The sequence below is a fragment of the Aythya ferina genome (genome assembly GCF_964211825.1).
Source record: "Aythya ferina genome assembly, chromosome: 25".
Lineage (NCBI taxonomy): Eukaryota > Metazoa > Chordata > Aves > Anseriformes > Anatidae > Aythya > Aythya ferina.
The window spans coordinates 2,180,780-2,321,470 of NC_140323.1; the positions used below are offsets into that span (position 1 = coordinate 2,180,780).

At 44.1% G+C, this 140,691-nt stretch overlaps 5 protein-coding genes and 2 long non-coding RNA genes across 11 annotated transcripts in view; 4 read left to right on the forward strand and 3 right to left on the reverse strand.

Annotated features, from left to right (window-relative positions):
* The first annotated feature begins 8,300 nt into the window (after positions 1-8,300).
* LOC311423514 lies at positions 8,301-15,776 on the forward strand. The gene is made up of 3 exons (XR_014685733.1): positions 8,301-8,523; positions 9,706-9,770; positions 13,836-15,776. It is a non-coding gene; the product is annotated as an uncharacterized lncRNA (long non-coding RNA).
* A 4,427-nt stretch (positions 15,777-20,203) lies between these two features.
* MAGI3 (membrane associated guanylate kinase, WW and PDZ domain containing 3) lies at positions 20,204-81,527 on the forward strand. 3 transcript variants are annotated; one of them, XM_084497570.1, is made up of 22 exons: positions 20,204-20,562; positions 49,791-49,907; positions 50,611-50,730; positions 52,849-53,058; positions 54,325-54,499; positions 55,350-55,429; positions 57,591-57,648; positions 58,590-58,684; positions 59,456-59,644; positions 61,069-61,677; positions 62,229-62,260; positions 64,101-64,254; positions 64,508-64,599; positions 66,620-66,812; positions 67,617-67,802; positions 69,264-69,449; positions 73,046-73,148; positions 73,259-73,391; positions 73,881-74,024; positions 76,805-76,943; positions 77,857-77,946; positions 78,393-78,530. In XM_084497570.1, exons 1-21 carry the CDS (start codon positions 20,241-20,243, stop codon positions 77,904-77,906), a joined length of 3,387 nt encoding a protein of 1,128 aa, XP_084353696.1. In that variant the 5' UTR covers positions 20,204-20,240; the 3' UTR covers positions 77,907-77,946; positions 78,393-78,530. The 3 variants fall into 3 exon arrangements, with proteins under 3 accessions (XP_084353696.1, XP_084353694.1, XP_084353695.1); XM_084497568.1 differs by lacking the exon at positions 77,857-77,946 and having other exon boundaries at positions 78,393-81,527; XM_084497569.1 differs by lacking the exon at positions 77,857-77,946 and having other exon boundaries at positions 64,104-64,254; positions 78,393-81,527.
* A 116-nt stretch (positions 81,528-81,643) lies between these two features.
* On the reverse strand, positions 81,644-93,692 carry PHTF1 (putative homeodomain transcription factor 1). Of its 2 annotated transcripts, XM_084497571.1 has the most exons (18): positions 93,545-93,691; positions 93,424-93,480; positions 93,262-93,331; positions 92,734-92,892; positions 91,692-91,851; positions 90,807-90,932; positions 89,861-90,020; positions 88,897-89,067; positions 88,739-88,816; positions 87,936-88,145; positions 87,413-87,541; positions 86,762-87,034; positions 86,082-86,213; positions 85,863-85,949; positions 84,705-84,860; positions 84,202-84,297; positions 83,441-83,566; positions 81,644-83,069 (listed from the first exon to the last, which is right to left on the reverse strand). In XM_084497571.1, the coding sequence occupies exons 1-18, from the start codon at positions 93,587-93,589 to the stop codon at positions 83,049-83,051; spliced, it is 2,256 nt and encodes a 751-aa protein (XP_084353697.1). In that variant the 5' UTR covers positions 93,590-93,691; the 3' UTR covers positions 81,644-83,048. The 2 variants fall into 2 exon arrangements, 1 of the variants encoding a protein (XP_084353697.1); XR_014685732.1 differs by lacking the exons at positions 81,644-83,069; positions 83,441-83,566; positions 84,202-84,297 and adding an exon at positions 85,472-85,583 and having other exon boundaries at positions 84,722-84,860; positions 93,545-93,692.
* Positions 93,693-97,099: 3,407 nt separating this feature from the next.
* RSBN1 (round spermatid basic protein 1) lies at positions 97,100-112,263 on the reverse strand. The gene is made up of 7 exons (XM_084497572.1): positions 111,789-112,263; positions 107,343-108,013; positions 102,629-102,766; positions 102,059-102,201; positions 101,024-101,191; positions 99,964-100,072; positions 97,100-98,516 (listed from the first exon to the last, which is right to left on the reverse strand). The coding sequence occupies exons 1-7, from the start codon at positions 112,225-112,227 to the stop codon at positions 98,055-98,057; spliced, it is 2,130 nt and encodes a 709-aa protein (XP_084353698.1). The 5' UTR covers positions 112,228-112,263; the 3' UTR covers positions 97,100-98,054.
* A 1,419-nt stretch (positions 112,264-113,682) lies between these two features.
* Positions 113,683-121,641, forward strand: RAB29 (RAB29, member RAS oncogene family). The gene is made up of 5 exons (XM_084497719.1): positions 113,683-113,840; positions 114,795-114,866; positions 116,099-116,280; positions 117,357-117,478; positions 118,155-121,641. The coding sequence occupies exons 1-5, from the start codon at positions 113,717-113,719 to the stop codon at positions 118,270-118,272; spliced, it is 618 nt and encodes a 205-aa protein (XP_084353845.1). The 5' UTR covers positions 113,683-113,716; the 3' UTR covers positions 118,273-121,641.
* Positions 121,642-122,316: 675 nt separating this feature from the next.
* Positions 122,317-123,541, reverse strand: LOC311423567. The gene is made up of 2 exons (XR_014685741.1): positions 123,221-123,541; positions 122,317-122,569 (listed from the first exon to the last, which is right to left on the reverse strand). It is a non-coding gene; the product is annotated as an uncharacterized lncRNA (long non-coding RNA).
* Positions 123,542-123,718: 177 nt separating this feature from the next.
* The window catches only part of NUCKS1 (nuclear casein kinase and cyclin dependent kinase substrate 1), a 19,422-nt gene continuing 2,449 nt past the window's right edge, over positions 123,719-140,691 (forward strand). The window contains exons 1-8 of one of the 2 annotated variants that reach the window (XM_084497718.1): positions 123,719-123,947; positions 130,799-130,848; positions 131,897-132,002; positions 134,337-134,392; positions 134,719-134,868; positions 135,561-135,713; positions 136,490-136,636; positions 137,335-140,691. The exon at positions 137,335-140,691 is cut by the window's right edge and continues 2,449 nt beyond it. In XM_084497718.1, the coding sequence (XP_084353844.1) occupies positions 123,931-123,947; positions 130,799-130,848; positions 131,897-132,002; positions 134,337-134,392; positions 134,719-134,868; positions 135,561-135,713; positions 136,490-136,636; positions 137,335-137,534 (879 nt within the window). In that variant the 5' untranslated portion in view covers positions 123,719-123,930 and the 3' untranslated portion in view covers positions 137,535-140,691. Of the gene's footprint in view, positions 123,948-130,798; positions 130,849-131,896; positions 132,003-134,336; positions 134,393-134,718; positions 134,869-135,560; positions 135,714-136,486; positions 136,637-137,334 lie in introns of both variants that reach the window. The other variant, XM_084497717.1, reaches the window with a different exon arrangement.

Here is a 140,691-nt window from a genome sequence, read left to right on the forward strand (position 1 = left end):
CTTGAGGGTCCCTTCCAACTCAGGGTGTCGTAGGATTCTGAGCCCAGCCTTTTGTGTCCTTAGGGCACGTGCTGGGTAAGAGAAGAAGCGAGTAATGGAGCGGAAGGACAGGGCTCACCCCGTGCCTCTCCTGCCTGGTTTCCCTTCCTCTGGCACCCAGCTATTTCTGCATCTGCTCGGCGGCACGGAGCGGGTCAGGACAGGAGCTGGGATGAAACACAGCGCTGCGCAGAGCGGGCAGCCTCCGAGCAGGGCTTTTAATTAAGGGCCTGTTCTTCCTGCAGCTGGGAGGCAGACCCAGATCGGGATTCCTATTTGCAGGGAAATGGAGCGCTATTAAGGCCGCCGTTTATCTCATTTTCTCCCAATGAGAGGCTATCGATCCGCACCGTGAAGGGACTTACGCTGATTAAACCAAGCATTAAACCAAGCACAGGGGGCTGAGGCGCTCCGTGCGCCCTCGGAGCCGTCGCTGCTGCGAGGTCCAGGCCCCTGGCTCTGCTCCTAACCCCTCACACCAGCGGGCCACGGGGGCAGGAGGCAGAGGAGGGCTGAGGGAAGGGTTGAACTCCCTCCCCAGAGCTGTGACGCACGCCCCTGACGGCACGGAGCGCGGCTCTCGCTTCCAGCTCGGCTCTTGGCAAAGGCAGCTCATCTCCAAATGAGCTCCTTGTGCGTAACACAGGGTAACTGCTCCGCTCCTCGCTTTGAAGGTTCAATTTCATATTAGGTTTAATGTCTCTTCTGAAGGCTTAGACGTGTAATTCCTCCCAGCATTAAGAAAAATCTCCCCCGTCCTCGCTCTGATGTATCGCGGGGACCGCTCTGCCGGTTGGTGCAGGCGCATCCATCGAGCGGTGGGCTGTGATTTGTGACTCGCCAAAGGGGATTTCAGGATGCAGGAATAAATGTGCTCTGCTTGATTAATAGCTAATGGGCTGCTGAGAGCATCCCTGGCAGCACGCTTGGCTTAGGGAGGGACTGGCTGGACAGAGGCAGGAGCCGTTCTGCAGAGCAGGATGGATCCCTCTCTGAGAAATTTTAATTAACTTAAAACAAAAAACAAATGCCCAGGAAAGGGCCAGCCATTAGCTGCTTTTGCTTCCTGAAACTCATCCCCGCTAATTAAGCAGCGTGTCACTTCAAATGACCTTACAGATAACACAGCGCCGAATTTGCATTTAAATTAAAAAACATATTTTTAAAATAAAGGCTTCACGAAGCCCTGCTTGTTTGTGTTGCCAGGCACTCACGTGAGCAAATCCCAAACCTGGTTTGTACCCAGTGGCTTTGGGCTTGGCAGCGGCTCCCTGGGCTCGGGCAGGATCTGCCCTGGGAGCAGGCACCACGTGAGGGCACGGGGCAGCCCCTGCTCCTTGGGGCTGTAACGGGGAAGCTTTTGATGGAGCCTCTACTGATGGGAGCCTGGCATCCTCCTCGGGGCTGCTCCTCCTCAGGAAGGTGCTTCCCATGCAGGCAGTGCTCTCGAGGCTCCTGCCGTCCCTCGGGGTGGAACCCCAGGTTTTCCTACCTGTGCTGTGGTCGTCCTCCCCGTGCTCTCATCGCTACGGGGAGCCGTGGCGCTGGGCTGTGACTGTGCTGCTGCTTTGGCCAAGGGGTTTCTTGGCGTGGCTGCGTGCAGCTGGAGGCTGACAGCACCACTGGAGCATCTCTGTGTGCTGCTTTGCATGGGCAGGGCACTTTTCCAAGGCCTCCGAGTTGTATTTCTGCACTTTTTGTATTAATGCGGTTCATAAAATGCAGCCCATATTAAAAGGGGAGGGGGGTGTCTGGTTTTACTGGGGCCTCTCCGTTTCTCACCCTCATTTCTTAATTACAAGAATCGAGGCACAACAGAATCTTAATGAGATCTCGTCTGGCCTGAACCTCTCCGTGCTGTGTGGGTGCCACCCGTTGATCTGTGCTCCCTGGCAGCGGCAGTGCCCCGTGGATCTTCTCTGAGCCCTGCCGTGGCCAAGGGGCTGCTGCCAGCTGAGCAGGGTCCCCTCCCCACCACGGGCTTTGGTGCGTCCCTGCCCTGTTGGTGGTCCTCCCTCTGCTGCAGGTTTTGGGGGCTGGGGTGCTGTGGGGTGCTGTGGATCCTCGCAGGGTGCTGCAGGGTGCTGGCACGGCCTCGCAGAGCCCGACTCCTGGATGCGTTTCATTTCCCTCTCTTTCAATCCATCAGCTGTCCTTTGGCTCGTGCTCACCAAGGCTTCATGGTGGGCACGGAGCACTGCTTGCCTGCCCCACTCCTCCTGCTCTCCCTGCTGCAGCTCCCCAGTGGGTCCCCTCGGCCTCCCCAGCCCCAACACCTCCTCCTGGGGCGGCCAGCTCTACCTGGCCACCCACTCCTGTCCTGGCTGCCCTTTGCTCCTCCGCCGAGGCCTGACAGCTCTGATTTCTTTCTCCTGGTTAGGGAACATGAGGTTTTTGACAGCTGCCTTTGCCATTACTCTTCCCTTAATGCTGTTGTTGTTTTGTGTTACTGTCAAATCACATCTTATTAAAGTCCTTCCCATCCTGTCAGCAGCAGATGAGGAGCGCGAATGCCCACGTAATCTCCCGGCTCTGTCCGGGGAAATTGCTTTTTATTATTGATGGGGCAGCGCTGCCTTTGCAGGATGCGACTCGGCCACGTGCAGGAGCAGCAGCCCTGGGCCCTGCCGGTGCTGCGGCCACCCTGGCACAAGGTTCGTGTGCTCCTCGGGGTCAGCCTGGCCTTGGTTTTAGCAGTCGGGGAGCTGGGTGCTCCTGGCAGGCCTCTGGCCAACCTGGGAGCTGCCCCCTGTGGGAAGCGGCCTGATCCTGCCCGGAGCATCCCAGCTGCTCCCCCCAAACCCACAGAGAAGCTGGGCACTCACCTCCCTCTGCGCTCACCCCTTGCAGGTAGGGGAAGCAGCACCCGCAGGCGTGCACCAGCTCTGGCTCAGGCTGGAGCTGCGAGAGGGCCGGGCACCAGGGAGGGAGGATCTGGTGCCCGGCTTGTGTGGGCTGGGGGCTGCTACGAGCACTGGGGGTTGTGCCGCGCTCCTGCCCCACGCGATCCCCTCAGGCCCCAGCGTGGTGTCTGGGGGAAGGAAATGTAGGTCAACGCAAAAACTCGCTCTGAGCATTAAACATTCATCTGTGCTTACAGCGTGCTCCAGCTCCGGGCTGCTGAGGAGGGGCGGCAGGGCCAGCATCGAGCACGTGCCAGTGGCCGTGACGGCGCCGGGTGTCGGAGGGCAGCGGGTCCCTGGGGAGCTCCTCCTGCAGGTACGGCCCCGGGGTGTTCAGACCAGGGCAGGGGGCACAGCGAGCAGGGTGGCAACATCCCTTGGCTTAACAACGCAAGGACAGGGGGATGAGGGGGTCGAAGGAGGGAAGTTTGTGGCCCCTAGGAGCTGGGCGCACAGCAGCAGTGGGTGCTGGCCAGGAAGGGGGCACGCGGGGCGAGGACGTTGGTTCTCTGAGCCCCGATGTCCTGCTGCAGATCCTGATCTCTCGGCGAGCTCTGGTTACGCTTTGCTCGTTGAGAACAGTCGCACCTTTGCAAAGCGACTGACACTTCCCACGGCTTGCTAAAAATTCCTTGGCACCGGAGCAGCTCCTCTGGCTTTGTTGGGCTGGAGGGAGCCGCTTCTACCAGCAGAGCAGGGCACAAAAGGCAAGCACGGCCCCATCGCTGCAGGGCAGGCAGCAGTGGAGCAGGACAGGTCCCAGTGGGAACACGGCAGCTCGGGGAACAGTGTGGGGGTACCCCAGCTCTGCGGGAAGCACCCCTTTGGGGAGCTGCTGCTCCCCAAAAAGGGCCAGGCTGCAGGATCTGGGATCTCCACCAGCATGGGAGTTACCATGGTGCTGGGAAGGTCTCTCCTTGGTGCAGGTATCCCTGACCCGTTTGTTTAACTCCCAAGTTCAGGGGGCTGCAGGCCGGTGGCACCACGTGGGGAGCCCCAGGCATGGGGGGGATGAGCCCCGGGGCCGCTTTGCACCAGGCCAGGGCGCTTTGGTGCTGGATGGGGCAGGAATCTGCACGGTCAGCACCGGGCCAGCAAAGAGCCCCGCTGCGCTTGTTGGAAGCTGCCATAGCAAGCACTACTTTTTTTTTTTTTGCTGATAAATCTTGTATTTTAAATGAGCTGCACGTCAGACTGGTAAATAATGCATCTTATAAATGAAACCAGCGCTCACAGCACGGCTGGAACAAGCAGCCTGTGCTGCAGGTACAGCCAGTCTGGTGGAGCAGGGAGAGCAGACGGCAGCGGTACCTGGGAGCAGATTGCTTTCTGGACTGCTTTTCAATTTGCCTTTTAAAATGTTTAGTTCCCACAGCATAACTCCGTGAGCTTCTCCCATGGGCATAAATCAGGGAGAGGCTTTGATGGGAACATGAAGGTTGTGTACGTATGAGCTCGGAGCAGTAGGGAAAGCAGGAGGCTGCCGAGGTGTTATCCCTCGGAGGGAGCCGGGTCTCTGCCTCTTCTCAGGAGCATTTTCAGCCGTGTCAGAGCTGTCCTGCTACGTGCCGTGCTTCGGACCCCAGCAAGCTGCCTCCCCTTACCACCAGGACTGGAGCAGAGCAGCCTGTTAATTACTATTAAAGGTCCTGGGAGCTGCGGAGTACCGAGGCAGCCTGCCTGCAGTGGAGCAGGTGGGGGTGAAGCTCCCCAAGGTCTTGGGTGCGGGTGGTTTTGCACTAGGTAAGGTCCAAGCTTTCTCTTGGGGACACCCAGTCCAGAGCAGGAGGTGCTGGGGAGCCCTGTCCTGCACGCCGGGGACTTCCCCGCTCTGCAGACCCAGCAGAGCTGGCTGCAGCCACGAGGCTCGCTGCTGTGATCTGGAGGGTGAAAGCATCACCACCCCTCTGCTGCTCAGCCTGAAAGCTGCACAAAGCACATTGTGAAGGGCTGCGGCAGGAGCTGCTTGTGGCACGGCTCCGCTGCACCTCGTGTTGGTCCTGCGAGCCCTGAAGCTGTCCCACGTGGTGTCCAGCTCCTGGGCAGGTGCTCTGGGCTGCCTTGGGCACGTGGCCACCCTGCAGACCTCCTTAAAAAAGGATTTCAGGTCAGAAAAGTGCCTTGGACTGCAGCGTGGCTGGATTCCTGCCCTGAGGAATGCCGGCCTGTTACTGGAAGAAGGCGCTGGCCAGCAAAGTGCTGCGAGGCAGCGCCGAGGAACCTGCCGGATGGTAGGGGAAAGAAACGCACTGGGTTCTTTGAATGCTGCTAAATGGGTAGGGAATAGCTGATGTCTAATTAAAAACCTGGGTGGTTTCCAGGAACAAACAAGACGGGACAGTCGGGGCACTCGTGAACTGTTGTTATGAGACCTTTTCCGCGCAGGGGTTAGAGCTGACGTGCCGCTGCGCTGCATCCTCCTGGCCGGGAGTGCAGCACCCCCAAGCAGGTGCCCCCTCCCTGGGCAGCCCCAGCCACTCCCAGTCCTTCCCGTTCATCCTCCTGTGCCTGAGCATCTCCCGCAGAGCAGAGCCACGACCTCCGTGCGGGGGCTGACAGCAGCTGCTGCGCCGTGGGAGACGGTGACAGCCCCACAGGCAGCCCTGCTGGAACCAGGAAAGTAGAAATCAGCCCTGCAGCTGCCCCGCAGCCCTCTGCGTGCTCCCAGCTGGGACGGAGACACCTCAGGGTGCTGCCAATGTTTGCCTTTCTGCAGTACCGGTACAACCAGTGCCACGGCCGGTGTGCTGGCACCACGCCACGCGCTGCGCCGCTGCTTAGGGACATCGGTGGCACAGCCCCTCCTGTGCGTGTTTGCTGGGCAAGCCACAGTTCCTGCAGCTGCTGCAGGCAAAGTTGCAGGGCTGTGGCCTCCCTGAGCTGCTGTCGGATGTGTTTTTTCTGCCCTATGCTTTAGAGAGCAGTGCCTCGTGGAACAGGGGCAACGTGGCTGAGCCCCTTCTGCCCAGCAGCAGCGGGTGCTCCCAGTGCCTCGTCCCAGTGCTGTTGTGCCCGGGGGGTCTGGGCTCGGTGTGGGGCTAACAGGCAGCACGGGTGGGATGCTCCCCGCATCCTCGGCTGCTCAGGGCTCGGCTGGATGTGGAGGAGAGGCAGCTCTGTGCCGGGCCGTGCCTGTCCTGCTGCTGCCGCCGCTGTTCAGTACAGACTCTGAGACTGATTTCCCACAAAGGTAATTTTCTGCTTCTCTGGCTCAATACTATTCATCTTTTAGAGGGTAATTAGCATCACTTCAGTGTTCTTTTATGCCCAACTAATTGCACCTTGCTTCAGGAGTGAAAGTTAATGTTACTCCATTTAGGTTAGCGCAGCAATATATGATTAGGGATGAGGCCAGGCAGAAAAGTGCACCAGGAGTCCCACTGCCTGCCTTGCTGCCTGGAGACTTTCCACTTGCACCAGCGGAAAGATTTCCCATTTTACATCCGAGCTGCCTCTGGGTGTCACAGCTGCGTGCTGACCAGCCCGCGGTGCCAGAGCCCCCGTACCCGAGCGCAGGGGCAGCGCGGTGCCACCCTCACCCCTGGGCTGGAGGCGCTGGGGGCAGCAGGAGAGAAGCGCAAGGAGAGCAGTGGCTCTGGGCTGTTTTACGATGTCCTAGGAGCAGCAGAGGGAAAGCGCTGTCTTGCTCCTGCCACCAGTGAGTACGGGGAGACCCTCACTGCCCCCTCGCCCGCTTTGGGCACCTCTTCAGTCCTTTTCCATGCCCGACCCCCACTTGCTTGGCCGGCACCTCGCTGCGGGCTTTTCCGAGCCTCCCTTCTGGAGGTTCGCTGCCGTGACCTCGTTTCACTGCCATGGCAGAGGCATTCTCTGTGATTTCTGCGCTGCTCTCGAAGGCTAAAATTGCAGTGCAGCCACAAACCATGCTGCAGCCTTTGGGGGAGCAGAGCCCCCAGGGCGCCTCGGCAGACACTGCCCGCTGTGGGACGCACACCCGGCGGCCCCTGGGCTTGGAGGCCTCACTGAGGGGCTGCTGAGCAGACAGCAGGGCCTTTGATAGCGTCAAGGACTAGAAAGTAAATACTTCTGCTATAAATCTTGTCTGCTTTAAAGTAGGTTATGTTTTCAAAGTGCTTTAGTTCTCAGGAATTTAATATTGCGATGTCAATTGTAAGACAAGTAATTGGGTGGGGGGAAGGCTGGTGCTGGAACCTGAGATTAAAGGCAGGATTTGGGACGGTGTGCTGCATGCGGGTGGCTGGTTTTGTTCGCTGCATTACGACTCCGGAGGTTTCACAGGCAGCGTTTCCGTTTGAAGTTGGCTCTGCTGCTCCGTGGGCTTTGGCGCATCTGTGCGGTGTCCTGCAGCAGCTGGAATGGGAGAGCACTGGCAGAGGCAGAGGTAGCAAGAAGGATGCTTCTTCCCCAAAGCTGCCCTGCAGCAAAGTGCTCGCACAAGCCTCTCCAAGCACCACGGGGCTGGGCGTACTGCCCAGGCTTGCAGGGATCACGGCCAGCATCGTGCACGCGGCGTGGGTCGGTGCTGGTGGCCAGACACTGAGCCACCTGTGGGCTCCAGACCAAACTGCTTAGGGAAGGAGCAAAGGAGGGGCCACACCTCCCTTCTGCAGAGCCAGCGTGACAAAATGACCATCTTTATATACATAGGCTGATGGTGTGAACACTGAAATCACAATTTGTTGGAATAAAACTGCCTCTTTAGTACAAGTGTAACCTCCCCGAGGTTACAGGAGGGACTGGATCGTGGTGTGAGCACATGGGGACGAGCACCCTATCGTCTCCTAAGGCCCCGTGCCTGGTCTGCCTGACAGTTAAGAGCAAAATTTGCTTGGTTTAATGACAAGAGCTTGGTATTTGTAGCCCTAACCTTGCTGTAACAATGGCAGCCAGCAGGCAGGTGAGTTGGTCAGCCGTGCCTAATGTGGATCGAGAGCCGATCAGCTTTGCTGTTTCATTTGCTTATGACCTAGAGAATTAGCGGCGAGGATCTGTTATCCTGCCAGTGCACTAATGACTCCTGCAAGGGAAGAGCTCCCAGGGGAAGGAGTGGTATTTACTAACCTTTCCCTGGCTCGCTTTACATAATAGCACACTCCTCCAAATGTCCTCAACGTGACTGGCTATTCCTCTTTTTTTTTTTTTTTTTTTTCCTTCTGTACAGTATTTTAAATTTCGTGAACGTTAGGCAGTAAGGAAAGGTGCTGAATTCCTCCTGTCACTCCCTTCGGAGGCTATTCTTAGCCATGCCGCTGCTTCAGGAATTCAAAGTGAGGCAGTTTGCTTTTTCAAGGTCTCCAAAGATTTCCTCTATCCGTATGTCCAGATAGAAAACAAGAACAACCTGGATGGGGAATCCAGTTTGAAATTGTACCATCGCGATAGTTTGGCCTGGACTTCGTGTTTCCAGGGTTAATGCACGGCTGGGGAGCCAAAATGGCCCTGCCTGCATAAATCTGAAGGGAAATAAAACCTGATTCTGATCTACTTCTGCTCCGTGCTTTTCAGAAGCCGTGTCCCCACCGTTACGAGTTGCAGCAGGAGATGGCACAGCCCCCCTGTCGGTCCTGCAGAACTCTCTGCCATCAGGAGCCGACGAGAGGTGGGTGCCCCCGTGCTGCCCCGCTGCTTCTGCTCCCAGCGCTTGGCATTTCTCCCTGGGGCTCCGAGCAGTGGGTACAGGAGCGCAGCCCCTGCCCGTGCGTGATTTGCTGGCTCTGCACCGAGCCTCTGAGCGCAGCGCTGCAGCCAGCCAGGCCTGCAGGCACAGCCCTCAGCTTGGGCTTGCATCGCAAGGGCTCTTTTCCCTGCTAACCAGCCAGGTGGTGTTCCCCAGCTGAGGCCAGTCCTGTGTCTCTGGGACTGCTGTGGAGCACCCAGCAAGAGGCCAGAGAGGGCGATCGCTGCCTGTGCGCTCGGAGAGGAGAAAGAGCCTGAGCAAGGCACGCAGCCTCCACCCGGAGAGGCTGCAGCCACTCACAGGCTGAAGGTAAGGGAGCGTGAAGAAAGATAAGGAGCTAAAATGAGAATAAAACGAAGGTGGTAGACGCAGCGCAGACGTCTAATCAAAGGAAATTCATTAGTTTGTCAGGCATAGGCAATGGGAGCCGAGTCAGCAGCCCGGGAGGTTGAATGCAGTCACTAGCAGTGGAGCAGAGCAAATGGAAATTAATTCTTCTCCGTGCAGACTCAGACGGGGCCCGGCCGAGGCCCTGGGGCTGAAGGACCAGGACGGGTGCCTGGGCACACCGCAGCTGCCCGTGCCGGGGGGAGCGGGGATGGCCAGGAGCACATCGAGGCACCGTGGTGCCAGGGGTCGAAGCAGCCCGTGCCCCCTGCCCTGCCCTCCCTGCCCTCCGTCCCTCCACAGCAGCTCCTCCATGCAGTGAATCCCCCCGTGGGCACGTGCTGAGCCCAGGCTGCCGCCCTGCCTGCACGTCACCGGCACAGCCCTCGGCCTCGGTGGGAATCGGTGCATGAATTACCCTGACAACACAGCAGAAGCACTGGCAGGTGCGGCCATCATCATTGTAAGCTGCCATTTATGTGTGTTTTTATTTCTGCAGCTTCTTGCCATTAAAAGCCCGTAATTAAGATAATTAGAACAAAGATATTTGCCTTGTAATCAGCATACATTTCAATAAAATAGTTTAATTTATAGGCAAAAGTTGTTAACCTATTATTTAAATACTGTAACGTATATTGACAGTGTGCTCAGAAACCATTATAGATCCGACTCATTTGGGGTGTTTACGATATTCATTTCTCTTTTAATCCCTTTCAGATTGATGATCGCACACCAAACCTTCAGGAGGTGACAGCAGATTGCAAGCAGCTCCTGGCTCCCCGGTAAGCCAGAGCCACGCCGCGGTTGCTGAGCCTCTTGGTGGTGGGGAATCACCCTCGCCGGGGAGGTGGGAAGGGTGGGCACAGGGCTTGCAGCTCCGTGGTGGTATCTGCAGCCTGAGCCTGGGTGGCCTCAAATCTCTCCAAAACGCCGTAGACAGGAATTCTGGCTCTGGGAATTGATTTCTCACTTTATCCATGCCAGAGGCTGTTCAAAATAGCTGCTGTCAGCATCTGGGAGCTGACGTGTGGATGATGCAGTGAGGAGGGGCTGGCTGCCTCTCCTGCCCTCTTCTTTGCCCCGCCGAGGAGCCGGAGCACCGCGTGCCGTTTGTCCCCGTGCGCAGCCGCCCTGCCCGGCGTGCTCCCTCCTGCCCGATGGCCGAGCGCAGCACATGGCATCACCTGCCAGGATTTTCCATGCTCCTCCTCTCCTCTGAGCTCCAGAAACGGCTTTTTACCCTGAGCGGTGTCCTTGGGAAGGGTTTTGTGGTGGTGTCACGGCCATCCCTGCCCGCACCCAGCGCCCGCTCCTGTGCTGCCAGCAGCGCACGTACCTGCCCAGAAGGGCTCTCTGCAGCTGGCAGCCCTTCATTGCCCAGGTTTAAAAATAGTTCCCGGCATTATAAACAACCTTGCACAGAACACGACTCTGAGGTTGTTTTTCATCCTCTCTGTGTTACTCCTGGGAATGACTGCTCTTACCTCCGTGCTGCGTTTGCTTTGCTGCGCGGTGAAGGAGAGGGATAGGAACAATGCGGCACATCCAGCACCCAGCTTCACATAAAGGGAAGGGTCTATTTCGTTATTTCTGCTTCTGCGAAGCTCCAAGTTCATCAGAGGCTCCAAGATGAAGCAGCAGCTCAGCAGCCACCAGAGAATTGCCTGGAGCCTGTTACCTACCAGGCAGCAGCTTTCAAAACTCTGCTTACAGAGGACAGGCTTTGGCGCTCTCTCAAAAGCTCTTCCCAAATCCGAGGGCTGTCTGGCAGTCCTCACATTAATGGGCACTTGCACAATAGCAATTGTCGAGTTTTTATCCTCTGCTAGAAAAGTGTGGGTTATGCAGCAGGGAAGCGCACCAGCTAGCGGTGCCCGAACCGACGGCTCTCCTACAGGTGCCATGAGGCTGCCTGGGGCTGGCCGTGGGTGGGCTCGGCTCTGCTCTGGCTCTGCTGCCCCATCGCTGCCCCACAGCACCCACAGGCTGCTTGGTTCTGCCCGGCAGCAGGTGCTGCCACCACTCGCCCTGCCCCTGCCCCGCTGCCTGCTGGCAGAGCTTTCCCCAGCGTAAGGGAAATGATGAAATCCAGAGCGGCGCGATTTTGCTGTAATAAGGTATTTTCTGTAACGCTTCCACTGCCTTCGTTTCATCGCTGCACATGAAAGCTCTCCAGCGATGGCTTTAAGCCTGGAAATAAGTTCTGTGTTTGAGGACTTGCCTGTGCGCTGCGCTCGGGTGCGTTCCTGCAGGCGCTCGCCCGGGTGCTGCAGCTCCAGCAGCGCTGCATTCACAACCGTCTTCTAAAATCCATTCCTCTTTAGGCTTTGCTTAAAGCTCTCCGCAGTAACTGGGATGTTGCAGAGTAAAGGCTTGTTATTTATTATTCTCCAGATGGTAGGAGTCTGTTAAAAGTCCAGTTGCAGATAAGATGTGAGAAGGTTGGGCTCTTTGCATCTCGTCCTCCTGAGCCGGGAGTTGGGCGCCCCGCGGTACCGCCGTGGGCACGGAGGGCTGGACAATTAACCAGGGGAAGGCACTGTGCCCATCTCCGTCCTCTTTTCTCTAAAAAGGCCCTAAAAAAATCACCTGCCTGGCTACTGCTTTGTAAGGGATTTTTACCTGGGTACTTCATATTTTTTCCAGGGACTGCGAAGGCCTGAGGGTGACTGAGACGTTAATTGGATGCACTGAATTTTCCACTCCTATTATGAAAAGAAATCTTCCCCTGAAATAATTCATGAGTGGAGAAGATGGTGAGGAAACTGTGCTTGTACAGAGCAGCCTCTGTCTCCAGGCTCCTGTGAGCTGAAGGGGAGAGTTACAAATGAGCAACAGGCAAACAGTTTTACGGAGTTTTATTTTCCACTAGTGCTACTGTGATCTATGAGCTGTAGCAGGCAGATCTTTCCAAAGCAGCAGTAATAAATCATAAATATGTATGGTGCTTAATCATGAGGCAGCAAAATCGCAGAGGCAGGAATACTCGACCCACTTACAGTGCCCTCGGTTCACTCCCTGGAGTAGCCAGGATGGGTCTGCTGCTTATCCCAAGCACAGGGACTCACCTGGTTTTCTGCTCCTTGTCCTGCTCACGTCCAGGTAGGACGTGTCCGAGGGGTCCATGTGGCTATGGGGGGGGAATGGCTCCTGCCTGAGGGCTGCTCAGAGTCAGCTCCGTGCACCCGTGTGCTCTCACGGCCCTACTCCCTGCAGCTCCCTTTGATGGTGCAGCAGTTACACGGAGCAGCAGGGCTACACAATGCCTCCTCCGTGTAGGAGAATCAGCCCTGAAATCTACATTGTGAGCTGAGGCTGCGTGCCTTTGTTGAAATGGTAATTGAGCAGCAGCAGCTGGGAAGTGATGAGGATGTTTCAGCTAAGAGCAGTTTTTCTGCTGGAGTATTCGACCGTCGGTTCTGGTTAGCATCTCATTAATGCACACTCAGTTCGGAAAGCCATTTAAGCTTTTACAATGTCACCAGCCTGCATATCACACCCTTTTCCTCTGCTGGTCTCTATGACCAGTGTGGGCCAGCTTGTCAGAGCGATCGGCTGAGCAGCAAGCACCTCTTCTTTTGCCTCCTCTTACCTGAAGTCCTTCCTGGGGCTCACAGCCGTGCCATCAGGGCAGGCTCACACTTTCTGGCATTTCCATGCATTTTGCTGTCCAGACCCTTCAGGATGGGCTGTTGGGTGGCAGGCAGGATGCTCTGTTCCTCCCCTCGAGCAAGCCCCCTCCCTGGGCTGCTGCTGTTTCCCACTAACTGCTGCCTCCCAGCCAGGGGCTGCGCTTAGAAAAACGCCACTGCTGGTTGTTTCTGGGCAAGCCGATCCTCTGAACCTGATCCAAGGCACTAGGTAGCATTTGACGCGAACCTGCAGTTAATTACATGCTCTCGCTAAGAATAATTGAGTAGCCTGAGTTCTGATCTCTGTAATTGCATCCTAATGAATCTGTGTGTAAACTCTGGCATCTTCAGTAAATACCAAATTAAGTTCAGCGTTCAGCCCTCCGGCACGCAGGGCACCGGAGCCGTGCCGTGCTCCCTCGCAGGCCCACGAGGCTGAGGCACCTCGAGCTGCAGCCGAGCAGGGCCGTGCCCCTACAAAGTGGGAGCAGAAGAAGCGTGCACGAGGTGCCCGCAGCAGCATGCAGACAGCTCGGGCTCCTTGCTGCGGTCTCTTCCCCGTGCTGAGCGTTGTGCTGGGAGCAGGGCTCGGTGCCAGGCCTCGCAGGGCAGCAGGTTGGGGCTCGGGCAGGCAGCCAGCGGGGCTCAGGCTCTGCCGCTTGCCCCAGCTGCTAAAAGCTACCGTCTGCTAGCAAAACGCCCCTGCTGCTCCGTCAGCGCACCGGCAAACCAGAAGCTAACCCAGAGCACGGGAATGTGTGAGCCTCTTGGCTTCGGTGAGAGTTACAAGCAAGCAGAGCTGTTCGTTCTGAATTGTTGTGATTGAACAGGAGCAGAACCCCTCCCTGCGCTCTTTGAAGGAAAGAGGAGCTTCGGCAGAAGTTGCTGATCGATGCTGGGATCCCGTAATGGCTCTTCACAGAGCACAACTTACTGTCGTTGTTTTTCCTGTTTGCTACCAGAATACCACCTACAGCTCCCCTACAAAGCTGTGCATGTTAGTTAACCTCATTAAATCCTAAAGGATTAGTCAGCTGTTCATCAGCCCCAGAATTGTTAGGAAACATCTAAAGCTCAAAGTTATGTGGCTTGGAAAGTGATTTTCTAATGCACAGACTTCAAAGGAATGTTGAAATCCTGCAGCGTAAGGGAGACAGACTAACGTTAATCCACCGGAGTGCTGCTTAATGGCCTGTTTAATTTTTGTCTTGATAGGTCTTTAATAAGCAGCTGAGCACGAAGGCTGCAGTGTGATAAGGAGAGGTTTGGCTTCACCTCCAGGTGCTGCATCCCCTTGTCCTGTTCTGACCGTCACCCGCCGCTGTCCGGGTCCTCCTCGGAGGATGGGAGCACGAGCAACTCGCCCCGGGGGTCCCAGCGAGGCCCTGCAAATTAATTAAGCTTTGCAGCCCCCCTGTGAGATGCTAAGGTAATTGCGATGCTCAAGCCCTGGGAGGCCACACAGCACCAGGCCCTTCTCTTTCCCTTCTTTCTTTATGAGGCTGGTTTTGGAGGACAGACACCGAGAAATGGAGAACCGTGCACGCAACCACGCAGTCCTTTGCAGGGAGGTGAAGCTGAGCTGTGGAAGCTGAGAACCGATATCTGCAAAATATCCATCAAAAAGGAGAAAAAGGCCCTGCTTTCTGAGAGGGAAATTAATTTTGACATCTTAATTATAAGCTGGAGGAAAGGTTGGTGCTGGAATAGTGAGCTTTGAAGATTATTATATTGTCATTATTCATTAATGACTACTAAAGTAACTAGCTCTAAATGGTAGTGGTAAAGTGTAATGGCAGATCTATGAAGCTGCTATTATATCCCCTTTGTTCCAAAGGAGTCCTTTACTATCAGCCTGATAACAAAAACCAGAAGCACTGATAAGGCTTTGGCCCACAGTGACATGTATCGCTGTACAAACACCACCAGGGGAAAAAAAAAATCTAGAAAATTGTTCTTGTTGTGTTTCGAGCAATAATTCTAACACTGAATTAAAATAGAAGAGAACTACAGATGTCATAACGGAGAGGAAGGGAAGGAAAAAAAAAAATCTTAGGGCAAGGTGTCCCCCCAGTGCTCCTTGAGGAACGCTGGGATTTGTGAATGGCCCCTGAAAGCAGGACAGCCTCCGAAGCCTGCAAAACAGAGGGGATGAAAATCTCTCTGCGGATCTCTGCTGAGCCCTAGGTACATTTTTTTGCCAAATTCTTCATCTACAATAGCTGTATCTGGATGACCCCTCCCTCAAGGTGAAGTCTATTCTGTCAGAACATTATTTGATCTCTTCTGCTAAAATGTAAATTAACTTAAACTCGGTGTAAGGAGCTTATTTCAGTATAAGCTGTAATTACTGCTGGGGCTATAAAAAAATCTTTCTTTAAAACTTTTATCAAAGTTATTCTGTGTTGTTATTGCTTTCTGTGATGTGTCTGGATTTTCCAAACAGCAAATAATTCTGCACTTATCTTAGTTCCTTTGATAATATTTTTTATGACAGATCTTCTGCGACTCTAACTACATTATTAACATTAAAAAAAGAAGAATGGGGACAGTCTTGTCTAAATACGCCTGTAAAAAATCTTGTGTGGCATTGCTGCTGCTTAAATACTAGTCGTGGAAAAACAAGAAATGTTTTAATCGTATAACTTCGTGCAGAATAACGTAGCCAGGTATGAGTTATCGTCGTGCTAGGAATAACCAGCACGGCCAGCCTTCTTCAGCTGGGCAAGGTTTGCTGGCTGAGATGAGCCTTTCTGAAATGTGCTTAGTGCTGGAAGCGATCCTCAGTGGCAGTAGTGCACAAAGGGGCCAGAGCTCACCTCTGCCGGGGAGCCAGCCCTGGAGAAGGCGGCAGCCGAGGGCAGGAGGGGAAGGAGGCCTGGGGCTCTGCTCCCAGCCAGCCGATGCTTTGCTTTCATCCCATCTTCTAGAGGCACCGAACTGTCAGCCTGCTGCTGCAGCTTAACCCCCGGCTCCTCCCTGGTGGCTCTTGCAGTGGGATCGCTGTGACAGGACGGGCCTGGACGGCTGCTCCCCCCCATTTCTGCTTCACAGCCAGCCTCGGTGCTGTGATGGCAATAGGTTGTGTCTGAGAGATGGGAACAGGCTGCAGTACAGCCTTTAAATGCTTGTGGGACTACTGGGGCCCAGTGCCTGGAACGCGGCGATTTGGAGGAGTGGGAATCTGTTCCCAAGAAACCGGCTTCTCCCTCCGTGTTGGGTAGGGAGGTTCCCGTACAGAACAGGGAGGTTGCAGAGCTGCTCTGCCATCAGGACCGGCTCCTCCTCGTGTCCCCAGCTGCTCGTGCAGCTGATACCCGGTTATGAAAGTGTCTGGTGGAAAGGAGTCAGGAGGGAGCTGGGGATTACATTTATCAGGCAGAGACTGGGGTAGGCTTTTGGGCCGTGTCAGCTATCCCAAATCCCTGCGAATGGGGCTACGAAACTTGACAAGGCAGCTTCAGATATTTCAGATCCCATTAAAGATGTAAAACCACTGACAGAGCTGAAACGCTTACAGATGCTAACCCGGCTTCTCATGAAGTCATCTGACACCAGGGAGAAGGTTCAAGCAGAGGATTTTAGCAAGTGATCGTCAGAGACACACAGAAGCGGAGTGTAACGGCTGAATTGATAAACACGGTAAGACTCAACAAAGCCAACAGCTTCTGAAGTTTGATTTGTTTTAGGTAAGCTCTGAGGAGGCAATGTTTGCAACAGCAGATTCTGTTCCTGTGAATGATTACGGGGTCACGGATGGAAAGCTCTCCCTCTGGTACACAAGTAGACAAACAAGTGAGCCCAGTCTGAAAGAGCGAGAGACCAACCGGGTTTCCTAACGCCTGAATTGTCTCGTTTGAGTCAAAAAGTACTTCCTGATCTTGCAGCAGTCCCAATTGTTCTGCAAAGCACTAAGCTCCAGATCCAGACTGAATCACTCCATTACTACTTCTAGGCTCTATACCCAGCACACAGACTTCAAACCCGTGCTTGGCTGTGATTCCCTGTGGCTGCGTGGCTCTCAGTTCGCTGCTCAGGCCTTTATCCCTGCTTTGCATTCGTCGGCATCCCCAGCGCTTGATCACACTGCACTGCCGACGTGTAGCGTGTGTCCCAGAGCGAGCAGCAGAGGGGTTTGCATAGACTGTGGCTTTATTCACATTGACAAGTCCTCTTAGCTCATTTCTTTAACTCCGCTATACAGAAAGCTACAGTGGCAGCCAACCGCGCTTGGAGCAGGCACATGTGGAGCGATCTCTGCAGTTCCTTCTCCGTTTGGTACCTTCTGACTTCAGCACGAGCTGCACAGGGAACAGCAAAGCAGACGAGCGGTGTTTGAGAGCTCATCGCTGCATGCTCTGTGCTTATCTCCATTACAAGTGCTGATGGGGGCTGTTTCCCCTCTTGCAGCAGTGCCTTTTTTGTTGTTCTCTCCCCCCATTTTTTATTTTTTTTTTGCCAGATGGAGGACAGCTAAACACCCTGCCATTCACAATGCCCCTGAGTGCAGGAGTAGGCTCGTCAGTTGTCCATGCTTTTCACCTGCTGGTAGAAATGCCCGTATTGAGCAAGCACACCAACTATTGGTTTTTTAAACGTTCCCCATAGCAATGATCTGCCTGTACACAGCCTCCTTTCATAGAGGCTTCTTTCATTTTATAAGCATTAGTTTAAAGGAACTCATGTTCTTTCAGGAATGAAATATTGTTGGATATGCGGCTGGGAAATTGAGGCATGCTGAAGATAGGACTGGAATTAATTTACTGTAACATCTTAGCCAAAGCACAGTAAATTCCCAGACCACTGCTCCTGTTGTTTGAAAACTTAACGTGATTGTTCATGAGAGTCATTCAGTGCCTATTGTATGTAATGATCACTAATTAATATCTGCAATGTCCAAGGGTGTTTTTTATTTTTGGAAGGGGGGCAGAGACAGGAGAGAAAGACAAAGTGATGCATGAATGCTGCTGTTGTTGGTATTGCCTCTTGCGTGCGTGCTGTGGCGGTGGCATGTACCAAACAGAAGGACAGAGCGGCCTCGTATCGCTGAGGCGTTGGTTGGTGCTGATCTGCAGCCTGCTGGGGCTGATCCGTTTTCTGTTCTCAGGTGAGCAGTCCAGACACTGGGGCTTAGTCAGCCCTGGTTGACACAGATCTCTATTAAGACGTGAGTTTATTCTCTGGGCTTTTTTGAATTGTGACAAAATTCATGTAAGATTTGCTTGCAAAGCAGCTTTTGCTGCCATCCGAGTTAATTTATGATGCATTTAAAACTTTACCATTAGATAACTGTATCCTAGGGTAACGCAATTTTCAAATAGACAACCCTGGATTTGTCTGCCCACAGAATAGCAAGCGGCTGGCTTTGAACCACTCTACCCAACTGTGATTTGTTTAGGCTTCCTCAGAGACACTTCGCTTCCTGAATAATTTGTTACCCCATGCTTGAGATGAGTGCTTCTCTTTGAGAGGAGCACTGTGCCTGCTGCTCCTCCCTGGCAAGTATTTTTGTTTGCCGTCAGTGCGGGGCAGTCACCCATCATCGCTGGTTCTCCCAAAAGTCCTGAGAGCAGTGCACTCAGATGGTATTGGTGTGAGATGGATCTCCTGTGCACCCAGTCCCTTGGAGGTCAGGCAGTATCACGCTTCTGCACAGGCAAATACCTCTGCATGGGCGCAACTTGCTTTCATTTTGTCCTTGCTGAAGGTGGAACTGTGCCTATTTTGTTTGTGTTTCATGAGTATTGGGCTGGGTGTCTTCCCTTTGAACGCAGGACTGAAGAATTGCATGCAGCACAGGCAGTTGCATTGCAAGCGCTGGGCACTGGGAGAACGACTCTGTAGGAGTCCAAATGTAGCACCACAATTCCCTTTCTGTCCTCTCCAAGAAAGCCTCTTCACACTCTAATTAAACAGCAGTTTGACATGTTTTTGCAGTTTTGATTGCCTTTGAACTTTGGCAGTGTGATAAACAAACGTCGCTTCCCTGCCTACCAGGAAGATGCTGCTCCTTGAAGCAGTTTCTTCCCTTGGTTCTGATACAGCAGAGCTCAGCACCGTGTTTGCACGGCATCGTTTGTGAGCTGATGCCAACAGCAGAGAAGGATGGCAGCTGCCATGGCCTGATGTGATGAACTGGAGATGCCGGAGCGCTGTTTTTGCTTTGATGGCCCCTTTTAGCTAGTTGAGATTTCAAACGCTGGTGCTCAGTAAACACTTAATTCTTCACAGCGCAGGAGGCTGGGGCTGGCGGCGCACAGCCCGCTCCTTCTGATCACTGCGAGGCGGTGCAGACGCCTCACACGTCTGTGAGCTGCAGTAATTAGAGGGGAGAAGGAAGGCAGGACGAATGTACTCATCGTCACGTGGCATAAATGAGAATTAAAATTGTCAGTCAGTTCTCTGAGCAGTTTGCTCACGTTTTGAAGTTTGTTAGCGACAGAAGTAGAGCTGAATTCAGAAAGGCAAATGCCACGGGCACAAAGCATAAAATGAAGGGCTATAATGGAAGTGGGTTTGAGAGCACTGATCTTAGCACAGATTCTTTGAGCTGTCTTTGCTGATACCTATGAAGTAAATAAAGCCTTCGGTTTAAGCGATTCAGACTCATTAAATTACTTTGGATTTCACTGAGGTATTAGTTTCTGTCTAGGAACTCATTCCCCGTATATTTTCCATGGCAGATTCCTTCAAAGGTGGCAGACTGACACAAATCCTCAAAATGCCAGTCTGATCGCTCTGCTCTGTACATCCCCATCATGTTTTCAGTTTCGAAAATGCCTGGTTGGGTTTAATTTCCTGGTAGGGACACAAGGAGGTAAGGCCAGCCAGTTTTGTGTGTGTGTGTGTGTGGCTAATGAGGTTTGTTAACATATTGCAACGTGTCTCAGTTAGCAATTAAATTGGAAGTCAGAAGTGAGAATATAAAAACCTTCATGTGCTTAATGGTAGATTAACTGTTTGCTTTCACATGTACGGGGTGTATCCTGATGCACACAGATATATGCACATGCGACTACGTCAGCATAGGACTCGGGGAGGGTTAATGTTTGCAGGCTTGGCACTGCTCTGTTCCTAGTAGTTTGTGGAGGGGAAGCGGGACAGTGGGGAGGAAGCAGCGAGGCAGAAACCCCAAAGCACAGCTCAGGGGCAGCATCCCTGAACCCTGAGGGAGCGTACAGCAGGATGAACGATGAACTGTAACACAAAATAAAAACGCTGTGAGGGGAAAAACGCTGTGAGGGTCCTTGTAGGTGGCCAGCCAACGCCTTTCCTAAGGTGCTATGTGAGAAAAGGATAAAGGATAAAGGATAAAAATTGTGGCAGAGGCTGGAGCTGGGTATGCACAGGCCCTGCTGAGGGGACACCTCCCCTCAGGCCCCTCAGGGCTGCGGGCGGGGGGGGGGGCGGGGCTCGCTCCGCGCTGCCCGTGACGTAAAGCCCCGCCCCTCGGCTACACCGAGCGGCGGGGCGGGGCTTCGCGAAGGGGGGCGGGGCTTACAAAGGGGGGCGTGGCCTCTCGAGGGGTGGGGCCGGGGGTGGGGCGGGGCCGCGCGGCAGTCGGGCGGCAGCCGCGGCCGGAGCGGGCGGCGGCGGCGGCGACGGGGGCCGGGGTGCGGCATGTCCAAAACGCTGCGGAAGAAGCGGCACTGGCTGAGCAAGGTGCAGGAGTGCGTCGTGTCCTGGGGCGGCGCGGCGGGCCCCGACCCCGAGCTGCTGCGCGGCGGCGCCGAACGCGGCGAGTTCCCCTACCTGGCGGGGCGCCTACCGCCGGGCTCCGAGGGCGGGCCGGGCCCCGCGTTGCTCTCCGGTAAAGCGCCGGCTCCTGGCGACGTGCTGCTGGAGGTGAACGGCACCCCCGTCAGCGGCCTGACGCACCGCGACGCGCTGGCCGTCATCCGGCACTTCAGGGAGCCCGTGCGCCTCAAGACCGTGCGCCCAGGTGAGCCAGGCCGCGGGCAGGCCCGGGGAGCGCGCTCGGGGTTGGGGCCGGGGCCGCGGCCCCGCGTCCTTGCCCCGCTGGGGGGGGGGGGAGGCTCCCTCCGGAGCTGGGGTTGGGCCCTGAGAGGGCTGGGGGGGCCCCGGGGCGAGCGCGGAGATTGGGTGGGGCCTTGGGGTTGGGGGTCCGGGGGGATGAGGGGGGGGTCCCGAGGCCCCTCGGAGCCCCCCGGAGCTCCCCGCGACCCCCCGGGGCCGGCACCGGGCGGGGCGCGGCCGGGGCCGGGGTCGCGGGGGCGGCGCCTCCCGGAGCGCGGTGGGACCGGGATCGGGCCCCGGCCGCGGCCCCCGAGCGCCCTCGGCCCCGGCTGGGAGTGGGGGGCTGAGGAGGAGCCCCTGGGCTGTGCCCCCCCCCCCGGGTCGGGGTTATCGCTGCGGGTAATGAGGGCCAGCAGGTGTCGGGCGTCAGGTTGGTGCCCGGCACTCCCCGGTGCCCGCGACCACACGCGTTAATGATTCACAGCGAACGAGCTCCGGAGCTGCAGCTTTGCTGGTCGCGATCCAGGTGTGAGCTCGGTGCGTTGTGCAGAAGCTCTCTTAAAGCTGTGCCTGTCTGAATCCCAGCCGGTAACAGCCTGTCAGGGGCTGAAATCCAAAACGCTGCTTTTACAGGCTCTCTGTTTACCACCTGCTCTGTGCTTCTTTCATAACGCCCAGGTTGCTCTTTGACTCTAGGTAACGTGTATCTTAAATCAGAGTTTCCTCCTTTGACCACTAATTAAAAGTTATCTTTGCTACGGAGATTGAGCACTTACTTAGTCCCGATGTGTATCACCTGTTAAAAAAAAATGAAACCTGCAACACCTTAAAGCAGCTACAGAAGGCTGCTGGCTCCGAGATGCCTGCCTTCAAAAACTGGACACCCTGTCTGAATGAGGAAACTAGAAAAGAACAAACTGCTGCAAGTTAAATTCAAATAAAAGAATAAATAAATTAAGGAACACGTTGTTAAAGACGAGACAATAACAAATCTCTTTTTAAAAAGTTAATGGCAGATGAAACTGTACTAAGAATATCAAACGAAATTCTTGTGTGGTTACTCTGGAGGGAAATGGGATATTCCCGTACTGGGACTTTCCGTAACAGAGAGATGTCTCAAACTTTCAAGTTAAAACTGGCAGAAAAGATTTGAAATAAATGCATGCAACGAAGAGCAGACACTTGCCAGAGCCAGATGATGCTCTGATGTAGGTGTAGGTGTTGTAAAGGTGAGGCACTAAAAAGCAGTGCGGGTTCTGTTCCTTAAATCAATTGTGAAGCAGGGGGATAGAAGGCGAGGAGCGTGGTGCCCACCAGACAGTGGTGCTGGGCTCCTGCTGTGCAGTGCTGTGAGTTGGTGCAGCTGGGTTTTTGGGCAGGCTTTCGGTGGGGTGTCAGCAGCCCCTGAGTGGGGCGCGCACGGAGCTGTTGTGTGCCAGTGTTGCTGCTGGAAGGTAAGAGCAGAATTCTCCTGGGGATTACGAACTGGTTAAAAGGTAGGAGCAGTTTTCTCAGCAGAAGGAAAGTGCTGCTGGTGTCTTGCACAGCCCGGTGTTACTCAGTGTAGTCATTCTGGGCTTGTGAACTAAACACTGGGCGAGTTGTGTAAAGAGAAGTAGCATTTCTATGCTGATTTTATGTAACTTTTGGAACAAATCAAATTCATGCTTCAGATCCAGCAGTTTTTCCATACTAGAGCATATTGCAAGCTTATTTACCACATCAGATGATTTTGGCAGGCGTTTTTGGTGTTAGACTCAGTGTCCTTAAATGCGGTATTTTAAAGCAGACTATTTTTCTTGTTGCTTTTTATTTTTTCAATTGCCACAGTAGCACTCTGTGGAAATACTCCAATTAGGGTACGTGTGACGAGAGCTGTTGGCACGGCATTTTCAGAGAAGCACCATGACTCTGGCCGTGGCTCCCCTTCTTCCCACATCGACCTGAGGTGCTCCAGGCTGGCTGACCCCAATGGTGGTGCCTGAGGGGTAGGGGCTGCGGAGGTGGTGGCGTGTGGTGCTTGTGGGATGGCTGGATGCTTAGAGGCCCAAGCTGCCCCACTTCTTAAGGCCCCGTGTTGCTCTCCAGCCCCAAATGTTGTCTTTTGAATGCGCTGCCAGACTGGGAGAGCCTCTGGCAGGCAGCGTGCTGCTTCTGGGCGACTTCTGCATCATCAGGGCCATGCTGTGCTCTGCTGCCTCCCTCCTGGCAGGGAGGAATTGGTCTCCTCATACTTGGTCTTGGAGAGTGTGCGGCCTTGGCTCTCAGTTTTTGAGAGCTGGCTTCGTCTTCTCGGTGAAATCTGGTGCGGGTGTCCCAGTGGCCTCTGGCAGCACGTCAGGAGGCTGGACGTGTGCTTTATTTTGAGCATCCTTCGTTGAAGGCAGCAACAGCTTTAGTTGACAGCAGTAGAATCCGTCTGTGATACTTCTAGCAATCTCATAGAAAATTTAAAATGGAAATTTCAAGATGCTGTTTAGTCTTGTTTGATAAGACACTTGAAAGATACGAATGCTAAATTGAACGCCATCTGTTAACTGCACATCACAAACGAAGGACCATTTTGCTGATGAAGTTCCTCCTTCCCTCTCACTCCGTTCTTCCTCGTGAAGCAGAACAAGAGCGGCGTGAGGCTGAGCAGGGCTCGGTGCTGGGGTCACGACCACCTCCAGGACGGGGCCGCAGGCGCTGGGAGCCCCTCAGCAGCAGGGGCCGTGCGGTGAGACCTGCAGGAAGGCTGCTCTCGGGTTTTCTGCCAGTGTTCCTGGACCGATGCTGGGATCGGAGTTGTCCAAATGAAAGTTAGGCATTGCTTCGTTCTGCTCGGTGCTTTAGATTATAACCCTGCTGTTATTTTTGTGTCGTTCGTCATCTCGATCAGCTGAGGAGAGCCGGCCGTACGGAGCAGTAGGGCTCCTCGTCCTGTGTGCGTGCTAACATGAACAGCCTCATCGTAATGAGCGCATCTGTATTTTAGCCACACTTGTTAAATGCTGGTTTCAAGCTAATCACCTGCTTATGTGCATCCCAACGATGGCTGTCAGGTGGCTCAAGGACCTTCCCTGCCCAATGTCACTTGGATTAGTACTTGCATTAGCCTTGTAAGTAGCTGGCGCTGTTTCTGATTCTTTTATTCCCATTAAGGAAAAACCGAAGCATTTTGCTTGCAGTCAGTCCATCATCCTTCTGCCTGCTCAGCTCATCCTGTAAACGTACCGACTGGTTGCGTGTGACAGTCACATTCAGCCTGAAAAATATTTGTACGTGAAGCTGAGCTTACTCGCTAAAATGCTTAACACTCTCACTCTGAATGCGTATTTTCTTCAGAGCAGCGTGCTGCAGCATCAGAAGTAGGTTGCAGACTTAACGTGGTAAAGCAGCAAGCATTGCTGATTATCTGCAAGTTCCTCCTTCTGGAGCCTGGGTTGCCAGATACTATGTAGGAAGGAATGTGCTTTCCTTCCAAACGAAGGAGCTTCGATGCATAAAGCTACTCTGTGGCAATTATTATGGTTTCATATAACTAGCATCTGGGAAGAAGCAGGCAGAGTCACGCTGCTCTTCCACTTCCAAACCGTGGAGTTTTGTCCCTGGCTTATTGTTGAATGTATATCAGCTCTGTTGTGACTAACCCGGTCTGTAATCAAGAAATGCAGTGAGCTTCCAAACGATTAAAAGTTCCCTTCAGACTATCTTCTGATTTTTATTTTATTTTTTTTAAAGTCTCAGTGCTCCTGAAACCACTAAACCTTGATTTCCTCTGTGTTTATTTCATAGCCGACTGTCACAACTTCAGCTGTGATTAAAACTTGTTCTGCAGCGGGGGCATTATCAGTGACCTCCGCTGGGGATTCTCAGGCATGCAGTAAGTTCAGTTCAGGTTAGGATATATATATTTATTTATTTATTTTTTGTTTTACCAGATGGGGCATTCAGACAACCTCCCCGTTCACATTCACGGGATCTTTTTCAGTCCTTTGCCCCTGGTGCAGCACAGGGGCGCGTTGCTGCTGCGTGCACTTGGCCAGCCGCAGCCTCTCAATGTCCGCTGTGGCTTCAGGTCTGTTGCTTCCCCCTGGCTTGCGATGCACTCGTACAGAAAGTGAGGTGACCGACGGGTGGGTGCAGGACTCTGAAGTTCTTGGTACCGAGCTGTTTTGGCTTTCGTGCCAGTATCTTTCACTAAATCACGTAACGTTCTCAAGATGTAGCAATCTTGAGGATATCAAGGCCTTAGCTTACCAAAATGCTCTCTGGATCAAAGTCTACTACAGATTTACCAGAAAACAGTAAGATGTGTTTTCTCACGTGATGGTGAAATTGTGTAGTAATTAACCTGTGAAGTGCCCGTTACCAGAAGGAGCGATGGGAGCGATCAGAGGCCGGTTGTGCGCGGGGTCCTTCCCCTGAAGCCAGAGGCGTGAGATGACTGCGGTAGCTCAGACCAGGATGCTTCAGACATAATGCTTGCAGCTGAGTACGTAAGATTGATTTACATTTTCTTTTGTGCTTGAGGTAGGCGCTGAGCCTCTGTGTGGGGGTAAACATTTGCATGTTTGGCAATTAAGGCAGAGAGGAGCGCACACAGCACTGAGAGGCTGTTTTCACAAAATCTGATGAATTCTAAATGTGCCGTGTTAAAACAGAGATCAGAATACACACTAGGATAATTTTGCCTCTCTGAGGAAAGGCATTACCCTAATTCTGTGTTTCTCTGAGAGCTGGCAGCAGGCCAGCTCGGTGATTAACCAGACCAGTGTGTTACTGTGCTACTGGGGGGATGAGGAAGTCAGTTCGGGTCCTTCGCTCTTCGCGCACACCGGGTGGAGGACTTGTGGGTGTTGGTCTGAAAAACAGTCCTTCCTGTTCGAGGGCGTGTGAGAGAGTGACCCGTTAAAAAAAGAAAAGGTTGATTCATTTTACCACACTTGGAGGTTAAAAACAAAACAAAACAAACAAATGTACATGTTATTTCCTATAACAGATGTGTAGGGTATCTCAGATTAGTGGAAGTGGGCAGAAGACATGTGCTACCTTTAAAAAGAAACCTGAGTGAGAAACTCTTTCAGCTGGGCCCTGTCACTTTTGTCCAGCATTGGCAATAGCGATGGTGCATCGCGTAGCAGTTTGGGAGAGCCACCTTGCACTACAAGCTCTTAGTTTGCATCTCAGGTGCGTGGATGCAGAGGACCATCAAGCGCTTGCCAAGGGATTGGTATTAGCATTAGTATGTGTATGCAATTTGTAGTCTTGTTTCTCCTATTCATCTTTATATAAACATGTTATTCTTGGCATAGAACATGCTGCCGTTCCCTTTCACATACTTGTTTAAATCTCACTGCAATAAGCGCTGTGATTTCACTGGCTCTAATTATTCTATTCTTTCTTAGCATGTTAGTTTCAAATGATAACGAGGCCTCATGTGGCTTTTGCTACTGCGCTGCTTAACACCATGGTTTTAATTTGTACTTTTTTGTTCCCTTCAGGAGAGCCATTCTGTTCCCTGTTTGTTCGCTGATGTCTCTCAGGAGAGACCTGGCAGAACAGCACAGAGTAAGACCAGCCTTTACCTTGAGCTGGCGGAGGAGCCGGTAGCGCAGCGTCTGCTCTCCCTGTTTGTGAGCTTCAAAGCTGCCACCACAGTGTCCCTGTCTCCTCCTTGTGGGGCATGGGAATTTCACTAGGACTGAACAATTGAGCACTTGTATTCCAGTTATTCCTGGAAGGAAAATTTTCTTACTCAGGTAGACAAGTTTTTGCATATATATTTATTGGTTGCAATAAGGAGAGGGTTTTTTCCCTTTTAAAAAAAAAAAGGAAGCAGCCTAGGTTTACACATTGGCACAGAACTAACTTGTTTAAAATCCTTGAAACTGTCCGTTGCCACTATTCTACAATAGCAGGAGACTTTATTTTCTATGTGAATGAAACCAAGAATTAAACAAAACATGAATCTTCATTAGAAGCTGTGATTTCAACCACAGATTTCTTCATAGTTCTTGTCTAAGTATTGCCCTTGAATTCTTGGCTGGCTTTAATGAAATGCTAGTCAGTTGTAGAAAATGGCTGTCTCTTTATTCTTTTTATTGTCTTAGAAGATTCAATGATTCAATTTCCTTAATTTTTTCAAATTTTTTTTTTTTTTTTTTTTTACTTTTAGAAGGCACTTCAGAACAAAACTGTCATTTTAGAATTTTCCCAAAATAAACAAGCTGTGCTTGTTTAACTTGCTCTGCACGATGCTCCTTTATTATTGTAACATCTGCTTCAAGATATTGTTCTTAAAAGTATCTTACAAATATAAAAAGGATTATGCATTCAAATTGACAGCTGAAAAAATTACTCTAGTTTTGATTGTTGCTCTGCTTTAAAGTCTTCTGAATTCATTCTTCTGGTTCTTGTTTTTAATTTGAGATGCTTCCTTTTAAGAAATATCTTCTAATGTTCATGGACTGTGGGTTAAATTGCATATTGTTCCCTGAATGGGAACAGTTTTCTTCTTTAAGGCAATGGTATTCCTGAGAGGACTGGATTTGGATTAAGAAAAATATGAGCTCTTTGTATTTGAGAGTAAATTTCTGATTTAGTTCAGCTGAACAGAAGGTGAGAGGAAATGCAGTGGGAAGACTGCAGATTTGTATTGATCTGCTATACCAGTCTTCAAAACCAGAATTCTCTGTAATTCACCTTCTCTGTTGCTGATGGCTAGTAGAGTCTGTACTGAATTACTCTGCTTTGGGGTCGTGGTGGGAATGGGACCAGCCCCCAGGTGACATGCCAGCAGTAGCTGAATGCTTTGGGCTGGCTTCCAAGCTCATCAGTCTTAAAATCAAGAGCGTATTCTTCAGGGGGAAAGGGGAGTCACCCAGCAAGGGCGCTTGTCTGCGTGGTATCAAGGAGACTGTTGTCAAGGCACCGAGGGAGGAAAGGGGTTGCTGCTGTGGGTGCTGCGAGTACGGGGACGCTGGAGTTTGATTTTTCCACACTAGCTGTTAAAACCTCTGTACAAGCCATGCTAATTTGCATCAGTGCTATTTGATGCAAATTTGGGTGATTTAGTTCAGGTGCAGCTTTCAAGATGAAATAAAATCATAGCAATCCTTTGTTCAAACTTATGTCCCCGTGCTTTTGTCATATACTAATGCAATGTATTAAAGTAATGATCTTATGTGGAAATGTAATTTCATTTGCAAAGCACACCAAGGCTTTTAGATACAGCACTGGGCTCTCTCCAAGTGAGCTGTCAAAAATGCTTGCTTGAAGCTATTTTTCAATATGTATGTTGCATGAGCTTGTAATTTTTCGTGAATTATTGCTTGCTTTTAATTGAATGTAACTTCCTCAAATTGAAAATCACCAGTGTGTTTATTATCAATCCTGTGTCGCTCCTCAGTTGCTGAATAGTAGTCTAGCTCATATAAGTTGATTCATCTCATGAAAATAACTTACAGTATGTAAGTAACGAGTTAATTCCTTTAAGCTCTGGATAGCTATCTCTCTTCAGTTATCTGTATTAAAAAAGTAAAACTTGAATTCTTTGTCTGTCAGATCATGGCATATTGATTTTTATTGAATATTGATTTTTGTGTTCTACTTCAGTGCTGTTTCATTACCGGCTTTTGGTAATAAATACAATCAGACTAACAGCTGACATCTTATGGATTGTGAATGCTATATAAATATCAGAATTATCCTTTTTTTTTGTTTTGGTATGGCTGTCTATAAGTGTTATTTCTACCTGCATGATAACGAATTATCATTTCTGGCCGGCTGGGTGGAAGAAGCCCTGTGCCATGAGACAGAGAAGGGTGGAAACAGAGCATGAAGGAAACAGATGCGGGGAATGGGGTCATGCTGTGTAGAAGAGCTGGGCTCGGGGTTTGGTGCTCCTCTCGCAACGCAAGTGGGAGGAGGTGATAACAGGAAATGCCTTTACAGGTGTTAGTGCGCCTAGAGCAGCTACTGAAGTAGGGTTCACCGAGATTCAGTAATTTTTTGAACTTTGGCTAAGCCTTGTAACGTTTATGGCTTTGCTGACTTGTACGTGCTAATTTAGGGCTCTGTACAGAAAGGCACAGATGTTTAGCGTTTTTCTTATGATTCCTGTACATCTCCTGCTTTGCTTACTCTTCAAAGTGAAGACTTGGGAACGCTTCCCTCCCATGCACTGTTATTTACAACTTCTTCGTTTTGTCAGCCAAGTGGGAGCTGTAGCAACTTGCGGAATCCCCACACATACGGACACGTCTGTGCCTGGGTGAAGTTCTTGAAGTGCAGAGAGCGGCGGAGCCTGGCTGCTGCTGCGGGATGTTCTCAAACCTGTTCCCCAAGTCTTGGGCTTGGATCACAGAAATTTCGCTCAGAGTCACCCAGAAACCACCGCAGCCCCCAGCATTCACATGCCTGACTGAGGTTTCCTGGCTGAGGCGGGGATGTGATACCCTTCTGCCCTGGTTTTGTTGGCGGGGCCTTTGGTGTCCGCTCAGGGCCGAGGGCAGCCTGGGCACAGGCCCCTCAGGAGCAGGGCCCTGGGGCTACAGCAGGCCGCAAGCACTCATGTCCTGGGCCCGTTCCTTGTCCTTGGTGCTGCTGCAGAAGCCATGAACCCAAATTCTGGCAGCCACCCTGACCCTGTGACTGGTTCTGTGGCAGAGAAGGTAACCCCTGGTGGAGCCCGGCCTGTTTCTGAGGGTGATTTATCAGGTTTACTACCAGGAAGTAAAGAATAAGAAATTGAAAATGTTGTTGTTGTTTTTAATAAACTAGTCTTCTTAACTGATCATTTAACCGAATGCATGTTATTGCATCTGGAAAATATGAATCTTGAGTGACATTTAATCCATCCTCTATTCTTGGCTTGTAGGTTTGCAGCACTCAGTAGCTGTCTGCAGGCTATTATGCGTTTACATAAAAACACTTCTAGAAGTTCGTGATTTAAGATGCATCATAGACTAAACATTGAAGTCACTTGAAAGAACAGCCATGATCCCCTCGCCCACCCAGCGAACAACCCACGTGCATTTTTAAGCCTGGCCACTAGACATTTCACTTCTTTGTAGTGCAAATTTGAATAAAGATCTCATGTCATGGAAATAAAAATGGATGCTTGGTATGATCCGGTGTTGTTTACTTTCTGGTAAGCAAATTCAGTTTAAGGTATGCAACATCTGCCCCTATCCATGAGCTATGAAGAACACCAAGGGCCCTTTTGGATTTTAAGGTGTAAGGCAGGAGATCTCTGCAGTCATCTGCTAAAAATTGCTCTGAAAAGCAACTGTAGTTACTTGGTAGTATTGCCTGTGTATCAGGCTCTGAAGGTAGAAATATGGAAGAACAGATTTAGAGCTGAGTTTCTACTGAAATGTCCACAGTGCCATTGTCAGAGGAATTTTAACAAAGCGTTCAGGGAGAATTGCATTTCCCTTGGACTTGGATCATTTCACAGTTGTGTTCTGAGAGAATTTCAGTGTTCATTACATTTTGGGATTCAAATTGTGTCCCTTCTATTAAGGACTGCTTTAGTATGCAGGAGGGGGCATAGCAAGTGATTTGATGCAGCCCAGTTTGCCAGGACTCCTCTGCCTGCCATTTAAAAGGTTGATCAGCGTTTGCACGTTCTGTGGGTGTAATCAGGGTGCTTGCACTGGGGCCTGCGGTGGCTGCTGTGACTCAACCCAGGGCTGCAGGCACGAGTGCTGTGTGTGGAGGGCAGGCGGGGTGGAAATGCTGCAAAGTGCTTGTGCTGGGGTGAAGAGCATCACCCCAAGCCCCTGCTCAGCTGCAGCCAGGAGCGCTCAGGTCAGATGCGGCGCTGCCGTGCCAGCAGATTCCCCGCATGGAGATGGGAGCGGCGCCCAGTAAAATATGCAGCAGTTTTGTGCTTGGCCAGAAGAAACATGTTTGTAAAAAAAAAAAATCTTCTTTCATGTTGATGATGAAAGAACAGATGAGAAGAAAAATTCCATCTGAAGTAGCTGCTTAATTACGGCTTGATATGGTGATGTAGTTTATCAAATTAAGTTGTTAGTGGAAATAATCTTAGGGTGGAAAGCGTGTTTGCTCTAGAGCAGCAACTTTCAACTTCTTGATCTCTGTGGGTTCTTCATTATTTTCTAGGGTCACCAAGTCTTGTATAGCAAAGTTAAGCCCCTTTTCGGTCTGTTTGCTTTACTGAAATGTTTCATGAGCACTAGAGGAGTCACTCAGGGAGTCTCAGTCTGCAGTGGCTGTGAGCTGAGAACCCTTCCTGCCGAGCATCTGTAGTGGAGAGCGGTGCAGCCGCTAGTGACTGACCAACGTGGTCCCAGCAGAGTTTAAAACATGTCCCAAGGTATTTGGATCTGCAATTAAATTGGTCTTAGGGGATCTGCAACATTCTCTTAACTCCTGAAATCAGGCTACTGGAAGAAACCAGATAATTAAACCAGTTCTGCTTCTTGATATCCTAAGAAAAAAAAAATCTGATTCACATAAATTATTTGTGTAAGATCCTGGAAAATGGACTTCTTGTAGTGGTTAAGACTAGCAGTAAAAGTTAAAAAGAAATAGGCAAGGTAACCGATGAGCAACTTTGAGCTTTTGTTTTGCATAATGTTTTTAACAAAAGTTAAAGATAGCAAAATGAAGTGTAGCTAATCTTTAGATGACTAGCTGGTTCCCTGTCTACTTCAGTACAGAAAGCCTCTTTAAAAGGCATTCTTTATCTTAAATAGTTGCTCTACTTGTAGTCAGTCTTCAGAAAAAGTCATTTGTATAGTGTCTTCCCCATCCTCTTTGCATTCTGAAAGGAAGAAGTGCATAGGAGGTGGGTGGTGTCAAGAGTAAAACTTCAGTGAGCATTAAGCAGGAAAATCACTCTTAAAAACAGATCAAAATAAAAAGCAAAAGTCCCTGCTTCTGTATAAATTTTCGTTTTTCCCGCAAGACTTAGTGGAAGGTCGCAACATAAATACAATCGAAGGAGGAATGGGGGCTGGTTTATTCTGTTTGGCACAGCTGCTGGCCTCCCAGCCTCATCCTGCAGCTGAATTCAGAGATGCACTTATGTAAGTTATTTCTTTTTCTGAAATTATTATTAAATAAATAAATAAATATATACGTATAAAACCATTGACAAATAATTTGAGCTCAGTGTAAGTCAGCGTGCTGATGAGGTATTTTCCTACTGTGCTAAGTGATTTTCATGAAAAAGTCTAGACATAGGTGAATTTTTAAATAATTTTGACACAGTTTTTACTCAAAGAACAAGAACACCCAAACCACGTAAGCCTTCCTCCTATCTTTAAGATTTCATTGCCAGTAGATGCAACTTTGTTTTGGTTATAGGCCAAGTTTACAGTGACCTTCTCCCAGGCTGAAGGTTTGCTAATAGGCAGAAGCAGAGTTTGCTGGTACTACTCATTAAATCCAAGAGGATTAACGTTCAGTTTATTTCCTCTAAAACCACAGAACTATCAGGAAATAACTAAGCCCTAAAGTTTTAGGTCTGCAGAGATGATTTCCTCCTAATGCATGTACATCAGAGGAATTTCAAAATCCCGTTATGTAAGAGGGAAGCAGAGTCCCGTATTAATCCAGGGGAATGATGTTTAATGGCTTGTTTTGTCCTTTATTGGTCTAAAGAATTCCTCAGAAATCAGCTGACCAAAAGTGCCAGTGAAGTATTTTTACCTCTGTTGCTGGAACTATTACTGCTCAGTAATTTCACTAATCTTCTTTGCAGTGAGATTAGATTGTAAATGCTTTGATGCTGGGAGAGCTGTGTTTGTGGGAACAGCTTGGTGCTGTGGGCACCATCAGGTGGAAGTGCCCATGCCTAAAAAGCTGTGTCACTCCATTGCTGAGTAATATTTTGAAATATGCGTTACCCTGACTGTGCTTCAAATTTGCCATGTTTTCGGAAGACAGTGTTTGTAATGTGAGCTTTAATGCAATGTGTTTGGTGTATGACAAAAATTACAAATGACCTAAGCTTGAAGACAAAATTGCTGTGATTATATTTCAGATTGAATGCTAGTCCCTGTTGTGTAATGCAGTTTTGTATGAATAAATAAAAATGATTCTGGTCCATTATTCAAGATCTGACAGCTGCTACTCATGTATGTGTTTTTGTTTGTTTGTTTTTTAAATCACTTACTGTAGAAGTATTAATATGCTATATTTATAAATACTTTTAAAATGTATTCATCAATAGGTATGAAAGCTTGATGTGTCTACCAGACTTGTGGTTAAACTTCATCAGAAAGCTGAGATGGTGGCCAACTGGTTTATGTGATGTTCTGATGGAGTTATGTCCTTGACAGACCTATGTGCTTTCAAACCCTACTTTGTGGCTCTCTTAAGGGCAGCAGGAAAACTTTTTCTCAGTGCAAGGCCTGAAGTATTGCTCGTGTAGTGAAATTATGTATAGCAACTTGCTTCTGAACTGCAGCCCTTCCTGTCTGCCCTACTTACTCAGTGTAAAAATACCTAATCCTGTGGCTTTTATTTCCCTCTCTGTAGGACAGCAATGAGTAATTACTTTTCTCTAGTGAAGGTAGAGGTGCTGAAAAAGTTTAATTAACGCCCTTTAGGAGATGCTACTAGTACTTAAATGAATTCATTAGGGTAGGACACTTAATGTTCATCAAAATAGTGAGTAATTGCAGGGGACTGTATGGTTTTATATTATACTGCATATTACTGTATATTTTTCTTTCAAGCTAAGAGTTTACTAAAATGGAATATTCTTCCATTCAGTCATCAGTCTCTGATACATAATGTGGAATGTCATCCTGTAGGAACAGTAAAAAGGTTTTTACCCGAGGAAGTTCTTTTTGTGTTTTTCTTCTTGCACCGGGTGAAATTCAGGGAAAAAAAAAAAAAAAGCCTTAAATCAATTTCTGCTTTGTTGAATCACCTTCAGGGGGCATACGTTTTGTTCTGAAATCGTTATTTGTTGCCTTTTGGCAAACACATCTGATTTTTTTTCTTAATTGAACTATGTTGTTAAGAGGTCCATTGCTCTTTCTGGTTTGCAGGGTTTTAGAGATGTTGGATGTTAAGGAAACAGCAAAGGCAAACTATGCCTGTTCATGCATTGTAACTTCTGTGCTGTTCAGTATTTACAGTTATTACTTAAACATAAGAAAACTGCTTAAAGTTTGTTTAAAAACAGAGAGAGATGAGTTTTCCTATTTCCAGAATTAATCATTATGGGAAAATGGGAAAGTAGTTTTAAAGGCTGGCTGGTTTTTAGTAGCTCAAAATTTTTTAAACTGAAATTTAGTGAAGTATACCCACAGTATGGGACCTGACGTTTTAAGAGAGATTTTAAGACCACCACAATAAAAAAGAAATCCAACACAGAATCAAGAAACTCTGCAAAAGAGTTTATGAAGAGAAAGTGGAAAATTAATATTCAGCATTTCATAGCAAAAAATATATATAAAAGATGTAGAATTAACAAAATAATGAGGAAGTGTTTGTGTTTTTGTTGTTGTTTTGTTTTTTAAGGCAGTCTTTGACAAAAATTTGGATCTTACCTGAGGAATTCACAATTCAGGCAACTGCTCCCTGATCATGAATCGATACGATGAGTAAAATTAGGAAGGAAGAGAAAATTGTTAGGAGAAGGAAGGTAGGGTATTTGCTGGGGCACTTACTGGGGTGTTGCTTAGTCTCGCAAAATGCCTAAGGTAAAGCTGTTGCCATTTCAGTGCTGTGGTTTCTGTGCCCAAAGCCAGTCCTGCTGAGCTTGCCTGAAGGTTGTTCCAGGTCTTTGCCGTAACTGCCCAGGTCGATGGCTTTTAAACTTGTAGGCCTGCATTAAGTGTTTGTTTTCATGCATCAAATTAATTCTACAGCCAAATAAAATGGACACGTGCAGGTGATCTCAGCTGGTGGATTTGGTTTGTTTTCCCCTACTAGGTGCAGCTTCTAATGCTTTGTGGTTGTGTCCCTTCTGGCTGCCTTAAACAGGTATTAGATAGATTGAAATGCAAATTTGGTACTGAAGGTCACCTAAAGCTGGAAAGTTACAGCAGTTCCTCCTGTTTGGCACTTCCAATAAAGGTGGAAGTGCTCTTTTGACCCTGTTCATTTCAAGACCAAACTCAAAATCCCACTTCTGCCGCACTGTTTGACTGGCGGCTCCAGAGCGACGTCTGAGTGCTAAGGTCGTGGTCTGGAGGGGTTGTACAACCGAAGAGGCTGCATTTAACACGGTCTCTTTTTGACAGGAGGGAGAGATCAGCAAGGCATGGAGTTCAGGCTATGGAATTTTATTTTAATCTTGAGTTCATTTGTCTTGGGAAAACAGTGCAAGTAAATCTGAAAGTACCACGTACGGGCTCTGAATAAGGAAGCATTTTAATAAGTATTTATTGTGGGTAACAGAAGTATCTGCTCAGTGAAAGACTGTGCTCTGGTAATAGTAAAGCATTTCAGAGAGATTACTCCAGAATCTATATGGTCAGACAAGGGTGACAGAAAAGCAAATGATGCAATAAATACAGGAAAAAAACTACTGTGCTGTCAGTTTTGGTTTTCCTATCGGGGTGCGCGTACATAGCTGCCTTCTGATTGATTGTGAATTGAGAACAGAAATTAGATTTGGCTTTGCCTTCAAAGCTGTCTTGTTATTTGAAGTGCTTTCTTATGAGAATTCCATTTCTGTGTCAGTCTTGAATTTAGTGAGCTCTTTAAGCAGATATAAATGAGTCCAGCCTTTGGAGACAGCTGCATGAAGACGATGATTGGCAAGCTTCCCGAGCTGAATGCACCACAATCCAAGAGCTAAGCGCTCCCAAACTGAAACTTTTATGATTGTAACTGAATGACCCTTCCTGTCGCATAGGCTGTACAAGCATTGCCATTTTGTTCAGGACATCTACCATGTGTAGAACTTCTGGAGGCAAAAATTAAACTGCAATCAACTGGTGAAAGTTGATCACTGATGATCTAGTAGATAATAGGGTGTTGGAGAGGAGCCGCTGCCACCCTGCAGCAGGAGCTGCACCGAGGTGTCCTGTCCTGGCACTGCCGTCTGGCCGAGGCTGCTTGGGAAGGTGAGGCTGCTGCTCTGAGGGTAGGTGGCACAATTCTGCCTCGTGCTCTCCTCCAACGCTGAAGTAACCTCAAATAAATGCCTCGGGAGGGGGTGATGAGAATGTCTCTTACCTGCTGCCTGGCTGCTCCAGTTAGTCCTTTCAGTCTGCGAGACACACGCGTTCATTAGTAGTCTGAGGGTTCCAATATTAATCACCGTTTGTTAATAAACTCATTTACCACTTTCAGCTTCCGCATGCTCTGTTGAGGCTGCTTTCTTACTGACTACAGCTAGATAAGGAAAAGCAGAAATGCTGAGAAGCAGATGTTGCATGACCAAGTACCCAGCTGTGCATTAACAAAATGAATCTCATGGTGATTAGTTAACAATTCCTTGGCAGTCAGAGGCATATGTAAAACAGTAAACACAGCATGAGGAAATAATAATAATAATAATAATAATAAAAAAAATTAAAAGCACTTTCTGAGCTTAAAACACTGGCAGCATCAGTTCAACCATCTGTGTTACGGAGGAGCTGACTGTTGTGGGTAAGTCACACCAAGGTCAGTTGAGCTGACTTTGAGTCCGTAACCCTTTGGGAGCAGAATGCAACATTTCCATTTCCTAAGCACGAGGTGAGTCCTCATCTGAATGGCAGAGTGACTGAATAAGGGAAAATAAGTACTGTAGAGTTTTTACTTGCTGTTCAGTAAAGATGTTTAGTCAACGCCAGCAAACACAGGAACTGACAAAAAGACAGGCAGCCACCTGAAGTTAACTGGTGAAGTTGGAGCTGAAGTCCGTGTTGCCACTGTTACACGGGTGAGCGCGTGTGAAGGAGGAAGATAAAGATCGGTCCGACCTTCTGGCTATATAGATAGCAGAGCTGTGGCTGCAGGTACAGAACTCTGTCCTCTGCAATATTTTTTTCCGCAGTGCCTTTTTATTGCTCATTAGAGAAATGATTTAGTTTGTGCTGCTCTGTGAATGTCGCCACCCTTCCAGTTTTACCCCCTGCACCTGTTTTTCTCATGGGTTACTCATCACAGCTTACAACAGTTTGAAGAACAAATTTATAGCAAGCTTATAAGTGGCTTTTAAGCAACTTTAGAAACTATAACACTGCTTTTTAGCAGTTGGGTATGAAGGAATTTATTAGGTTGAAGAAATATTTACAAAGATCTCTGAATGTTAATTCTGAATTACATTTCTCTCTAGGATAAGGAGAGAGCCTTTTGTTTGCATTGGTCAGAGGGTATGGTTTTTAGTGTCGGCATTTCCCCAGACGTGCCAGGCTAAGATACTGCTAAATTGGAGCATTTCATCGGAATAACTTTGGAAGAGAACTTCAAATTCCTGGTTTAGAATAAACATGCATTTTCTAATTTTTTAATGTATTTTGAAATGTCATAATTAGCGTGCTGTGTGGTTTGTGGGATTAATGGGTCATTACGTAGAATGTACTTTTTCTCCCTGCAGAAGCACAGAAATCAAGCGGTGACAGCGCAGTACTGTTGGTCCTTGTTAGCTTGTGTTCGGCTTCCGCTATTGCAGATGCCTTCTAGTTACTGTCCAGCAGTGCTGAGGAACAAATGAGATTCCACAATAGCTGCTTTGGCAATCTGCTTGATCTTTAGATGTGTTTTCATGCAAATAGATTATGGGAGGAGAGTGCTTTCGATTTCAAAGTTAAATGAAGGAATTAACCCACGTTTTCAGAGTGTTTTGTGCATCAGACATACCGAGCGTGTTGCACTGAAGTCCTATGCACAGTCCCCCTGGAAGCTTCCGTAGGTGCAGATTTAAATTGAATTGATTGCTCTGAGGGACCCTGCTTGGGCTGGGGGCCAGCCTGGGTGATGTGCGGGGTCCCTTTGAGCTCGCCACAGCACGATGCTGGCAGTGGGTGCTCACGGCAGGAGCTGACCCCAGGCATCTGCCTCGCCTCTCCAGCAGTGAAGGTAGCAGGAGGAGTAGGGCTGTATCACCTGCTACGTTTGTTAGCAATTTCAGTGACTAGGCCACTTGTCTTGTTTGGACTTTGCTGGAAAGCAATGGAATCCCAAAAGCTGCGCAGGTCCTCTGCTGGCATTTAGCTTTGCTTGCATGCTCTTTCCAGAGGAAGCATATTTCTTATTTAATTGAAAATCCTGGGTGCCATAACTGAAAATAAATCGTAGTAAATGAATAGTGATGAGATAATAGGATATGCCGTGTGAGGGATAAGATAAATTCCTTTCATTTTCAATATTGCACAAGGATCAACACAGAGAGAAATGTTCTTTCCTTACACGATTACTTTGACAACATGCCATTAAGATCATAAACACAATTTTCCTTGCAGACAGTGTTCAAAATTAAGTTAGAACAAATTCTAGTTCAATGAATGAAGCTGGTGAGATTCGTGAGGGTGATGGGTTGCTGTGGTGGCTCTGGGGCCGAGGTTTGAACCAGAGCAGACCCTAATGGGCGCGGGCCCTGGGCTGCCTCCGGGCTCTGCAGCTGCAGCTTCCCCCGTAGAGGTATTGCCAAAAAATGGACAGAAAGTGTTTGTGGCTGATGTCTGCATACAGGTGAAAGAGAGAATTGCCTTACTTCCCAAATTGGAAGTAGTTTGAAAGATGCTGGTAGGTCTTGTAAGGGTTTTTTTCTTACTTGTAGGTTACTGTTAGGAACACTGTGTGATTTGGGTACACTTACAGTAAAGCTACATAGTGGATGCTCAGTACATTTGCAGAGGCATTCTGGGGAAAAAAAATTGTCGTTTTGGATTCCTGACGGGTTTGACTTAACCACAGTTGACACTAAATGCTGCTTTGTAGGTTGTGTTTTGAGAGGAAGTCTTTTTCTTATTTTATTTTTATGAAATTGGTATGACTTAGGCAATCTAAAAGTTGCAGTGCTGTTTATGCCAGAACTTTAAAATGTCAGCGTTTATACTTTCCTCTAACCAGCTTGTTTTTGCTGAGAAATGTGTTGAACAATCTGTGAGGAACACAAACCTGTTTCCTTCCAACCAGGCTTATGTAAAAGAGGACATCTATAAGAAACACTTTGCAGCCTTCACTCCCGTGTTGGCTTTCCGTATGCTCAGTCCGGGCGGTTGTAGGGACTCATCTTTGGTGGATGCTCATCGCTTCTTACCAAGAGTTACAGCACACGCTGGTGTACCCCGATCCTTAGTTACTGTGGCAGACTGAATAACGCTTCTCTCAGTTCCAAAATTGAGAGAAACGTGCAATGTGTGTGTCAGGCGTTCGCGTTAGTCATGGCCAGTGCACATCTGGAGTTAAAGGGGTTTTGCTGAGCGTTAGACAAAGGCAGCTTTTTGTGGGGGGTGTTGTTGTTGCTGTTGGTTTTCCAATTCAACTTGAAGATGTCTGTGATCAATACGGCTGTGACCACAGCACATTTGTTCGTTTGATGCAGAGGAGTGCTGCCCTAGGACCTAACGCTGATATTTTTAAATTCCTGGGAGTCCTTGGGAGCGCAGGGAGGCACCGCGCTGTCCTCTGGAGCTTGAATTTATTGCTGCACTGCCTCTCTCTGGCGTAGCAGCAGCTATCCTTAGGGAATGTCACAGCCTGTGCTTTGAGATGCTGGGATTTCCTGAATTCCTTGAAAAGCCTGTCTGAGAAGCTCTACTTCTCTCCCATCAGCTGCGCTGCAGCTCTGTTGCTTGCTGTTGTGGGTGCGTGGCAGGCAGACCCTGCCCCTCCTGCGCTTGGGGGGCCTTGCAGTCGCTGCCCCCTGGCCTGGGGTTTGGGTACACATGGCTTGAAATGGGCTTTATCGTTTTAAAAGTGAAGAAGAGCAAGTGTAGCAGATGGAAAATAAGGTAAAATAAGGAAAATAAGGTAGCTGCTATCCCTGTCTTTTCAAAAGTAAATGAATTGTGTAAATGGCTCTGCTCCACAAAGGTCAGCGATGGGACAATTGGAAACAGTAGGGAGAGGAAGCTGAGAGGCAGAAAAATGCCGGTTATGCCTGTGGTTCATGGTGATTCTTCATTTTTTGTGGCCGATCTGCTCCCAGCGTGCAAAGCTGAACTGTGCGCGAATAGTTTTTTTTTGTGGTAAGAGAGCAAATCTCTAGCCTGAGTTTGGGGATGGGGCTGGTGTCCCCGGAGGGAGCTCGCCCTCTGCGCGGCCGGACGGGTGGCGAGCTGCTGCTGGCTGTGGTGGTGAGACCCCGAAAGGTTTGCTGTGCTTCAGAACAGAAATACGGTGTCGCTGTCAAACGCCGCTCTGCCAGTCTCCAGACTGAAATAGGTTAGTGGGCCTAGAAATTATGCACAGGATAATTGCACGTCTTGCTTCCTATGAAAAGCAGCCTAAAAATAAGCGTGCGTATTATTTGAATAAGTTCTAATCAGAGCACGCTGGGAAGAGAAAAAAAAAAGGGGAAAAAAAAAAAAGAAGGTCTTGGCATGCAAACATGTACCCTTCTGCTGGGAAAATAATGCCAAGTCCCAAACAGATTAAATCGCTTGTGTAACACAGAGCAGCTGCAAGGACATTTTTCTTTGGGGATATGACTGAAATGTGTCATTCTATAGAACTTCACGCTGCTTAAGCAATAAGATATGGTATGTTACACGTATGTCTGCATGTGAAACGTGACGCTCACGTAGGGCAAACACCAGGGCAGACAGCTGTTGCCCAGCACTGCAATGGGTTAACCTGTAAAAGTGCCCTGTTTGGGATCCTTTGTTAGGGTGGGCTATTTAAACTCCACTCATTAAGTGCTTGGTAACTTTAAATTTACACGGCAGCTGCAGGTTGTCAAAGGGCAGCAGTGGTATTAAAACAGTTTTGCGACAACGTTCTGTTCAGTTGTGTATGGTAACTCTGCTTTCCAGAGCAAATTATTTCCTTGCAGTCTCAAGAAATCATTTTGTCTAGTGTGACTATACTAAAACCCCACACATTGGGAATTTAAGGAAACGAGTGGCAGATTGTTTATAAATTGGGAAAAACAAGCCATAGCTGTCCTGAGGAAATTCACTTCTGCTGCCTGGGTGCTTGTCTTTGCGTATGGGGGTGTTTATTTTATTTTTCTTTTTATATTTGTTAATGTATTGTTATAACCTCTAACAGCTACAGAGGATTCTGATTTTGTAGCTCCCAGTACAAGAGGAACAGCAACAGATACTGCTCCTGCCAAACAGCCTCTGTAGGTGTAGTCATTTGTGTGCTGATTAAACCTCAGCAAGAGATTGAGTATGTGATTAGGAAGCCTTAATAAAGTAGTCAGTGCTATTATTAGAGCAACCCAGTATTATAAAATTTTTGAACGAGTTTGTGTATTACCAACCGTCGTTGTTGTTTTGTCCCATCAGACTTCTGTAGCGCTCTCCTTTAATTCCCTTCAGCCCTGCGTGGTGTCGCCGTGCAGGCTTCATCACCAGCCCGATCCTCCCAGCGCATCCCATTCTGTCCTGCTAATGGTGCCCTGTGTTCATCTCCTGTGGAGAAGTCAGAAACCTGCTGACTCTCACGCTTTGCATTTCTGTCTTACAGGAGCATAGTTAGATCTTGCGAATCTAAGTTTTGTTTTGTGAGGTGTTTCAAGCTCTCGAGCTGTGTTCACTGAGCTTTCTAGATACCTGTGTAAGTCCTTGTCTCTGTTTCAAACCAGCAGTGGCAGAGGGACTTTATCTGGATTCTCGTTTTCTGTCGTCAGCGCGAATGCATCTTATTTGAGGTGGAAATCATGGATGGAAATCGTGTGCCATTTCAGCAGATGAAGTGCTGTGGGGACTGCTAAAAATGAGGACAGGAACAAGCAGAGCAGTGCTGGAGGCGAAGGGAAAGGGCAGCTCCAGTAGTAGCCAGAGAGAATCATGGTTTTTCCCTGCTGACCTGCAAGTACGGCTTAATCTGGTGTATAAACAGCAGTATCTCAAGGGCAACTTTCCGCACAGAAACTCTTCCACTGACTTTTTCCCCCTCAACCATCTTATAGTATCAAAACACAGAATACTGTTCTGAGAGCTGGGAGCAGTAGGAGAGATGTATGCCTTTGCTTTTAGGTACTACCCTGCAGTAATTGAAAGCAAATTCTCTTGAACTGTGGTTGTTTCAGAAAGTTGTAAAATGCTCTATCTTCCCCACGAATTACGTGTGCTATATGCTGCCTCCCAGTAAAGTGTGGGAAGCATCTTGAGAAAAATAGAAAATTAAAATATGTATTCAAAATATAGCAAATCTTTATAAATAGGTGAAAGATTGTTGATCTGTTCAGAGCTTTTTTTTTTCTTTTTTTTTTTTAAAGAAAATACCAAATCAAAGAGAGAAGAAAGTCTCCATATATTATGTAAAAGGTCAAACTGTTCTCTTGTGGAAAGTTCTTTTGCATTTTTCTTCCCCGCTGTTAAGTTGAAGGAAATGGTTATGTTTGCATTTTATTTGAAACCCATTCATTATTTTAAATCATTTGAGTTCTACTCATATCTCCTTCAGTTTCTGATCTTATATCAGAAACAGCTGTACAGTTCTTTGTGCTTTGCCATTCTCCTATTTAATAATAGCTACGCTAAAATACTTGGCATTATCAGAGAAAAGCCTACCCATTTGTAATTCTCCTGACTCTATTTCCATCGTTAATGGATTTTTATGTGTGTGCAATGTATTACTATAATTATATCTGATAATATTATATTTGAAGCTGGCATCTGCAAGTTTGAAGTTCTTCACTCAAAGGATTTTCGTTTTAAAAATCCTTAAGGCTGTAGGCAGACAATGTATCAGGCTATGCTTCTGCTACCAGTGCATCACGTAGAACAAACTTAAAATGATGCCTGCTGTCATTCACAGGAACCATGCACAGGCTGAGAATGTCTGTAGATTTAATGAGATATGCAAAAGAAAAAATAGCATTCGCTGAAAAATAATGAATTGAATGTGCTGTCCACCAGTTGACCAGCATGTCTCATCATCTCTAATTTTTTTCAAAATGCATGTTTCATGTTAACCCCACTATCTATACTTTACTTTCATGAAGAGATGAATGCCTCTTGACAAAACTGTGCTGGGCTGTGATGAAGGCGAGTCATGCAATTATATTAGTGTATTGCAAAATGTTTAGGTTTTGAGTCTGGTAGTGCATTTATGTGTTGATTTCCTACCTACATGTTTCCAAATACAGCTGGACTTAATTTACAACTTCTTCTGCAGTTTTCTGTTGGCACACATCACTGTCAGGCTGCGTTATGCTGCTGCAAGAGCTGCTGGCAGCACCTGAGCAGGTCGGAGGGAGCTGCTCCACTGGTGCTCTACCACCATGGCCCCTGCAGTGCAAGGCTTTTAACTCGAGCCTTACTGATGCTCTATTTGTTTGGTACGTGTTCTGGAATGTGAGGCAAATGCTTTTACCTTCAGGTGGTTTAAGGAAAAGCTGTATTTCTTGCTGTTTGTGGTTAGACAGGAGCTGCTGCTTGGGCTGTGGGCAGGGGCAGAGGAGTCTCTCCCACCATGGACTTCGTCCTGTCTGGAGCTGGAGGATGCACTTGGTAGATGGTAGCAGATGCTTCTTTCATCTGTGAAAAACCTTTTGGATTCAGAATGCTGGGTCCTTATTCCTTCTTTCCAAGATTGTCAACTATGACACATCTATTTGCAAACTGAGGCAATTGTTAGTTGGGTAACAAGTGTTATTTTCATATACCAACCAAATGGCACTGAAAGAATCCCTGTAAATGCCATTATGTTCTGCCAGTATTTTCTTTCTTCTTCCTTCTGCACTAAACAAAGGATTTTTCTCATGGTACATGAGGATCCCAGCCACAGACATTCACTATCTAGAGGCTTCTGTTACAGTTGATTTTGCTGTTCCTATACTGCCAAAAATAAAAAACGGAAGGATAGAATACAGGCTCCTGCTGTTCACATTTCTTCACTTGTCCTTTTCAGCTCTGCGTGTTGTTTCAGAAGAAACCCAGCATTATTTGCCAATGCTTTTTGTATTTATTAAAGATCGTTTAGGGATGTACCTTTCAAACTATATTTTAGTTATCTTCAAAAGTTAAAATGCTTTTAATGAAAAAGTTCATAAGTAAACACAAAGTCAAATTATTCTTGCATAGGTTTACCAACACTGGACTCATATATTGGGTGGAATGTTTCCACCACTGTAAGATTTCAGGGAAGCACTACAACACAGTGTATGTCGTGATGGTCAAGTCTCCCTGAATCAGTCACCACATTCACTGAAGATCTTAAGGCAATGTTCAGCAAAGGCATGTGTTGGTCACTCCTTAGATCATTTTTAGCGATGCTTTTCCTTTTCCTATCCAACAACTTTCCCAAATCTTTCTCTGATTCTCCCTCTGCTGATAGCAGCGGCAGTAATTTCAGGAGAGCTCAGCTCTTGATGTCTCCTCTATGTCTGCTCCCAGTCTAAATCTCCAGAAAGACTCGTGTTGAGGGAGAAGGTGAAAAGTCTGTTAGTATGGCCAGAACAGATTACAATATATTTTTTCTCTTTTTTTCATGGCCTTTAATAATCTAAGTTTTGTTGTTGTTTTGTGTTTGTAAATATATCATTTGCACTTCTTATTAAATATATATATATATATATATATATATGCTTTTTATGTATTTGGTTCTTCTCCCACATCTCTCTTCTCTCATTCTAGAAAATGAAGTTCCATTCTTTACCTTGTCTGTTCTGTTCATTGTGCAGAGGAAAACTTAGGTCTTTTGACAGATTTCTGTTTTAGGACAAATGTCACTACCTAACCTAAATGTCACTACCCGTAACCGAAGTGATACAGCAAATCAAGATGCCCTTATGATATCTCAGCCAAAAAGCATGCCCACTGTGGCCGTTTGGAGAATCTCAGCTGAATGCTCAACATCAGTAAGTGGCTGACAGTTTCTGATGTCAGATCTGGCAATCAAAAGACGTGATTAATTTAGACTTTCCGAGCAGAGCAGTGTGGACCTACCGCTGTTTGAGTCTCATTAAAAGGCAAACAAGCAGAAGCGCACATGGCACATTCCTGAGGTGATTATCTGCTTTTAGTCTTCTGAATGTCCTGCAGCAGCCTAACTCCAAAGCGGCCTGTAATTGCTGGGTAGCATATAGGTGCTTATTAAGTTTTGTCTACTGAACCCAGTGATTTTCATTCTCGTTGTCCCCTACAAAATAATGCAGCAGCTGATTGCTCTTTTAAGAAGTTGTTGTTACCTAGTGAATAAGCAGAAATTGCTTCGATTGGAGATCAGCCCATATCTGGACCAGGATATCTGTTCCGGACTGATTGCTGTCCCAGATTCGGTCACCACCTCGACCTTCTTATCAACCTGAATTTTTCTATTAAGCTCCTCTCTTTGTGACAGGCAGTGTCCAAACCTCTGCTCCATGTGTCTGGTTTGAACGGCCCTGATGAGGGACTGGAAGTGCTTGGTGGAGGTGTGTGCGTGGAGCTCTCGGTGGTCTGCAGCTGCCAAGCTGTGCTCCGTGGTGGTCCCAGGACTGCTGCCTCCTCTTTTTCCATGAAGGAAAAGCCGATTTCTACACAGCACTCTATCTGTATTTCTGCCCCGCAATCTTAGATGAGCTGCACCTGCTAAGTAGGTCAGACATTCTCAAAATTTTGCCGTCTTTTTCATCTTTAATTGAAGTAATTTGAACCTCCTACATGTTGTGCTGAGAACGCAGCAGAATGTTTGCTAGGTGGGCAGCCTTGTGAGGCGAGTACTAATGTTGCTGTTACTGCTGAGCTTTTTTGTCTTTTGTTTTGCTTGTTCTGTGAATGCTGTGATTCTTCTTCGTGCTTTTAGGAAGAACTTATTGTATGCAGTTAATGTGCATGTATTTGGATCTGTAACTCATGCTGGATTATCAGCTGTGAGTAGTTGCCGAGGAGTATCATAAATTTAAGGTCTTGCACACTAATGATAACTTTGGTGTCTTAGAGCGACATACCTGCTTTGTGTACCTGCAAGTGTCTTTAAATGACTTTTGCATACTCGAGTCAAAGATCAATTAATCTTGCTTTATATAATAATGTCCTAGATTTAATTAAATAGTAAGTTTTCCACTCGATCAGCCCGACAACTCCTGTTGCAGGGGGCTGCCTTTGCGCAGGGCCATGTAGCCTCCTGCTGCCCCTCGGTGTTCCCCGTGGGGCTGTGGCGGGGCTGCCGGGGCAGAGTGAGGCCTGGTTCTGCTTCCTCCCACGCTTTGTGCCCACCACAAGGCAAAATAATCCCGTAGCAGCATCTAATCCGTGCCTTTTTCATTCTTTAATGCCCCCAAAACCCTCTCAGGCACTGCTGCGGGAGGTTAATCCGGGGAGTGGGGGGGCTGAGGGGATTTAGCGGTGCCACCGGCCGCCCGCACACCTCCAGCACCCCCCTGGCCCTTCACCCACTGGGGGCTTTGCGACCTGAAGGGGACATGGCGTACCTGGAACGAGCTGCAGCCACGGAAATTTGCCTTTATGGTTGCTGGTGGGTTTTGATAGGAAGCACGGCGTTTCCACGAGGCCTTCAAAGTGCCTTGTGTGAGCACACGTCAGGTGTTCTGTGGGTTAGCAGCACCGTTCAGAAACGCTTGTGAAGTTATTTTGCCGTCGCTCCTCACTGGGCAGCGACGTAAAACCCTCACGGACTGAATGCTTAGAAATTACCCGCCCATTAAAACTTTCACCTCAGCTGTTTGCCAGCATTGGTAGTTCAGAACCGCACCTCTCTGTATGGCATTAGCAGCACCCATTTGGTACGCGTTTGTTTGTACCCCGTACACTTCATCGCTGCCGTGGCAGGTTGGCTCTGGGCAGCGCTCTGTGGGTAGCCCTGCTCGGGTCAGCAGCCACGGTGGCATTCACCTGTGCAGTTCGTGAGGAGACAAGCGAAATGGAAGCCCTTCTCTTCTCTGTTTCTCTCACTCATGCTTGCGTCTGTGCTTCGCAGTGTGTTATTTTGCTGCCGTGCTACTCAGGCCTCTTTTTGTCCTTCATAGGAGCTTAGTTTTCCTTGCTGAACTGCAGTGTGTATATCCTCACGTAAACAGGTCCCTTGTGGTTAATTTAAATTAAATCTGAAAGCAAGAGGCTTGTGCCTGTTCATCTTAGAGAGCCAAACGGTATAAAGTATGTTATTCCTCTCGACTGGCCGCTGTGTTTCATGTGTCGTCCAAAAGAGACAGCTCAGCAGCACAACAAGCAGCAGCCTTGCATTTATTAGGTCATTTCAGGGTCTGATACGTGAGGTCTTCCGAGAAGCTCGTGTGAAACGATGTAAAGCAGCATGTTAAACTCCAGAAGGAGGAAATAACTGCCTTTTACATAAGAACAAGCCCTAGAGGTTGCCTAAAGCATCCTCGCTGTTACTTTATTTTTCTGCTTCCTAATGCATACGGTTCTCCACGTGACCTCCCATCATTTTCTCGCTGCTTAGTGTGTTGTTTGACTTTCTCCTATTTTCCTCCGGCAGTGCTTTCAATCTTCAGCTTAGTCTTCCTGCTCTCAGAATGCAGTCTGATGTGCGAGGTTTTTAGTGTTAAGATTAACCCCGTAATGCCAGCATATCCGTACAGACAGCTTTGGTTTTCCTTTTTTGGGACTGAGTTGTATTTATTGAAAAAGGCTTATGAGCTCTTAAATTTTAAAACATGATGAGGGGGAGATCAGTGAATAAAGCCTCTGCAAGTCTACGTCCATTTCAGAATTTTACCTCTTGCCAAGTTTTCCCTCCGTGCAGCACTCTGAACATGGCTAACAACCAGATCCATCTGCCGGAGTGAAATACGCGCGTATTGATCTGCCTGAGTGAAATGTGCTTGTGTGTTCAAGTGCAGTGCTATAGATCTGGCTTTGGCAGGGAGATGGATGGACCGCTTCAGTGGTAAAACATTTTTTAATGTTGAGAAACCATCTTGTCTACAAACAATGAAGAGATTTGTGGTAACAAATGGAAAATATTTTTCTTGCTGGAGATTACACCATTTGTTTTCATTTTCCATGACATGTTTTGCTCATTATGCTGCAGGAAGCAAACCCAAAGCTTTGTAAAGAAAGGCTCGTGATGGCAAAACGGGGAATTCAGCTCAGGGCTTGCTGCCCTAACAGCAGAGAGCGCATAACCCAGGGGAGCACCGCGTTACGGTGGGTCTCCTGGCTGGGGGGGAGCAGGGCACAGAGGGTTATGCTGTTCCCTCCGTCCCCATTAGCGGTAATTATTTATCATTTGTTTTACTCCTGGCAAGCTGTGAGGATTATGCTGTGGGGTCTTCTTAATACTGTAGAATGCTTTTTGTGTTTCTGAATGTAGTTTTCAGATAAATGACAGAATTAAACGAGGGTGAGAAAGAGACCTTAGAGCTGAGGGCTCCGTGTGCTGTGGGAGGTGTGGGTGCGGTGGGCTTTCTGCTCATTCCTCTGGGGGCTTTGGGTCTCTCGGTTGCTTTCTGGTTTGGGCCATTTTATGGCAGACCTCTGCAAGGAGAAGGCTGGTAGGAAATCTGGCATGGTTTCCCTTCTGAAGGTTGTTTTCAACACAGGATTGTTTGGAAATCGGTTTTCAGTACTGCAGGCAAGGTGTTTCCTTAAATGTCAGGATGTGTGAATACTTTAGATTTCCCCACGTTACCTATATTTTCTAACTAGTTCTTGATGATGGTGCAGAATGAATTTTAGCTTTTTTAAAAATCTTAAATTCTGAACAAGATTGTGTTAAGAATCTTATCACATTTTTCAGCATTTTGTTTGAAGTTCAGCCCCATAAATTTTGTCATACCCACTGTATTCTTTTGTGTGTCATTTGTACTTCTAGACAGATCACCACATTCTCTTCTCCACGCTCCACCTTATGTTGTTAAGCTGTTAAAGACTTAAAACTGCTTAAGTTTTGGGGGGTTGCTTCTATTTTTAAATGCAACAAACAAACCCAACAATGCTGGTACTAGTAGTTGATGCATAAAGTTACTGATCTATTATGTATGGAGAAGGGAGGTACAAACTTGCAAAATGAAAATCTGCAATGAACCTCGCTGCAGTGATGACGTGGTTTGGAAAAATATGGTTGGTAGTAGCGGAAGGGATTTTTGTGCAGCGCACACATCAGATTGATGTGTGATGTATCAGGACAACAACCTTGGTTTTAAGGTGCAGATGAGCTTTGTGTTAGGACTGGTGTGTGTCTGATGCCCCATTCCCTTCTCTTTGGCACTTTGAAGTGGTTTTCTTCAGCAGCTGGGTCTCAGCAGACTTCAGAGGCCCTTTTAGAATCACTCATATGGAAGTTTTCTTAAGTTTCATCACTGTTGCTGACTTAAAATAAGTATGGACCAATCCAATTTTTGTTCCCATTGAGATGTACCAGCATAGGCATGCTACTGGCCATCTCCTATATCAGTTCTTAAAGACAAAAGCTAAAAGCCTTTTTCCCTGAAGCCCTGAGTGTTCTGCTATAGTACGTAACTTAAATTTATCAGGGTCACTGAACCCTATTTAATGTGCTTTCTGGGAAGATGACAGGGTACAAAAGATTGTTTTGTACCCTTCTGTCAGAAGGATGAAGCAGTAACACAAGAGCTCAGTTATTTGTGTGCTAAAGGGGCCATGGCTATCTAGCGATATGACAGATTTGCTAATGATACCTGACAGAAGTATTGCAAAGGAATAATTATAAAAAAATCTTCTGTCATGCAGTGCTTTTAAAAAGAAAATATTTTCTTTTTGTAATACCAAGAATGTAGGCTCCTGTGTGACAAAATATTGAGTTCAGGTGTCTAAACAATAGCAGTAAATTGAATGGAAAGTATTATCTCTGTGTATGTTTTGGAGCAGTTTTCTATCTGTAGAGTTTTAATTTTGCTAATAGATTTTGTATTTTAATACTTTTTTTATTTCAAAACACTTCCAGAATATTGGCACCGTCTTGTTTAGGAGATGCTGGGCTTGGGTGGTTGTCACTCAGCTATGCTTAAAATCACTGTGCCTGATTTACGCCAGCTGAGAATCGGGCTTTAGTAATATGTTTTCCATTGAAGTTCGTGCATTTAGAAGCAGCAGCAAGCCTTGGGTTGTTTTTTCTTTTTTTTTTTTTTTTTGACATATATATGGTAGTGAAATGTTGTTGTTGGCAATTTTGGCTTAATAGTTACAAGTTGTTATTATTATTATTATTTTATTTTTTCTCTTTTAAAATTTTAAGGAAAAGTCATCAACAAAGACTTGCGTCACTACTTGAGCCTTCAGTTCCAGAAGGGCTCAATAGACCATAAGCTCCAGCAAGTGATCAGAGACAACCTCTACTTGAGAACCATCCCTTGTAAGTATGTAAAGGTCAGCCTCATTTGATCTGTTTGTGCTAACCATCACATAATTTGAGAGATTTAAATGTCTTCTTTCTCAATCTGGTTTGTAGTTTTACCTTTCAACAGGAACTTTGTTAAAAGACTTTGCTAGATAGAATAGCTTAATATCTTAAAGTTGTGATGAAATTAAATTCCTTACCAGGAGAGCTTTAATTAAGCTGTTATAACTATGTGTGTCCCTTAATTATAGACATAAAAACTTTGAGAACTTCTGCATTAATACAACAATTTCCTGATTATTTTGAAAAAGCTTACCTGTCGCCAGGGCTTGGAATACAGATGAATTGTCCTCTCAACTGTAAGGTTAAAAAATAGTTCTTGTGCCTAGTTATGGATTTGGTGGCCCAGTAATCAAGTATGCTTAGTCACACTGACCTCATCAAAAATTACTGAATGGGTACAGGTGGTCAGGAGACAGTGGGAAGATGAAACACCCCTAACACTGCATTAAAATGCCACAGGTGTGAAACAGCTACCTCCAACCCCAGGCTGCTGTTGCCTGGCCCGGGTCACTGTCAGCATCTACAGCATAAGTTTTCAGTTCACTGAGCGTAAGACAAAATTGTAATTGCCACCTTATCCTGCTTTTTTTTCCTGCATTTGGTAAACATGAAGGATTTTTTGTATCTTACAAGTATGTTTTCTCTGTCCTTCCAGGCACTACAAGGGCTCCCAGAGATGGGGAGGTCCCTGGGGTAGACTATAATTTTATTCCTGTTGAGCAGTTCAAAGCACTTGAAGAAAGTGGAGCCTTGCTAGAAAGTGGAACGTATGATGGTATGTTGATGATGATTGTTGGAACAGGAACAAATATCCAGTGCTCTTACCCAAAATCTTGGTCTAAGCACAGCTCCTCACACACAGGAGGTGCCACTTTTCCTGCCCACTTTGCTGGTTCTCAGAGCAGGAGAGAGGCAATATTGGAATACCTGAGAGAGGACTCTAGGTCTTGTTTTGAAACTCTCTTTGGGCTCTTTGTTGTTTTTGCTACTGCATCACAACTGGTCCTGCTGACCAGTCTTCCATGATCGGATTATTTTCCATGTTGCGTTTTTGAGGAAGTGTTCTGAAAATATTTGCCTATACTTAGTAGAATTTTGTCATAAAGGAATTCATAGACAAATTTTTTTAACCTTTGACAGCAGAGACATTCTTCTCAGAGGCATGCATCAAAAGGACAGGAGGCAGGAGAAATCTTGATACACAGGAAGAAAGGATTTTGCAGTGAAAAACTGTTCAGCACTAGACTCTGTTGTCCAAATCTGTAGCAAAGTTGGTTTAAATGTAATGGGGACTGAACCATCAGGAAGCAATTATCCAGAGTTCTGGAACTGCCATCATGTGATGGGCTTTTGCTTTGCTTTGTTTTGTTTTAAAGTGTTAGATAGCAGCCAGAGATAACTTTAAGGTTCCTCACAATGCTGTATTGTGGGGGTGGGGGTGCTGGCCCCACAACCCATCTTTGCTTACAGTAAGAGGGAGGAGGGACAAGTTTGGCTCGGAAGTCTTGCACTGCTATAGAGCGTTCCCCTGTTGCAGATGTGTGTCAAGTAACGACTGCCTGTGTTCTGCTGCTTTTTACTATGGAACAATTTACCTCTTGACACTTTAAGCAGAAGAAACGGCATTGCTTTTTTTTTTTAATGTAAGTTTATAAATCCTGAAATACGAGCTGGCTTAAGGTTTTTTCAAATATGTAGTTGTACTTGAAATCAACTAAGTTTTCAGAAATGCTGAGCGTGTGCAGCATTCATTGATGCTAAACTGAGCTTACCAAATTATAAAGCTGCCTGATTTTGACATACAATACAAATAGCTGTAAGCATGCTTCTAGAGGACTTCTCTGGTAGGTGGTGGTTATAATAGCACTTGAATTAATTTGATTGATGTGTCAACAAACAAAAAATACAAATGTCTGAAGTAGAAAACTGTGTGAAAGGCTCTGTACCTCCTCGTTTTATGTATCTCGTGCTGCATGCTGTCAAATAACATTGCCTGGTCTGGGGAAATCTTCTAAGCAAATTTAGGGTAAACTGGTACTTTTTTTTTTTTTTTCCTGAGTTCCCCTTTATCTGGGTTTCTTTTTTTTTTTTTTTTTTTTAATACAGTCAAATCAAAATCCAGCCACCAAATGTTAACCCAGCAGGAATTCTGGGCCGCTCTCTTGCTGTTTGCTCAGTTCCCTAATAAAAATCATATGAGCAGTCAGGAGAGAGGTCAGTTGCTGAAATTCTTTTCCAGAAAACTACAGATGATTCTCAATCTTTGTGTTTCGAAAGAAAATACTGAAGAAAAAAAAATCAGTTTATTTTTCTCAACTACAAATCATTTTTAGATGGAGCTGTATTAACAGCATGTATATGGTCAGTAGAAAAATGTAGAACTGTAGTTTAAAAATCAATTATTTGTATTTTTTTAATGTAAATAGGTATTTTATGTTTCTGCACATACTGTTTTGCTTTTTGACTTCAGCATGTTTCTATTAATGTACACTACTCTATTAGTCACTTAATCAGTATACAAAGTAAGAGCAATTGACCTTCAGTGCTCTACTTCTCTAAGACTGTTCCCCAAGTCTCTTTCTGGAGCATTAGTGAATTCCATGCAAAATAACAAATCGTTCATTTACTTTGAAAACCTGTGGCGGGATAGAAATTTTGAATTAAACATCTTGTTCTCTGATGTACAATGTAATCATGAGCAAAACCACATTGTAGGAATAAGTAGTTTTTGAGTAATGATTGGTTTTTGAAGATGCTGATGTCTTCCTTAGGAAGTTACAGTTAAGGCATGACACCAGACACATTACATGGGCAATAAAACGTTCACTAGAATTGCCAGTACTTTCAGCAAGTACCAGTGCCTTCATTATCCTGATTTCTGTCTCATTGTCAGGTAATTTTTATGGTACTCCGAAGCCTCCAGCAGAGCCCAGCCCCTTTCAGCCCGATCCAGTGGATCAAGTTCTTTTTGACAATGACTTTGATACTGAATCGCAAAGGAAAAGAACCACATCAGTCAGCAAAATGCAAAGGATGGACAGTTCTCTCCCTGAAGAGGAGGAAGAGGAGGAAAAGGAAGCAGTTAATGGCAGCGGAGGGATAGGTTGGTTACAAAGGGAAAAATTCCCTGAAGTGTTTCATGAATGAATAAGAAGTACACAGATAGCATTCATGCTTGCTTGAAGTGCTTCCTTAGCTTTGGTTAAGTTTGAAGGTGGTTTTCTACTCAGACGGGTGTTTTTACTCTCCTTTGAAATTAGATTTTAAAAAGAAACAGCTGTTCTCTCAGCCAGATGTGCAATTGCATCATAAAATGCACTGCTCAGTAGAGAACATGTAGTGCTGGGTAGTGGCCAGTTACAACAGGGAAGGAAAAATTTATCCGTACGACAGAATCCCTTTGCAGAATATAATCCATACCCTGTAAATTTGATCATTTCATTTCAGTAATCTTACTGCATGCAGGAGATTTTAGTGAAGCAGTTAGTTTAAGGGGCAACACTAACTCATACTGTAAAATTTTCGTATTATTCTGGTTAAGGGAACTGTCACACAACCTGAAACTGCCTATGGGGGTGTTTGTGGAGGGAAGTAAAGCAGAGCACATAGAGACTGCACCAGTGTCTGGTGGGATGTTTCAGAGACTGGCAGGACACCCTTTTCCTCCTGCTGTCACAGTTACTCATCTCGAGGGGGAAGAAGTGACGGTGGAGAGAAGCCGTCGCGCTGCATTTGTGTGTGTGTAGGACTTACACTGAGCGCACCTGACCGAGCCTTGCGAGCTTTAGGGCTGGCAGCACCACAGCACAGAGGGGCCTGCTGGCCTGGCTGGTGGTTATGTGAAAGTCATGGACACGGTCGTGTAGCTGAGAACAACGAGCATAACCTCTGAATGCAGGGCCGAGGCTTGCAGTTAAGAGTTTTCTACAGGGATTTTGGGGAGCTTTTTCTTCTCGTGGATTGCAGGAGGGTTGTGTTTATTTTATTGGCAGTTTGGGTCTTTTCCGCACTTCAGTTTTGGTGCTTTGAGGAATATTAGTAGGATTTTTATTTATTTATTTTCAGTGGCATTACAAACACCGTGGGAAGGGAAACAAAGTAGTCAACTTGGATTTCTGCCAGCGTTGATGTTTTTCAGCCTAGGTTCAGACGAATAATACAAGGTTAATTCTGTTTGGCAGGGGCAGAACGGAGTTCAGTGTTTTCATGTCAGCTTTTCAAAGTTCATAGCTAAAAAAAAGTGGAAAAATGCTCATCGCATCCAGGAATGTATTTGACATTCTCTCGTAGCCAGATTAAGAGGGTGGTGCTTAGTGAGAAACACCATAAGCATCTGACAAATAGTAACACTTTCCCTGAACAACTGCAGAAAACAAAGAAAAACATTCAGATTCCTCTGACTGGATGAAACCTGTTCCCAGTTACAACCAGACAAGCAGCTCCATGGACTTCAGAAATTACTTGTCAAGGGATGAGACCCTGGAACCTCTGCCCAAGAACTGGGAGATGGCCTACACCGACACTGGCATGATCTACTTCATCGAGTGAGTAGCCCGACAACGCTGAGAAGTTACTGTGCCATTGTGAGAGACGTGCTGAGGAGCTGGTCTGGGAAGCTGCCTCCTGCTCTTACACCTCTCTTCTTCTATTCGTATTCCTTATATTTCTGTATGGAATTCTGAATGTTTCTGCTGTTTTGTTCCGTACTGATAATCATTGCGCTACATACTTGGTATGATTGCCATCGCGCAGGAAAGTCTTACGATTCCACGTGCGTAGTCAGTGTGTTTGTAATATGAGCTATGCATCTCACAAAGTGCAAAGCTGGGTGGGTATTGCTAGGTAAGGTGTAACACTGTACAAACTTTTAATATAACAGATTTCTCTGAAATTTGCGGATTTGTTTATTCTTTCTTCTCCTCATGTGTTGCTTGACTTGGAATGCCTGCTTAAAAAGATAAGCAGCACAGATTAAAGATCAGGATAGGAAAGCAGTTCATGTGTGAAATTTATGAATTCTCATTTATGAATTCTGAGGCGAAAGAAACAAACCCCTAACTGAGCGTTAAGCATAAGAGTAGGCTAAAAATGTTTTCTCCTTGCAGGTCGAAATAGTTGACGTTCCCAAATGAGCTTTTAGGGGCAGGGGATGGTGTTTGTAGCTCTAATGTTTCACATCTGTCCTGGAGATCTCCAGTGTGCTAGTACCTCTGAGCAGTATTGTTGTCTTTTCTGTTTAGCATTTTACGATGGGGCTGAGGCATAAATAAAGGCTAAATTGTCTAAAGACTATAGTTTGCCCAAGGTAGTAAATATTTAAAAGTTAAAGAAAACCAGCATTTCTTCAGTCTGTGGAAATCCTCTTCTTTTAATGGGCTGCATTTTGCTCCACAGTCACAACACCAAGACAACCACGTGGCTTGATCCTCGGCTCTGTAAGAAAGCCAAAGCTCCTGAAGATTGTGAAGATGGAGGTGAGATATTCAGAATTCATTTGTCACCTCTGATTGATAAATGTCTGAGTTTATCAAAGCTGGGTAAGATCCATTACTGCTGTGATAGAAGCTTCTTCCTGAGACCCTTGACTCTCTGGAGCAAACAGAGTATAGCACTGAGTGTCCATAGTGAGGTGGCAATAAGAGTTAACGTAAAGCTGGGAAAGACGATAGTATATTTTCCCTGGAGCAGTGGAATCTGACTGAATCCTGGATATATCTGCATTCCTGAGAAGAGAATGGTATATTTTGTTCCAATAAGTATCATCACTAAGGAGAAAGCTGGAAAGCTGATGATCTCACTGGAAACTTTTATGTGAGTGGAATATGGCAGGAAGAAAAGATCCATAAGTATTAGAATGTATGAATAATGAGAATGCAGCATAGTGCCTATTGCTAGGAACATGTACGGCATGTGTTGTGGTGTAATACTTGAATGTGTAAGCAAAGGGAACAACTCTTCATGCTGCTGCTTTAAGACAGGTCAGGTTCATGATTGACCTACAGACAATTCCTGCAACTGTTTCCTACATAGTCATGCAATTTAGTCAGCTAAACAAGAGTACCAAATAGCTCTGTCTTCAGCAAATGCCTGACATGTTGCAAAAGCTAAGGCAGACTCAGAATGGCCTGTCTTCTTAAATTGCACAGGCTAGCAATCATGTATTCATAATCAAGCCAGCTGGAGCAATGGACTCATACTGCTGCTTATTAAACATACGTGCAGCTCACCGCAGGATAAAAAGAGCACTTTAAACAGAGAGATGCAGGATATCCAAGTGAACAACATTTAAATGAATAGTCCCAATGGGTGTTTTGTCAAATCCTGTGGAGTGATGCTGATATTAATAAGTGGTAACACACTGTCATATGCTTGGAAAATTGTTGTTACCTTCAAACTTAGGGCAGCCTCAAACAAGATTAGACAAATTTTTATCCTTCAAAATGTCTAGCTACCTGACTCTGTCTGTTATGCTAATATTTAAATTTCTATGGTCAAAATAACTAGAACAATAAAGGCAGAATTACGGGACCCCTGTTTTAACTGCTTGTCACCTCTCTTCGGGAATGGTCAGTTGCTGGGCACTATCTTACCAGATTGTGTATTTGCCATAAAAAGGAGCTTTCTGAACTCTATGATAGCTTTTTAAAAAAATAAATCTTTGCAAGATATAGTTTTATTTCACGTTTCTTTTGGTACCTTTCCCAAACAGGTATTTTTTTTTTATTTTAGACCCCAAATTTAGGGAAGTCTAAGGCAGTCCCAGCACTCGCCACTACCAGCTACTTTGCCCCAGCTGCAGCAGCAGTCAAAGTGCAGCAGTACAGAACTGCCTCTCATTGTCTTGGCAGGCAAATTCAGTCTGTGCTGAATTTCATGCTGACAGACCTAAACAAGCGCTGGCTGGTTTGGGGGTGTCGGCGCTGTATTGTAAACATCAGAACAATCAGGTTCACTTATGCCAGTTACATTTCTGGCTGAAGGTTACTTGAGTTGACTCAAAAGTGAAACGCTGTCAGAATACAGTGAAATACGTTGATGTTATTAATAGAATAAATGAAGATGGCATTTCTTCTGCAAAGTGGTCTTAAATTGAAAGTTAAAAAGGAATGGAGGTGCATTGTTTTACAAGCTTGAGATGTGACACTGGGGCATTTATAGTTCTTTCTCGTGGTGTTTCCGGGTAGAGACTGTGCAACCATATTTATATTGCCTAGTTAGAAAAGTCAACAGCTATCAAATCAAACTGATGATTGATAATTACATTATTTTAAAATAAGGTATTTTTCTTCCCCTTTCTTTTTTTAGGGAGTTTCTTCTTCTCTAAATAAGTTAATTTGTACCTTGTCTTTAAGTTTATTATAGGCTGAAAGTGATGTGATTTTGTTAAATACAAGTTTCCTCATCCAGTGGAAGAAAGAGTGAGATGTATAAGGTTCCATATTCCCTGGAAGAGACTAATATCTTTTCATCAGAAGGACCAGCCTCAAACAAATAAAGGGAAAAAAGTTACCTCTATATAATTAATGTTTTTCATGAGCCTGTAATCTGTCCTCTCTTTATTAAAAGCTCTGATATTTGCAGAGCTCTGATACAGTTTTCTACTGTAATGAATAATTTTGTTCTTTCTGATTGTAGAACTTCCTTATGGATGGGAAAAAATAGAAGACCCACAATATGGAACATATTATGTTGAGTAAGTGCTAGTTATAATTTGACGTAGTCATAAATTGGGCAGAAAGTAATGAAGCACTTGTTTAGCACTATATATAGTTTATCTTAAGTAGAAACAGTTTAACAGGCCATGGTGCACATTTCTGAAGCGCTGAAGATCCTTAGTGTGACCATACTGACTTATTGGAGTGTATTTCTTCCAGGGAAGGAAAGCAAGTAGCAACCAAAATAATTAATTAATGGGAATGAGCTCGTGTCATTTTTCTTAGCTCTAATAAAAATGGGGTCACTTGATTTAAGAGTGGCACCTGTTAAATGTAAAAGGGCAAGAGTAACTTACATCTCACTGCTGTCTCCAAAGGCCCCTCACAAGTAAGTAACTGCTGTAAAAGCTCTAATTCAGGTCAGAGGAAATGACCCATTTCTTTAACCATGGATAGGAAAATTAGCAGAGTTGAAAATATTAGCTTCACAGAACAAGCTAACATTTTTTGACTTTGCAAAGGCAACACAGAGGTTTAAGTCCTGCTCAGACTTAGTTTTTTTCCCCATTCTGCTATACTACTCCAGTATCTACTATTAAAACAATGACGGCTAGTTTTGTAAACGTTATGAGTAGATGGAAGCAACACGTAGCTGGGATCAAGAGAAGAAATAAGTTTTCCCTATTTAATCTAGTACAAACTTTTGGAAGTTTGCAGAGTGGAATGAATGTGTACTCTACTTAATAGTTGCAAGAAGTAAAATTACATTGTGCTTTAAATAAATCAAGTTGTTGAAAGGAAAAAAATGCTTTTCATGTTGATTATGATAGTTCAGCTTTCATTCCTCTGGGGTATTAATCTGAGATAAATAATAAAAAAAAAAAAATTAGTATTTGTAGGGTGTCTTTTGTGGTTGTCTTTTCTGTGAAATAGGCAAGCTGCTTTCTTCTGAACTCCTGATCCTACCTTTTGTCTACAGTCATATTAACCAGAAAACTCAATTTGAAAACCCGGTATTAGAAGCCAAAAGAAAAAAACAGCTAGGACAGACTGATGTCGGCCCTTCAAAATCAGGTATTACTAAACATTATGTTCTTTGTCACTAATATCTTTATCTAAAAGTAAGCATTGTATGCAACCTGTTTTGGAATTCAGAAAGGCATTAGCCTTGTCTTTCTGCTGGCCATTGTGGTCTTGCCCTCCAGAATCTATAAGGTTTTTGGAATGATTTTTTTGATGTTAAAATTGAACTGAGACCCTGACACTGCTTTAAAAGAATTTTAATCATTCTAAAGTTGGTTGTCATAAGCAGTTTTTCAATAAATGGAGACTTAGAGCCAGTTGGAAAGTGCAGGGTAACCCACTCCTTGAATTTTTATGCTTTTGGTCTACTTTGAGCTTGACGTTCAAGAGTTAGAGAGTACAATTGGAAATGACAGGCAGGAGCTTTAGTTTCTGTTCTGTTTTAATTTGTAATACAGTCTTGAAAAACTGTAACTCTTCCATTCACTTAACTCAGCTGTGAAACGAGTGCAACAGTATCTTGTGTGCTTTACTCTGTGAGGGTGCTGCTGAGATTAACCAAAGTTAACCAAAGCATTAATCATTATGACACCTTAAAAAAAGAAAAAAAGTTATCAAAACTAATCCTTCTTCCTTCATGTCTTTTTATTCCATAATTCAAAAATCACTTAAAGAGGTTTGGTATTCAGCCATTAAAACATCTTCCTTCTTTCTGTGGTTAGCCATCCTATACATGTCTGTAGTCAGCATCATTTGGGGATTTAATGCCACCACACAGCAGCATTGCTGATGGTGGATTGTGTTGGATCTTACCATGCACAGGACCAGAGAAGTCTCTCTTCACTAGAGATCCATCCCAGCTTACAGGAGCCCTCATACGGACATCACTAAAAAAAAGTACAATGGGTTTTGGTTTTACAATCATCGGAGGGGACAGGCCTGATGAGTTTCTCCAGGTGAAGAATGTGTTAAAAGACGGACCTGCTGCACAAGACGGGAGAATTGCACCAGGTAAATTACAAGTTCTCTAAACTTGTGTTTCTTGTGCTTTTAGAGAGTGCAGCTTCTGATGTGCAGGAGGTTGGATGGTGCTGTCCACTGACTCTGAATATGAATACCTCACTAGTTGTCAGATTTTTGAAAGATCCATGCAGAGCAGTATCTGAAATGTGAAAAAACAGTGTTCTGGGGACAAATCTATTTTGAGGTCGCTTTTGAAGATTTCAGTAGTTTTGTCAGCTTTGGGCTTCATAGCCATTTACTGAATAGTTTTTGTTCTCTCTCCATATGTAAAGTAAAAACAGTGCATTTGAATCTTGGTCTCTTGTTTCTACCAAGAAGTACCAGATATTAAAAATTGAAAAAACAAAACAAAAAAAATACAGTAGGAATGAACAAGCAAAGCTGTAAGAAGTGGACAAGTGAGGGAATGAGGGATGAGAGAACCTGCAATGCATAAAGAATTGGACGCTTTCATTGTTATTACATGCTCAATTAAGTTATTTGTATGCTTAATGTAGCATATGGTTTGCATACTAGAAAAGACAAAATGCTTCAAGTAAGAAGAGTTTATGCTTTCAATGATTTAATACTATTTACTTAGGAAATAAAACCTTTTTCTGTTTTTATTTTTCTAATTTTTTGATTTTTTTTCCCCTGATGTTTCCCTTTGTTTATACATAATTCAATTTCATCCTCAGTAAAAATTTAAGACAATAGTGCAGCACTGTGTTTCGGTGCATACACATGTTTGATGCATATCTATTCCTGTTACACTTCGTGACATAGGAGAATTACTATATTACTAACACAGGCATTTAAGTGGCAAGAGAGCTTACTCCCGAGGAATATTGTATTGCATATGCAAAGTTTTGTGATCAACATGATGCAGATTATGAAACAAAGTTTCAGGATCTGACATGCACTTCCACTTCATTTTGAAAATACACACTTACCCACCTGTCAACAGTGTAAGAGTATGAAATATACGTGGGTGCAATCCTAGCTTAAGTTCAGCCAGTCCTAAAATAAACATAGGAACTCCCTCAAAACTCTGATGTATTTTTGGTTTGAGATTAGGATGCTGTACAATATGAATTAAAGCAGGAACATCTGCTTGCAGTAATGTGTGTGCACATTGCTTCATCTCTTGTGGCTGTACAGTATCATTTTTTTTAATCTGCTGCAGATTAAAGTTTATATATTTAGCACACTGTGTTCTGAGATGACATAAAAAAATGCAAAGAGGAAATCCTTTATGCTTCTTGGCACCAGATAGCCAACAGGTAATGGCACAGCCAGCGTCGATTATTATTTTTTGAAGACTGCACTGAGATTTTGTCCACTTAGGCTTTTCATCTGAGCCTCAGAACACTGGAAAGGTGTGGGTGGTTCTGTCTTAGGTTTTGATGTTGTTGAACTTCCTTTTTTAACAGGTGATGTCATTGTAGACATAAATGGAAATTGTGTCCTTGGCCATACCCATGCAGATGTTGTCCAGATGTTTCAGCTAGTTCCTGTCAACCAATATGTAAACATGACTTTGTGTCGTGGTTATCCTCTTCCTGACGACAATGAAGACCCTGTTGTAGATATAGTGACAGCTACACCTATTATCAACGGACCGCCTGGGACTAAAGGAGATGTTTGTCTGACCAGCCAGGATTTGATGCCAGGAACAGTCGTGTTGGACCAGAATGGGAAAACGGGCCCTATGCTGGTCAATGGTCGTCTGAACGGCCCTCCCGTGGATACAAACGAGCAGAGGATCTCTGTCGCATCTTCAGGAGGCTCTCAGCCAGAGCTGGTCACCATTCCTCTAGTCAAAGGTCCTAAAGGCTTTGGGTTTGCCATTGCAGACAGTCCTACAGGGCAGAAGGTAAAAATGATTTTAGACAGCCAGTGGTGCCAAGGACTTCAGAAAGGGGATGTGATCAAGGAGATTTGCCATCAGAACGTGCAGAGCTTGACACATCTGCAGGTGGTGGAGGTACTGAAGCAGTTTCCAGTAGGAGCAGAGGTGCCGCTGCTTATCTTAAGAGGAGGTATATACATACATTTACAGTTGTCATATACAGTTATATGTGGTTATATGCTTTTTTAAAGTCCTCTTTTAGTGTGATACTTAAAACCTGTCCAGTGTTGAAAGTTAACTAGCAGTTTATTATGCCTCTAAGCCATTATGTTCTAGGTTTAATCTATATCCCTGAGTATTTGGGGTAAGAGGATGCTACTAGGGATTTTTTTTAACAAAAAATTTATGGTAATATGTTTAAACACTGGCTCTTCCAAGTGTCTGGGGAATGCTAAAGCAAAAATGCAGTCTCTAGCATAATCCAATGAACTGATGTGTGCTTTGGTTTACTAGTTTCAAGCAAAAAGAGAAATACATGTTTTTCATTGTTGTAAAGCTGGCAGTTCTAATTTGAGACTTAAGTAATGGCTTTGGTCAACTGAACATTCACTTTGCCATTTAAAAGGAGTAATAAGCAGTTATCATTTTCAGCTCAGGAGAAACTGATTATATTGCCTTAATACTGTTTAAACTTGTGGTGACCTAGAATTGAAATTGCTTTCTACATTTTATTTTCTTCAGGTCCACCCTCACCTACTAAAACTGGCAAAGTGGTGAGTATTAATGGTGTATTTAAATTCCTTTCTGATGAAGAATGTTGAGGTTTCTTTGGTTGCAAAAAAAACTTGTTAATGTGATCTACTTAGCACAGAAGTTCTTCCACAGACTCCTTTGAGTTTTTCGGGGGTTATTTGGTAGATGCAATGGATTTCTTCTTTCTTACTACTGAAATATCAAGAACAGAGCAAAGATCTTTTAAGAAAATACATATAAATAAGATAATACATATAAAATAAATTCATTGCCATAGGTAAATGTTGTCAGAGTATGTGTTAAAGGGGAAACAAAGTACTGTATATAAAACTTTTTTTTTTTATGCCTTGCTAATTACCTGTAGTAAAGTGAAATAAGGTTTCTAAAAGAAGTTTAAGATAGTTTGATATTTCTTGATCTTCACATAAAATGAACTGGTTTGTATTTCCTTCTTGAATTGCTTGCTTATCTTTGAATCCATATTTTCAGAAAGTCTGTCTGTAGCTTTGCGTTTCTAGTTGGATGTTTGTTATTCTTGTAAATTTTGACCTATTGAAATATCTTTAATATACGTTAGTTCAGTAAAGAATCCTTGGGATTAATTAAGTACCCTCGTAATGTGAATGATAATGCATATTTTTGTCATGAGCGCTTCTCTTATGAAATAGCCTAGTCAATGCCCATTAGTGAACACCTCTAAGAAAAGAGCTGCTGCTTCAAAAATATTTCTTGTACACAACAAATTATTCCAGTTTAGGAGACCCCCGTCAGAATGTGGACGTAGTTTATTTTTCTGTGTTGTACAGTTCAAATATCATAGTCACATCCAAGCAGTGGGATAGCATGAGCACGCAAGTTTATGGTTGAAACAAGCTGCACTCAATAAGATTTGAAGATTCAGTAAGTCGTTGCATAAATCTGTGCAACTTGAGGGTGCAGGCCTTGTCAGCCTGGCTCCTGTGTCCACACACTCTCTGCAGGCATGCTAAAAATACTGAGGAGTCCGGGAATGGTGTTCCAGCACACAGGCAGGAGCAGCTTTCCCATGGAGCACTCAATGTTCAGTGGCATTAAGCAACATGGCAAATGAATTCAGTTAAAAAGGGCAAGTTCTTGTGTTGATAAACACACAAGAAGTGTGAAACTGCTAAACTCCTTCAAGGGGTTTTCTTCCACTCTTCTTAAAAGGGCATATCTAAGCCTATTCTGCTCGTGCTTTTGTTTAACGTGCACAGACGCACGCAGACCACCGTGTTCCAGTTTCCTAGGCTGGGTTTCAGCCTAGAATAGATTTTTAGAGTTACTTCAGCGCATAATCCACTGGAAACTAGGATGGGAGACCACAAGGATACTTGGTGTCCTTTCCTCTGCAAATGGTAGTGTTGCAGCTATCACAGCAGAAGAGAAAAATGTAAATACTGAATTATATTCCCAGTTTTATCTGTGCCTCATGATACTCAGGTGTTCCCTCCTGCTGGGGGTTTTATAATGCCCTTGTGCTGCTGCTGGGCTGCCCTAATGGCCTGGCTGCTCCGCCAAGCGTGCCACTGGGTCGGTAATGGCAGGGCCTTGCAAGGTTTACACATTTCTGAGCATCAGTCACTTCAAACCCTGTTTCTAAGCCCAGTGGTTGGCAGAAATCTGTGACCTGTCTGGAAGCCTGGAGCAGCCTAGTCAGACACAAGCTGCTGTACAGAGCTCACGTGCTGGGAAAGCTGAGCTCACCTGCAGTGTTGTTCCCTTACTGCCACGTTTTGCCATGCATGTCACCTCAGTGTGATGGTTATTGTCTTTGCACACACAGATTCCGTCAGGCTTTTGGTTTAATACATGCTTTGTGGGGGCGGGGCTCTGTTTCAGAAGGATAAGCAGGACAGTTCAGGGAGTTTGGAAGCTATCAACGATCCCATTCCACAGCCTATGCCTTTCCCACCCACTGCTGTAAGATCGAGCTCCCCAAAACTGGACCCTTCAGAAGTCTACCTGAAGTCCAAGACTATATATGAGGACAAACGTGAGTATTTCAGCATCAACTTGGAAATACTCAAGTGTGACAGATTTTTTCCTGTCCTTTTTTGGCATTTTCTTGAATACCTTTTTTTCCATTGAGGACATAGAACTTCACTGAAGATTTAGCTGTTCAAATTGGTTTCTGTACTTCTGGCTACTGCATTTTGTCAATAAAAATCATTGGAATACACAACAAAGGAATAATCTTTCAGTAATCAAAGATAGCTCGTTACATGTTTTGAAATGTTTTCTCTCAGCTCCAAACACAAGAGATTTGGACGTTTTCCTGCGCAAACAAGAATCGGGCTTTGGTTTCCGGGTGCTTGGAGGGGATGGACCAGACCAGCCTGTAAGTGAAACTGTTTCTGGTTGCTTACATGGTACCTTACCTTGTTACTGTTCGAATGACTCCTACTCTGTCATCGACTTTTCTCTCTCATTCTAAGTAGTTCAATGATGGAAAAATTCATCAGTTCAGTGACTACCTTTTAAGATCAAAACTTCGTTCAGATTACCAGGTTCATGCTGAGTTTAAGAACTAGTTCAATTCCAGTTCCTAAGAGAAGAGAATAGTCCCATCTTCAGTCACTGAGATGTTCTTCAGTCATCTAGTTAAAGCTGGAAGGTGTAATCCAGCCCTGGTTAAAGCCAGAGGGCATGAACAGTGCTCTAGGAAAGCAAGCTGTGTGTGTATTCAGTTTTGTGTTTGTCGGCGTCCACTTGGGTGGAATTTGTGCTAGCACTGTGTGTTCCCAGAGGCCACGAAGGCATTGACCACAGCCTGAGGACTCCAGCAGGTAGCCTTGGGCTCTGATCGGTTGGGTGTCTGTGAGAAGCCCACAGCTGAAGAGCTGCAGGGTGGATGGGGGTTTTCATGAGGTTTTCACCCCCAGTCCCACCAAATTTTCAAAAAAAAAAAAAATCTTGTTTTGTCAGCCTGTGTCATTTCTGGTGAATTCATTTTGAGGATACAAGCATGGCCTTTTCAGCGCACTCTTTCAGGCTAATATTTGCCTTGTGTTTTTTCCTCTCATCTCAGAAAATACAGAATGTGGTGCTTTAGAATTTGCATAAAAGCCTTGAAGCAGAAGCTATTAAAATTGGCTTCTTCCTGCAAATGGATGTACGTATTGTTTGGCTTCATAAGTGGCATCAAAATGTAGCTCTAATGTTTGCTCCAGAGGAAGCATACTCATTAGAGCCTGGGTTGCTTTAACCTGGTCAGTGATTAGGGTTCAATTACTGTTTGAAGTCATCAGTGTAATAGTTTTCCTGGCTTCAGCCTACAGAGCTGTTGCACAGTTTCACATGGATGTGAGTGGGAATTGTTGAAGAATGGGAAAGTTGGAGGCAGGCTGGCAAATGCCCTTCTGGTACCCCATTATGGCAGGCTTTAGGAGACTCCCCTCAATTTCCTAAAAGGCAAACATTCTTCTCTGCAAAGAAGTAGTAAGACTAATACCATATGTCAGGGGCTGTTGCTTCATCTGTCAAGAGAAAAAAAAACTTTTGGAGTAGATAATCATAGATTGCTTTCTGATTATAGTTGAAGAGAGAGATCTTTTTTTTCTGTTCACAGCTATGATCCAGTGCAAGCCTTTCTTTTTTTTTTTTATTTTTTAACATGCATTTAAAGAAAGGGAAGAGCAGTGCCTCTCTTGAGCAAAACCAAAGAGTTTTACTTCTGTTGCACTTCGTAGCATTTTTTGTGTTTTGTTTCCATAACGACCATAGCTGTTGGTGCCGAGCTGATGCCATGACCGCTGCGTACAGGCAAGCTGCTCTCCATTGCTTAACCTCAGACCGGCCATGATTATTCTTAACCTTTCATTTAACCTGCATGTGATTCGAGCATATGAAATAGTGTGTTTTTCTTATCTGGGTTATATTTAGTAGCACTTTAAGAGGTGAGGCTAGACAGAATTGATAAGGGGAGTGCAGCTGTCTGAATTCATTATCTAATCACCAAAAGCTGTGCACTGAAAGAACTTGAAGCATGGAACTGACCGAGCAGCTTTTCAGAAATAAATTCAAGTTCTTTTGAATGCTTTTGCTTCTTCCCTAGGCACTCTGGGCTTTCTTAGTTAAATAATTAAAAGTTCTAAAAAGTGGAATGAACAACAGAGACTTTTATTTCAATAATGTCTGTAAGTCGTATATATGTAATAAGTACAGAATCTATGCTTATGTTAAAAGTGCAAAGTACACCCACTGGCTGTTTTTCTGCTAGAATTGGATGGTCAAATAATCTTTTAAAATATCTTCCCAAAAGACCTTTTCTGTCGGGATTCACCTCGTTTCCAACCATTACGTGTTCTGATGAGTTGATGTTCTGCCATTCAAACCCAGTGACTGTGCTCTGTTGATAGATCTATATTGGAGCCATAATCCCATTGGGAGCAGCAGAAAAAGATGGCAGGCTTCGAGCTGCTGACGAACTGATGTGTATCGATGGAGTCCCTGTTAAAGGGAAGTCACACAAACAAGTTTTGGACTTAATGACCAGTGCTGCACGGAACGGTCAGGTGCTGCTCACAGTCCGGAGGAAGGTCTTCTTTGGTGGTATGTGTCTGTCTGTCTGTCTGTCTGAGTGTACCACACGAAGTAGATGTGACTAAAGGAACACTTTCTTTGGTGCAATCAAATCAACTAAAGCTGCTCTGAGACATATCAGTTACTGCACTAGAATTGAGCAACCTGAGGTTCAGGAGTGTCAGCTACAATTCTGAGTAAGTGGAGAAAAGCAGGATTTAGTAAGCTGATGCTTTGGCACTCGCTGGCTGGCACTGCTCGAACAGATAAGACTGAAAATTAAGATGGCAATGCTGTTTTCTTCAAACTGTTTTGCAGACAGTAGTTAGAACAGCCATTAATGCTATGCAAATGGAGTAATAGCACAACCTGTCTTCTGGACTACATGCTATATTCTGAAGTCTGTTGGCATCTGTGTGCAGCAAGGATAAGTGCATTCAAACCAGAGATGATTCAGTGCAGCATCTTGTAACGCTGCAGTTTTAGATCAGTGTCCAGGTCTGCAGTGTATGGAAGGGTATTTAACCTCGAGTTAATAGTGCTTGATCATGTAAACAACAGCTGGAATAGGGCTCAGGAATCCTGATACAGTCCCCTGTTCTGATCAGTAACCAGTACTGCTTTGCCAATGCGTTCGTCAACCATTCATTCTGAGTATAAACAAGTAAAAGGAAAACACATTTTTAAGATCAAGTCTCAGTCCCATACTTTCCAAGGCAGGCAGTGCTTCCTCTTGCCAGCGCTGATACTGAGATGTACAGCTTTGTTGTCTTTACCTGATAAAGCAGCAGTATTGGTTTTTTCCTTATTTGTTGTTTATCTGTTATTTCTAAGGCGAAAAGCAACCAGAGGAGGAAGAGTCACAGCCTGTCGTGACGCAGGATGGTTCTCCCCGACTAAATCGGGGAGAGTTTGCAAACCAGCAGACCCCAGAGGTCTATGATGTCCGTCTGCAACGGAAGGAGAATGAAGGATTTGGCTTTGTCATTCTCACCTCAAAAAACAAACCTCCTCCTGGTGGTAAGTGTGATAAGCTGGTGGTTTTGTCACTGCCTGGCATTACTGGTGCCTGACTGTTTTAGCATGGTCCTTATACCAGGACATGTCTGCAGGACACGGGTTGTTTGTGATGTATATTCTCCACATTGCATTGATTCATAGGTATTTAAATGGAAGTATAGTTTCAACCTTGGTTTTATATTATCTAATTTATTACTTTGGGAATCTGAGAAAGCAGAGACTGCAGCACTTGGAGGAAAGCAATGAAGTTGTTACTGTCAGACATTTAGAAATAGATAGTGTTTGTCTAGAACATCAAAATGAAAAAGTAGCATGCTGTGGTATTACAATTCTGGTATATGAACACAGCTTCAGGCACAGTTGTAAAGATAAACAGCAAAATAACCAAGGTTAAAAGGAAAATACATGTTGTGAGCGGGAGTGAGGGAGAGAAGCTGGAAGCTTCTTTTAGGAAGCTCTGAGTCCAAATTGATTAATGGTAAGGTCAGTGACCCCCTGCAGAAGATCAGTTTTGCTCTGTGTAATCAAGTGATTTGTATTCCACGTGTTCATAGCTGCTAAGCACTAGCAGTGCCAAGAAGAAATTTTGAACATTTTTTGCATGAGATCGTGAGTAGGATGCTCTTCCTGAGATTCACTCCTTTTGTCCATCACGTTTGGGTTGTCTGTGTCAGCCCTCAAAATACAAGCCAGCCCAGTGAGTTTACACACAAACTGACATGAAAAACATGTAACTCCTAAAATCCATAGTCAGTTCCTTTAGTTCCTTATTGGAAATCGCTGCTCTGGAACTTGTTCAAGTGGTTGCAGATGGATACAATGATGGCTTGAAAGTGAATCCTTCTTCTGGGGCTCAGACACTTTCCTGTGCCTTTCCACTTCATTTTACTGTACAACAAAAAGCAGCAGGAACACGGCAGAAGACAGTGTTTCTAACTAACATTGTGCTGAATTCATCCAACATATATTTAGCGCGTGATGCCGTCTTGGCTCAGATGCTACTTTTGCAAGAATTTTAAAAACACCCATTTTGGAAGTGCCTGGTGCCAGCCTGTGCTGTAGGGGGCAGTTTGGGCGCGGAGATGCCCCCTGTAGGGCCGGGTCCCCGTGGCAGTGCGCAGCATGAACTGTCACCTTCTGGTGCAGGATGCTGCACAGATGCCTGTGTTCAGGGTTAGAGTTGCCATGGGTTGTGGGCGTGTTTTCTGGACAGTCAGATATTAAGAAAAATGTTATAAACAGAATTGGTATTACTACATAACTCTATTACAGACAACATTTTTGACAGAGAATCTGCTGCAAATCCTTCTTTATTTTCTTAATCATCACCTCGATGACAGCCTGTAGGGCAGGGACAGTCTTTGGGATGGCTGTGGCAGTTCTGGGTCTGCACGGTGCTTACCCAACGCAAGCATTATTTGTGATCTGGAAAAGCTGATGTGCCTGCTCTTGACTCCCTAGTGATTCCTCACAAGATCGGCCGTGTTATAGACGGGAGCCCGGCTGATCAGTGCGGGAAGCTGAAAGTGGGAGACCGCATCTCCGCCGTGAACGGGCAGTCCATCGTGGAGCTCTCACACGACAGCATAGTGCAGCTGATCAAAGACGCGGGCCACGTGGTGACTCTGACCGTCGTCGCTGAGGAAGGTAAGGAGGATGCACAGCCCGGCTGAGTTGAGTGAATGTGGCCTACCACACAAGCCAGATCTGATGTTTGTAACTTCTGAAGTCAATTCACTGACAAGGGAGCATTTTAAGGTGTTCGGGGATGAAAGGAAGGAGAATGAGGCTTATCTGTTGGCTCTGGAAGAACAGCACAGGTGGGGAAGAAAGAGATAGCTGCTGAGATGATTATATTGAAACATAAGATGCAAGTAATAACAGCATGATCTGGGGCGAGGGATTTCCCTCATGGTTTCTCGTGTGAGAGAGATCCTGCTGCTCACAGGGAAATACGACCTGTCTACAGCTTGTGTTTTTCCATTGAAGTTGTCCCTTCTGGGGGAGTTACATCAGAGTAAAGGACTGCACTGAGAAGGAAAACCTCCTCACCCCATGGGACCGTACGTGTGTCTCTTGCTGCTGCAGTAGTTGTCAGGAAGCTTTGTGCCAGACACGGTCTGTCAGGAGCATCCAGCGCAGCTCTGCAAGGGCTGTGCAGGGACCCAGCTACAGGGCGGGAGCTGGGTGCGTTTTATATCCCCTCCACTTAAGCAGTCTGAGTCTTTTCTTCTTGCTGTCTTAAAATACACAAATGAACTAGTACCGCATCCCTAGGATACAATTGAAACACCCTGTAGTTCTTGCCTGCTAAAAATACATCTTGAGAAATGGTCCCATCCCACCACAGAAATCCTGTCTGGTGTTTTCCAGGCTGCTAGCAAATTCTTCGCACACAACTGTTGTATCATCTAAGCAGCAAAATGAATGTTTGTGACTGTTAAGTCCCAGCTTCAGAGATGGTATTTTTAATGAAAGCTCTCATGCAGTTTTGCATTCAATATGGTATTGTTCCTACGCAAACAGTTCACTATAAATATGTAAAATTCAATCATTTGAACAGAAAAGCTGTTTTCTAACCCTGCTTACCACTGCATTTTTCTGGATTGCTGCTTGTGGGTTTAATTAAACTTGCTATCATTATTTTGCCAGAAAGTTGGCTTTTGTCACCTTTCAGATAATAAATACCTAAAGCCAGAATGTGAATACAGCCAACAGATCATTCTCTAATTTCACATTCATTGCAAATATTTAACATGCTATCTCAGCCCGTAATACAGAATTTCAAAAACTTAATTTCCCTTTTTGTTAATGTTTAAAGCAGAGAGATTTCTACAAATTGTTATTTTTCTATTAGACTTTCATTTCTATCAAATCTAATTCATTGCAGTTTGAGGGGACGTACCTCAAAGCAGTTGCCCAGGGCAGTTTATAACGCAATTGAAGTTTGAGTTTGTTGCATTAGATCTGTTTCTCAGGGGCTCTTTGTCTTTAGAATAAACTTTCTGAATATAATCTTTTCTCCCCTTATTTATGCATGACCTTACCTGGACAGTGTATAAGAACTTAGCTTTTCTCCTTTCCTCAATTACATATTTGGAGCCAAAATGTAGAGATAAATCAGGAGCCTGAGGAGAATTAAGGGGGGGGGGAAAAAGTGATAAAACTAGACTGAGGAGACCAATCAGAAAATGTGGGGGACTTAAAACAGCTGAAGTTTGTACATTTCAGATGGAAAGAATTTTGTGACAGTGAAAGAGAGAACCAGAACCTGTTCCACAGAAATGGGAATAAATCATTGTTTTAAAATTCTCACTCATTTACTTGGAAGAACAGTGTTTATCTCACAGCATAACCCTCCATACAGCAGAATCCCTAAAGAAGCCAGAGTGGTTGTAAATTAGTCAGGGCTTTAGTCCTTTCCCCCTATTGGGGTGCCAGGGAGAGAGCTGAGCTTTGCAGGGATTGTTCACAAGGTGGTGGATGACACCAAGGATGAATATAACACGCAGCTCCAAAAGAGGAAAATGCCTGTTTTGCCAAAAGCTGTACAGCACCACAAAACATAAACTCTCCTAGAGCTTAATGTTCCCCAGTGCATCATCTTCAGTGCTATCCTCTGAGACTGGCACTGAGAATGCTACCATGTAGCACTCCTCTCTCCCTCCTGGCTTTCACAGATGTGTGGTCTTTGCTTTTCATATGAATAAACGAATTCCACTTCATGCTCCAGAAGACATTCTTTAACATTTTTCACAAAAGCAGGAGCCTGTCAGCTTCTGTCATGTATTAGCTGGAAACACAAGAGAGAAGGCTGAAAGAGGACTGGAAAATTTGTACAAACAGATGGCATTTCTCTTGCCTGTGCTTCTAAATTAAAATTCTGAGTATAAACCAGGAGTAAAAGTTGACATTTTGTCTCTAGAGAAAATCCTCTTTAAGGCACGTCATAGTAATAGCACCAACAAGTCCTATGAAGGACTTCTGAGGTCTGGCATAACAGAGGAATTCAGTTTAATAATAGACATTATGTTTTCCTTTCCATAAGATGCTTGAGCCTTTTATATATTTTACTAGAGTTTGGGCTTTTTTTTTTTTAACTCAGAAATGAATAATGAGTTGCACCTAACAGAGGACTGGAACAACTGCACTTTGACTGTTTGGGATTTTTTTTAAACTGTATAAGGAAAATAAATCTATTAGTTTATAATTCAGTACCTAAGTTCATCTTGGGCCACAATTTGCCATTTAAGTTTCTAGCGAAGAGGCAGCTTTTTGCATAGACCATGCTTCATTACTCTTTTAAGTGACAGACATTTTGTATTCTGAAACATCTTGTTTCATAAATGCAGTGGTTTTATTGTAAAATGCACAATCACTACTTTGCGTGGTAAAGAAAATTGTATTATTTTAAAGGATTTTATTAAAGCGTCGTTATACTTTAATTTTTACTTAGCCTTTGGGAGAAAGCAGAACACTGCAATTCTGGTTGGTACGTGCCAGTTACCTGGTTGCCCCAGCGTAGCTCTGGGACTGTTCCATAACCTTGCTTCCAGGTGGCCTACAGGAGACTGTGTTGCAGCTTAAAAGAGTTGACAGTTTGCCTCTGTTGTTCAGGCCTTCATCGGTGAATCCTAATTGCCCCTGCAAATCCTCATTCTCGTCTTACCTTTAAAAAGTGATGTGTTCTCAAATGGGCATTGTTCTTCGTCCCTTACAAATCACTGCTGCATCGAGTATCTGAACCAGCTTTGTGGATCTGACTGGCTCTCACCTTCTGCTCTTTATCAGCTTGCAGACAGTCTAAAAGCATTTTGTTCATGGTTGGTTTGGTTAAAATTGTGTATTTTTTTTCTGAGAAAAAGCAGTGTAAGTAAGAATAAAATTTCTGCATAATTTATTCTGTGGAACTGATGAGCTGCCATCGGTTCCTGGCTTACAGCACTAAACCTGGGAAAATCCCCTTCACCTGGTAACTGTTGTGAGCTCAGCTCAACCTGAGGGACTGTGGCAGTAGCATCACCGTGAGCAGCCCATCAGCTGTTACACAGACCTGCCTTTCAGCTCATCCTCTGAAAGCTGTGGTCGTTTTTCCCAAAATTTCAGATGCAAACCTTCTATTTTGATCCAGGCAGTTGAGAGCAGCAGATACAGCACTGCTGGTCACTGTGGTCTCTCGTTGCGTGTGCCTCGCTTTATATTTGGAAAATTATCTCTGACTTGTTTTTGTTTGAATTTATTAGAACATCGTGGTCCTCCGTCGGGAACAAACTCTGCCAAGCAGAGTCCAGCTCCGCAGCACCGACCTCTGGGATCAGCACAGATGAACCCTTCCAGCACAGACAGGTACAGAGCTTTTGTATTTGGCAAAAGGAACTGAAAGCAACTAGAAAAGCTTGACTGGTGGGATCGTTTACATGCAAAAGTGACATCCGCTTCCTTCTACTTCTCTGCAGGGTAGCTACAGAAGTTGAAGCTGGAAAAGAAGTTTCAAATAGTTACAGGCTTTCGTGGCCTGAGCATAAGCACTTGACACAACCGGATGCCGGCGTTGCTGCAGTTATTGGTAGTCGTCATTCGCAGGTGCAGGTAACCATGCAGAGGCACGCAAAATGCCAGTTCCTCAAGACACTACAGTGAAATTGCCACAGAGTATTCAAAATGAGAACAGGAAAACGTTTCCTTGTCAGACTTGGGTAGAAAGTTGCTTATAAAAACGCACTAAAGCATTTCACATAATGTTTTTGCTAATAATTTATATTTATTTGCTTGTCGTAGTTGAATACTCAGACAAAATCCTTGGAACAGGGCTACTACAGACCCTCTGGCAACATTTCCTAAAGAAATCTTATATGCACATCAAAAACTTAGGAAGAAAGATGTTATTTATATTTAGACTTAGAATGAAACCATTGCACTTAATCATACATGAGTTGTGATGAATTCATCTTAAATTGTATATTGCATGCTTTTCAAAATGTGGAAATTTGTAAAGCATTTCTCCAGAGAAACAAAGATTTAAGTCTGCCTATAGGTCCTCATCTTTTTTTTTTCCCTCTGGTCTCACTTCCTGCACAGAATTCTGGCTGTTTCCCAGTAGAATTGGAGAGAGGCCCTCGAGGGTTTGGGTTCAGTCTTCGAGGAGGAAAGGAATACAACATGGGCTTATTTATCCTTCGACTAGCTGAAGATGGACCAGCTGTCAAAGATGGGAGAGTACATGTGAGTTTGTCTTTCCTAATCAGTTTGTCAGCACAGAAGTCGGCCTTTTGACATACTTACTTTGCCTATGCTGGTAACAAACTTTGTTCATGAGGTCGGGATTCCAGCAGGCAGAACAGCATCTGGACAGCTGTCCTTTCAGCTACTACTGTGCAGTGATAGCAAATGCTGTGGTGCTAGGATTTTAAAGGAGAAAATGTTACTCTGGCCATCCAAAACGAACTGTCTATCCATGTGCCTGAGTTACAATAATGTCCCTGGGCTTAGTAGCAGTAAATCAGGATACTCCAGAAAAGAAATTGCACAGTGGAACAGAAAACGGAAAGTATAGTCACTGTCCAAGTCAGTGAATTTGTAAAGAATTTCTGTGTGTACGTTGTGCTATTGCTGTTTTGTGCATTATTTGAAGATACAAGCCTAATATTTTTTTCAAAGATTACTCTGCTGATTCTTAGGTTTTTGTAAGAAATTCACTCTCTGTTATTATAGGAAAAACAAAATGTATAGGTACAATAGCAAAGAATTGATGGCACATGACGATCTGTGACTTCTGTTCAGAGCTGAACTTTCACAGTCTGGAGCACACAACTGAGTCGGGTGACCGTGAAATGCAGTCCCTTGGTGGTTCACTGTGCGTGGCTGCTGACACACGTCTCTGCCTCCTTTTGGACTGTAGTCTACCAGGAGAGAGACGACACTCAGTCCTTGCTGGAGCTATTCTGACTCTCACTTGGATTTGAAATTTTATGTATTGTTAACTTCCACTACCCTAATTCTTTGCAGAAATTAAATTTCTGACAGAGATAAAGATTTAGTGCATGCTGTCTTTGACCAGGGGAGAAGATAAGTGTGACGGGAGCCGATGGTCTCTGCCTATGTAGGCAGAGACCTCCTTCAAGAAGGAGCCCAAAAATAGATTCCAAGGGAGGGGGAGACCATGGGGAGCTTCCTCAGCAGTCTTTTAAAGCCCACTCCTACCTCTTGGCACCAGGCACCTTTCTGTGCCAAGGATATATGTATGTAGGAGGCTCCTCAAATGCTCACAGTTTCTTCCTCCTCAGTCCAGCCTGGTACAGTGAGGGAGAGAACAATCCTGTTGCCTATTTCTGAGTTTTCCAGTCTCATCTCTTGCCAGAAAGGAGTCCTATCCTAGCAGACAGATTAAAATCTAAATAATAAAAACAAACCTGGATGTGGAGTTTCATGCTTCTTCTCATAAAGCCACATCCACATCTTTTTTTGTTACCCTTTTGTTTCTGATCACCTTTTGGCCAGTAAAACAGGAGTGCCTTGTGATCATAGGTGGCAAAGGTGCTGAGAGCAAGATTCAAACCTACATGAACAATAGGCTCAAGTTGCATCTTATTGTTTCCCAGAGGTCCTACTTTTGACTAGTAGACAAGTGGACTGTACAGTAGGGCAGAGCTCATCTGCAGACTCACACCATTCCTGTGCTGAAGCTGTGTGTAACAGTAGTGCAATCGCATCTGAAAAGTGGATTCAGAACAGAGTCAGCTGCTTGTCCCACCAGCATGGGAGAATCCTAGCTTGTGTTTCATCCTCATTCGTTTCTGGTGGTGCATTTGTGTGAATAAAATGCTGCTTAATTCAGATGTCTCAGTGGCAAGAGGAGGCAAAGTGGTAGTACAATATGAAAGTAAGTCAATCACGCTGCTGTCTGCACCACTTCTTGCATCACTCAGGACACCGGTTTTAGGCACATTAGTGATTTTGTTATTCAGCAGTGAATGTATTTGCTGATGCTGGGTGCGGTCTGTACCCCTCCACAGCCGGTCAGGCACCGGTGGGAGCGGTGGAGCAGAGCCAGAAGTGCTGTGGTGCGTGCCCCCTGCAGCTCTGAGCTCACCCAGTGTGAGATTGTTCATGGGTTTTGTGTCGTTCGCTTTGTCCCTCCCGCAGCTGTAAAATGCTGTCATTTTTCTGGCTGTTCTCTAAAACAGTGGAGAGGAATTTCTCACCCAGTTAATGGCAGCTGAGCATGATGTGAGGCACGTAGCATGGTGCAGAGCGCCCTGTCCTATCAGATGAGTAACCAGCTACTGACCTTCTTTGGCAGAGGCATTTTATTTAACAAAGCCCAGTTTCTTTAAACTGCTAAATTTAAACACTGGTGACATCCATTGGCTGACCCGTGTATTGCAAAATAGGTTTCACGACACTTTGTGCAGATACTGAGGCCCGTTCTGGTTAGCCTGCAAAGTTGGTGTGAAAGGTAATTATCCACCCAACTTCTATGCAAGTTGCTAATTGGCCTCAAAGACCTTAGTGCTGATAAATGCATAAAGGTGATCTTTCCTACCTGGAAAAATGAATCCATTCCTTTATATGAAACTTGTTCTGCCGTAGTAACAGTCAGGTTTTTATTAAACATACAGACGCATGTTGCCAGGTTTTCCATGGTTTGTCAATATCCCTCTGTAAGATGATCCAGAATGAAAATAGGCACAGGAATATGGCTGTACCTGACTCGTTGCTTGTAAATAAATGGAAGATGTTTAAAGTAAGCTGAGACTTTCTATTGAGCTGGCTGAACAGGAGACCTGACATGAAGAGTTCTGAACTGCCACCTTGTTGTGTTGTTTTGTGTTGTATTGTGTAATCAGCAGTCCTAGAGTGGTTTTGTTATTGTTGATTTCATGTGGATTTAATGTAAGAGCTAAAACAGAAGCATCTGTCTCTGTTTTTTCTTTCTAAATGAAAAAATATTTTATGGTGGCCATGATTCATAAAAACTGAACTGGTTGTTATTTTCTTACCAGGTTGGTGACCAAATTGTTGAAATCAATGGAGAACCCACCCAAGGAATCACTCACACACGAGCTATTGAGCTGATTCAGGCTGGAGGAAATAAAGTTTTGCTGCTGCTGAGACCAGGGACTGGCTTGATACCAGATCACAGTATGTCATCTAAAGTGTGGTTTCATTTTGTGTAAATATCTTACAAATCGTAAGGTCACTTTTTCTGATGAAGAGCTTTTCAGTAATAGTTAACTAACCACGAGTTTATCCCTTGAAAATTTTAAAACACGCAGTTTGAACTACCAAATTGTTTGCTGTGTTCAGTCATTTACAGGCAGCAACTGGCATCCGCTCAAGGGATAAAATCTGCTCAGAAGTTTCTCTATTTCTTTCCTCCAGAGAGCTAGAAGATAGTTCTGAACATCTTACTGTTCCAAATTGCACATCACAGTAAAATCAGAGTGAATTAGCGCATGGCATGGAAACAGCCCATCTGTGACCCAAGAGATCTGTTCTGTGCCATCTTGCTGGCTTCCTGACTGGCTTTGTTTGTGTTTCACACTGAATTACTTTGTCACTAAGTGTGAAAGTTAAATAGAGTCCTCTGTGTTCTGATGAACTTCTGCTGAGGTCCTCTTAAATCAGCATTTACAAGCTAGAACAGAGGGAACCAGTGTGAGGTTCACCTCTCTCTCTCTCCTTACTAACAGCTGTTCAAGCTTGGTATAATTTCAGCAATGCTAAATAGTGTTCATCGTGCACCAGGAGGACAGCACAAGAGCTATCTGGAACCACTGCCGGCCCTCTTGTGCGTGGAAATTTCCTAAATCTTACACAGAAACACACGATATAGAAAGTCAGGCAGGAACTCTAGAGACCATCTGATCCAGCCTTCTGCCAAAGTCAGGTCCTGAGATAACCTTAAACAACTGGGACTGGATCAGTGACTGTAAAGAAGGGAAAGGTTTTGCCTCTTGTCTTGCTGTTAATCATACATTCCTGATTAAATTCTTGCTTGCTGTACTCTGTGATTTTGGTATGTAGTTCTGGGCTTTTTCTCTTCCTTCTTCAGGTTTGGCTCCCTCCAGTTTGTGTCCCTACGTGAAACCTGAGCAACATTAAGGGCTTTCAGTGCTTTTCTTGGGTTTTCCTTAAAGACTTGGTAAATCTGCATGTCTTGTGTTTCATCTCTTCCTATTAGTAAAGTGTAAAGCTATGAACAACCTCAACTTCTCATTATTTTCAATTTTCTTTTAGCAAAAAAACATTTTAGCATTTATTTGATTTTCTTGTAACCAATGTAGACCAGGAATTTGTTTTGCAATTTGGCTACGTAGCCTCTAAAATTATGCTTGTAAAAGACCATGTCAGTCCCACAGAAATCCAGCCAGCATAAGCAGAAGCTTTTTCCAAAGTCACTTCCTTATAATTGTTGTAGGTTGTAGAACAATGCAGTATGGAAAAATGACTAAATAAAACTTTGAGATTATGCCACTACAGAATCTTTTTTAAATTGAAGCTTTCACGTAACATCCTGATACCTCCGTAGCACGCACGTTTCTAAAATAGTCTTAAAAAAAATAATCAAATCTCTCTGTTTACTTCCAGGTGATTGGGATAGTTATAATCCATCTTCATCAACTGTAATATATGAAGAACAGTCACCATTATCTTCATCTTCACATTCTGCTTCCCCATCTGAAGTGTGTTATTTACCAGTACCAGGAGAAGCTTTAATGAAAGTTCAACTGTCTGAGAAACTGGAACAAGCAAAGAACACTGTGCCTGAAAAGATAAGCACTTTAACCGAAAACCAGTTTGAGATGAAGCCTCTGTCTTCTCCCCAGAGAACAAATAACAGATGGGATCTCCCCTCCAGTCCTGGGTTTGAAATCACAAAAGGTAGTTTGGAATTAGGGACCAGAAGAGACAGATCTGCAAGTCCAAAAAAGTTAGGGGCAGCTGAGGGACACCACCACACAGGTTTGCACAGCCCTAGAAAGGGGGATCCTGAAAAAAGCTATGGCAATCTCTCACATAAACCTGACAGTTCCAGAAGGAGTGAGAGTAAACTCACAGAAATAGGGATGAACAATAGTAGCAAAAAAGAGTGTTCCAGTGGAAATCAAGGCGGGTGTGCCAGTCCTCAAAAGCATCTCAGTAAGCAAGGAAACACAGAAGTGTTCTGCAAGTTACAAGAATATCCTGACTTAACTGGTGGTGATAAGATGACTGTTGAGCAACTGAAAGGTGGAAATGGTAAAATAGGAGTCACAAGGAAAGAAGGGAAGCAGAAGAGTTCCGGAAAGAAGGAAGGGTGGTCTCCAGAGACAAAATATGCAGCATTTGAGAGCAACCTTCCATTCAGTGACTCTAAGAGATACACATCCGAAGAGGAAAAAATGAGGAAGTCAAACTCTGGAGAACTGAGTTCCAGCAGATTCAAAACTTCAAGCCTTTCCAATATTCCACTGCTTTCCATGGAGAAACAAAGAAGGCTCGACGCACAGGAGACTGATATTCTGAACAGACAGCATGGAGAGCGACACATGGAGCTGCCTGATGAAACCAAAGATGATGGAATTTCCAAATCTGAAAATAGTTCTCCGGTCAAGAAAACACCAATAACTCCTGGACCTTGGAGGGTACCAAGTGCATGTAAAGTCACCAATACAGCAGGTGTGGCTGAAAAACGGGTTTGACTGACACTTTTTTTAGAACATGTAATCAAGTTTCTAATAATGATCATTTAAAAGCATTGTTTCTTTACACAAAGTTGTCGTATTTTTCAGAAACTGGTTAGAGGGTGGAAAGTATTTGATTCATTCTTAAATTATCTAAGCTGCATGAAGGACCTTTTGGATTGCTTAAATGAAATGCCTCCATAAGCTGCTGTCCCCTTGTCCTTTTGAAGGCGGTGTTCTGCTGCTCTCAACGTTGCACTGCTACAGCTTTCTCAGATAGTATTGTGAGTTTCTGAACAAAATTATTTAATGCCTATATTGCCAATGTGATCATGACTCACTTCTTGTTCTTGTGCCAAGTTATCTACTGTATCCAGTCAATCCAATTCTTCTCATATGTATTCCAGTCACAGGAAAGTCAAGGTTTTGTCGAAATGGGTATTTTCTCAAGAGCATGTTGCATGTTTACATAAGGAAATACCCATGTCTTACTGGTTCAGTAAGAAGATGGGTGGGTTGGTTCTATCAATTGTAGGGCAGCAAATGAGCCACTGATGCTGTTCCAATTGATGTCTTTTTCTTAAATTTTTATACCTAATATAAAATCATGTAGATAAAAATTATATTTGACATAAATCAATGTTTTGTAATTTTGCCTTTTACGAACACAACAAAATTGCTTTATTTTCTTGATTCATGAGGATGCTTATAATAACTGTTTGCAAACATCTGTCAAAACAGAGAAAATGCTGGTTTCTGTTAAATAGCATAATTCTTTTCGTTTCATGTAGCACAATGTCCTCCTTAGCATTCTTTGTAAACATAAGCATTGAGTGTGCATTTATTTTCAGCCTCATTGTGGTGCTGTATACTAAAAAGTCACATCTTTAATTATTTAATGCTAGTTAAGAATTGGATTTTTTCTTTCCCTCTGTAGAGCTAACAACTGATCTTTAGGACAGAACCAACTGCCATACTAGCTCCTTAAATGAAGTTCCTGCCTGTGTGTATTAGGTCTCCCATATTTTATTTTAAATGTGTGTCTAAGAGTGCTGAGTAGTAAGACATACAGGGTACATGAGTCTTAATATCTATTGTTTGGGCTATAATACAGATTTTTTTAAAAATAATACTGGAGAATGTTACCACCAGAATCTTCTGACATATTAGACCTATAGCTGCAAGAACAGCAGACTGCATAAATTGAAGGGTTTTATTTCCATGATAGTTTTAGAGGTGATCTCCTGATGTGACAGGTCTTTAATTACTGGGAAAAAAAAAAAAAAGTGGTAAAAGGAATGTATTGGTCCAGCTTGCAGAAGGAAAAAGAAGTGTAGAAGGCCAAGCTTTACTTACTCATCAAAATTCAAACTTGTTTAAGCTTTGAAACATGTAATGTTTTTAAAGCATAATGAAGCACAGTGATTCAGTTCTGAGTTGAAGAACTCTTTGGAAGTACAGATGACTACTCAAACAGCTTTTTAAAGAAACACTTTGAATATTAAATGGGCTTTAAAGCAGATCTGAACTGTGCTCTGCTGCTTCACATTGGATGATCCATTGATTTGTTGTGTAGCATAACATGAACAAGTACTCCACGTTACGGAGTATGACTGTGAAAATATTTAATACTTCAAAGTTAGTCTATGTAGATATTAACCATGTATTCTTAACAAGAGTCTGTTTTTTGTTGTTGTATGCACTTGCCCTAACCACTAAATGCAGAAACAGATTCAGAAGTTTAGTACAGAGATGAAATAGCACCACTGAAATTATTTCCCTGTCATCAACTACCCCTATATTTTTTCTATATATTAATGTGACCTGATTTATTGTCCTATCTGTGTGTGAATCCTCCTTCCATAGAACTTGTATCTGTACTTACTGTATCAGATGACTTAGCAATGTGGCCTTGGAATGCTAAGCAATGTATGGATGTACTGGGTGTAAATGTTTATATAATGTACAGCACCTTTATACATACTTCTGAGGTTCTGACTAGAGAGAGACCTGTAAATCGCTCATTATTTTTTATATAGATATTAAAAAAGAAAGTCCAGTTTGTTGCTTGTTGGTTCTGCACTGTATAAAATAGATTGTCTGCTGACTTTCAGTGGTGTGATACTTTAAACAGATAAATATATAACCCAGATTTTACCCACAAACATAATACTCTTCTGGAAAACAAATGCAGTTTATTATTGGAAGTTTTCTGGACTCCTGGTTCAAATAACAAATGTTCAACAAAGGTAATATAAAAATCATGAAGTCAAGTAGAAACAATTGTTTACGATGAAATACTTGTACTGTAGGTTTATTTGTACATTTTGATATATAAAAATGTCATTTCCTTTTCCATCTTACAACCTTTCCTTGTACAGAAAATAGCTATAAACAATTTGCTACCCAAGATTCTCATGCCCTCTTACTCCTTAAGTGAAAGAATGAAGCTATGAGAAGGTTGGTTGGTTGGTTTGTTTTTTTCCATTGCTAATATAATTGAAGGTAATAGTCACAAAACTTAAGGAAAATGCAAGTTTAACAGCCTTTTTTTTTTTCTCTCTCCTATGCCTTTTCTCAACAATCTATTTTTAAGTGAGGTCTTTGTAACTGATCTCCCACTGACCTGATCCACGCAACAGAACACTTCCTTAGGTATTCCAGTGTAAGGCACTAGTGCAGTGCACAGCTGCAGCAACTTCACAGAACACTGGGTTTGGTACAGGAGCATGTCCTTTGTACATACCACGTGCTACTAACTGCCCACTGACTAACCCTAACGGAGATGTTAGCGGGAACGAACATAGCAAAATACTTGTAGTTGCCAGCTGTTCTACATGTTGTTTGTGTTGTAAGGTTGTTCTTACGTAACTGATGTTTTCAAAAAACCAATAATTTATTTGCAGTAAGCCTAATGTAAGCTACCCAGTATTAATCTGTTGTATCTACTGTGCAGCTGCAAGCTCAACAACTGTCAGCGTAGGGGCAGCGTTCAGCTTGTGCAGACTGAATTTCACTGCATCCTGCAGTAGCTCACGATAAAGAGGCAAAGCCTAAAACACACTGAGATGCTAAGAAAAATACTCCTCAGCACATTCAGGTAACTGCCTTTAAGTATTGTCTAGCTGAACAGAGTTCTGAAGTCAGTGTAGCTCCAGTGCTCTCTGGAAATGATGCAGACTGAACCAGGAGGCCTCTTTGTTTATCTCATGCACAGGATTGACGGGTGTTAAACAAGGCACCCATCGCGCCACCCCAGTAAGAGCAGTACCATGACTCTTACCGTGTTTGATGCCCCACAGTAGGTGCACACAATTCCTGATATTCTCAATCTCAGCCACTAGTATTTAGCCCCCTTTATCCTGTTGTACATGTGTTTGCCATAAGATAACTGATAAGCCCAGTAGAGTTACAGAACAGTACAGCAGAGGAACAACGTTCAGTACATACGCTGAGACTGTTGAAGCCCTCGGCGGTTACATCTTTCTGTAGTGTGAGCGCGCCTCTGCTTTCTGCCCAAGCCACTGGTCTCTGGTCTGTCCTGGTGGAGCAGATGGCTGAGTGCTGATGTTTGGTCAGCTCAGGGTTTAATCTTCCATAACTGGAAAGAGATGTTGAGAATGAGTATAGCCCTGAAAGCCACCGGGCTGAATGCTTTTCATCTACAGGTAAGGCTCCCCTTTCCTTCACCCATCCTGCACTGAAGACAGAACTGAGGGTTCTGACTACTGGCTTTAAGCAGGCCTGAGCAGGGCTGAAACTTAAGGGCTGTCCTTCCCCCACCCCGTGCCACGAGCTGGTTCAGGGAGGTAGAGCTTGACTCAAGATGGTCCCGTCTCTGAATTACCAAGCAGAGGGAGCCTAATTCAAACCAAGTCTTTTTGCTTGGGTGCCAAATTCCCCTTCAGTGGTGTAAGGGTGACACACCCGCACGCCCAAGAGTTTTCTTCTTTATGTGGGAATTATACTTACTCTGATATTGAATCCTAGCAGATCACTTACAACACCCGAAACAGCAGAAAGTATTACAACACGTGTTATATTGTAGATTAATGGGTTCATGGTCAGCCCATACAGCCTAAATGGGGTATCTAATTCCTACAGTAAGAGAAAGAAAAGAAACAAAACACAACACAACCCACAACGTGTCATTAGTTAGCCCATACCTGAAGCAATTAATCTGCTTTTTAGCTTAATATTGGCTTTCTGGAAGACACTGTGCTGCCTCTGTAGCCTTACTTATACATTCATGTAAAAATTCCCACTATGGATTTCAGGCCTTCCCGCACAGATGTTTTCTAACAGCCATCCTGGACCTGAAAAAACCTCCTTTGTATAAATACTAGCTTCATAACAACAGTGTGATGCAACAGGCTGCAAAATTTGTCTAGACTATTCTAGGTGGCTTTTAGACTATGCCCTTTCTTTTCAAATAGCTACCCTGTTCCTGTCAACAAGAAATTTCCACTTTGAAGTTGCTGAAGGACAATGACATTCTAAATTGTAGCAAGCTGCTGTTAGTCAAATGTTTGCAACATAATTAGCTACATGAATCTTGTATTACTAGAGCTTAAACCACTGTTGTCGAAGCACAGTCAAACTCCCTTTGCGAAACCTAACTTATCTAATCAAAAGACAATGGAACTGGAAAGAGCAAAACCACATGGTCACTGTCATTAGCCACTGTTTGCATAAAGCTGAGCAACCACCTGTTTTTAGGGAGATGAACTTACCTTCAGTAGCTTTGTAGAGAGTTTCAAAACATTGTTTACTAGAGACAGCTGTTCTTTCTTGTTTGGCTTCTTCTCCATCTTCAGGTATAAGTTTATCTGTGACATAAACATTACAGACTAGAGACTAATATTCCAACACTAGCCCCCAAACAAGTTCTGGCTTTGGAAAAATTAGAGTCATTTTTGCAATCTCACTCCTAAACAAGTGATGACATCTACAGACAGAGGACTTTAACAGTGTTATATCATTATTTTCCTGATTGACATGGCAAATGTGTTAATGCCCAGCCAAAAATAATTTAAAACTTTAAAATCTAAGGCGGTCTTATGTTTACCAGCTTGTCCCTCTGTAGTTGTAGTTATACTGCTTTATTGCAGTGCAGCACAAATGTTGGGTTTTAAATTTTAAAATTTGATTCCGGTATTTTTTTAAGATGGTTTGAAATGCAATAGTTTTATCCAAAAATGGCATAAAGCCAAAGGGAGAACATGCATGGAGGTACCTGCTCAGTAAGCAAGATGGAAATATTGCTGTATTTCTTGTTGGTTTCAGATCCCAAGGATCCTAGGCGTAGTAAAAAGAGGAGAAGTGCTGCCTCCCAGATTAAGAACTCCCAGTTGTAAGCTGCATTCAGAAATGTTTTGTGACCCTTCAGGACCTGTATTGAAAACAAAAACATCTACATCAGTAACAACTAACATGCCTATTCTTTGGAGAGGTGCAAAAGCCTTGCCCTCATTCCTCTTCTGAACAGATATCCATGCTCTGGAGTGACTGATGCTTTTTCCTTTGAAGTATAATTCATTCATGTAACAAGGTTAAAGTAAAAAACCTTGTTTACAACCTTGTTTTAGCTCGGCATTTGCTTTTTTTTTCTTTCCACCAAGAAAAAGATGTGTTAGCCAGAAAGCTTATACTTTCTTTTTCCTCCCTCTTTCCAATTAACTAGTAATTAAATGTCTTTCCTTGTGTGTGCTTGTCGCACAGCCTTAGACCACCATAGCCATGCTAAGCTGATTCTGCCTTTCCTAGGAGTGCATTTATTCATCAGGTCTATTACAGCAGGATGGGGACTGTCATTGCTTTCTCCAGTAACCTGTGGCTTACAAAAGCAATCACAGCAGTGAAAGTCAGTATCTACTAATCATCAGTCCTATTTCCATCACAACTGCCATCTTAATGATATTAAGAATTTTCCTAAAAAACTTAATTGATCACTTGCGAAAACCAAAGAAACCAAGAAAGAGCTCCTGTATTAATACTACTTACTGTAACAGAAGGTTTAGTGAAGAATTAAAAGGTGTAATAGTTACTGATCTGCTTTTCAACCACAGGGGTTCTTAAAGATGGTGCTGCAATCAGCCCTCTTAAATAAAATGTCCTGTGAACACATGAAGTGCTTAGGCAGAGTCCTTTATTTTGTGCAAAAAGCCTTTGTCCTGAAATCTAAATTATACAAAATCTAAGCTTTCCACCACAAAAGTAGAGAATTAACATCTATAACCAACTACACATCACAAAATTTTTAAAAATGCAGAACTCCATTCCCCATACTATTTTGGAGACCAACAGCTACAATGCAAGCGTTACATAGGTTCTGCAAAATAATATATATATATATATATTTTTAACTTTTTTAACTACTTTAAAAAAATCTTACCTGGGCACAGCATATAAAAGCAATTGAAAGAGCCAGTAAAAAGATGGATGATACAACAACATCCACAGATCGCTGGGGGCCTCGCCTCTGCAGAAATAAAGACACTGAGTCAGGTCTAAGGTTTGGATGTAGGATCTGCAGAGACCTGTAACGTACCTAGAGACTTCATTTACACTCACTGTAGTAACCAAACGCACCCATTCTTGGATTAGAACTCACCTTTAGATAGGAACGAAGGGATAACCAGATTTTAATGTTTTCTACCTTCTTGAGTCTGAAGTGAGGAATTTCATATTTCCTAGCTTTCCGAGCAGATGTAATGTGACTAAAAAGCTTGGCAAATAAAAACCTCTGCAAATTAAAAACACACAAAAACATAAATTAGAAAATAATAAAACATACCAAGGAAAATCATTGCTAGGGTTTGCTTAGCAGTAACTGGCAGAAAGCCTTAGCTTTACAGCACTCTGGGAAAACCTAACTGCAGGGTCTTGTTGCGTGACCTCTCAGACATTTGTTCATCTTGTGCGCGGCAGAGGTAGAACTGCTGATGCTACACAGGGGTAGCCACAAAGCCAGCAAATGATGACGTTCTTCACAGCATGCAATATTTAGAACCATTTGGACAAAGCTATTGCCCAGTTATGACAGAGCTGAATGTGATGTCGCCAACTCTCTAATGCTAAGTATGCTTTTTCCTAAGTAGCAAGTGTATCAACAAGCTTATGTCTGATAAATAAAGAGTCTTACCAGACTCACCTACCTGAGTTTCTCACACATCTTACCAGATTCAACACTTCTGCTTGCTGAGACATGTCTTATAATTTGTAGCATGGTTTTGGAAGACCCACTGCTCCACAGTTCATGAAATATTTTAGTTTTAACATATTTAAGCATACCTGTTTGTAAGTTCTCTCAGCAACACACATCATGAAGAAAAACATCCAGGTTAAGCAAAGACGTTCAAGGAAGTTGATGGCAGACAAAACAATGACGGGGATGCTAGCAGGTGCTCCACAAAAGATGTGCAAAAGCTCCATTAAAGAAAAGGAGCACAACTGCTCCAGATTATCTGTGCGGAAGAGTCTGTAGAGGAACGGCAGGAATGCTAATCCAATGGTGATGATGTTTCCCAGCATTTGATACCCCACTCCCTGCTGGTAGGCATTAACCTGGCAAGCAGGAACAAAAACAGTGTGATCAACCAGGTTTTTTGCATCAAAGGAAACATACGCTGCTGTGGCAGCATTAATTGAATTGAGCACTCATTTTCCCCTCTGCCTCAAAGGACAGAGCAGAAAGTTCCACCCATTTCAGTCCAAACACTGCAAATTAAAAACAAAACAAAAAACGCTCACCAGTCTTTGCCAAGACTTGATAAATTTTGGTTTATGCAATTCCTAAGTAAATTTAGGACAACTGTATTTGCAGCTGTGGGAGGACCAAGTTTTATGCCTCATTCCATGGTTGACAGTGTAGCTATTTTCAGTTTTTGTTGTTTTTTTTAAAGTGTAAGGGAGAAAGATTGCAATGCTTTACAGCTCTCTTACCCTGCTCATGATAATTCCACTGATCTCCAGCACGGACATGTCCACCTTCTTACAGTCATTCCCTTCCCAGATCAGTGCACTCACTTTTGCAGATGCTGGACTTGTATTCTGAAGCCAAAACAAATGGTTCTATAAAAGAAAAAAGAACACAACAGGCATACAATGCATTTTTGTCTCACTACTAAATAATTAATTTTACTATTGAGTATTTAGATTGAAAGGGGATTCCAAAGTTGTCTTTGAGTGAAACACTTTGTTTTGAGATTAGCAGTGGTCTAGATGATAGTGGGGGGAAGTTCATTGATCCTGTTTAGATCATCCTAGTCTTCAGTGTGATTAGCACAGCTGACAGAATGGGCTCATCCAGCAGTAGGTTGCTCACATTATACCAACAGCATTCAGATGCATCTTTTGTATTATTTGGGCAGACAAATGAGGAGGGGGGGAGGAAGGGAGTAGCTGAATTGAAGAAGAAAAAAAAAAAACTTTCATAGTACTCTCTACTGCATGCAAAACAACAAACCTGCTGGAAAACATCTTCCTTCAGGTCTCGTCTGGTACCTTTCACTGTCACTTCCTCACTGTCACTGGTGCAGGATGAGCGGCACTCTGGGCCATGAAGCAGATCATCCCAAAGCATGTCTTCTGTCTCAGAGTCCTGGCGGGTACTTTCCGAGTCTCTCCGGGTCACGCTACAGCTCCGGGATCCCACGCTAATGCAGGATCTTGAGTCCTTTGAAGACGAACAAAATTTACACAGTACAGCCCCACACCCAAGTTGCATTCCCCTCTCCAAGCAATCAGACAAATCAGCTTCCATGGCTGATTCCACTAATTCTAATGCAAAGTTTTTCTGGTTTCTGCATAATCTATGTTAAGATTTTATTTATGAAAATATTTATATCCATACATGTTATCTATATTTTATTTTTAGATAGTGGGAGCGGTGGGTCAGGAAGATAAACAATTAAGTGAATGAGTATATTAGAATAAAGTATTTCTTCAAGAATCAGAATTTATTAGCATAAAAGCTACAACACAGTGCTGCCTCCCAAACACCAGGCCTTCAATACAAGCAATTCAAGGCAGCTTGGACCATAATGTGCTGCTAGTAGAATGATTTTTTTTTTGCTGTTGTTAAACGGAATAGAATAGTCAAAATTGTGAATGAAGTCCACAAAGCTGCAAACACGCGTGTAGGGAGGCCACACGTTATACCTGAAGATGCTGCAGCACTATTATTTAATAATGGTCTGTTCTGATGGGAGGGATATCCCCGCACTGGTCAGGCTCAGAAAAGTTAAGCCTGTGAATTTAGCACCGTACCTGACTATATATTGTGGACTCCAGTTCAGATTCCACGACACTATCAGAGTCTCTGGCACCTTTAAGGGCTTCCTTGACCTGCCAAAAACAAAGGAAAAACAACCCATGATCCATAGCAGAAAGTTGCGTAGAAAATGGCTTAAATTCAACATGAGTACCTGTGAGACAGCCTGGTTCAGAGAAATGAGAGGCCTTTTCTGCTCTTCATAGCTATTGTCACTGGAAGCCCCTTCTGCATTCTGGCATAGTAAGATCCTTTGTGCCATTGCTTCAGCATCCTCCTCACTTGAAAGGTCATCAGAAATACCATCTCTGTTGGTGCAATCATCCTGGAAATGCAGCAAAATAAGATGAAGGCACCGAAAGGACCAACCTGAATCGCATCAAACTGCAGGTTCAGAGCCAGTGCTGCTGCTACGCCACGATACAGAGTAATCTCTTATCTCCAAATGCCTAGAGACAGAGAAGTTGGAACCGCACAGTACTACAGTCCTGTAGGGCTGAAGAAATTTGTTCTGAACAAATTCTAATCTATGTTCTTCATATTGGAGGTAACACCTTACTGACCCAGAGGAGCCTCAAAAGTAACTCCACAAAGCTTCTTGTTTTAGAGCTTTAAACAGCAATCATGATGCCTTAACTTAGTCTCTCCCACCCCCCAAGAGACATTTCAGTCTTCATTTTCCTATCTTCAGTCTTCCAGAGGATAACGTGAGAACTGTTTGCAAGGAAAATGTTTTACAGAACTGCTTTTGAAAATTTCTAATTTATTTATTTTTAATAATTATCAGCAGTATTCCTTAACTGAGCAGCTTATCATCAGAAATCTTATAACGAAATAAGCAGTTAGGTAAAACAGACATTTTCCAGGACTGTCTGTGATTAACACACTTGACTATTGTAAGAGACACATGAAAAGGTGCTTACAGTGAAAATTAGCAACATGTCAACTGTTCAGTCCAGAAGCAGAAAGGGTTTTTAGATTTCCTGTAAGCAACGATTTGTTGAGAAAGAGAGTACCTTGAATTGGATCCATCCATACACTTAAGTACCAAGAAACTTTTGGGCACACACAGAAAGTACTGAAACTTGCCACTGCAAATGGATGTTTCTTGCCAGTACCTGATGGCTCTTTTCTGCATCGGAAAGTTTATTTTTCTCTTTCAAGTTCAACAGCCTGTATTCAGATCTGGCATGTCTGTGCTTAATGCCATTATTCACAGCATTCACACCATTTTCTGTCTCAGTCCCTTTCTCAGCTACCGTCTTTATTCTTCTGACCCTGTGAGAGAAAACAAAATTAAGTGCTTTTATGTCAGAGAAAAGTTCTTTGAGGAAAACATCAAGGTCTCTTGTCACTTGCCATGCAGGTACAACGTTAAGCAATAGTTGAGGGAATACATAACTGTCTTCTTCTGACAGGCTCTTTGTGGCCTGATTCTGTTGAAGAGACTTAAATCTGCTTCACTTTCACCATTTTTGTAACTGTAAACTTCTAAATCAAGAGGGAAATATTTTCTTATTCAAAAAACTAGCTAAGGGCAACTCAGAAGGCAAGAAGTCTGCATCAAGGAAAAGGATCTGTCAGTTGAAAACTCATCTGGAAACTCGCTTGAGAAAACAATAAAAGGCAATGAAATAATATCCCAAACAATCCATCCTCCTTTTTCCCCAGGTTATTTTTAGAGAAAAAGTAAGACAGTGTAGTGGCATGACTATTCAAGCAACCTTAACTAGAAGACACAATTGCTTCTGAATATTAGGTAAAATTGTAATATAATTTGAGAATACACATTCAAGAATTGTTACTTATCTGATAAATAAAAATAAGCTCTGTCACTTTCTGCAACCCATCTACCACTTAATTTCAGCTACAGCGTGAGATATAATACAATCTCCTAATAAGGACATAATAAAGACTCCTACAATACCAAGCATGCTCTTAGCTCCAAAGCTGGCAGACCCTGGGGACATCAGTGACAGCACACGTTTTGTATTCATTTTCCAAATATCGAATTGTTCACACAGTGTCGTTACAAACACACCAAACCCAGCGAAGATCACATACCTCCTTCGGAACAGCATGCCAAATAAACTGTTAAGAACAGATGCAGATTCCGACTGCTGTTCTTTACTGGCTTTCTCAGGAGAAGACCCGCTGTTCCCATCAACACCCACAGATTTGCGTAATTTCCTGATTAGAAGAAATAAAAGGAGAATTCAATTTGCATAGCAAGCTAGTTTTAGGTCTTTCTTAAAAGATCTGAATCAGATTTGAACAGCATTTTAGATGCTATTTTACATGAGTCATGCTGACAGGAGGCTTATTTCCAAATAGAATAAATTTTACGTGGATAAGCAGAATTTATGCATACACAAGACATCAGTGTCACTAGCAAAGGAATTGAAAAGGATACAACAGACAAAAATCTAGATAGAATCTTTACTGTAGAAATCTAATGGTAGCAAAAATCTAACCACACCCCTAATTCTCTGTTCAGATATATTACAGTTGCATTTGCACTGAGTAACGCTCCTAACAGTTAAATACCTAGCAGATGACCTGTAACATTTCCCACATGCAAAGAAAATTGCCAGCAATGAATCCACCAGTCATATCCATCATCATTCGCCTCTTCTCAATAAACATCAGCAGTCTGGTATAGTTAAAACCAAAGCAGGACACCGGTTTGGTTTGCAAAACCTTGAGGGTGCCTTAGGAAAAGAAGACCCAAATGTCAACTACAGCAGACCTATCACAGCCTGGTAACCTTGCAGCATTTGTCTTTGTTATGAGAAGATTACATGCAAGACAGAAAATATTCCTTTTTACGTTTGCAGTTAAATAACATTGACATAAAAACAGAAGAGAAAATATTTACTCGTTAAATTCTCCCATGAGCAATCCATCATATGCTCTGATCCCAACAAATAAACCCATTACCTCTCTCACCTCCTCCGCCTGCTGAGTCCATTGTTTCCCGAAGTTTTGCTGATCTGTGTGGACACTATTTGACAGTGAACAGTTCCCATGAGTAACATAAGGCACATAGGTCCCATGACTTCGCTTGCATTCACCACAGGTATCATGAAATACAATACAACTGCTATGACTGAAAAAGAGAAAATTGTATCAAATGCAAAAGCATGACCCAGTTTTTACTTCTGTCTTAACTACTTATTTTAACTCTGTATTATAACTTCTGCAAATACTACTGTACTGTAAACAGTATAGAATAAATACTGGACAAAGAGAAAAAGGAAGCTGAAAGATCACTTCAAAGGACAAATCAAGAACAGCATAAACAATCAGCTACTGGATGACAGCGGAACTGCAGAGAAGCATTTACTTGCGATTTCACTGGTTAAAATGTTAATGCCCAACAGATAGTACGAGGCTGCCTAAATTAATAGATTTTACTGTCAGAAAGGACCAAGCATGTTTTTCCAAACAGATCTGTGCAACACCAAAGACTTCTTACCTAAATGTTCCTACATCAAATCCACATCTGGTGCAGACCACTGCAGCTCAGAGTTGTAAGTACAAACAGGCTGTCTGAAGAGGGGTGCCTCAGTATAACAAAAGTAAAATTCAAAACTCTTCTCACCTAGATGATTACCCCACCTTCCACTGTCCTGTACACACCAGTGAAATACCACCACAACCTCCCCAAAAGGCAGAATGCCAAAGCACAGCTGGCTAAGGTTCCACAGGAAAGAAGGCAGTTGTGGAGTCAGTGTGACTCTTTTTGATCCAGTGCCTCATCAGCAAGACAGGGCAGAGCAAACACAGCACAAGAAGTTAGCCCATCACCTGAAAGCGCGGGAGCACAGAACCCACGAACACACTGAGGATAAAGCTTTGCCCTGCATCTGCAGGCAGTGCTCAGACAAGTAAATTATAGGATCCTTATTTTTTTATTATGGACTATGGAAGAGTATGAGGTTCCTTGCAGAAAAAAAAGATCGTGGCACAGCCTACCGCTACTCCTTACCTTGCATAAGGTAGAGCACCAGGAGCCACATAAAAATACGCTGGGAAGTGACCTGTATCCACCACTGGCTGAACAGTGGGAAAAACACAACTCTCACAATTCCCTTCCTAGTTAGTGACGTCCAAGGGATCTCAGGCTTAGCTTTGGCAAACGTAGAACCTCGACATTCAAGGAAAAATAAACAAGTCATTATAGGTGAACTACAAGAATTTTCTTACTTGTGACTTCCTCTTTGGCCAAGGCCAAGCTCTGCCGGGATGCCGCCATCTGAAGGGGAGCCAGCCCGACCTCCCAGCCTGTGCAGGGTAGGCAGGCGTGCCCAAAAGCAGGTCCCCACCCTACCCACACCCTGCTGCTCCCCTTCCAACGAGCTCTGTGCCCCCCAGCCCTCACGTTGCCCCTGCCGAGCTCCTCCTGCCCCTGCCCCTGCCCGCGGCCTTCCCCCGGGGGCCGCAGAAGGCCCCTAGCAGGAGGCAGGCCCTCAGCAGCCGGCCCCCAGCTCCCCTCGGGGGCACCCCCTCACCTCACCTCGGATGAGATCCACGTCGATCAGGTCGGGCTGGATGTGCCCCTTCTTTTTCGGCTTGTTTTTGAAGCCCTGCGGAGCCGAAAACAAAGGCCCGTCAGCGCTCCCCACCCCCCCCCACACACACACATCCCCCCTCACGGCGAGGGGGCCGCCGCCGTTACCTTCATCTCGGTCTGCTCGATGGCCTTCTCCCATATCTGCTGGTCGTAGGCCCCGACCTGCAAGGAGACCGGGCTGAGGCGGCGGCCGGGCCCGCGCCCGCGCCCGCCGCGCCGCACTCACCTTCTTCTGGTACCAAGAGATCGCGTCACGGTCGCGCGCGGCCATGAGGCGCGGCCCCGGTGCCGGCCTCAGCCCCCCGGTCCCGGTCCCGGGCCGCCGCCGGTGCCGCCGTTACCCCGGAGACCGCCGCGCGCCGCCCGCCCGGTGCTCAGCTGCCGCCGCCTGGCGCCGCCCCGGGCCGGGCCGGGCAGCGTGAGGGGAGCGCCGAGAGGCCCCGGCCCGCCCCCGTGAGGCGCGACAAGGAGCGAGGCGGGGATAAAGGGACAAAATCAGACTTTGTTTATTTAAAAAAATACTTTACAGGAAGAAAAAAAAAAAAAAATTTCTATGCATTCCGCTCGACTATTTTACAAAGGAATAGCTTAACAGTTTGACACTCTCGTACAGTCAGCTACCGGAGGAAATGCACCGCGGCAGAGGGTTCACACAGCGCTTACACCGCTCGTCGTAAAAACCTCGCAAAACACTTGCTAAATGTCAATAAATATACTAAGGCCGCACAAAGCAAACAGTCTTCCAGGCAATTGTACACGTCCTCTGTAGGCAAAGACCTTAGATAAATTAAAACCACAGAAAAAAAAATAATAATCTTAGCTGCCAATCCAAATCAAACCACAAAAACAGCAATACAGAACTCTCTTTACACGTTGTACAAAGAAACCAGAAGCATACGTATGCCTTCAGACGCAGTTCGGAGTGCCCCCGTGACGCTTCTTGGGGCCATGTGCTACGGCAGCCCAGGGCCGCCCTGCCCCGGGGGGCTTCTGGTGGGATTTGTGGCCGGACAGACGCAAGGACAGCACGCAGGGCTTCGGGGGGGAAGGTTGCTTTTCTGGGGGAAACACCAAAATGCTCCTCTTGCACCCCTTAGACAGGCGAACGCCTACAAGCGCTTCGCGTTCCTAGGAAAGGCGGATTTCAGGAGTTTATCACTCAGTTGGTTGAGACCTGAAAATGGCAGGCCATGCCAGGAGGACTTTAACTTTTGTCTGTGGTAGAAGATCTGACAATTAGCATCGTCCAGGGGAACTAAACTGTAATGTGTAGATCTGACAGAGTACAGTACGGAGCCCTTTTTCTGTATGGCAAGATCTGAACCTACAAAAAAAGGTTATTATAAATCCCCTGAGAACACTCCAGTGAGTGTCCCACCTTCCTGGAAGAGAATGTGTCAAGTACCTGCACAGAACGACTTCTAGCATGGCTGAAGGAGAGAGGAAAGCGAAGATAACTGATATTTCATCTTTAAACTGTGTTCTGCTAGTTCACTTGTGCAACCGAGCCACTCCTCTTTATCCTGACAGTTGTTTTTATCAACAGCACTGTATTGAAAATAGAACCCTAAGCCTGTAGGCTTAGACAGAATACTTGGTCAAGGAGTAGTTGCCCACAGTACAAAGCACAAGTGTTTTTCTAGATAGTTGCTGATGACGTAAGCTAAAAAGAAATTAGGCACAAACATCACAGGAGCCACATAAACGGAGAATTCATAGTTTATAGTAACTGAGCAGCACTGGTATTTATGAACTGTTCTGCATCTCTCCTGGTGGCACTCCTGAGATCTATTAAAACAACTCATGAAATATACCAGTTTGATTATCTCTACATATAAGCTTTTTTATGAAATCTTGGAGAAATTCAAGCAGCTATTTAGTGTGAGATATATTCAGAAATAATTACTTTGACTTAACCAGAGATTTGTTTTGCTTGTACACTAAATGGTTTCAATGCATTACTTCATTTCTGAGTAGCCATAGCTTAAAAAAAATCAACATTCCACACATTATTGTGGAAAATGTTTGCATCTTTCACATCAAAGCATTGTTCTAACTATGCTCTATTGATTTCAGTGGAATTGAAGTGGTTCTAAAGTAATGGCTAGAAAGTTTGGCGACCAGCTTCATAAGCAATCTCTCCCATACTACACATCCAGATCTGAGGTGGAGTTTGAAAGCAGTACGTCATTTTGGTTAAAGCATAACAAAGTTGAGAATTTACTTTGGAAACAGTTTTTTATAAAGATTGTATACAGTTTGCTCCGCTCTTCCTCAGTCTTCCAAGCATGCTAGAACAGTATCAGCAACATTCAAGCCATTTGAAGGTACATTTCTATATTTAAATTTGATATTAGATAGATATCACGTTAGTAATTGAACTGAATGTAAATAGCGCATGGTACTACAGATCACTTCCCTCCATCCAAAGAGATGCCAGAGCGTTTCTGTGGTATGTCAGGCTATAGGCACAGATTTCACTAAACCTAGAGATCCACAAGCAACGTGAGCCACTCTGGTCTCCTTCCTTTATCCATTTAAGAAATGTTATTAGAATTTACACAGGGCTTCCAAATTGATTCCCCCTTCATTCTATTTCAGCTTTTAATATAAAGTAGACAATTTGCTGTATAGGGGCTCTTAAGTAGTTTATTGTGCCATTTAAGATGTTTGTGGAATCACTGAAGTAGCTGCAGATTTGTCCATTCCTGAGTGATTGTACAGTGCTGGCTGACAAAGAACACCCACCTTATTATGTACCTCTACTGACACAACCGAAGAATAGCACATGTGAGAAGGAAAACGGGCACTTGGAAGACTAGCAGACTTCTTAAAGGAAAGAACACCCTTGGGTAATACAATCTTCAAATGTGAAGGATGAACTGAAACCACTATTGCCTGTGAGGAATTTTACTTTGCACAACCCTTAAAGCTATGAAATTCCTCTCAACATAAAAAGTGGAAAAAACCCACCAGAAAACAGACTGCTCATTTATGAACCAGTCTGGATCATCTAGAATTTCTGCTAAGATTAAATTACACCCCTGCATGAATCACATTTTATCATAAAAGCTTTCCATTCTAACACCTTATTTACACAGATTACTAAACAAGTCACTACCACTTCAATCTGTAAGTTAGTTTTAAATTGAAATATTTCCTAGTCCTCATTTTTGTACCGAAGACAATACATACATACACATAAGGAGTAATACAGGTTCTAACTAATCACTGCAGTATCTTCTGATGATTATTTTTCTATCAGTTTAAAATAGTGACCTCTACATTGAGGTGCTAATATGTATATAAAAGCCTACACAAACAATATTGCACAAAGTAAGATTTATCGTAGAGTAACATATTTTAGAGACCCTTATAAAGAGAAGAGTAATAATTGATATTAAAAAGATGCATCCAGAACTAACACAGCATCTCTGCTTTTGTCTAGTCTAACATAGTGTTTCAAATCTTTCCTACCCCACTGAGGATCAGAACAAAGTTATCTGGACACAGCTTAACTTGCACCAAAACCCAACTTGTACTCTAAATGTGGGTAGGGGGAAGGGAGAGGGTGAGAGGGACAGGACTCTTCCTTTTGATGACTGGAAAGGGCAATAATAAATGGGGTAAGTGAAAGTCAAATACAGATTACACATTAACATTTAGAAATATTGAAAGATTGTTCAAGAACTGTTGATAGCTGACACTCTACGTATTTAGCACGTGCCACTGATTTTTCCACAGTACCTGGGCACCCAAAAGCTACACATGGAAACAGCAGTCCAATGCCATAATACTTTTTATTGTGAAACAGTAATACAGAACTTCCTAGAATAAGGACATTCTTGTTGTGTAAGTCAGTTACCAACTCAACGCTATTATATTAAGTGCATCAGTACAAGGGAAAGTGTGGTTCCATTGGACATATATTACGACCTGATCAAAACAAGCTGCCAAGTTGGTTAGCATTTTAAAGCCTTAAAGTGCTCAAAGATAGCAGTTTCCTCCATAAGACTACCAATAGATTCTCTGATTTTGACACTAGTATTAATCATGTTCCGGGAAGATGTACTTTGGAAGCAAAACCCTCACACCAAATACTAATAAGCAGTGCTATGAAAAGTGTTAGGTCAGTAAGTCATTGCATTTCAACAGGATCAGACACTTTCTTCAGTTAATTTTACAGATCACCTTTGTAGGAACTGTAAGAAATACAGATCAATTTCTAGAGCTTGTATATAAACCAACTTGTATATAAACCAACATGTCAACAACAGACATACCAAAAATTTCACAAAACATCAACAAAAGTGCTGTGCTTTCTCTTTTTTTAAGCAATTAAAATGAGATGGGAAAGTTCTTTGTAAGCCTTCTACAAAAACATCACTTTCTGGTGAAGAATAAAGTAAAAACAGGGAAATAACACTGACCAATACAGTTCAATCATTTTATGTTCCTGGAGGAATTTCATTCTGATTTTGAGGAGATATTCAATATCTCTTTACTGAAACAGAAAGAAGTGGTAGACCACTGTTACAGGTTGTACTAAGGGGTTAAAATACAACTTGAATTTTGCATAATCTGTGTAAAAAAGATATGCTTGACATTTTGGAATGTCACCTTTCTCTATAGAATTATAGGCAAGATTTCTCCAATAAAACATAAGCCAGTTATAAAACTATAACTTCACATCAAAATTTTAAAAAGTTGTTAAAAAATGTTTGATTATATACATATCACACAGAAGAGCCTGCATGACCCTGTGGATTGTGTTGCTGATTAGACTCTACTTTAAAAGCTGGAAGGGGCTGGGCCACCTGATGTGGTTGCACAAGTCCTGATATTGAAGAAACAGAGGAAGAAAGCACCCCTGTTGTAAGCTGCATTTCTGTACCTGGTTCTTCAGCCTCTATTTTTACACTCACACATTGTGATTCACCTTCTGACTCTGTCTTTCCAGGAACGCTACTGTTCAAGTTTGAATCGCTTTCTGTACTTTGAGAAGTCTCCCCCACAGGGTGATATTGTTTAAGTCTTATGTGCCAAGCTAAGCTGCAGACTGCTGACACTGTTTTGAACTGATGAATGACATTTCTAGGGATGAAGTAGATGTCATTGTCACACAACTGAATTCTAGCATAGCGAATGCCTTCCCGTCTCATTTGGTTTAGTTTGGCTTCATCCACCCATTGAACACACTGGGAGAAGGAAAGATGGTAAAGTTAGTGGTATACTCTGTTCAGGGTAAACAATTCAGTATCCACCTATTTTCAACACACTTTGTACCTTGATCAGAATGCAGCTATTCAAACAGGTAAGAGTTCATTTTTTAAAATTACATTAAAAAAAATCCAACTCTCATTTATCTAATGTGTACATCTTTGAGAGGATGATGAACAGCTGAAAACACTCTACAGTCATAGCTGAAAACAGTAGATTTGACATAAGGCTGCATTGTTTTGGCTGCCAGAACTGAGTTTAGATGCCTTCATATCCTAAGGCAACATCAGGGTATTAAAAAGACAGAAAGAGGCATACATGATTTTTAATCAATTTAAAATTGTTCCTATAGCATATACTTTCTAGACACTGTTTGTTACTACTAGCTAGTACAGGGAGCTACCTACCCAGCAGGCTTCAGTACTTAGATACTGCATAGACCTCTTATTACCAACAGGAGGTAGAACAAACATAAACAAACCCAAAGGAGAAAGAAGGAAAATGATTAACATTAAGTCAGCAATACCTCCACCCAGAAATAGTGCTGGGAGATAACAACCCAACCTGACTACACACAGTCCTGGGCAGCCTGCCCTAGCTGAACCTGCTTGCGCAGAGGGGCTGGACTTGATCTTAATATGTCACTTCCAACCTCAGTAAATCTGTGATTCTGTGAAAGATACCTGCCATTTCTTATCTTCAAAATTATTACTAAGCAATTGAAAATTCACACATTGTTGAAAAATTACTTAAAAGTATGAAACATTCCACAAGCATTATGTCGAGATGTGAGATGTCAAGATGCGAGATGAATGTTTAAAGGCATTGACACAGTATAAAAGCTGGCATTCCAGTCCCAATGGCAAGGTGCCTGCAGCAATCATTGCAACCCCTAGGACAAGTTAAAAAAAAAAGAAAGACCTTGTGGAAAAGTCACCTGAGACACCCATCAATAATTCCAAAGTGTATAGTTAAAACCTGGGTATCTGAGATAAAAACTGGAAAAGTAATTCCCATTGGACTCAACTACAAGTAAATACCTGCCAGAATCTTTTATGCAAAAAAAAAAGTTACTTTTATACTGGAGACATATCAGTGGTATATTTTTTCTCTACAGTATACTTTTTGTAATGCATTTATTCCAGATCAGTAGATTTTGCTCTGTGAGGGTTGCTGGTCTCAGGTTATTTCAGTCATCATAACTGTAAAACTAAGACACTGAGGTGAGACTGGCAGAAGAATACAAAGTGATTCACAGCACAGATCCCAGCTTGGTGGAAAGGAAACAAGGAAAATTGCTTAAGGGAGGCAAGAACTGAGAGCCACTGGGGATGCAGAAGGGCTGGCTATAGAGCAAATCTGAAAGCTATCAGAAGCTATCTCCAAAATACTAAGAATGAGCTGTCAGTAGGAAAGATTAAATACCTGTGACACTGGTGGTTCATGCAGGTCCAACTGAAGTCTCTGCACAACATCAGTGAAATCTTCAGCATGGAAACAAACCACATCTTTGGTTATACGAGGCTGGTCACTCCTAGAAAGAGATAATTACAGGAATTTTTAAACAACTTGACTTATAGATAATTGCTTCGTTGAACGAGCTGCTTCAGTTTTCTTCTGGACACGAAGTCTAATCACTCCTCAGTAAATATGCATGTTATTTAGGAAAGTAGGTATTATTTGTAGGTTTTTCTTTTTTTTTTTCATTTTACTTTACTGATGCATGCACAACAGAAGTGATGATTTTTGTGGACAAATACTATATTGACATGTCAGACAAGGAGGTTCAAATTGCTGCTATACCGAAGTATCCTGTAAATTCTAGAAGCCAAAACTTACCTCAATTCTTCCATTGTACAATTATACAGAATAATCCTGATTAAAGAAATGTAACAATGCAGCACTTTGAAACTGTAATAAGGACAATATTAGTCAGCTGTTTTTTGTCTAATGGCTGTGAATCGGTAAAGGAAGTTCTGGCAGCTTTTATTCATATGAAAATCTAATAATATTGCTAATGATGCTACCAAAATTCTACTGTAATTGTCCAAAATAACCATGAGAGTCTGTAGTTTCTACGCAAGATCAACAGCAATGCCTTAAGTACACAAAATGAAAAAGCATTGTAGCTATGAAGTTAATTACATCACTGATCTTCGATTACTGTTTACAAGAGTTGCATTAATATACCTGCTCAGGAAATGAACAATCACAGATGATGGTCCGGGCGTGGTATCTTGAGGCTTTTTTTTGTATGTCACTAAAATTTTCTGCAGACTGCTGTTACAACTTTTGTACTGCCTCAACAAGAGAGAAAATAATAGATACATAGCCTATATTTCTCACCTCTAGACTGCATTTATTTCAGTACAGGCTTTAGACAATTTCTTTAATGAGGCTTGTTTTCCAACAAGTTTTCTTAAGAGAGAAAAATATTTAGACTTGCCCCCACCCATGGTAATAGTCCCATTTTGGTGGTACTTACCATTCCCCAAACTGCACAGCCTTCAGAACACCTACAGCAGCCGTACTCTGCCAGTCAAATCCTTGACCCACATGATCAGCGTGAGCCCTCGTTCGGTCTTCAAACAGAACCTCACGGGGCTCACTGGTCCGAGGTAGGTACTGGAGATTCTTTATTTCATTCATTGACCTATAACATGATTAAAAGGCATACTAAAAAATATGGCAGACTACTCAGAAAATAAATGCTTGTATTAAAATACTCCTAAAGTATTGTATACAGCAGGCTTCAAAATCAAAGACTGACTTTATCTAGGTATTGGACAATAAAAGATTGAATCAAATACAACTAAGTACAATTCAGGTTATGAGATCAAACTTCATAAAATAACAAATGCAATTGCTAAAAAAATATATATTTTTTTTCCACCTGTGGTAAAAACATTCTTCCAGAAACTTAATGGCAAGTAAAATAGAGCTATTTTAACAGATACTAAATTATTTAATTATTTAGAAGTACCTCCAGAAATTCTGCTGGAAATTATGATTAAAATACGCTTCCAATTCTTAAACTCCTAAAATTTCTACAGCACACTCTTTCTGAGAAAGATAGCAAGTTTATATATGTGCACCATATTATTTCCTGAGAAGGAAGACAGTATCACAACTGTTTTAGCACTAACATTAAAATCCAACTCTAATGGTATAAAGGATCTGATATGTTTAAGAGCATTTCACCCACACAATTAGTTCTTTCCACGGAAGTTAGCTGAATAAGCATATCTCCTGAAGGACAATCAAAACAGGTGCCAGTATTAATGAAGCATTGATCAAAGACATATTAAAATAAAAAGTGATGAAATAAAATAACCATCATAAATAACACATTTGGCTTAATTCACTAGGCCAATTTTTAAAGAAAAATGAAAATGTAAAGCTTCAGCCTGTGAATCAGCCTTCTGAAAGAACTAATAATATATAAAATAGCAGTTTTGTTCTCAAATCTAAAGCATACGTAACTGCACTGTTTTTCCTTTAATACAGAAAAAAGCATTACCGGCGTCGCTTGAATGGTGATTTTGGCATATCAGCTGTTGGGATCATCTGCTCTCCTGGTCTCACCCACATTATGGGACCATCATCACTTTGTGACCTGCACTGAAGTCTGAGACTAGAAAGAGTACCCCAGGGCAAAGTCATCTAAGAAAACAGAGCACAAAGCACTGGATGAGATGGATATATTAAACAGTGTCTTTAGTAAAACTAGTTTGAACCTACTGTCAGAGAAATAGTATAAAAACTGACATTCTGAGAGGTAAAATATATTGCAAGCTCCCTTTACCTAACTTAGGTTTTAGGGAAGTAGATAAATGATTAGGTAGTGTGTGTATATATATGACAATAAACTCCACTTAATTTTTGAATTATTTCCAAAACTGTAGCAAGTCAGTTCAACTTTCATTTGGGCACAGGAAAGAACGTACCTCAATCTTCGGTAGTTCCAATGATAAACACATCAATGGAGAAAATATTTGTAAGGTTTCTAATTACTTTAAAATATATGAAACTTCATAATCATTTAAATATCTGTAGGTCTTTAAAGAAAGCACCACAAGTTACTGCTTACTCTCAGAAATGGAGATTCTTCTAACATATCTAGAAATTCTGGGAAGTAGTCCCCAACTTCTTCATCAACAGCTCCAACAAGACTGATCTGCCGCATTGGTCCTGCTCTGTAGGTTCCACAGCAGTATGTTCGATTGACCTGAGTAGCCAGAAAGGAAAAAACACCACCACTTAAGTTTCAAGAGATTCATTTTTAATATAATGCGCTAGGCCATAGCCCAGTGTTCATACAAACCTACAACTATTTCATTAGAGATGGCTCTAGGAATATGCAAAGAGACTGTTTGGAACGTCCTTATCTGTAGGGTACCCCAGGAGAAAATAACTCCTGTTTAAATGACTGATAGCACATGATTCTATAGGTTGAATAATAGGAAGTTAGTATCTGACTAATTCAGGAACAACTCAACGCTTTCATGCTGATTTGAGAAAATTGCCACGTGAAGTTTCTTTGCAACTCAGTTTCTGTTTGCTGGTGAAAGACTATTTATCAGCACAGCTGAGTATTGCTTCTTCATTTCAAACTGTATACTACTGAAATATGTACATTCTTCATTTCAGTCGTGTCCTGAACGTCTTCCCCTCTGACCAGTGAAAAATCTGTGTCCCCTGCAGGTAGTGGTTCTGACAATGTTGCGATAGCAATGAACTTCGGGACCTGAGAGGTCTAACCAGAAGTCAGTGGTCAGGTGTACATTTTGGTGTTTATCTACAACAATCTTAAGATTACCATTTGTAACAACCTGTGACCAGAAACACCTTAACCTGTTTTTTGACATCCCATGCAGCAGTGTCCCACTTTCTCAGATCATCTGGATACTTTTCTTGCCAATTTCCCATTCCCAGGGGAGAACCAGCAGCAAGACTCCATCATTCTCTAGCCTTTTTGTATGGACTGCAGCTGTAATGTGCCACATTGCCACAGAGTACATTGTACGTAGATGCTGCAGCTATTCAGTCTTAAAAGATCACCAATTCTGCAATAAGTCTGTATTCTCAAATTCATCTGAAGTCCAACGTTCCATCACCCTTCAGAAGCCTCCCTATATTCATCATATGGTTCCAGTGGTGAAAAGCTACAGCCCAGCACAGAGATGTGTATGAAGTAATTAGTTCTAAAGCACTGCGCTTAGTTTTTCAGACAATAAAACAAGTGTAGTTAAACTACTCCATGAAGTCATTAAAAATAAATTAGGATAGATTAATAAAGACTTAGAGCTACTGCTGCAATTTTATCCTGTAGCAGCAATCACAGATACTGGGAATAATTATAGGAGTTCAGTTCACTCCTTTTTCCAGGGTCTTTGTTTAGCTTTGTGTATAGCCAGTTGACAGTTCTGTAGTGATCAGACACATTGGTACTTCAATGAAAAGCTAAGAAGGAGCCAAAGATGATTTCATGTACAGCTTTATTCCTCAGCCCAAAGCTCCCCGCTATACCACATCACCTCTCCCTGCAGATACATGGCTTTACATCCACACTCTGGTCCTTAAACCAGTTAAATTTAACTGCCTGGTGCTATTGAAGTAAATGAGAAAGACTATTTCCAGCTGAGTTATGGTCTACTGTAATGACTTGAGGTTCACTAGTACTTCACAGGTGTTTGTCATGAAAGTCAAAATTGGTAAACACCACATGCAAGATTTTCCTTTAAAAGAGTAGTGTTTCCAAAAGGAAGAGAAAACTAGGAGCTTTGACAGTACTTTTAATTTACTGGAATGAGATTCAAAAATAGAGAATGAGAGTTAGAAAGAAGACACTAAAAATACTTTTAGGAAATCCCAGATTTCTGTTTAGTTTCAGTGTAAACACATGCTGTTTTTTAATTCTCAAGTGTTTATATTGCTTTAAGTTATTAAAAGCTACCTGCCAACTCATTGCAGTCCCAGCAGGCTGGGGTATTCATCTCAAGCACCTCAGTAGTCATCAGCATTAGATTTCAGCAGTTTAATATTGTCAAAAAATTCCCTAATATGTAGCTTTTCTCCCCTCAATTCCTTCAGAGCTGCACTAACACAATTCAGTGGTATTAGTATTTGTGGTCTTAACAATATGGACTACGCTAGGACCTTGCATACTAAGAAACGTGTTCATCGCTGTCTGAAAGAACAGGCATTTCAGTATTAGAATAAGCCAGAGCCAATACAAGCAAAAACACAGCACATTCAGTGTTAAATATTTTAATATACAGAAATCAAAAATGATATAATATAAATTCACATTGGAGTGATTTGCTTTTAATTATTCAGTTTGCATTATTCTCACTGCCCTGAGAACAGAGAAATTCACCTTGCAAATGAACTAACCATTAGATTTCGTGAAGTCTTCCAGATTCAAGACCTTACTTCGAATAGAAGACACCTCCTATTGATACTCATTTTGTCTGAACGGGTACAAAGTGAGTTGAACGTTGTACAAGCCAGCAGTCAAGTTAGCTTCCAGTGAATTTGATTTCTTGACACAACACAGCATGGTTCAGTACAGCATATGAGTTCACATATACAAAAGGTTCACCTTAAAATTGAGGTGATTTACTTGAGCATCCTCAACTGACAATAAAATCAGCGTTAGAGCGTACAAACTTCCTGTGACACGCTTAATCTGCAAAGGCATGATGTTCTATAACATAATTGTTTTGCATGTTTTCTCATACAAGAAGGTCCAGAAGAGTAAATTAAACAAATTGGTCATTCCTTAGTGCTGCCAAGGAATAGCCGTAAGCCTGAGTTATCCTCGCTGTTCTCTGAAGCAGAGCATTTTAGCCACCTCTAAAGATAAGCTAGCTTGCAGGACTCGAGCTTTAGCAGAACGCATCTGCCATAGTTGAAGCCATCATGTATTTAAGTGCATCTTTAAACTATTATAGCATTGCCTATACTCTGAAGACTCGTGTTTCAGTTGTCTTAGAAGTGTGACAGCTATTTCCATATGTGCTTGTTCAGTGTGTGAACCACACTAACATACTTCAACTGGAGAAGATTAACCAGACATGCCAAAGCTGGGTTTCGAGAGGCATTTCAACCTAACTGAACCTAGTGTCATGACTCAAGTTTAGAGTACTTAAAATAGAATTGAAATACCAGCATACACTGTAACCCTGGGAAGCCTCTTATTCATTACCATACATTCCTCACATATATTTATAGTACAAGCTATTCATGTTCACAAGACCAAGACATCCACCAGGAAAGAGTATTATTGTTAAATATCCAGTTGGCACCATTTAGCTATTTTAGGGGACCATCACATACACTCAAAGTAAATTAGAATGTAATCATGTCAGAGAACATGGTGTAAGTAACTAATACAGAAGGCTTTGAAACCTAGCTTATAGACAAGCCTCACATCTGTATAGCACATGCAGAAATGTGCATCATGTAGAAGTGCTCTGCTGATAGCAGCTGTCTGTATGCTCATACATTGAGCTGATCTTGGAGCAATATGCACTCTGATGCAGCTGTCAGAGCAAGGAATTACTTAGTCCACAAAGTAGAAGCTGTTCTAAAGTAAGTGCTGCAGAGCTATCAATTGTCAAAGAAGCTCATAAGCTAAGTAGTGCAATTACTAATTTAATGTTTACTATGCTAAATGCTGGACACTATTAAAAGACAATGCAAGTCACCATACAGTAACTCTGTAAGGCAGTAACTGCTTTTCCAATGCAAATCTAGCTTACAACTATTTGGTAATCTTCAGAGAGATCCAGACAGCCCACCACAAGCATTACAGTGTCAAAGTCTGTTGCTAAAGGACGTCTGTTCCAGCAGTGCTGAAGTGCAGTGGACTGTGGCATTCCAGATTTTTCCTTCCAACCAAAGGACCAGTATTTGAGACCTTAACTTCATCTAAAGGCTTAGAAAGAAACATCAGTTTGAATCTGTTTTCAATCTAGACTGAGGGAGAAAAAAAATAATTCCATCTGCTACAAACTTACCTAAAGTGTAACATTGCTGCATATTCAAGACTTTCCCAAGCTTGATGACAGGAGTCCAGTGTAAGACTCCAGGATGAAAACCTCTTAAAGCTAGCTGTTAGTATTGTTACATCCATTTAAGTTGCATGAGAGAACTTGACTCTTAGGACTAGCTTTCAGAGCTTAGTTTCTCTTCCCAAAACCAACGATGAAAAGGTTTTACTTCTACAGAATTTAAAGTAGTTTAAGCCTATACACTACCTTGATGTTCACAGTAAAGTGAAAGTCTTTTTCAATGAAAATTAGAAGCCATTCCACTCATCTCTCTGAAGTTGGAAAGCAACTACCAAGTAACACCCTGCATCAGCTGCTGATGTTAAAAAAACTCATCTACCATGCATGACATACTGAACCTGAAAGGCACTGAAAGGCAAATACTACAACTGCTTTTTCCTTCAGTTGATCTTTTTTGGTTTTGCTTTGCAATCTAACCAACTGTTAATACAGACTTGCCTATTGTTCAAACAGCATGGGTTCTTCCCAGCTCAGAAAATAAACCAGTACCTTGGAAGACCAGTAGAGATCTGTCTACAGGTCAGGGTTAGTGGTGTCTGAAATGTGATTCACTGCGCACACAAGAGAACTTTCAGCAGAAACAATCACAGTAGAAGTCCCAACATAATCTTTACCTGCTTAGGGAAAAATTGTGCCTCACCTATTTTAGGCCATCCCCACTCTGTATTAATGAAATTACTCAAATCCAGATGTTACACAACTTGCATGCCTTTAAGCTGTTCTTACCTGAGAGTGAAAATTTGAAATTGTTGTTGTTTCAATGTCCTTCTTGCCCAAAATTTCCATTTTCACTGGAGTGTTAGGAAAGTTAAAAGCAAAGTAATCCAGGAAGTCTGGTAAATAAGCAGCTGCTCCATGTACTATTGCTAAAGCATAGTAAGCTGCATTTTTATCGTTTTCACTGAATGACAAAGCAAGGAACTCTTCTGCAAATCTCTCCATCTCCACTGGAGACAAAAATGAGAGTTCATCCATGTAAGCATGAAGGACCAGAGCGCCACCATTAGACTGATGTTCTTCATGAATGAAGTTACTAAATTTAGTGCCAGTTTTCAAGAAGCTGCTGCGAACAGAATGCTCCTGGTGCGTCACAAATGGTGTTTGTACTCCCTGGGGCACTCGGTACTCCTGCATACCCAAATTCAGTCTGCAGAGCTGCTCATCCTTAAGATACCTGAAGGATTCCTTGTTTATTTCTAAGTTATCACAATGTCCTTGAGACAAAGTCTCTTTGTCAATGCGAGTAAGTCCAGCACACACCGTCTGCACTTCTTTGTTGTACATCTTCAGGCGTTTTCCTCTCATATCTTCCCGGTGTTTCTTTTTCTTTTTTTTCTTTATCTTCTTCATTATAAGACTGTCAGCTCGCTGGGTTTTGCCATTTTCGTCTTGAGTTTCTGGCAGCAATAACAGAGAGGAGATTAGAGTTCTGCAATTCTAGCATATTCACACAAAATGAATGAAGACCTCACTTCCTAAGGCTATCTATTCCCACAAAGACTGACCAATGGTAACACCTTGTCTTTTGGCTTACGAGACAATTATAGAATAAAAACATGCCGTACACCTCTGTTATGCAAGGAAGCTTTGAATTAAGAAGAACACCCAAATTCAAGTTTAGTATTTTAGAAATATTTTGATTCGTAACAACTTCATTAGAATACCTTTAAAAGGAATGCTTATTTCAGAGCATCTAAATTAAGATGCATCATTAACTTCTGACATTTAAGGCAGTGAATGGGAAGAGGATAAACAACTATGCATAACATTCAGACTTTCCTTCCAGAATACCTCCCTGATTTTGGATCCAAAATATAGAAGCAAAGGAGAATGCTGCCAAAGATGTGCAAGCGTTATTAACATTTAGAAGAAAAAGAAACTTAGAGCAGTTCACTTTCTGGCAAAAAAAAATCTTTGACTACTGATCTTTCTTACTGAAGTCTAGAACTGATATTTCCAAGACACTGAGGATATTGCTAAACAAAATTAAGTTTCAAATCCAGCTGACACTTCTGATAAAGTAAAATATAAAGCTATTTGTAACACAGCTGGTATCTGGTTTCACCAGAAAATTGTGCTGTGTATTAATACATAATCTTTTGTCTGACAATGTCCAAAAAAGGATTTTAACTGGTAGCACTACTCTCACAGCCCGCTTAGTCTGACAGTTACCAGGCTGCACAAGGCATGGCAGAAAGCAAAGTACATGGCAAAAAGAGGTCATTCGGACTGCAGAAGCCTATTAGACATACTAGCAATTAGATGTGTTTTTAAGTCTGCTCTACTCAACTGGCACCAGACTTCGCAGTTCTTCAAAAACTATCCCAAGGCATTCAGTCCTCAGTTAACAGCTTGCTGAAAGGCCTCCTGAGGGACCGCATACTGGCCTTTATCAGAACACAAGTATCAAAATATCACATCCATGTTTTCAGCCACCTTGTCCTAGCCTGTTTTACAGTTGACTATATAGTTAATTCAGAGCTAAAAACCCTACACTTTTTTTTAGGGTTCAGTTTTTCCAAGTTAAAATACTGAAAGGTTAGGCAACAAGTACTAAGAATCAGTTCTGTCAAGCAACATGTAGCAGCTTAATTGCTTATCTTTTAGTGTTAAGAAATAATTCACACAATGTAGCAAGTGACAGAGATGCAATCTGATGCTCAGCTGCTAAAAAGCTCAATTGTCAGAGTTTTAATCTGCTCAAATCAAAGAACTGGTTTAATGCCAATGATGCACATACCTAAGTGCCACACTGCTGGGACCATTACGGGGATCAGAACAGCCAGCTGTTGACGTTAATAGCTGACTAGAACACACAACAGCTAAGCTTTCACCAGTTTCCCATGGCACAAAATCTTGTGCTAACAGTTTCCTTTTTTGCCCACAAAGCGATACAATTTCTATTCCATCTTTATTCTCTTGCTCTAACTTGTAGTTAAAGAAAAAATTGTATTGCACTGATCTATGAGGAAAAGCTGTAATAAACACACATAGCTTCAAGTTATTTAGTTTAACCACGGTGTTTAACTGTGTCATTAATAATTTGGTCTCAGCACTCTTTACTTGAGATGGCTGACCTTCACAACAGCCTGCTGTAACGAACAGAATTACTCACGAAGCAAAGAAATAGTTGATTGCTTAATGCTAGCTTCGTACAACTGTCCTAGGACCTGAAATACAAGTTTTCCACAGTACTGCTGCTATGCCTGAGCTCTTACAGACAGCAAGTGTCCTTATTTTTCATTACAACCATGGAAACCTTGAGAAGACAGTTTCAGCTGAGACACCAAAACAGCTGGTACAGTTCTTTGAACCAGCTTCCCTGGAAGTCTCAGAAGTGAAGCTTGCACAAGCTTACTCAGTCAGTGAGCTACGACGTACAGATACTGCTTCGCTAGCTGCAACAAGCAGACTAACCACACAGGTGATCTTAGACCTGCTGTGTCCAGAGAGTCCAAGTCCAAGCTGAAACTACAGAAGAGTTTCAAGTGTCCACAGGGCTGCTGGGAACACTTCCTTGCAGGTGTTTCTCAGTTAATTTTTAGATATTAAAGGTGTTTTATTTGAAGGATTTCTAATTATATGAATTGTAGATATATTTTTTTAGAAGTCAGATAAGCTCAAGTTCTAATTAAGAATATCTTCCTGTTTGAAGATACTCCCTAATAACAGACCTACACTTAGCACCCTGAATTTTGGGGCATCCATCAAACACTAGTCCATTTTCAGGATAAAAGCCACCCAGACCCCCTTCCACTGCCGCATCCTCTGAACACAACAGGGTCCCAGGATTAGTCAGAGTAACCACTGCATCGAGGAAGCTTGACAGTGACATTTGGGGAATGCCTGACAGTCTTGATAGAAATACAATTTTTACTTTAAAGAAGTGGAAAGACTCCAGCATTTCATATACCAAAAAAAATCTCATCAGCAGACTACGGGTTCCCACAGCAAGGTAGAATAACAGCACTGCCAATAACAGCTCCTCTGAAGTTATCACACAACTGAACGCCCTAGTCACTATCACTATTAGCAACAAAAAAAACACCGGAGATGTTTATTATCACCTGTGGCCAAAGATAAGAATATAAGCAAGAAACAGGCAGCTTGATTAGATTATACATTGAAATAGAAGTAGTGAAAGGAGAAAAATAGCTCCCTCCCAAAACCCACTCTATATGCAGTCTAGGACATATAATGAAAAGCTTCAGACTTTGTTAGCAAACAGCTTTCCTTTGCAAATCTGGAATTCAGATGGTAATTTTAATTACTGTTTAAGCCTTCATTAAAGAAGGTCTTATTTGGTTATTGGCCTAGAACCGGCACACAGAAGCATTCCCAGGCTAAGACGGCATACTCCTTGTACTCCTTCAGCTTTTATCAACACTCATCAAGCTAAAATTTGAAGATTACATTCTAATAGCTTTGAGAGCTATTATTCAAAGACAGTGGTTTAGCAGCACTGAACAACAGCGAGAAGTGCGCTTCTGCATGATCACTTCGTCTTTATCAACCAAGCAGCTTTTATCTCCATCTCCACAACAGCTTTGCCCATTCTTCAGACAGCACTAGCAAGTTTATGCTACAGACCTAACCTTTGTAAGCACGTACGTTTTAGGTTTCTTTGGCACAAAACTTTCATGCATACTCCTGGAGCATAATTCATAACATATTAACTTTATTGCAGTTGCTTCTGATCGCGTTGTGCGCTCATACTAAGAGGCTTTCTGTGAAACACTTATCCTGCACTGTACTGAGAGAGAGAGACCTTAAATCCAGGTTCCTGTCTGAAAAACTGAAGCATTTATTTAATAAAAATAAAACCAGCAGCTTCTCGTTTCTAGTCTACATTAACGTAGGTACAATAAGAGGGAAGCTTTACTATCTGAGCACTTGTGTTTTGAAGCTGCACCGAGGGCAGCTCTGCCCAGCAGCAGCATGACAGCAGGCTGGGAGCGCTCCCGATCCTCACACAGCACCTGCTTCTCAGCTCCCCCTGCATCGCTACCAGGGGAAACACGAAGGCTCCCGGAGCTCCGGCTGCACACACAGGCACGGAGCGAGCCCTCGGCGAGCAGCGCTGACAGAGCCTCTCCCCCTCAGCCCAGCCGGGACGTGGCCCTCACCGCCGGGCCCTGGGCTGCGAGCGGCCCCCTCCCCATCCCCGCTCACCTCTCTTGCTGGGCCTCCCGGCCGCACCATCCGCGGGGCTGCTCCGCCTCGCCTTCTGCGGCTGCCCCGCGGCCAGGCGGCCGGGCTCGGGGGCGACAGCGGCGGCGGGGCGATGCCGGTGGTGGTGGTGGCGCCGCTCCTCCAGCGCTGCGGACGGCGGCGGCGGCGGGAGGCCGAGCGGGGAGAAGGCGAAGAGGCCGGCGGCGGGCAGGCCGGGCAGGGCGGCCGGGGGCAGCGGCTCCGCCGGGCCGGGCCCCGCCAGCAGCTGCTGGCTCAGCCGGGCCCGCTTACCGCCCCCCGCAGCCGCCGCTTCACCGGGAGGGCCCCGCCGCCGCCTCCCGGTGCCGCGCGGCCGGCCGGGCCGGTCCCCTGAGGGGAGCGGGGGCGGCTCCTCGGCGGCCCGGGACACGGCGCGCACCGCGGCGACCTGCGCGGCCATTTCACAGGCTCCCTCACACACATTTAAATGGCCCGAGCGCCAGCGGGCAGCGCGCAGGCGCGGCGCGGTGCACCCTGGGAGTTGTAGTTCGCGGCGGCTGTGCCGGGAAGCGTAGTCCGTCCTCCCGCGCAGGCGCGGGTCGCGGCTCGGCCGGCCCGCCGCCCAGCCAATGGCCGTTAATGGGAGGTGCGCGGCGGGGGGGGGGCGGGGCTGCGCCTCAGGGGTGGTTCGGAAATGGCGCCCGGCGCCTCACGGGGAGCGTGTGTATGTTCTTCTCACTGCAGCACAGTTCAGACCCACAAAGTACCAAAAAAAATAAAAATAAAAAAATCACACACACGCACAAAAAAAAAGTAATGTATTTTCAAATTAGTTTGACGTGTTGGCGTTATTTACTTGTCTGATCTTGCATTCAGGGCTTGATCTATGTGGAGGGGAGCATTTAATGCCGTGCAGGGTTGTTTGGTTGTGTGACTGACAACGGGACTTTAAAAGTTTGAAGTGTTTGTATAGAAGCAAAATACAGAAGAGTACGCTATCCCCAAGGGAAACGTAGAAAACTGCCTCTTGCTTCTCAGGTTTAAAGTTTTCCCTTAAAAGGTGTAAGCATCTGTTAAGGTGTATGAAAAGGCGTAATCAGCTGTTTGAGTACAATTCTTACGTATACACGAACATTTTCTCTCCAGTTTCCAGCTTTTGGTCCCCGGGGGCTCCTTGCCTGCACCTGGGTTAAGGCGAGCAGGGCACGGGGCTTCTGTGTGATTTGGGGGTGTGTTAAGCAGCCCCTGGCTCTGCGGGAGCTGGTGGCACTAAGAGGGCTCTGCCTGCCCCCCAGGTGTGGGATTTGCTCTTTGTTGGTGTGGAGCAATCCCCCGTGGGGCTGTGCCTGGACAGGACTGTGCTGGGACCTGGGCCCTGCTTCCCCATGCCCCAAATATTAGGGTATTCAGGCACGGGGCGGTTGCCTGGGTCTCCCTGTGGGGATGGATCCTTTTCCTGCTTAGCTGGGGAAAAGGAAAGCAGTGGGGGAGGAAAGCAGTGGGGGATCTCTGCGGCTTCCTGACAGGGGAAGCAGAGGCACCGGGCTCAGCAGTGCAGGATGTGGGGGAACGGCTCGGAGCTGCACCAGGGCAGCCTCAGCCTGAGCAACCAGCAGCAATTCCTCATGGTGAGGGCGGCCGGGTGCTGCTGGCTGCCATCAGCCCCCGCCTCATTAACAGACAGAGCCCTCATTAAAACACTTTAACTGCCTGGCCCCAAAGCGCTCAGCTGATCTCCGAGGGTCCCCTTGGGGCTGTTTGGTTGCAAAGAGGACCCTTGGGGGGGCAAGAGGGGGTTCAGTCCCAGGGGGGAGAAGCAGCCACAGGCCTGCATGGTGGCAAGGCCGGGTGCCACGGACTACACGTCCCGGCAGCCCCGCGGCCGGTAGCTGTTCCGCCGCCGCCACCTGACCCTCACATGATCGCAGCGGGCGGCTGCGGGGCCGGCGATGGGGCACCGCGACCGCATGTTCAAGGTGCTGGTGGTGGGGGACGCCACGGTGGGGAAGACGTCGCTGGTGCAGCGCTACGCCAACGACAGCTTCAACCGGCACTACAAATCCACCGTGGGAGGTGAGCCCCGGGGGGCCCGCAGCCAGGAGCCGGCACCCTGGGGTCGGGGGCTGAGGCGGCAGAGGATGGGGGAGCCCCACAGCCTCCCTGCGGGCTCCCCACCACCTCCTGCTTGGTCTATCCTGGAGATTTGGCCTCTATAAAGCGCAATGGGGCCCTCATGGAATGTGTCCTGTGTTTGGCTCCGGGCCCCGGGCTGCGGGGAGGATGCTGAGGGGCTGGGATGTGTTCAGAGTGCAGGGAGAGAAGCTGCTGGGAAAGGAGAGCGGGGAGTGGGGCTGGGGGGCTGGGGGTATTTGGGCTGGAGGCTGAGGGCAGAGCATGTCACTCCTACAGCTGCCTGCAGGGAGGCTGCAGTGACAGGGCAGGCTCTTTTCTCAGCTGACAGGAGATAGGATGCGAGGTAACGGCCTCAGGTTGTGCCAGGGGAGGTTTAGTGTGGGTGTCAGAAGAATTTCCTGGCAGAAAGGCACTGGGACAGGCTGCCTGGGGTGCTGGTGGCACCCCCAACCCAGAGGGTGTTTCAGGGGTGCGTGGACGTGGCACCAAGGGACATGGCTTAGTGGTGGACCCGGTACTGTCAGGAGCCTTTCTGCTCTCTGTGTTTAAGGATGAGCTGCAGGTTGTGGTGAGCAGCACACGGGAAGGAAACGCCGGGCTCCACGTATCTATCAGCAGCTGAATGGTTTAGGCAGTACAGAAAAAACAGACAACTGCCACAAATCCAGCATTTCACTGGTGTTTTTCTGAGTTTCCTGTAAGATTATGAATTTTAAAAGAGGGCATGGTGCATGGTTAGCTCTGATTCTTTCACTTAAAACTCCTGCTGGTCCAGTGCGAGCTGCCACAACTGGGACAGTGACACTGGGAGGTGGCAAGAGGCTGTGGAGGAACAAGCCCTGCAGTGCAGAATGCCCCTAATGAGCTTTCCTTTCTTTTTGGGGGGTTCTCCAGTGGATTTTGCTCTGAAGGTGGTCCAGTGGTCAGAGTCAGAGACAGTGCGACTTCAGCTCTGGGACATTGCAGGTATGTCACATGAACCACAAAGCTGTTCAGGAGTCAATTGAAAGCTCTTGAGTGCTTGGCTTTTTTATTTATTGTTATTATTATTATATTCCTCCAGTAGGAGTCTGCTGCAAACATAAATCCTAAAAGCCCATGGATTCAAGGGACAGGACTGTCCTGGTTTGCAGTGCTGTCTCTAGTTTGCAGCAGTAGTTTTAATATTTAACCAAAAACTCATCTGCAAAGAACACAGCAGCACAGGGGATAAATTCTATCAAGCCTTTCTTTGCAATTGCAAAGGCACAGCAGATGAATGGGGGGAGAGCTGATCTGTAACCAAATGCATAACCTCCCAGCTCCGAGTCTGGTGTGCAAATTCTGATTTGTGGTGTGGCAGCCAGGCCCAATTCCCACGTCTCAGCGTGTGTAACCCCACTGAAGTCACTCCGGTTTCGCTGCCAGAACCAGAGGGGCCCGGGCAGTCGCTCCCTGACTGCTCAGTGACCTGTGCGAGCAGGGCTGGGGGTTTCCTTGGGAACAGGCGTCCCCCCTGGAGCAGCAGAGCCCAGCGAGCAGCAGTCATGGAAACAGGACGCCGTGCTGAGCCAGGGTGGCCGGCCTGGGTCAGCAGTGGGGCATCTTTGGGGGGCTTTTGGGGTGGGCCAGCCGTGCAGCCCGCTCAGCCATCCTCAGCTGCCCTAGTGCCGGAGGGTAAAGGCCAGGTCAGTGCCGTAGGGGCTCGAAAATGGCACCTCTGGATGCAGGGTGGCAAGGAAAACGGGGCTGTGCGTGCCTGCTTTTTCGCCGTTCAGGCGTGCGCGTCAGGAATCTCTAAAAAGAAAACAGGAAGGAGAAGTTTGCTGCAAGAGGATTGCAGCAAGAAACTGATTTCGATTGCAGTCCCCAAAAGGCGTTTAAGATTTGGAAGGCAGAGCGGCCACCCTCATCCAGGGGCTGCGCATCCAGGGGATGTGAAATTTTAATATAAATTGTTACACTGGGAGTCGGGCAGAACATTTCTGGGACACCTGAGTGGCTGGGTCGGGGTTAGGAGCTCTCAGTTTGTCCCAGTTCCCTGCACTGCTGAGGCACCGAGGCAGGATGCATCTCAGTGCCTGTATCCTCATTATGTAGTGGAGGTAGACGATGTCAGCTGAGGAAATGCGGTACCCTCATGGGCAGGCAATTTACATGAATAAATCTAAAAAACGGTAACTTCTGGGGGGATTTTTCTTTTCCTTTTGATCCTGAAGGGCAGGAACGCTTCACGTCAATGACGCGGCTGTACTACAGGGAGGCGTCCGCCTGCATCATCATGTTCGATGTCACCAACGTCAGCACCTTCAGCAACAGCCAGAAGTGGAAGCAGGACCTGGACAGCAAGCTGATGCTGCCAGACGGGAGCCCCGTGCCCTGCCTGCTGCTGGCTAACAAAGTGAGCAGCTCGAGACACGCTCTGTGTGTGTACACCTGTACTTGGGCTTTCCCAGCTGCAGGAGATGCCTCCACTGCTAAGCCTTGCCCTGTGCTGTACCACAGCCTGTGGGCTTTTTAATCCTTTCCTTAATGTCTTTGGAATTTTCTTTCTTTACCTAGGAGGGTGGTAGGACCTAAGGCTGGATGGCACTTAGGAGGTGTTAACACCTGCTTTGTCCTAGGATGCTTCTTTTGCTGCTGGAGCTAGAGATCAGTACCTTGGGCACTGAAAGCTTTTCTTCTGCTTTCTTGGTCTTTAACTTGCCTGGGGAATTTTTGTGGGAGGAACTTGAGCTGCCACAGGGATGGCTACTTTTCCTTTGGGTGCAGTGTCAGGTTTCACCGTACAGAATGGGTGCTGTCTTTCAGTGATTTATTTCTCATTAATTTAAAAAGTACCTTTCTGTTCCTCGCGTGCCAGCGTTGGCTCAGCAGCCATTCCCAGATTCAGTTTGAGACTTGCCTGCTTTGAGAGAGTCTAAAATTGGAGACGAATCAAAAACATGCAAGGTGGGCGGGAGAATGGCTTTTCTTCTCCACTTCTTCACAAGCAATGAACTGCGATAGCAATTTTACAGTAACGTTTGTGCCTGCATGAAGCCGTGTGACTGCACGGGCTGCACTCCCACCAACACAAGCTCCCCTGGGACAGGTTTCCTCACTCTTCGTGCTGCCCACTGACATCCATGGGATTGCCTCGGTGGCACCACAGCACTAAAATCCCCTTGGTGCTGCTAGGCCTGGCAGATTTTGGATGAGTGACAGTGTTTTCTTGTCCTGTTCTGGAGGAACCTCCATTCCATGCGTGCTTGGCTGAGGTGTGGCAGCATCTGAGATGAGATAAATGTACTGCTGCTTGCAACATCCCATTAAGAACCTTGCCCTAGGAACGCTCAGATTGTGATCTCGGAGATGCGCGGGGCTGAGCCCTCCTGCTGCCTCCACACAGGCACTGCTGGGGTGAGGGGAGAGGTTCCCCTCCCAGCTTAAAAATTAAAAGGCTGAAACTTAAAATGTCTGACTCTCCTTTTGCAGTGTGACCTTTCCCCGTGGGCAGTGACGAGAGAAGAAGTGGATCGCTTCAGCAAAGAAAACGGCTTTTCTGGCTGGGTGGAGACGTCTGTCAAGGAAAACAAGAACATTAATGAGTCCATGAGGTAGGCACAATGCCTCGTGGAGCATCTCAAGAGTTAATTCCCTCTCTCAGACACCGCCATCTGAGGTGAGGGGAGATGCTGTCAGGCAGTAACAAATGGCAGCAATAACTCGCAAGTAAATCTCCTGGAGGGAAACTGAATTCTAAAAGGTCAGAAGTTCTTCTGTCCCTGGTTAAGCTCCGGCATGCTTTTGGGAACAGAAATGCTTTAATCGGTACCAGGGATGGGTTTTTCCCATGTGCTGCCTTCTTCCAGGAGGATGGGGCTTCTGGTGCAAATATATTAGAAATTCTTTTGTGATGCACTAATCCAAGAGAGGATTTTGCTTGTTCTGAAAGGTGAGAGGCAGCAGCGCTGGGCATTCACACCGTACCTCAGGTAGGTAACTGGTTGTGGTGTCCCAGTCCTCAGGCCTCAATTATGGTCACTGCAGCCTCCTGGTGCTGCCAGGAAATGGCAGTGGAGCTGCTGTCAGTGCGGATCAGGCTCCTTAACCTCACTCTTCAGTCCTTCAAGTTCTGGAATTGTGTGTTCTCCTAGGAGGAGTTATTTCTCTTTATTTTATTCTATTTTATTTTTTGTATTGCCTCAAAACTGTGTGGCCCAATGCTGCTTGTATATATACAAGCATATATACTTGTATAAATAACCAAAGTCACGTGTGTTTGTCTTCTAGAGTCCTGATTGAAAAGATGATGTCTTCGTCCACCCGTGATGGAAGTTCCTCTGCTTCTGGGAGCGGGGATTACATTAACATAAAGGAGGCATCCCCACCAAGCTGGGCTTGCTGTTAGGTGCACTGACTACACCATCTGCTTGGGTCTAGCAGCAATGTCCTTTTATTCTTTTTTGTATTTTTTATTTTATTTTTTTCAAAGCAGCTCTCACTTTTTTTTTTTTTTTTTTTTTTTTTTTTAACATGGTAGTGAACTGTCTTCTCCTTAGTGTATATTCATGCTCGGTAAAGCATTGCTGCAATGACTGGGAGTGAGAAGTGGAAGAAGGCTGAGAACAGGATTCCTTTCTTTTCGTGCAGCAGCGACTGGAAGCTCTGCTGCTAGTCATGTAGCACAGCCTGTGTTCGAGCACATGGCTTGGATTAATACTTTTTATGTTTCGAGCACTTATCTTCATCTTCTCACATGTGACGACCTGTCCCGGGCAGGATGAAGGATGTGGAAAGTCTATTTTTAATATCACTGCACCTTTTGTTCCCCACAGCCCGCACCCACCATACACAGTGGCACCACTCCAAAGCCTCACAGTGCCCTTTATGTCATGCACACGATGCTCACGCGGTCTCTCTGTGCCCGTGGATCCCCAGTGTGGGACTGCAGCAAACTCCTTACTTCGTGCTGCGGAACCATGGACCTGTGCTGGCACGTCGCGGAGAGACCGACGCACCCCAGCCTTGTCACCAACTGTCCTTAAGATGTGAAGCCAGCTGTGGGTTATGACTGTGTCCCACTTTACCAGCCTTGTAAAAATAACCGGTGTGCGAATCGAGAATTCATACAGCACGGCCCTTGCTCACGTGTACACTGACCGGGAGGCGTAGAGCACAGACCCCGACTTTGTGCCAAGAATTGCCCGGTTGCCTTCTGTTCGTTCATTCTCCCTCACCCTCTGTCCAGCACAATCCTACGTATTCTGTTCTGCTGCCACTTTATTAGGGCACTGAGAGCTGAATGAGGAATAGGTTGTAAACTCCTTTGTATGACAGAACAACAGTTCTTTTCACTTTTAGAACACCCTGTATCCTACAATCTCGAATAGCTTTGCAATTGCTGATGAATTGCCTTCCCACAATTATTCTGTAGCGATGAGTGAGTTTGGTAGCAGGGATGGTGCTGGAAACACAGCTCTCTGAAAGCCCACCTGCTGTTTTTAGTGGTCCAAAGGGGAAGCGAAGGAGAAGACTTTGCAGGGCAAAAGGAAATGAAGAGACCTGCTCCCTACTTGCCTTTTGATGCCTGCTTTTCCTAGCACGTCCCCTAGGTATTTGCTGTTGTTGAGAACGGTTCTGGCCAACAACAACAACAACAAAAATGGGTAAAAGCACTCTAGATAGTTATCTTAGAGGAGTTATTAGGAACCTCAGTCTGCAAGGCTGTTGTTACGTAGCATTGTATGCACTTTATGTAAGAGTGCTATGCCACAGAATTGTCTTGCCTGGGTTTTGGGTTAGGATTTAAACAAGTGCTCTTCAATAATGTTTTCCCTTCCCTAGCAGTTTAAATAAGCAGAGTGCTGAGAGAGGAAAATATTGGAAGACTTTCCTTCCAGAGCACAATTTGAAAACGGTTTGTTCTGATTCACGCTAATTTAGGACTGATTTTCTTTGGCAAGGTACTCCTGTCCGTCTTTTCTTACTCTATACAATCTATGGAGGGAGAGGACAGTAAGAACAGGAACCGATTACCTTCACTAGGCACAAAAGAATGCTGAGTTTTTGTTATCTGGACTTGAGAAGGACAGGTAAACAGTAAGGGCTATGAAATTTAGGCCTAATGTTGTGTTCTGACTATTTTATTAAAAGCTAAAGTAGCTGGGGTAGGATTCTGTTGTGCAAAAATTGACAAATTCAGCTTCATAAGCACTTAAACTTACCTTTTCCTGTGCCACTGGATTCACTGTAGAAATATATGAAATGTGTAGAACTGGTTAGCAACAAAATTGAACTCTAGTTGAATTCTACTGCCTAAACATACTAGGTAAAAGAAAAAAAATGATATTTTTAATCATCCTATCAGTATTTTTAGTCCTCTACGAAATACGGAGAAAAGGGTCTAAGATACGTCATGAAGCTGTTAGTATTCGTGTGTTATTTATTGATTTCTCTATGTGCACCTCAAAGTGTTTGAGCAAAGAGGTCAAGTGTAGGAGCTGCCTTAACGGATGAAGAAATTGAGACAGAGTGGAAGTCTCTGCTCAGGACCAACCAACCAGTCAAGTCAGTAAAAGCTTGGAAATGAACAGGAATTTTATAACATGGGTTAAAATGCCTTATTTATACCTTTTGTATACCATTTTTTTACATACCAGTTTCTCTTTAGTATCTGGACCTCTTAATTTTTCAGAAGTGCCTCTCAGAAACAAGCAAAAAGCCAAAGGAAGAGCTTTTATGATTTTCTTTTATTATAATAATTTCTGCTGGGCCCAGAGATTTCTGGTACCAGTGTATGCCTTGGCGGTTTGTTTGTTTTTTTTCCCACACTGCTTGTTAACATCTTAATAGACACAGCAGACAAGTAAGTGTAGAAAACCAAGCCTGCACAACAGAAACAGTCGTTACTCGAGATCGGTACAAAAACACAGACAGGAAAACGATTTTACTGTGCAGATGTGTGTTTGTTTTTTTTTCAGTTTGCTCTGTGGCACATAAGGTACTTAAAAAGAAACAACAAACCAACCCTTGATTCAGTCTCGTAAAACAAACTGATTCAAAAGCCCCACCTAAACATGTTTTTTTTTGCTGCGTTAATTTGTGAAGAATGCTTACCTGTGAGATTGGTTCTGCCCAGCTTGTGCTGGTTGAAATAACACATTTTTAAAACAACCAAAAAGTCAGCTTGATAGAAGCTCATTTTTGGAGAGATATTTTAAACAAAGTTAAATCTGATTCATAAAAACTTGATCTTTCAATATGATGCAGAAAAGCGTAGTCTTTATAGTCTGTTAGGAACAACTTGTTTTTAAAATGACGCTTGATTTTTCCTTTCTGTAGTGCCTTCTTTGACTTTGTGCTCTTTATGAGACTCTGGACCAACTGTACCTATTTCATTCCCTTCCACATGTTGTTTCTCATTTCTGTAACTAATTTGCAGTCATGAGACTCAAAAACATTAGTTTAGCTTTGTATTTAATATGTTGATGACAGCAATCCATGGGTCAACAGAGCAAGGAATTTTTACTGTAATAGAATTTGAAATCATGAGGGGAGACTACAGTTCAGAAACAAGTTGGCAATATTGAAATTGAGCTTTTTTTTTAAACAGTTCGCAGTTATGCACAAGTATTTTAGAGACAGGGTTCTGATTACTGTAAAGTTGCAGTGTTATCGTGTTTATATAAAGAGAAGAAACTGCTGGGAGGTTTTCTCCATATCAATCAGTAACTAATGCACTGTTGCAGGAGTTTGAAATAAAACAAGTTCGACATTGCTCGTGTAGTAGTTGTTGTTTTCCAAAGAAATGGGTTCAGGAGTCCAACACAAAAACAATATTGCTGTCAATACCAGGAGATGGATAAAGCATACAATGTGAACTGCTCTGTGCTGCCAGCAAAACAAATTAGATCCTTTTCACTGAAACATCTTTCTGTTCTGATTATTGTAGTCTGATTGACCTACAAGTGGGACATAAGTATGCAAAACTTTTGCATCTGTGAGTCAATCATAGTGGCTTTTAATCCAATATATCCAGCTAAGAGGAGAAAGAAAAGAATTCCTTGATGTGGCTGTCTGTTAATACGCCTTCCTCCTTATGGCTCATTAATTCACACAGTGCATTTTGAGGCTGGCTATGCGGGCAGGCAGTTGCTCTGAATGCCTCTCTTTCTTTCCTGATCAGCTTGATTTTCATGAGTATTGACTTGCACGAAGGACAGGGCACATCTGAATTGATCAGAAAAATGGCACTAATTCCAAAGGGGACAAATTAAGCTCGGGAAAGGCACTAAATGAACTCAAATTACTCCTAGGATTAGGTAAAAGCTGACCATGTTTCTAGTGTAACACCAGTCTTCTCAGATAACCCCAGATCTAATAAAATGTTTTAATGTGCTGTTTGTAGTGAAACAGGAATAAGTCTCTGTAAACACTGAAGTGCAAAAGCACGTTGCTGTTCCCAAAGCTGCCATGTTCACGGGCAGTGGAGTTATGTTTTATTTTGCCATGGCAAAAAGCAGCTCTTATTAATCATAATGAGTAATTACGGATTTCTAGGGGATTAGAAGTGTGAGGAACCCCAAACCTTCCATGGACTTTCTTGTATTTTACATAAGTTGTGCGTGTTTGTTGGATCTGCTGATGGGCGCGGGCAAACGTGGTGCTGCAAACGCCATCAACGCCGCTAATGAAATCCACGCTTGCTGAAAACAAGAAAAATAAGAACTTCACACTTCGGCACACTCCCAAAGCGGCAAGGCGACGTCGGAGCGAAGCCCAGCAGCCTCCCCGCACCCCCCTGCCTCACACACGGCCTGGGAACCGCCTCAGGCCCTGAGGGGAGGCGATTTTGTGTCCCGCTGCCCCGGGGCAGGAGGTGCCCGTGGCAGCCTGGCGGTGAGCATCCCTCCCTCCCTCGGGCAGGCTGCCATGACAAAGGGGCCGCCGCCTTGCTCTAACCTCGCTGCCTAAACTGCGCCCGGCCCCGCATCGCCTCAGGGGCGGCGTGAGGCGAGGGGGGTGGGGGGCTCGGGGCCGGGCCCTGAGGGGATTTCGGGCTCCGTGGGCCCGTTTGGGAGGCGATGAAGGGGCTCGGGGCCGGGCCCTGAGGTGAAAGGGGGTCTCGGAGCCGGTCCTGAGGCGAGGGGGGGTCCCGGGGCCCGGCCCCGTGGCGCTGAGGGGCGGCGCGGCGCCTCCCCGCGTTTTCCCTCCAAAACCACCCCCCCCTCCCCTCCCCTCCCCGCGCGGCGAATCTGCCGATCCCACCCCGCCGCGAAAAAAAAATAAATTATATATATATATAAATATATATAAATAAAAGAAAAGAAAAGAAAAGAAAAATCGGGACGGGTTACTTGCGGCGGAGGAGAGGCGGGGCGGTGAGGAGGAGGAGCGGGGGAAACGCGAGGAGGCGGAGCGGCGGAGCCGGTGTCGAATCTGCCGGCGGTCCCGCCGCGCGGCTCACAGCAGCTTGAGCGTGTGGGGCGTCCTCGCCCCCCTCCCCGCGGCGACCGGAGGGGCGGGGCCTCCGGGCCGTGATGGTTCGAACTAACCAATAGCGAGCGGCGGGGCCGCGCGGGCGGCCAATGAGCGGCGGAGGAGGCGGTGCCAGCGGGGTAGGCTGAGCCGCCCCCCCCCCCCGCTCGCATCCTCTCGGCGGTGCGAACGCGACCATTTTGCGGGGGGGAGCGGCGAGCGGCGGCGGGGCCGGGCCGGGCGGCGGCGGGGAGCGGGGCGGGGGCGCGCGGCCCACGCACGGCGGCGGCTCCGGCGGCTCCCCCCTGAGGGGGCTGAGAGAGAGGCGGCGGCGGCGGCGGCGGCGGCTCCGGCACCGTTGGGCCTGAGGCGCTGGGCCCGGGGCTCCCGCTTCAGGGAGGGAGGGGACGGGCGTACGCGGAGCCCGCAGGCAGCGAGCGGCGGCCGCTTGGGTGATTTTATTTTTATTTTTTAATTATTATTAGTTTTTCTGGTTTATTTTTATTTTTATTTTTTTTTCATTTTTTAATTTTTTTGCCCTTCGGCTGAGGGCGACGTCCCCCGGGCCGGGCCCGAAGCGCCGGGGAAAATGTCGAGGCCTGTCAGGTGAGTCCTTGGCGGCGCGGAGGCCCCGCTCCCGCCTCCCTCCTCCTCCTCCTCCTCCTCCTCCTCCTCCCGCCGCCGCCCTCCGGGGCCCGGCCCCCCCCATTTCACCCTCATTCCCCCCCCCTCAGCCCCACGCCTCGCCTCAGGCCCGGCCCGGCCCCGCCGCAGCTCCAGGACGGCGAGGCCGGGAGGCTGCAGCCTGGGCTGAGAGGGAGGCCGCCCCCGCCCCCCTCCTACCCCTTTTCATCTCCTATTTTTATTTATTTTTAACTTTATCGGCAATTATCGCGCGGTGGCGCGGGCGAGGGGCGCTGCTGACGGTGGTGGTGGGGGGAGGTTGTGGAAAGGGGAGGCCCGCGGCGGGCGGCGTCCCACATTTTGCGGTTGGGGGGGGTTAAAAAGGGAAAAATAAATAAATAAATTAAAAAAAAAAAAAAAAAGGATTTCTCGCCGTGACCCACTTGGGGCCGGCGCCATTTCGGAGCCGCGGGGCTCGGCGGAGGCTGCGGGCCGGGGGCTGCGGGCAGGGGGAGCGGGGCTGTGCGGGCCGCCTGGACCACGCTGAGGGGAGGAGCCGCGGCGGCCACCGCCTCCTCTCCTCCTCCTCCTCCTCCTCCTGCTGCTGCTGCTGTCCTCCGCTCCCTCTCCTCCTCTTCTCCTGCTTCTCCTCCTCCTCGGGCTGTCCCCCAGCCCCACCGCCCGCTGGGGGGCTGCGGGAGGAGGAGGAGGAAGAGGAGGAGGAGGAGGAAGGAGGCGGCAGCTCCGTGCCTGGAGTTTGGGGCCGGATAGCGGTGGCGGCGTGCAGAAGTTGCCGTGCCCCGAGCCCGGAGTGTGTTCGGCTTTGCTTAGCCCCGGGGAGTGCCCCGAGAGCCAGCTCGGGGTTTAAATGCTCTTTGCAGAAGAGGTAAGGTGTGTCATAATGTGGGCTCTGTTCACTTGTTGCAGTCCTAAGGCTTATGTTATACTTGGAGCCTCTTACCTATTTAAACGTACACGTGTATCGGTGGTAACTTTGGATTTAAGTCATATCTCTAATATGTAAGAGTTAAAATGGAGATTTAGGGCTGCTTCACACAATCAGGAGGTTTGGCATGCTGATTAGTGAAACAGTTGTTTTTCTGTAGCTTTTTTTTTTTTCTTTTAACCAGTAGTGTATTCCTGCATGCAAAAGTAAGGGCGGATAAAGCTCCGAGTTCCCCTCCCAGGGAATTACCTCGGGTCTAAAAGGTGATGAACAGCACCGTGCATACCGTGCTCTGAAGCATCAGTTTTTGGCCTTTTGTAAGCCAGCACGTTGGACTAGATGGACTAGTGGTCTGATGTTGAATGGCAGTGCCTGTGTGCTGAAATGCAGCGGTGATGTGACTTTGCTGCTCACTGTGACACTTCAGTGTACGGTCTGCTGGTGATTTACTTGCCAGCACTGGAGCCTTGCTACAGGTAAGGAGAGCGTTGTGTCTTTAAAGGCATAGTTTGTAAGGTTTCTGCTGTCGCATACCTTTGTGAGCAACCTTTTCTAAACTAAAGAAATCCGTAAAATCCTGCAGTGTTGTGAAAGACCTGGCTTGTCTTACTCGCAGTTGACAGGCGCTGGCATACAGCAAAACTCCATGCCAAAGTCCAGTGTGTGCTTGTAGTAGCACAATACCTGCTGGCACGTGCCAGCAATAGTTGGAGCAATCCACTATCTAGCTGGATTTAGTAGCTTTCAGGGGAAAAATGTAAATCTTCAGAAGCTACTGCGCTGGGAGAAGTAGAGAACTTCTAGCAGAGAACTGGAGAACTCGTCAGAGATGAAAATCCAGAACTTTTAAAATTATGCAACAACTTTTTTTTCCTCATTATCTCCTTGATAATAAGGGTGTCTGGTGAGAAGTTCTCTATCAGAATCAGATTTGGTGGTCTTTTTTGAATTAATTTAATATGTCTGCTAGTTTCTAGTGAATATATACACAGCTAAAACAAAGGGCTTTGACAGATACCCCTAGTTTCTGCTCATCAGTAGAAGACTGTCTTAAGACTGAGTCTGGTTGTTGAATTCAGTTTCTTGTAATTAAGTAGCAACGAAACCCACGTATTTGCAGGTTTATTGTTTGTGTTAATTCAGAACCAAATACTTTTTATGCAATTAGGCTACTGTTGGGTGGATAATGATGGTATCCGCACTATTGTTAGAAAATGGCAAGTAGTGAAAAGGAAAGGAACTTCCTACAGCTACTGAACTTCTGCACCATGTGGCTAACTTCTGAAATGCTGCCATGAGCATTTAGAGTTGCTGGTTACGTTACTATGTCCTTATCTATTTCTGAATACAAGTAAGATAATGTCAAGCCCTCATTTTTATACACAGCAACAATTAATGTATTTTAAGTGAGAATTTTGACTCTGAATTTGGGAGGAGTTCCCATTTGCTGCTCCGTACTGGTCACTTTCGCTTGCTGGTGCTCCTCTCCTGCAGGCACTGCAAAATGAAACTGGGCAAGTATTGAAATCAGAGTGGTTTTCTGTTTGTTTGAATATTGAAGCCAGTTAAGAACAGATATCTGTCTGTATTTCGAGGCCATATAGCTTTATGTGTTTAGCTCTTCATTAGTAACTTCCAGTATTGCATTGGCACTACAGTGGAAGGGTGGCTCTTTGAAACTTTAGTTGCAGTGGGGAAAAAAAAAATCTATTAAATATAACTTGCTTTATTGCCACTGTTGTACCTGGGCAACATAAAATGTAAATGGTAAGATTCTGGATAACTTCCGTGGGTTAGCAGGAAAGGAAAATTTCCTTGAGATGGCATTTGACTTGAGTAATGATGCCTGGTAGTGTACAGGGATGAGCAAAATTCTTTGCAGATAAGTAAAAAGGCATGGGCCTTGCTCTGGGAACTTTCAGTCTAAAGAGAAACAAAGAGCAAGGGAAAAGTATGACAAAAATCAGTTTTTCAGGAGCAGTGCAGGTTGCAGAATTGTCTTTTTTTTCTTTTTTTTCTTTTGTTTTTTCCCCTTTGCATCAGAATAGTTCTATATTGTATTTTAAAATCTCCTCATTTGTAGTTAGGTTCAGATGGAGGATGGGCGCAAAGCTGCTAAAACTGTTGCTGCATAAATCATTTAATTGTTTTACGGAGTTTCAAGTCATGTGTATCCCTAAAAATTCTGCAGATACCATGAGCAGTGCCTAGTCTTACAGACGTTTGGAGTTACACCAAGTCCAGACCCAAACAATGACCTCTGTAATTGGGAACCTCTAGTCGGTGAGTCCTGTCTGAGTACAGTTGTGCCAATTTTTCAATAGACTAACACCATAGCGACGTGCTTCAGGTACATAACTGTCACTAGGCTTTGATGTTTCAACTTCTGATACGTAATTATAAGTTAATGTCTGTTTATTTAAGGCCTGAGTCTAGCACCGCCTATTTGTTTTGCACAACTTTGAAAACACCTAGAAGAAATACTTCCTATCTCTCTTTTTCTTATCTGTATAAGAAGGCAGCAGAGCAGTGCTTTTAACAGCAGTATTTATTGGTAGCCTGTTGCTGGTTGAGCAGGACAGCTTTACCCAGGAATGAGGATTAGAAAGTGAAACTGTGTCTGTGCCAGGCCCTGGGCCAGAGGGAAGGTCAACAGCTCCTTCCACAAATGCTTGGTTGGAGAGTTACATGCTGGAGTTTGAAACAACAAAAACCTCAGCAACCGTTTAATCTCTCGTTCATTCTACTTCTCAAATTGTGTAAGAGAACAGATTATTTCTGCTGATAATCACTTGACCTGAGCACTCTTCTGCACTGCATGGTGAGCCCAGTCAGTCGCTTTTTGAATACTCCTTTAAGCTTTGCTTAGGATGTGTATGTAATTTTTTAAACTTGGACTTTAAACTGTGGGGTTTACTGCCTGTGGAAATACACAGGGATCTAAACATTCCCTTTTATTTCTTTTTTAAAAGCTTTCTAACTGATTATTACTTTATATTCTGATACGTTAACTCGTAAACATGGTTTGAGGGACCTTGTTAGCCGAAGATGAGATGCTATACAATCCTTAACCGCTTGTGGAGGTATTTAGCAAGCCTTTTGAGTGATGATATTGCTTTTCATCATTTTAAAATTGATTTCACTCTGATAAGCATCAAGTATGAGTTGTAAGAACTACTGTGCTCTTCTGAGTTCTTATTAAATTACTCGAGTGTTACTTGAGTTAACCAAGTGCTTCCAGTGTAACATGTCAGTGGGTTTCTGGATGAGTTACTTGTTATTTCAGAAATACAGAGCTGTCAGCTGGTACCAAAACGTAAGCTCTCAGGACTTCTCTCTGGACCTTTCCTCCCCCAATCTCCCTTGCATGCACACTTCACATGTTAAGCTGAATTAGCAAGTGAGTTATTTTACAATTTCAATGTGTTTTAAACCAGATTGAACAATATCCATCCCAGATGTCTACTAGACTGTCTTTTTATGCTCAGTCTAACTGAATTTTGCTGTTTATTTTTGTCTAGTTGCTTGCCTTAACATATTTTAGTGTCTGCTAGGGGCAAAGAGATGCTCCTCACTGAAAAAACAGCAAGTGTTCTGTTTTTTTTTCCCCTTGGATCTCAACTCTGGTGAACTTACCTGTCTTTATTGCTTGGGTTTAATGAAGGAGGCAGTCTTTGTATGCTTGTAGCCATTAAGCATTGCACAACAGTGCTTTTCACAGTTAGAAATGTAAGGAGATCTAAATGGGGTGAATGCTGAGCAGAGTGAGAAGAATAGCAGATGGAAGAGCAGTTCTTGTTTCATGGTTCTGCTCTTGTGAGCTTCTCTGGCTCTGGTGGGAAGACGTAGAGATTTCTATGTTCAGTAATATCAGTGTAGGCATCCCTTCTTTCTTTCACCCTACTCTGTCCTGCAAATGATTTTTCTCTATGGTACTGCTCCTCTAGGCCAGGCAATGAGAGCGTAGCAGAACTTGCTCTCCAGCTGAAAACAGATAAGGTACAGTGCTAAGAAAGAGGAAGGACAGATTTTTTTGTTGTTATATCTGACTGTGTCACACTTCTAGTATTTGATTTAGTATGGGCCTTTAACAGAAATGAGGAAGATGAAGCTGTGTATGACCAATGTACTGCAAAGGTGGCAATATTGCAATTCCCATTTTGCTTGATAGTGATGTCTGAAACACTGAAAGACAGATGCTTACCAAAATAAACTGAATTTTCTGTTAGTTTTCCACCTGCAGGCAGGAGATGGTCTTCAGGACACCTTCCTTTTGGAAAGGAGGCTGAGTGTGAGGCCTCACCTAGGTGGTACACCATGGTGAGCCTTTTGGAGTCGGTGTAGTACTGAACTGGGGCTGCTGGTGAGCGGGCAGTGCTCTGTAACACGGTGCTGTTGTACTTTGTTCTGCTCACATTTACCCTGGAGCTTGGATGGGATTCAACATGTGGAAGTCGAATGCCTGGTCTTGCCTTCTTTTGTTAGCTGTGTTTTTTTATTGTTGTTTGGAGCTGAAGAGGCTTTATGTAGGCTTGAAATAAAGTAATTATGCAGCTTCCTCTTCTGAAGGCTGCTGCTGTAAGCCATAAATAGAGGTACTTGTACAGGAGGGAGGCTTCTAATTGGTTTCTAATTGATCAACAGCCAGCACACAACAATGGCTGTTGCGTATCATTCAGCTGGGCAGTCTTAGCAGCAGTGGGTGATGTTAATCCCAAAATGCAGTGCAGTTCTGCAAAGTGCACATGGAATTCAGCAGGCTTGTTTAGAAGGGAAGGGTGTCGTGGTTCGTGTGTTGGCTTCTGCTTTCAGCGGTCCTCAAGTCTGCGCTGAGGGGCAGGTCGCTTCACATCACACTTGCCCAACTTTTTCTGTGTGTAAAAGCGAGTTCATGAGATGGTGACTGCAGAATTTAGTTCTTCACTGGGCTGAGGTCAAAGGGATTATTTTCAAAAAAAAAAGAAAAAAAAAAGAGCAAAAGCGGAGACAGGGGAAGGAGAGCTAAATCTCTGTCTTCAGCTGCTCTTTCTCCTTCTGCACATCCTCCAGAAGAGGAGGGTATTTGGAATCTGCCCCTGACCCATGCATTGCCAGCTGGAACTGCAGTGTAGTGCTGAGCAGCTGGACCAGGGGGCAGTTAAAACTTGTCAGTAAAGCAAAGGGTGCTGAAAAACTAGCCAACAACTACAGAAACCTAAAATACCAAGTGCAAGTAAGTTTGTTGGTGAGTGAGGCATTGCTTTCAGTAATAGCTGCTTATGTAGTTGCCTGATTTTGTCTATCATTGGCCGTTGTATTTACCCTATTAAGGGCACCTGGTTACCTGGGGGACTGGCAGCTTGGTTAGGGAGCAGCAAAGCTGCTGATGCAGTAACAGAAGTGTGGGTCTGCGCACAGCTTTGAAACAGGGTGTGAGGGGGAGCTCTGTCTTAAGAAAGTTGAGGCCGATGCATTCTTTAAATGCATCTTTAATCTTTGGGTGCTGCTTTTTTAAAATGCTTTTTAATCTTTGGAAATAGCTTTTAAAGTGTGTTTTCTCTGTAGTTGGAACAATGATACATGTGTAGTTTTAGTAATGAAAGAATCGCATAACTTGTCACTGCAGTCATGAGCTGTAAGAGTGCTGCTTATCAACAATCACCTTTCACTTCTTAGACTATAATTCAGTCTGCTATGATAGGTCCCTAGGAAAATGCTTGGATATACCGTGTTTTCTTTTGAGACTTCAAAGGTGTAGATGGCTTACATAAATAAGTCTTCTTGGGATGTGTTTGGGCTACAAATCCTGCACTGGAAACAAGAATGTGGTACTTTCTTCTTACTTTAAGAAAGCTTTTGTACCTTAGAGTATGAATTGCTGATTTATTTATTCCCTTCATTTTAACAGGAACAGGAAGGTGGTCGATTACTCCCAGTTTCAGGAATCAGATGATGCTGGTAAGTGACTTTGTTCTTAACAATATAATATCCTTGGGCTACAGCTGTTCATTTTTGGCTTTGCATATTAATTGTGTTGCTTCTAGTCACATCTTTAACCTAAATTCTAAGGAGTTTCTGCTCTTCAGTCTCTGAACTGTTAATGAACATTTGAAAATATAATGATTCTCGTATGTTTTGTATTAAACAAACAATGGTGATACAAATCTTATTATTTAATGCTTGCATTGTTGTAGTGCCTTTAGGCTGTTGGCAGCAACTGTATCCTTCCTTGGTCTATGTTATGTTCTGTGGCAAAATCCCCCGATGCCACTTTTTTTTTTTTTTCTAAAGTAAAATATGTTTTCAGTTTATTTAGTGGACTTTAGTTAATTTCATAATGTCAGGCATTTTTGTGAATTGCACCAAAAAAAATAATCTTTGTATATTCTGTTCTGCGTGAATTAATGAAATATTTCTGGAAGCCATATGGAATATGTTTTATGTTCTTAGAAAATAGACATACTGCTACTGTTTCCTAAGGGAGATTACATTGATAATTAATGGAAACAAATATGCATAGCTCTTAATTGCAGTCCTGTTACTTGTATTGTGTAATAGCTGTAAAAACTTACACCGTAAATTGCTCTGTGATGATATACTGTTCCCATCAGAGGACAGTAAATAAACTTCTTGTTGTTAAAAGCGTAGAGAGATACGTACAAATGTCAATTGTGAATAGGTTTTCTTAATAACTTTGTATTTCTAACTAGCTGTAAAATTAAGATACTGTCTCTTGTGAGGCATTTTGGTACGTTTCAGACTTGATTGCACTCAGCATTTTTATTATGCTGCTGCTGGAAGAAAAGGTAAATCACTAGTTTAAGACAGGACTTTTTGTAAAGTTTTCTTTTAAGATCTGTGATTATTTTTTTTAAGGGCTACTTTTTGATATGCCTGAAACGGTCCATTTAAAATATAACGGAAGAAGTCATTTTGCTGTGGAGCTGAGTCAATTTGCTGGGAGCTAAGGGTTTGATTCAAAACCATTTTCTGCTGTCCTATCCAGATGAAGATTATGGAAGAGATTCAGGTCCCCCATCCAAGAAAATCCGTTCGTCTCCCCGGGAGGCTAAAAACAAGAGGCGATCTGGAAAGAATTCTCAGGAGGACAGGTAAAAGAATCACTTCATCTGTTAAGAACATGCCTGCAAACCTTGTCTTGCACGTGGAGAGCAGTATCTTCTGAGAGGAGTGATTGTAAGTGCAATTCAGAGCCTGCAGTGTAAGAGCTCTCAATCACAAAGCTTGCATAACCAGCTTGGACATTGAGGTGGTTCATTCTTATTTGAGTTGGCAGGGAAATCATGTGTAAAGTACTTGTCACTACTGCTTTGGCATTAAAAAAAAAATAAAAAATAAAGGCGCTTTCCACATCTAGGCAGTAGGAATGGCAAAGAGGAATGAGTTACAAAAATTGGTAACTGGTACAATTATCCAGGTAAGACAGTGGCTAGATGCATTTAATTTTCCATGTTTTTTTTGGTATGCTCACAGCGTTCCTCTGGTTAAAGATTAAATGGGGTGAGTACAGTGGCAGCAGTAGTAGGGGCCATTTGTTAGTTTTGTGGTTCTTTGTTTTTCATTTCCTGTTTTGTCAAATTCAGAAACCATCTTGTTTTGATAACCGAGTTGCTCTGACAATGTCAAATGAGTGAATTGTAAGTGATGTCCTACTACAGGAAAGACTTTCACTATTAGAGTGAAGGCATCTAACATTTCCCAGTAACTATGATCGGCAAATGGTTGCCTTAAAGGTGATAAAAACAGGCCTATTAAATAAATTGACTGCTTTCATGACAGACATCAACATAGAGGGTCTGCCAGCTGGTTCTTACTGTACAAACCCAAGGTATTTCTTAACTGTCTTGGATCGTTTGGTGGAATGTAGAAAACTTGCCAGAGGGTATGCTTTGGAGGTTTCTCTCTGCCTTTTTCCTTATGCTCCTGTGCTGTAAGGTGAAAGCTGAATGAATGTTTGAATGGGTTCCTCACTGTTGTGAACTGAGAGGGACAGGCAATTTTCACCCCAGCTTTTAATTGCCCTGAAGATGTGAACATTGTTTTGTGTTTTTTTTAATCTTGGAACTGTTTCCAGGAAGGAAAAGCCAAGCGATTGTTTCCTGTTGCCACTTCAAATGTGTGTTACACTGTTTTGACACAAATGATGGATAGAAATCTAATGCAAAGCTGATGTTATGCAAGTACTTCTGACATCTACCTACATTTCTGGATAAATCTAGTTCATTCATTTCTTGACAGATTGGCACAGTTTGCTTAGGCCAGTGTATATTTCTGCTCGTGCAGCACTTACATGAATTCTAGAGGTCAGTCTGCCACAGAAGTGCTCGCAAATGCCTGTAATGCTAGAAATAAAAACTTTAGTAGGTGTGACATTGTATAAAGAATGAGCTAGGGAGCTCCCAAAGTAACTAAGTAGTTGACCATAATGTCCAAATAGCTTTGGGGATATTTGAGTAAGAACACTTCTGTTTGTATTACAAACATTGCAGAGGGCCTGAATGGGACACAAGTGTGCGTGTTTAAGTGATTTGAAATCCACAGTTCTCTCCATGAGAGTGAAAACAAATGGGCCTATGGGGCCATAGTATAACATGTTATCTAAACTATTAGTATTCTTCAAAAATATCGTGTGTCAGTGCCAACTGCCAAACCTGAACATAGCGAAGCCTCGGTCTGTTGTTTCCTGACCTTTGCCAGAATGTGCAGCTCAACCATTCCTGAAACGTATGTTGTACATCAGCGGCCCTTGATACAGTATTCACCATTCCTGTTTAAAACACTTATTCTCTGACAGCGTGCTGCTTGGAAAACCACCTCTGGACAATGGTAGTGACAAATGATGGGGATTTGAATTAGAACAGAAACATTAGTACTTCCTTGATAGTGGAAGCCTCTAATGAGGATTGAAACCACTAGAGGGGGTTGGGGAAAGTCTGTCAGAGATTAGATCATCTGAGAGCTCGCAGACCAACTATGTGCTAGGTAACTGGTTAGGCAGAAGGAAGAACTCCAAAGAAAACAATGAGATGAAGACAGGTGATGATTCTGTAAATCTATTCAGAATAAAACTTTACTCCATCTATAGACTGAGTCATGTATTAGCATATAAAACTTCAAAATCCTAATTATAAAATGGAAGATGTCTGAATTGTCGGTAGATTTTGGACCAAAATGCATGGTTCATCTCATCCTAATCTCCTGGTTGATTCCGTTGACTGCAGAAATTTATATGTGATTAGGAATTTGAAATTTCTAACCGTGATAACTACATATGCTTCTGAGTAGTGCTAAAATATAACATCGTAATGTCCAGGAAAAGTGCATATCCCTGGCTTAGAGATCAGTTTGCTCTCAAATTTCTATTTCCCATACAGCAAATGACTGGTTAAAGTACCAATTAAAACCTCTCTTTCTTTCCTGTTCAGTGAGGATTCAGAAGAAAAAGATGTGAAGACCAAGAAAGATGATTCACACTCGGCAGGTAACTAACTGTTGCACTGGTAATGTTATCTTCAAAATAAAGACCAGTTTTTAAGGAAGTTATGGGGGTAGGATTTGACATAGGAAAGGAGTTCTTTGTTTAGGGAAGGAAGCACTCTTCTAGCCCACTCGTCTTAAGCTGGATGCTGCCTCTACTGATTGTTGCTTCCAGCTCTTGTTTGGGATAACAGATATGTTTTGTGTAATATGATGCTGCCATAAATTGTCTTCACGGGTAGATAGATGTAGGTTAATCTCCTCCCTGGGGTTCTCATCAATATTTCACAGAGTGATAGAAGAAACTTCATATTCTCTTTTTCCTTCCAGATGAAGACTTTGGCAGTGAAGATGACGACTTAGGAGCAGATGATGGCAAAGCTGACAGTGACTATGAGAGTTCTCAAAAAAGCAAAAAAGGAAAAAAGGCTAAACCAGACAAGAATAAGAGAGCCTCTAAATCCAGGAAAAGGCCTGCAGGTAAAGAAATGATCGCTATGATTATTTTAATTTTTTGAGAAAGTCATTATGATAAGTGCAGTATTCAATAAGTATTATTATTGATTGATGCATTCAATCCCTACATTGTGTTGCAGCAGTTCTGCACTGTGTATGCATTCATTACACATTTTATGAAGTAGTATGAAGAGGGTAATAATTCATCATGTCTCTTAAATTTTAAGAGGGAGAAAATTCTTCAGCTGTGGGCTTTCACAGTTCTTAGGTTCTTTAGTATTGTGGCTAAAAATACCAAGTTACAGATTGCACAGTAAGGAGCTACTGTGTTCTAGGCATGTAGTGATAGTTGTGCATTTTAAGCATAGTTTGTGATAGATCTGATTTAAATAATGTTTTGCTTCAGAGATACTTTAATGCTCTCCTTGGTGAGTAATGATATGGCTGTTAACATTGATGGCAGGCGAATAACGCCCTAGTAAAAAGGGTTGCTACTCTCTACAGTGGAAGGTGCTGCACTGGGTCATTGTTGAATGACTCCAGAAACATACTTGATGACTTGAATGTGTTCTCCTCAGCTCAATTATTCACTGAGCACCTTGATTCGCTTTTTCATGAAGGACTTGACTTTTGTCTTGCTCACCCACTACCTGATGAAGACATATGGTGGCCTGTGTTTTGTGTCTTCGTTATAACATGGTGACTTTGTGCTGCAGAGGACAGTGAGGACGAGAAGGAAGACCACAAAAATGTGCGTCAGCAGAGACAGGCAGCATCTAAAGCAGCTTCCAAACAACGAGAGATGCTTATGGATGATGTGGGTAGTGAGGAAGAAGAACAAGAGGATGATGAGGCACAGTTCCAGGAGAGTGAGTAACTGGGATTGGACTGGCACATGTCATAAAAAGTTGAAGTCAGTGTGGCACGGGTATAGTACCAAACATAAGTTTATGGGTCAGGCCAAACAACAAAAGGAACACAGTTTGGTTTTTGACTTGACAATGAAAACACAACTTGTCCTTCCTGCTACTTCCTTGTTAATGGAAGCAGCAGACCAAGCTTACATTTTTGACATGTAGAACATGTTTTTAACATGTTTTTAATTTGTAGCAGTATGTCTCACAATGATCCTTTAGGGTTGCTTATCATTTCCTAATGTTTCTTGCTATCCCATCAGTTTTGAGGCATTGCTGCTACTTTTGGAAAGATGTCAAAGTACTTTATCCTTGATTGATCAACGTAGGCCAGTTTCTTTCATGAGAATAGATAAGCCTAGCATGTAATGAATTGCATTATGAATTGCACTATTTCAAGTTATTGAAATAGTGCAAACAGGATTTCAGAAAGGAGTCAGAGTACTATTGCATAAAGATCACTTAACTTCTCCCTGTCAGGAGATCCTTTTTACTTTGGAATGGGTTGCTTAGAGCATATTTTGAGGTCCTCAAAACACTTTCCTGCTTTGTTATAGTACTTTATCCCTACCAGTATGTCACGTTTCCTTAAGACAGCAGATAAGTGGAAGCTCATAAGGTCACAGAGTCTTGGTCTTCTGACTGCTCTGTTTAACTGGCGTGTATATCAGCTGTTTGTTCTGCTTCCTTTCCTTGACTTCCAAAGCTTAATTTTGTTTTTGTTTCAGAAGATTCAGGAAGTGATGAAGACTTCCTCATGGAAGATGATGATGATAGTGATTATGGCAGTTCGAAGAAGAAAAATAAAAAGGTCTCCAAGAAATCCAAGCCAGAGAGGAAAGAAAAGAAGATGCCTAAGCCCAGGCTAAAGGCTACAGGTGGGTCTAAGAAGAGCTGTGCAGTTTGCTTTAGAGACTAGGATTTATTTTTCTGCTGTAGAAGACTCTGGAAATTTTGGGCCAGTAGGCATTAACGCGTAATGTTGAAGGGCTAGGTCATGTAACTAGTAGCTTACCATGATTTAAAGCAACACAATAAAATAACGTGGCTTTAACTCTTGCTTAATGAGGTTGAGTTAGTATCTATGTCTCATTGGCAAAACCCATGTAGATTACAAACTTCTATTGAGATGCTGCAGTCTGACTTTTTGTGCATCGTGCCCAAATAATATAATTGGCAGCTTTGACAGGGACTCCTGGACTTTTCGATGTTTTCAGGGTGGAGGAAGGTGGAGAAATTAGAACCAAAGAAAAACTTGATATGCTACTGCAGGAAGTTCAAAATCATAGGTAGTGGCATATGTACTAGTTTGACAAGAGGCTTGCTATGCTAGTTGATAACATCATATCTTGTAATCAGTCAGGACTTGCAATTAGATGGTTCTAAAGTCCTGTTAGCTAACTTTTCATTCCCTTCAGTTTTGAATGGAATGCATAAAACACCCTGTGTGTGGTTTGGTCAAAGTAAAATGAAACCTGTTACTGTAATGTCTTCTAAATGCTGTTTGTATGAAGCCATGTCACTTTCTTGTCTTGGTAGCCGATAATAACTTTTATAAGCGTTTTATTTTTTTCAGTGACTCCCAGTCCAGTGAAAGGCAAAGGGAAGGCAGGCCGACCCACAGCTTCCAAGGCAACAAAAGAAAAGACCCCATCCCCCAAAGAAGAGGATGAAGAGCCTGAAAGTCCCCCAGAAAAGAAAAAATCAGCCAGCCCTCCACCAGAGAAGTCAGGGGATGAGGGATCTGAAGATGAAGCACCCTCTGGTGAAGATTAAATGGCAGTTGAGGAAATCTTTGTTTAAAAAAAAAAAAAAAAAAAGAAAAAAGAAAAAGGAAAGAAAACATACTTAGGGATAGAACACGGTTTTGGCTGTGGCTTGACTCATGGGCTTTGAATGCTGTCTTTACTTTCAGCTGTTTAATACAGTGTATCCTTTTTTAATAAGAGGAAACCATTATACAGTAATATTTTGAAGTCACTGTTCTCTGTTGGCCATTCCGTTCTCCCTCCCCCCACCAAATCTGAAAGCCATTTGAGACAAATTAACAGACCATTTAAATATATATTTTTTTCAAGGGATACTGCAGTTGTGAAGCAATAAGGTTTGAGACTGATATGGGGAAACCATACTTACAAATTGTTAAGTAGAATAGATTTCCCAGTGCTGGTAAGAGTCCTTTCAAACTATTATTATGTATTTGAGTATGTGGTTAAAAAAAAACAACAACAAAAATCTATGCTTTAATAGTTTTGTTGATACGAGTACATTCTCTCAGAAAAAAATGTAGTTAATAGGAATTCCAGTTGAGGAAACATGGGGAGGAATCCTGTGTTTCTTGGAATCATGCAACTTTTTAATGGAAAACAATCAAGAGACTTATAGATGGTCCACTGTCCTTTATTTAGAAAAAGACCCTCAAGTTAGGATGCAAGATCTTTGTCTTTGCTGGATAGAATCCTATTCTGCTTTAGGCAAATTGCAGTTTGTTCTATATGATTTCACATACACAGCCTACAAGCTGCTCACATCCATAAATCCTGTTTTACTTCCAGGGTTGGCTGTAGATGGGCGGAATAGGGAAGAGAAATTGAAAACAATTTTTAAAGCTCTGGTTTCCATCTGGTATTGTGGAAGTTTTCTTTAAAGTTGTTCCAAGGAAAAAAACAACATGGACAATATAAAACTAAATTCTTTAGCTTTTGGGGCAAGGGATGTCCTTTTATAAATGTGAAGCAAAGGATTCCTGTAACGCTCTGGTCAGTCTCGGATCCCATGAGTCACGCTGAAGTGCTTCTCTTCTCTCCCTCCATCTGTCCTCAGAAAGGCTATGTAGTCATGTCTCTCAGCCTCTCCAGCTGCAGTTTTGGACAGCAGAATTCCATCAATAGTGACACTACCCCAGTATCACTTCCATTTCTTCATCCCTCCATCTGGCAGCACGGGGGGGCTTCACACTCATTCTGCTCCCACATCGACATGTCTGCCTCTGCTGGTCATTCTGCTCCCTAAGCCTAAAAAGTACGGAGTAGGGAACAGTATTAAAGGATGAAGCTGGGAGGAAATGGGGTTGGAAGCAGTGTAGCAGGGCTATAGCTTTATAACAAAAGCAGGATGTCCCTCTAAATGCAAGAAACTTGAGATGTGTGTGGTGGCATTTTAATGTGTTTTTATCAAAGCAGCCATATCCTTTTTTTTTAAAAAAGTACAAAAATCTTGGTTTTCAAACCCTAATACGGAGGTTGCTGCCATGTTGGTAGAAATATTAAAAACTGGACCTGCCATTTTCCTTTTTTTTCTTAAACCCTTTGTGCTTTTTGTATGTTGCTCACCGTTATCTTATAGCTGACAAGTTTTGCATCTTTTTTTTTTTTTTGTCACTGAATACATGTTTTGTAACCAGCCTCTTGAAGGTAACATAAGGCAGCTAATTAGTTGGATTTCTGGTGCACGTGCTACCAGATTTTTAATCCTGTTTGGATTTTAGAGAGCTTTTAGATATGACACACTAATATGACCAGGAAGGACACTTGGCTGAATGGCATAGGGAGCCTGAAGATGCTGAGCACAGTGTGGAGCCTAAACTCTGGAACGGAATATTAATATAACAGCCGAGCGATTGTCTTGTGTGATTCATAGCCATGGATTTTATGGAGGCTGGTAAAATTACTTTACCTTGGCTTATTAAAATTTAAGTTCTCTAACATTCTTTACTATAATGAAACTACTGTTGCCATTACAATAAAGATGATCGGTGTTTCCATTGTAAATCTTTTTTTTAAGTGGTTTAACTTTGCAGAACAGCTTAAGGCTGGAGTCAAGTAACAGTCTTGAAAAAGAAGTGAATGTAACCTCCTCTCCCACACCTCTTCCCACCTTTTAGGTTTCTGGGAGAGCAGAGTTTCTTGTATCCCCTGCGCTCCTGGTCCAGTGCTCCTCGGGTAATACGGGACAATAAATGGCCAAATTTTAAATAACATTTGGATTGATATTTTGGGGGTAGCATATACTTTCCGAGTGCGTTCCACATCGTTGTTCTCCTTCAGTCCAGACTGTTTTCAAGTTGTTATAGTCTACTGGGGGTATTAGTTTCTTTTTGGTATTAAAGTCTTCAAGAACTGCATAAATGCAGAATACCTCTAGTTGATCTGGTCAAACAGTTGTTTCTTTACATGTTAGACCAGATTTGTTCTGAAGAGTGTATTTTGTAAGTACCACTTAAAGACATGTTTGTTTGTTGTGTTTTTTGGGTGTTTTTTTTCCCCTAACACAGTTAAGTTCAGGCTGTGAAAAATAAGTTTGTTTTCAGTTCAGGTTTTGGACTGTGGATTATTTTATGCCTGTCAATTTTGGCCCTTTATCCTGTAAATCTGTTCTGTTTTCTCATATATTCATCTCTAATGGCTGTTACAGGCTGCATGATGCTATCTTTGAGATTGTGTCACAACCCAAACACTATGTAAATCCTGTACTACTTCTGGGATTTTGTAACTTTTTCTATATCTTACTGTTTTGCTAGTTTGTGCAAACACTAAGCCCTAATGGTTTCTCGGTTAAAAATACCACAGTTTACATTTTTACAGATTGAAGATAATTGTGAAGGTTAATACATAACTTTTCTTTTTAGTACACATTTTTAAGCAGAGGCAGACTTGACATTTTTAAATGTCCTTTTTAATTCGTTTGTATTAAGCATTCTGATTTCTTGAAGGAAAGCTGTAAAAACGCCTTTCTCTAGGAGCATGAATAGATCTTCATGGAGCAGGAAGTTCCATTCACAGAAGAAGGCTTTGAAAAGATTGTCTTCTGTTACACAGCTGTAGTTTTGGAGCCTTTGCAGAGAGGTAAACAGATTTATTCCAAAATACAGTTAATTTAGTGCCCTGCCCTGGTCTCACCCTTAAAATGGTAGTTCATTGCTAACTTCCATTAT

Excerpts from the sequence above, each read along its gene's own strand:
- MAGI3 (XM_084497568.1), top strand. The coding sequence starts at position 20,241 with ATGTCCAAAACGCTGCGGAAGAAGCGGCACTGGCTGAGCAAGGTGCAG. Across the intron at positions 57,649-58,589 it reads TATGGAACATATTATGTTGA|TCATATTAACCAGAAAACTC; the intron begins GTAAGTGCTAGT and ends TTTTGTCTACAG. Across the intron at positions 62,261-64,100 it reads CTACTAAAACTGGCAAAGTG|AAGGATAAGCAGGACAGTTC; the intron begins GTGAGTATTAAT and ends GCTCTGTTTCAG.
- PHTF1 (XM_084497571.1), bottom strand. The coding sequence starts at position 93,589 with ATGGCCGCGCGCGACCGTGACGCGATCTCTTGGTACCAGAAGAAG. Across the intron at positions 85,950-86,081 it reads CCCTTCGTTCCTATCTAAAG|AGGCGAGGCCCCCAGCGATC; the intron begins GTGAGTTCTAAT and ends TTATTTCTGCAG. Across the intron at positions 84,298-84,704 it reads CCATCTTGCTTACTGAGCAG|ATAAACTTATACCTGAAGAT; the intron begins GTACCTCCATGC and ends TTTATGTCACAG.
- RSBN1 (XM_084497572.1), bottom strand. The coding sequence starts at position 112,227 with ATGGCCGCGCAGGTCGCCGCGGTGCGCGCCGTGTCCCGGGCCGCCGAG. Across the intron at positions 108,014-111,788 it reads CGGGAGGCCCAGCAAGAGAG|AAACTCAAGACGAAAATGGC; the intron begins GTGAGCGGGGAT and ends TATTGCTGCCAG. Across the intron at positions 102,767-107,342 it reads TTTCAAATTTTCACTCTCAG|GTCAATCGAACATACTGCTG; the intron begins GTAAGAACAGCT and ends CTGGCTACTCAG.
- RAB29 (XM_084497719.1), top strand. The coding sequence starts at position 113,717 with ATGGGGCACCGCGACCGCATGTTCAAGGTGCTGGTGGTGGGGGACGCC. Across the intron at positions 116,281-117,356 it reads GCCTGCTGCTGGCTAACAAA|TGTGACCTTTCCCCGTGGGC; the intron begins GTGAGCAGCTCG and ends CTCCTTTTGCAG. Across the intron at positions 117,479-118,154 it reads AACATTAATGAGTCCATGAG|AGTCCTGATTGAAAAGATGA; the intron begins GTAGGCACAATG and ends TTTGTCTTCTAG.